General features: G+C 35.4%; 10 protein-coding genes, 1 long non-coding RNA gene and 2 pseudogenes across 15 annotated transcripts in view; 3 read left to right on the forward strand and 10 right to left on the reverse strand.

The window, feature by feature from the left end:
- The first annotated feature begins 11,675 nt into the window (after positions 1 to 11,675).
- On the forward strand, positions 11,676 to 18,515 carry LOC122279583 (oxysterol-binding protein-related protein 3A-like). Its single transcript, XM_043090287.1, has 10 exons — positions 11,676 to 12,019; positions 12,791 to 12,884; positions 13,157 to 13,273; positions 13,370 to 13,442; positions 13,536 to 13,654; positions 13,818 to 13,939; positions 14,395 to 14,571; positions 15,070 to 15,214; positions 16,856 to 17,034; positions 18,104 to 18,515. The coding sequence occupies exons 1-10, from the start codon at positions 11,922 to 11,924 to the stop codon at positions 18,351 to 18,353; spliced, it is 1,374 nt and encodes a 457-aa protein (XP_042946221.1). The 5' UTR covers positions 11,676 to 11,921; the 3' UTR covers positions 18,354 to 18,515.
- Positions 18,516 to 20,656: 2,141 nt separating this feature from the next.
- LOC122279414 (telomere repeat-binding protein 5-like) lies at positions 20,657 to 26,254 on the forward strand. 2 transcript variants are annotated; one of them, XM_043090067.1, is made up of 12 exons: positions 20,657 to 20,816; positions 21,499 to 21,595; positions 22,134 to 22,255; positions 22,356 to 23,184; positions 23,451 to 23,594; positions 23,711 to 23,770; positions 23,851 to 23,930; positions 24,495 to 24,733; positions 24,842 to 24,870; positions 24,985 to 25,153; positions 25,238 to 25,301; positions 25,731 to 26,254. In XM_043090067.1, the coding sequence occupies exons 3-12, from the start codon at positions 22,184 to 22,186 to the stop codon at positions 25,869 to 25,871; spliced, it is 1,827 nt and encodes a 608-aa protein (XP_042946001.1). In that variant the 5' UTR covers positions 20,657 to 20,816; positions 21,499 to 21,595; positions 22,134 to 22,183; the 3' UTR covers positions 25,872 to 26,254. The 2 variants fall into 2 exon arrangements, 1 of the variants encoding a protein (XP_042946001.1); XR_006229604.1 differs by lacking the exon at positions 25,731 to 26,254 and having other exon boundaries at positions 24,993 to 25,153.
- A 12,720-nt stretch (positions 26,255 to 38,974) lies between these two features.
- On the reverse strand, positions 38,975 to 42,264 carry LOC122280037 (uncharacterized protein At5g02240-like). 2 transcript variants are annotated; one of them, XM_043090990.1, is made up of 7 exons: positions 41,830 to 42,264; positions 41,459 to 41,730; positions 41,168 to 41,204; positions 40,982 to 41,079; positions 40,771 to 40,832; positions 39,428 to 39,551; positions 38,975 to 39,274 (listed from the first exon to the last, which is right to left on the reverse strand). In XM_043090990.1, the coding sequence occupies exons 1-7, from the start codon at positions 42,125 to 42,127 to the stop codon at positions 39,155 to 39,157; spliced, it is 1,011 nt and encodes a 336-aa protein (XP_042946924.1). In that variant the 5' UTR covers positions 42,128 to 42,264; the 3' UTR covers positions 38,975 to 39,154. The 2 variants fall into 2 exon arrangements, with proteins under 2 accessions (XP_042946924.1, XP_042946925.1); XM_043090991.1 differs by lacking the exons at positions 40,982 to 41,079; positions 41,168 to 41,204.
- A 20,194-nt stretch (positions 42,265 to 62,458) lies between these two features.
- Positions 62,459 to 65,364, reverse strand: LOC122278017. 2 transcript variants are annotated; one of them, XM_043088063.1, is made up of 9 exons: positions 65,208 to 65,364; positions 64,179 to 64,256; positions 64,032 to 64,097; positions 63,841 to 63,938; positions 63,718 to 63,755; positions 63,478 to 63,565; positions 63,041 to 63,382; positions 62,864 to 62,929; positions 62,459 to 62,772 (listed from the first exon to the last, which is right to left on the reverse strand). In XM_043088063.1, exons 2-9 carry the CDS (start codon positions 64,237 to 64,239, stop codon positions 62,620 to 62,622), a joined length of 912 nt encoding a protein of 303 aa, XP_042943997.1. In that variant the 5' UTR covers positions 64,240 to 64,256; positions 65,208 to 65,364; the 3' UTR covers positions 62,459 to 62,619. The 2 variants fall into 2 exon arrangements, with proteins under 2 accessions (XP_042943997.1, XP_042943998.1); XM_043088064.1 differs by lacking the exon at positions 65,208 to 65,364 and adding an exon at positions 64,703 to 65,004.
- Positions 65,365 to 72,407: 7,043 nt separating this feature from the next.
- LOC122279141 (ATP-dependent zinc metalloprotease FTSH 10, mitochondrial-like) lies at positions 72,408 to 78,728 on the reverse strand. Of its 2 annotated transcripts, none has more exons than XM_043089519.1 (8): positions 78,455 to 78,727; positions 78,112 to 78,343; positions 77,920 to 77,991; positions 77,485 to 77,618; positions 75,971 to 76,450; positions 75,086 to 75,853; positions 73,906 to 74,133; positions 72,408 to 73,117 (listed from the first exon to the last, which is right to left on the reverse strand). In XM_043089519.1, exons 1-8 carry the CDS (start codon positions 78,512 to 78,514, stop codon positions 72,629 to 72,631), a joined length of 2,463 nt encoding a protein of 820 aa, XP_042945453.1. In that variant the 5' UTR covers positions 78,515 to 78,727; the 3' UTR covers positions 72,408 to 72,628. The 2 variants fall into 2 exon arrangements, with proteins under 2 accessions (XP_042945453.1, XP_042945454.1); XM_043089520.1 differs by having other exon boundaries at positions 72,977 to 73,117; positions 73,833 to 74,133; positions 78,455 to 78,728.
- A 2,187-nt stretch (positions 78,729 to 80,915) lies between these two features.
- On the reverse strand, positions 80,916 to 83,930 carry LOC122279143 (probable WRKY transcription factor 49). Its single transcript, XM_043089521.1, has 3 exons — positions 83,537 to 83,930; positions 83,267 to 83,413; positions 80,916 to 81,552 (listed from the first exon to the last, which is right to left on the reverse strand). Exons 1-3 carry the CDS (start codon positions 83,782 to 83,784, stop codon positions 81,054 to 81,056), a joined length of 894 nt encoding a protein of 297 aa, XP_042945455.1. The 5' UTR covers positions 83,785 to 83,930; the 3' UTR covers positions 80,916 to 81,053.
- An 8,431-nt stretch (positions 83,931 to 92,361) lies between these two features.
- LOC122278337 (protein FAR-RED ELONGATED HYPOCOTYL 1-like) lies at positions 92,362 to 94,768 on the reverse strand. Its single transcript, XM_043088532.1, has 4 exons — positions 94,554 to 94,768; positions 93,220 to 93,531; positions 92,883 to 93,127; positions 92,362 to 92,788 (listed from the first exon to the last, which is right to left on the reverse strand). Exons 1-4 carry the CDS (start codon positions 94,589 to 94,591, stop codon positions 92,715 to 92,717), a joined length of 669 nt encoding a protein of 222 aa, XP_042944466.1. The 5' UTR covers positions 94,592 to 94,768; the 3' UTR covers positions 92,362 to 92,714.
- Positions 94,769 to 96,587: 1,819 nt separating this feature from the next.
- LOC122278952 (amino acid transporter AVT1D-like) lies at positions 96,588 to 102,818 on the reverse strand. Its single transcript, XM_043089177.1, has 12 exons — positions 102,666 to 102,818; positions 102,335 to 102,545; positions 101,186 to 101,478; positions 98,850 to 99,064; positions 98,648 to 98,671; positions 98,365 to 98,545; positions 98,074 to 98,290; positions 97,703 to 97,838; positions 97,457 to 97,622; positions 97,192 to 97,235; positions 97,033 to 97,095; positions 96,588 to 96,922 (listed from the first exon to the last, which is right to left on the reverse strand). Exons 1-12 carry the CDS (start codon positions 102,727 to 102,729, stop codon positions 96,833 to 96,835), a joined length of 1,704 nt encoding a protein of 567 aa, XP_042945111.1. The 5' UTR covers positions 102,730 to 102,818; the 3' UTR covers positions 96,588 to 96,832.
- A 7,861-nt stretch (positions 102,819 to 110,679) lies between these two features.
- LOC122278221 lies at positions 110,680 to 113,387 on the reverse strand. Its single transcript, XR_006229314.1, has 2 exons — positions 111,691 to 113,387; positions 110,680 to 111,437 (listed from the first exon to the last, which is right to left on the reverse strand). It is a non-coding gene; the product is annotated as an uncharacterized LOC122278221 (long non-coding RNA).
- Positions 113,388 to 114,210: 823 nt separating this feature from the next.
- Positions 114,211 to 114,969, reverse strand: LOC122278220 (light-harvesting complex-like protein OHP1, chloroplastic). Its single transcript, XM_043088363.1, has 3 exons — positions 114,744 to 114,969; positions 114,524 to 114,646; positions 114,211 to 114,408 (listed from the first exon to the last, which is right to left on the reverse strand). Exons 1-3 carry the CDS (start codon positions 114,906 to 114,908, stop codon positions 114,340 to 114,342), a joined length of 357 nt encoding a protein of 118 aa, XP_042944297.1. The 5' UTR covers positions 114,909 to 114,969; the 3' UTR covers positions 114,211 to 114,339.
- A 7,526-nt stretch (positions 114,970 to 122,495) lies between these two features.
- Positions 122,496 to 130,212, reverse strand: LOC122278154 (annotated as a pseudogene).
- Positions 130,213 to 132,683: 2,471 nt separating this feature from the next.
- LOC122278153 lies at positions 132,684 to 137,718 on the reverse strand (annotated as a pseudogene).
- Positions 137,719 to 142,298: 4,580 nt separating this feature from the next.
- The window catches only part of LOC122278682 (protein FAR1-RELATED SEQUENCE 5-like), a 1,277-nt gene continuing 416 nt past the window's right edge, over positions 142,299 to 143,159 (forward strand). The window contains exons 1-3 of the mRNA XM_043088866.1: positions 142,299 to 142,530; positions 142,602 to 142,982; positions 143,025 to 143,159. The exon at positions 143,025 to 143,159 is cut by the window's right edge and continues 416 nt beyond it. Coding sequence (XP_042944800.1) covers positions 142,299 to 142,530; positions 142,602 to 142,982; positions 143,025 to 143,159 — 748 coding nt within the window. The remainder of the gene's footprint in view (positions 142,531 to 142,601; positions 142,983 to 143,024) is intronic.

Below are 143,159 nucleotides of genomic sequence, written 5' to 3' on the forward strand. Positions count from 1 at the left end.
CTACATGCATTAATTAGAAGGTCAACAACCCCAGATAAGATCACTCAACTTTGGAACCTATATTTATCTACTTGTATTGTTATTCTTCATAGGTGTTGAAAGAATGAAAAAATGTCTTTTGAAATAGAAAAGAAATTGTCACGGGAAGGTTCAGGCGATTTTGAGTGTGCATTTTGATTCTTCCCATTGCCACAAAAACCCCTTGGGTTGTGCTAGAATTGTCATGAAAAGAAGTTCAGTTTATCTCAGTGTTTTTATTGTATGTTTCAATATCTTAAGAGCCATGTTAAACTTTTAGTTCCCATTGGTTGATCAGAAGTTACGCTGGACATATCTTGGTGCTCTCGCAAAATAGTATACCATTGGTTGAATTTACAGTCTCATTAGAAAACCCATTAATCACCAAAAGACTCACATGTTTGATAAATGCAAAACCCCTAAATGCAACCAATTGCAAGTGATCAGCTGTGCACCACTTTACTCGCATCTAGATCCTCCATCTTCTCTAGCCTAGAGCCAGCCATAAACACGCAATAGTTGCTTAATGACAGTAATTTAGCAGTTTAAATATTTGCAACTAACCCAATTAAAATAAATTCAAAGAAGGGCTTAAAAGTCATAGTCAATTTGGTTCTAGCAAATAGACAAGAAAAATTAGTAAAAGAACTTACGTAGACAAGAAGTGGGGAAATCCTTGGAGGGGAGTGGGAAAGAGAAGCGACTCAAGGGTTGAGAAAATTAGGTTCACACCAGATAAGTAACAAGCAATCGAGAAAATAAACAATCACACGACACAAAGATTTATTTGGTTTGGCAACATGATTATGTCCACAGAGTTGTGGAAGACTTTATTCAGAGAAAAATAGGAGCACTGTGGAGCAATACAATGTCTCTTTCTCACCTTTTCTCTTTCTCACACACAAGGGCTGCTTCTCTCTTTTTTCTCTGTTTTTTCCATTCAACCCACCTCAAGAAGTTAATTAAAAACAAATATAATCACACACACACACACACACACACACACACACACACACACACATTTATATATTCATGCGGAAAAAACCCTAGAAAAATAGATTTTTGGTTATTCACTTGAGTGGAGTGTCAAGCACAGCATGAGTGAACTCTCTGCCCGATGTTCGCTCTAGTGGCCTGTCTAGCGAGATCGAGCAAACTCTTTGCCTAAGTTTCACTTGAGCATCGTGTTGTGCGAGTCTTGAGCAAACTCTTTGACTAAGCTTCATTCAAGAGACTCATTGCGCAACTGTTGAACAAACTTTACATCTAGCGGTTTCTCAACTTACAAACTAAGCTTCACAAACCTAACATTCTCTCACTTGGAGATTGTTTCAACCATAATCATCAAACACTGTCTCTAGTGCACGCCTTTCACACTTTGTAGCTCACAGCTTTGATCTTCAAGCCAAAAAATCAATTGAAGTCGTGCACAACTCCAGTTCCTCACATACAGTTCCCTTAGTCAAAGCATCTGTAGGGCAACTCACAACTCCCACTACACTAAGAATACATGGTCTCGTATCAACCAAGGCATACATTAGATAACCTATAATTGAGGCCCCCTTCTCTGACTTGAGCGATTGATCCCTCCTTCTATTGCCATCATGTTCAATCTTCAGTTGACGTGCCCACCTTTGTGCAATGTCTACTTCCTCCCTGGAAGTCCAGTTAGCTTCTTTGTATCTAACTTCCACTTGCTCGATCTCCCATCTCACAAGATTTTATCGTAGTTTTGTGGTTCATCAATTAGTAGGATATAACTCAAGATAGGTGAATACCATTGCGGAGGTCTAGTAATCCTGGGAGCCCTGCGAGCAACAATTGTAGTTGTAGACGACCCTGGAAACCTAGACGCTCTATCCTCGTCTCTTACACCTTTGCTCTATATCGTGGTTTCAACAACCTTTCCCAGGCTTACATATTCATTAGGAACTGCAAAACTGACTCCATTGTGCTTCCCCATCCTCACATTCACAAGTGCCTTCCCTTTCCAATCCACATGACCAAGCCTGCTTTGCTACAATTATGTATTTTCTTGCACATCACTGGATCTTGATGTCAAATACAAAATATTTGTTCTCTCACCACAAGCCAAGACCATTGTACCTTTTACGACCTTCCACATACCTCCCGAAAGACTACCGAATGATCACCATCATCAAGTTATCCCATAGAGATTAGGTTTTTCTTCAACTTGGGAAGTTCGGAGTGTGTCTGACTTTCTGCAAAGTCCACACATTCCTATTTATGGGTATGATGCGTACATCTCTCACTCCCACTACGTCCAATACTTCTTCATCAGCCATGTGCACCTTACCAAAATACGAGCAACATAGTTCTTCACAATCTCTCGGTGTGAATTGGTATAGAATGAAGCTCCTGAATCTAATACCCAATTGTCTACTGAACTGTGTATTGCAAGAAATAGAGCATCCAGTATTTTTTCAGTTACCACGTTCACAGCGTCAATTTCAATCTCCTTTGGATTCTAGCAGTCTCGATTGATGTGGCCTTTCTTGCCACAGTTCAAGCAAGTGATTTGTTATCTAGATCTTGACTTGCTCTTGCTTTTGTTCTTGGACCCTGATCCATCATGTCCCTTGCACACGACAATTGATTTGTGATAATTATGAAATCATTCAAATTTGGGCAACCAATGTATGTACCTTCTGCCATCTTGAGGTTGAACAACTTTTTCATCAGATACACCTTATTATTTGCCAACGACTTTTCCTACATGCCCAACAAATTTGGGCAACCAACGTATGTACCTTCTGCCATCTTGAGGTTGAACAACTTTTTCATCAGATACATCTTATTATTTGCCAACGACTTTTCCTACATGCCTGACAAAGTCTCCATAAGATCCATTGTGGTCTTTTCGTTACTAACATTATGTGCAACCAATCTCGACCGGATCAATCGAATAACCCCCAAGACCTGTCGATCGAAAATGTTCCAACTAGTATCCTTTATGATGTCTGGCTTCTTTCCCAATATAGGAAGATGGAGCATCTTCTCGGTAGAGATAATTCTCGATTTGCATTCTTCAGCAACCAAAATTCATAACCGTCAAATTTCTCAATCCCAGCCTTCACTTTGTCTCCTACCATTGTTCTCCCTTGGACCCAAACCTTGGGTCTCTGATATCAATTTTTAAGAAAATAAACACTCCAAGTTCACACCAACGATGCTATAGATACGCAACATGCAATCGAGAAAATAAACAATCAAACAATCACATGACATAAAATATTACACGGTTCGACAATATGCCTATGTCCACAAAGCTGCAAAGGATTTTATTAAAAGAAAAATAAGAACACTGTGGAGTAATACAATGCCCCTCTCTCACTTTTTCTCTTTCTCACACACAATGGTTGCCTCTATATTTTCTCTTTGTTTCTGTCGTTCAACACACCTTAAGAAGTCACTTAAAAACATATATAATATCATATATATATAGTCATGCGGTGTAAGCTCTAGAAAAATAGATTTTTGGTTATTCGTTTGAGTGGAGTGCTGAGTGTACCTCAAGCAAACTCTATCTAATGCTCGTTTGAGTGTAATTCTCGATCTACATCCTCAAGTAATCAAAATCCGTGACCGTCAAACTTCTCGATCCCAGCCTTCATTTCGTCTCCTGCATTGTTCTTCCTTGGACCCCAACCTTGGGGCTCTGATATTAATTGTTGATAAAATCAACACTACATGTTCACACCAATGATGCTATAGATAAGTAACAAGTAATCAAGAAAATAAACAATCATACAATCACATGACATAAAATATTACGTGGTTCGACAACGTACCTATGCCCACAGAGTTACAAAATATTTTAGTCAGAGAAAATAAGAACACTATGAAGCAATACAATGTCTCTCTCTCTCTCTCTCTGACCTTTTCTCTATCTCACACACAATGGTTGCCTCTCTATTTTCTCTTTATTTTTGTCATCTAGCACACCTCAAGAATTCACTTAAAAATATATAATATATATAGTCGTGCGGTAGAAGTCCTAGAAAAATAGATTTTTGGTTTAATAGCTTGAGTGGAGTTCACTCTAGCGATCAATCGCAGGACTGTCAAGCCAACTTTTCTTTCTGCTGGTTTCTTAGCTCACAAACTAGGCTCCACAAGCCGAACACCTAGAAGGTAGCAATGTAAGAGACGAGTTCTTGAGGACAATTGTTGACGTAGATGATGATGACAAACACGATTGTGTTGGCGATCACAAATAGGAGTGTAAAAGAAAACTGATGAACTAGTAAATCGAACTGAATTAGACCAAACCTATTGGTTCGGTCTGCTATCGAATTTGGTTCGGTCCGGTACCCTTTTTTTTTTCTTAAAACAGGTCAAAATCAGTCTGATTCTATTTTTCTTTTTCTAAAATCGGATCGGACCAGTTTATATATATATATATATAAATTTTTTATATTGTATATAATTCTTATATATAATACATAATTATATATAAAATATTTTTGTATTATATGATAAATTACTAATTAATATAATATTAAATTTTAAAATCTTATATCACAATAGTTTAGTGTATTAATATTTATACTAATATTATATAGTTTATATTAATAGTTATACTAATATTATATCACTATATATTAAATATAATATATCACTATAGTCTATAATATAATTATAATCTATGTTATAACATACTACAATATATTATCACTATAGCATTATATACTATAATATACTATATTATATATATTAAAACTGAAAAACTGGATCGAATTGGACATGAAATCGGTAAAACCAAAATACCAGTTTAAGAGGATAACTGGTGTATAATTAGTTTTGAAAAATGTAAAACTGGTGCATACTATTTCGATCCTATATTTTGTCTAAAATCGGACCGGACTGAACCAATTTCATCCCTAATCACAAACAAAGGAATCAACTAATGAATCTATTTCATAAAAAGAAGTGTTGTGTATACAAAAAAAAATTCACAAAAGTAAACTCATAAACTAACGTAATTTCGTATGACCCGTTAGATCTATTTAATAATAAAAATAACTTTACAATCTAACGCAGCACATCAAGTCACGTAACTTTTTGAATTTACTTTTATATAATCTTTTTATAACTTGCCTCATTTTCTAGTTTAGAAGTGGGCATGCTACAGATGATGCTAGAAGTAGTTGGTGTATTACACTACTGTCTGCCTAGAGTTCTCTGAATTAAATATTAACTATCAATTAAAGGGTTGTTTGGATAATGAGATGAGATGATATAATTTTAGTTAAAAGTTGAATAAAATATTATTATTTTTAATATTATTATTATTTCAGGATTTGAAAAAGTTGAATTGAAATTTAAAAAAATTGAGTTATTTATAATATTTTGTGTGAAAATTTTAGAAAATTATAACGATAAAATAAAATGAGATACAATAAAATAATTTCTTAATCCAACCAACCCTTAAGCTGATCCAAACAACCCTTATGCTGGTTGTGACACATAAAAAATGAATGCAGAGTGGAAATACTAAAAACTTGAAAGGAAATTAAACAGGACGTTGCTACATCCACACCAAAATCTTCTACTCATCAGTTAGTTTTTTATTTTAACTTTTTCTTCACCATTTTTTAAACTATTTAGATTTTTTTTTTAAAAAAATCACATATTCATTTAAAAACAATTACTTAATTACTAAGTAAAAAAATAATTAAAAAAAATTTCGTAAACAATTTCGGCAAAAATTGTCTTGGGCACTTAGAGGAAAGTTTTGGCCGGACCAAACCCAATTCAATCTGGTCCGATCCGGTCCAATTTTAGGAGGACCAAATTCATTTGGCCCAATCCAGGTCCAGGGGTTTTTCATTTCGGACGGGACAGAATGAAAGATAATATATATATATAATTATATATATTATTTATATAAATAATTGTATAAATTAAATATATAATTTTTATATAATTATTAACTAATACTAATATTTATACTAATACTAGTTGTCTAATATGGTATTAAAAAAAATACTGATAGTCTGATATAGGCTATAGTCATACTTATACTAATATAGTTATACTAAATCACTATAAGTAATACTAATATATAGGCTTATAGCTATACTAATAGTCTACTATTAATACTATTATATAATTATACTAATCATTATAATTAATATTAATATATAGCTATACAATATACTTATATAGTTGTACCAATACTAATACAATTATATAGTTATACTAATCATAATAACTAAATCACTATAAGTCTATAATAATATATATTTAGTATCAATGTATTATAACTACATAGATTATTAGTAATAAGAGTATTACTATTATTTAATATAGTATTACCAATTTATCACTAACATATCATATTTTAGTAATACTACTAGTATATTTATTAGTTAATATAGTTATAGTATTAGTACTAGTATAATAGTGTATTATTAATTTATTAGTTATAGTAACTATTACTATATATTAATAGATTAATAGTATTATATTTATACTAATATATATATATATATATTAATATTATTTTTACGATTATTTTTATTTTTCTTTCAAGTTCTTTTTTAGTATTTTTGGCTTAAAATTAGATAAACTGTTAGCGGACTTTCACTATTGGGCCAAAAAATATGGAATATAAAAATTGGGCCATTGGCCCATTTGGAACAGGGTGGACCGAACAACCAATCTGGTCTAGGATGGAAAAATTCTGGATCAAATAGGTCCAATCTAGTCCATAAAACCTCTTGAGGTCGGACCGGACCAGACTGAACTCTCCCTAGTGGCATTTGTATTTTGCAATTAAACATAGGGTTGTTCACTGATGATTTCGGTGCCAAACCGAGACACCACCGACATCTGCCATGAGTTTATTAAATCGGCCGAAACTGAGGGTTTGGGGGGAGAAAACTGATCATATTGGTCTTGATGTGCGTCGGTGCGATCCTTGGTCTATCATTGGCATCTTCTGTGAAGGATGAGGAACTGAGGAAGAATGAAGAAGAGTCATGCCATCGTCTGCCATGGAAGAAGGAGGAGGTTGTAGAGAGGAAGAAGATGATGCGAGGAAGAAGAAGAGGGGTTGGGGGGGTTATTAACTCATTTTGAAACGGCCCCGTTTGGCTTTTTGTTGGGGATCTCGGTCAAGCCTCCAAACACTAAGGGTTTGATCCTCACCTTGTTGCTTCTCTAGTAACCGATGAGACTCATTTCCTTGGTGTAGATCACGTGTAGCCCAAAAGGGGCTTGTGTGTGATAAAGCTAGGATTCAATGGTTGGAAGTATGGATGGGGTTTGGGCTAAGTGATCACGGTTTGGGTGATGATGGTGCACGGCTAAGTAACCCTTGGTATGCTAGGCGCTACTTGTGTGCTAGGGTTGGATGATGGGCAATCTTGGCTAGGGTTTAGAAATGAGTGAGTGAGGCTAGATTTAAAGAGGGGTTCGACCAAGGCTATTGGGAGTGTATTTGGCTAAGGCAAAGGTGGCTTGTGAGATGCTAAAAGTTAGGAATTGTGAAATTTCTAAAAAGTAGGAATTGAGATCTAGAGATTTATGTGAGCTAGGGTTAGTCGAAAATGAGTGGGATGGCTATGGGTGATGTGTTTTGGTGGGAAGATTGAACTTGAGTGAGCCAATCAAGAAAATTGACCAATCAAATGATGGAGAAAAAAATGGAAGTGAGACTTTTTAGGATCTAGGGTTTCGGCCAAGCCAAGGAGGCTATGGCCGAATGCCTCAAGATTAGATCTAGGGTTTTTTTGTGGTTTTCTTGGCTAGGGTATTTGAGGATGGCGTGTAAGGCTTGATGGGAGACTAGGGTTTTGTGATTTGGGGCAATTGAAGGTGGTGGAAAAGGCAAAGGGATAGGCTGGCCAAAATTTATGTTTGGGAGATGGGATTCTTCAAGAAACTTCAGGGAAATCTTATAAATATGTAAGGAATCACATGAACACAAGAGATCTAGCAAAACACCACACAATCCAAATTCCCAATGGAGGATTCAGCCTCCACACTCCAATCAATCAACAAAAACTCTACAAAAACACAAAAAGAGAAAATGAAAATAATAAAGGAACCAAACAATCTTTGATTCACAAATTGTATAAAGAATTGAAATGAAACCTCAATATATTAAAGGATAAATTGAATCAACACCGATTCACGAAATGTAACAGTGAAGATCCTCTCTTTGGGGATTCACGAATTCCACTCCAAAAGAGCACAAGTGCATGAGCACCGAAAATGAAGAATTCCAAACCCTATGGCTGGCCACTCAATGTTCAATTTGCAAAAAGATCATAATGAAATGTCTAAAGGTCATATTTATAGAGTTTACAAAGTGAAAACTCTCAAAATGTCTCTAGGAAAATTAAAATAAAATAAATGAAATAATAATTAATTAAGTCTTTAAATAAAATAAATAAAAATAATAAAATTGATAATTTAGTCATGGTGGTCGTGACATGCATGGCCCACGATTGGCTATGGTGGTGCATGGCTCACAGTTAGGCTAGTCATGGTCTAGTCTGCAGCTCGCTGCATGGCGTAGCATGGTGCCACGCGTTGATTTGGTGGTGGGTACGACATGGCTTGCTGATGGTGGGCATAGGGTGATGCCGTGCTGCTGCTGTGGTGTCAGTCAAGTGGCTTAGGCAGTAGTTCTGCATGGCCCGAGCTGGTGGCCTGGATGATGAGTATGCATGACCCAAGCTGACAATTTGGGCTATGGGTACAGAAGGCACGAGCTAGAGTCATGCCACTAGTCTCGCCTGCAAGGCACGGGCTGGAGCTGTGCGTTGGATGGCGTATCTGTGGGGGCATGCCACTAGCGTTGCCTGCAAGGCACGTGCTGGTGCCGTGCATTGGATGGCATGCCTGACCCTCGCTAAGTGGTGCTGGGGAACGCATGTATGCGCGTAGGCGCACGCGCAAGCCTACACACATGGTTTGCGTGCGGCTAGTAGCCTTCATGATTGCCCGCTGCGTATCATGGTCTGAGCCAAGGCATGTAAGCAGGTTAGTCATGTGACTGTCCTGACCCTCCATGAGTCATGTTGAAGTATGGTCCCAAGCAAATCTCTTGAGGTTTGTGACACTTTTACAGAAGACGCCGACGTCGTTCTATTATATATATATATATTAACATTTTAGGCCCTAAACAACGCCGTTTCAATTATTTAAGTAAAACGGCGCTATTTTATATCCATATATTTTAAAAATATATAAATAGACTGGATCGGTCGGTTTAGCTATTTCCCAAGAGTTCAAACCAGCCTCGAACCTTCGATATCGGTTTTCCTTCAATTTCTCTCACCCGTCGACTGGTTCTTTATAGTTTTCAGCCGATTCCATATTCCAACGATCAATCTGATCGGTTCACAATTGATTTGGTCGGTTTCTATACACCCTTAATTAAACATCATGTGTTTAGAGTCTTTAGACCCTTGGGTCTGCCCAATTTCTATTTTGTTTTGATATTTTTGACTCGAAATGTATTCGCAAAAAATAGTGTCTCTTTACATATGACTATAAAAATATGAAAAATATAAATATATATTATTTTTTATAATACATTACACAATTATATTTTAAAATAAGAATATTTTAATAAAATTTATTTATAAAATAACATTATTTTATATAAATATTTTCATTTTATTAAATATATTATATGAATGTCATTACTCAAAAAATATTAAAGACAGGTGTGAGGATCAAGAGACTATTAAGGCATCGTCATTATGCAGGGTGTCAGAGTTTAAGTTTTTTATTTTGATACGTCACTGTTTATCAACTTTTCTGTGAGTATCTGACCACAATCCCACGTGCCACGTGGGTACCACGTTATAGCCCACGTACTCTGTCCTTTGTTTCAACGCGGCTAAGCTTAAGCTTTTTCGAGTTGTCATGTGCTCTAATCTCCATTCAACGCTGGCCGAACATTCTTTTGCCGCCCAAATAAGCAGCCACTGATCTCACGCGAATAATCATGAAATGACATTTCTAGAACTTTAATAACTAAAAGCATCGTCACCGACTATCCATATTTAAAAATTATCTCATTTTGTAATTATGAAAGGAAAGATTCAGCCATATCGAATTATTTATAATTAAAATTTTTAACTTTTACTTATAGTAAATAGAGCAAATTTGATATTTATTGTATACCAAGCAAATGTTTTTTTTTTTCTTTAACTCTCTCTCTTTTCTTTGAATATTTTTAGAATAAAACAATTGATGACAGTTTTATTTTTCTCAATTTCTTTTTCTCATTTTCACCTGTCTTCTTCATTTCGTCATTTTGCCTCCCATTTTCACTTCTCTTCTACCCAATGTCATTTTCGCTTTGTGAAAGTGGAGAAGGAGGTTGGTCTGCACCAAGGAAGCCACCACACCACTCGCGTCCCTTCATCTCCTTGTCTCTACTTCATTTCCCCATCGCCCTGATGGTTGGGGGAATGAGAATTGATGGGTACCACTCGAAACCATCTAAGACCGACTTCCCTAGCTCACAAGTACCAAAGTACACAACAGAAGATGTTGTTGAGTCGACAATAATGACAGACATGCCACTATAAAAGCTGAGGATCCCTTTAGTTTGGAAGGTCTTGACGATGGCGTCGAAGGTGTTGGCATAGATTTGGGACGCGCCTTTGGTCTGGAGCTTTGTTTTGATAGTGTCAAGTGGGTGGAGACAGACATAGGTGAAACCTCCGGCAATGCCACCACTAAAAGTGCTGATGAGGGCACGCTCAAAGACAGAGAGGCTCTTGATAAGGGTCTTTTGGAGTTTGGGCAAGATGGGTTTTAAGGAAGTGGAGGCGACAGAGAGGTAGGTAGTGGAATTGGCGTAATTGAGAGGTGATTTGGGTGGTTTTCGTTGGGAGAGGGATTTTGGTTTTGAGATGGGGTTTGCAGGGGTTGTGAGAGTGGTGGTGACGTGGGTGAAGAGGGAAGCGAAATCAAGTGGTGGGTGGGGCTTGGAGGTTTGGGAGGGAAGGCCGAGAGAGGCCGAGAGTTAGGTGTCCATGAGAGAGCCATTTGCTTTGCCCTGTGGCCCCTTGCTTTTTGCTCATGAGCTTTTTAATGTAATGAAAAATGGAGGCGGATAAATGTCGATGGACGATAAAAAACAGTACATTCTGATCTAGAAGATAAAAGGAAACGATACCATTCTCATTCATATTATTTTATTATTATATAATAAAAAAATAACTATTCTAATGTGGAGACTAGTATAAATAAAATAGTCAACATCTAAATTTATCTTATATTCATAAAAAATGTCATTTATATATGCATATTTCAATAACAATATTCTAATTCAAATGATAATTAGTAGAGTATGTTAAGTATTTATATTATATATAATATTATATAACTAATATGTTTGACAGAGGATAAAATAATTTATATTTATTAATTAATAATTAAATAAAAATTAATTCATTATGGGTAAAAATAAAATGGAGATGGTGGGTATTCAAGAAAATAATCGAAATAAATAAAGTTTAGATACGGTTGTAAATAATTAAGATAAAAAAGAAAGCAGCCAAAGATATTTGTTGTTGAGCTGTTGCCTGTGTACAGCGGAGAGCCGCCTATCTGGATGCTTATATAAAACGGTAGCAAAATATAACAATCTTTCACAAAACGCGTGGGCCTAAGATTTCATCATTCCACGCCGAGTTTGCGGAAAGTTCTTCAAATTTGACTTCAAACTTCAAACTTCAAACGAAAGTACCGCCAACGACAGTCGTTGCCGCTTCACCTCGCTGTCCCCGCCTATAAAGCAATCCCAATCCGAACGGCCGGCCTTCTCTCTGAATTGAACTCTCCGCCCCTCTCTCTCGATTTCTCTCTTATAGCATCTGTAAAGGACTTCCGCAAGGGTTTCAGACATGGCTTCTACGGATCCGAAGCAAGGCGGTGGGTTTTTCTCTTCCATCGCTACCAGTTTGACGAATTTCGGTACCGCCATGACCAAATCAGTCAACGGGTATAGCCATCGCTCTGTTTTGATCTTCCGCTATTATTTTTCTTTTCTTTTGAATTCTTTTATCCTGACCTAGGTACAGAAATCGATTTTTTTTTTCCTCTTTTCATTTCTCGGATGATTCTGGGATAAATTATTACCGTTAATTATTCATTTCCCTTTTTATTAAATTTGTACGATCCCGATATTGGATAAAGCTTAACTCCATTATATACTTATTTTCGTTGTTGATCTTAATGGTTTCCTTCAATTACTGTGCTAGTCCTTTCATATTCGTTGCCATGATGATAACTATACTGCTAGAGTTTAAGGTTAGAGCCTCCCAAAGAGGCAGTTTTCCTTACTAGTTTGAAAATCTCTTTGATCATTTGTGTTTCTGTGCCACACGTCTTCCACATCAAAACTGAAGCTGAAATGGTTGTCTTGTATAATTTCTTAGATTTATTGATGGTCTCGGTTACAGTGGTTGTGGCGTTGTTTGGGTTGTTGATTACTTGTATAATTTTATATCATATGCAGGAATGTCTGTTTGTTTTGAATCAAACACTTCGTGTAGCTTGTTTCCTGTTGTATTCTATCATGTAACGCCCAATCTTTCTCACCTGTGCATATTCTGCAATTCGAGTTTTTATTAGTTTCTGCTGATCATGGTGAAAGGATGTGTTTTATGGTTTGCCAATCTTGACTGTGCGTTCACCATGTATATTGACTGCACTGGTTCCAAGTGTTGAAGAATCCAATTGTTTGACAATCTATTGGCTTTGTGTTATACAGGATACTGGGTTATGAAGGGCTGGAAGTTGTTAATCCGGATGGAGGCACCGAAGATGCTGAAGAAGAAGCAAAAAGAGGTAGATGGAAACATGAGGTACACTACTTGCTTCATTATGTTCCTATCATATTGTATATATATTCAATAGCAAATAGAAAAGTCATTACCCACATAGATTGGTTCTTATGCATGTATCTGGGTTGCTTTCTAGAATTTGATGTCGAGTATGTGTGGCAACGCTTAACATCCAAATATTAAGTAACTACACACAAAAGTGCGGCTTCAAGATCCATTAAAATTATTTGTGTTTTTCATATTGTTTAGGTATATGTGAATACTCATTTCTAACTTCGTTCTTGTTCTTCCAGGATCGGGATGGTCACTGGAAAATGATGCAAAACTATGTAGGCTCTGATGTCACATCATTGGTGACACTTCCCGTACTTATATTTGAGCCAATGTCAATGTTGCAGAAGATGGCAGAGGTTTGTGTTGGTTGCACTTTAACTGCATTGCTGGGAAGCTCTTGCTATATTTGATGTTGCTGAGGAAACTAAAATAGTATCAAATATTTTTTACAGCTTATGGAATACTCCTATCTGCTAGATCTGGCAGATGAATGCGAGGATCCCTACATGCGATTGGTGTATGCAAGTAAGCATTCTTTTGCAGCTGTCTCCCTGCTATTGCGTGTTTGTATGTTCGTGTGTGGTGTGTGATCTGGGACTTATGATTGGCTGTTTGCAGCATCATGGTTTATATCTGTCTACTATGCACTCCAGCGAACTTGGAAGCCATTTAATCCCATCCTTGGGGAGACTTATGAAATGGTTAATCATGGTGGCATTACATTTATAGCAGAACAGGTAAGTTTTTGGATTATCTAGTCATTTCTTTTGTGATGCTGCTTTTATGGAAGTGGTAGTTTTTTTAATCTATTCTTGATGAGTGGATATTAACTGCAAGTTAGAGCCACATTTTCTACTCCACCTATTTTTAATATCCTTCTCAAATTATTTTTCCTTTCAGGTTTGTCATCACCCTCCAATGAGTGCTGGACATGCTGAGAATGAACATTTTATTTATGACATAACTTCGAAGGTGAAAACCAAATTTTTAGGGAACTCAGTCGATGTCTATCCTCTTGGAAGGTAATCATATTTTTCTTTATTTGTCTATATCTCCATGATATTTTAAAAGGTTCTAAGATCCTATGAAATTTGTTGAATTTCATTATTACAAAATGCTTGATGTTGCTCCCACATATTCGTGGTTCCTTATTTTTTTTCACTTATTATACTATTAAGAAAGCTGGTGTATAAATGACCCCTTGAGTACTTTGGGTTTGAGTAGAGTTATTGTCCTAAGTCTCATTTGGCCAGGAACTGAAAACATGTTTTATTTGACTGCCAATTGGAAATTTCTGATTATACTTTTTACAATTCGGTTGGGTGGATCTGTTCATAGAATTGGCAATGTCTGATAATACTTTTTACAATTCGGTTGGGTAAATCTGTTCATAGTGGCCACATTTTCTGTTATTCTTATTAGCAAGCTAGCATTATGTCAAGGGTTTGCTAACTTTGTAGTACATGTTTGGATGCAGGACACGAGTGACACTCAAAAGAGATGGTGTAGTTCTGGGTCTGGTGCCTCCTCCAACAAAAGTGAACAATTTAATCTTTGGCAGAACTTGGGTTGACTCACCAGGGGAGATGATCTTGACAAATTTTACCACCGGAGACAAAGTCGTGCTGTATTTTCAACCATGTGGCTGGTTTGGGTATTTCTATTTCCTTTCAAGTAGTTGTGATTTCTCTTGCTGGCATACATATAGTGCACATGTTTGTTAATTTGGATAGATACTACCATCTTATGTGGGGCATTTTTCGTACAAGAAAGGTGGCACTTATATCATGCCACCTTTATGTGGTTTTCTATGCTACATACCAGTCTGATCTCAACATTTTCCTTACTAGAGGCATGAGTTATTTCCTGCATTTGTCGCTATTGTATGCTTGTTGTCCTCATTCCATTTATCTGTCTTAAGAAATGCTATATGAATCTGCGAGCAAAATTTATATCCTGTGTATGTGCTAAGAGTCTCTCTGAAAATCATGCGTGGATATACTTAATACATACAGGATGGATTGAGCGTTATAGAAGAATGGATATATTTGTTATAAATGCTTTGATTGGGAATGCATGTGTGGTTCATCACTAAATGTAGGCTTTCCTTGCTTTTTCATTCTTAATATGACATAGGCAATTGTGCCTGCAGAGCTGGTCGCTACGAAGTGGATGGGTATGTATATAATGCTGCTGAGGAGCCGAAGATTTTGATGACTGGAAAGTGGAATGAGTCAATGAGTTATCAACCTTGTGACTTGGAAGGGGAGCCACTTCCTGGCACCGAACTGAAAGAGGTTAGCTCTTCAAATATTGTTTTCTGTTTGTACTATTTTGAACCCCTAGGGGTTGCTCAAGTGGTAAGAGCCTTGATCTTAGTGGTATGCTCCCCCAAGGTTTATGGTTTGAACCTTTTGGTGTAAACAATTTATTGGGGCCATCGGACTGGGGGAGTTTTCCCTTGAATTACCTAAGGTGCACTTGGGGGAAACTCTTTCCAAAGGGATGTGCACTATCGGGATTAGTCGGGACTTTGTTTTGAACAAGTGCCAATTAAAAAAACCTATTTTGACTGGTTTCATTGACATTTTTGTAAATAAATTTAGCAGCATGCTCCCGTTAACTTCAGCAAATTCTGTGGTTGTACACTCTTTCAGTACTACCTTGGTCATCAGGCTGGGCTGTGGCTTCAACATGTTTAGAATTGTTGGTGGCTAAGATGTTCTTGCCACGCATTTGTTGAAGTTGTATATATGCAAGTAATTTGATTTGCGTGCTGCTAAAAGTTCAATGCTTTTAGAGACTTGCTTGTTACAGACACTTACAGGAACACAGAGACAAATATAGTTTAAAATAATTTTGAAACGAAACAATAGCTTTAAATTAGAATCAGACAAGTTCTCAGTTTGTCTGACATGCGGATCTGTTCTTGTGGGTTTGAGACTCTGTCGATTGTGATACTTGTTAATTGTATTGGTGTTAGTTGGGTGATAAACTTATTAATGCAACCTCCAGTTGATGAGATTCATTTTGTTGATGCTAAAAAAAGTATAGATTACAAGGAAAAGCAAATAATGTTTTCCACAGGGAGCAGATTGCCCTGTGCTGAAATATCTTCATAGTTGAGAATCACTATATATTTGCTTCCTTGTGGAGAGGATTGTACCGTTTTCGGGCCCATTTGGATACTTAGAATATCTTAGAATATTTGTAAATAATAGTAAAATGCTTTAGGTTAAGATGATTTATTGGGTTTTGGAAAATTAGAGAGAAAAAGTTGAATAAAAATATTATAAAGTTAAAATTGTTTCAATATTATTTTTGTTTTGAAATTTGAAATTGTTTTTTGTGTTTTGTTTGGGAGTTTGGGAAAGTTCTAATAATTAGGTAATGATTAGAAGAAGAAGTAGAAGATTTGAAATTGAGAAGTATTTTATTTTTTAGTGATGTTTGATAGGGAAATATCTTAGAATGTCTGAGTATACTTGTGTTCCCAAACGCATCCTTAGAGTACATCGTGTTTAAGAATAACCCAACAAGCAATCACTATGCATATTTTTTAGATTTAAAGTCTTTTAGTGGACCTGGAAAGACTTTCTTTGCTTTCATCAGCCAGAGTCTTGGAATCAATTATTGAGTCTCATAGCGTAGAATCATCTATGAACTTAATTTTGCAGGAATTTTTTATTTTTTTGATAAGTTAATTTTCTGCAAAAATTAATCAATTATGATTATAGGTCACGAAATATTCACTCTTATGACATATATGTAATTTAAAGGACTGCCTTGGTGGTGAGGTGATGGTCTTTGCAATGCTGCTATAGACCTAAATCTTGGCAGTTGTATTTTTTAAGGGTACTTTTCAGTTCGTGGTTGAAGTAGAAGGCAAATATTGTGAATAAACCTTATTGAAGTTATTCAATTGCTCCATTGTGCAGGTATGGAGAGTTGCCAATGCTCCAGAAAAAGACAGATTCCAGTATACACATTTTGCACACAAGCTAAACAGCTTTGACACTGCTCCCAAGAAGCTATTGGCATCAGATTCTCGTCTGCGTCCTGATAGACATGCACTTGAGAAGGGAGACCTATCCCAAGCCAGTTTTGAAAAGAGCAAGTCAGACTCTCTCTCTCTCTCTCTCTCTCTCTCTCTCTCTATCTCTCTCTCCCCGTATGTGTGTTTGATGCACGCACTCACAAGCACATACACCCAAAAACTCTCATACATCAACTGAGTAATTTAGGATGAATACTAATGATAATTGTGGACTCTGTTGCCGTTCACTAATATCATGGTACCTCTGATTTAAGTTATGCACAATACATGCATGGTGTCAGGATTATCCTTACATTGGTACTCTGTGGTAAGTGATTGGCGGTCCTGCACATTGCCACAGCTACTATTACCATTAGGGACAGGATGGCAATAATTGCCATGCCAACTGCAACCATTGTAGTGTGAGAAACATGATTTTTTTTTTTTTTCCAAAAAATTTATTTTATCCAGGAAACAATGGGTCTCCAAGTAACCGGTGTTTACATTTAAAATAAGAGAATTCTCAATGCTTGGGCTGAACCTTGATTGGTGAAAGGATTGTGTATTTATTCTAGTTGAGTGGGGAAACTGGGGCTTGTTTGGACACTTGGAGTATCTCAAAATTCTGTGAATAGTAGTAAAATGGTTCGAGTTAAGATGTTTTATTGAGATTTGGGAAATGATAGAGAAAAAATTGAATAAAAATATTATAAAGTAAAAATTTGTTTAAATATAATTTAGAGAAATATTTTAACCACAAAGAAATTCTACAAATTGACATGACTTAATGTAGTATATTAGATTATAAAACTACTATTATTTTAAAGTATATTTTGTATCATATGAATCTATTTCAATTTGTGGGCTTACTTTTGTAGGATTTCTTTGTAGTTGTATAACACTTTTTTTTTTTAAAAGTTTATAAAAGTAGTATTAATTTTTATGTTTTATTTTGAAGTTTGTAAAAGTTATATTAGTTTTTGTATTTGCATAATGATTAGATGAAAAAGTTAAATATTTGAAATTGAAAGCATTTTATGTTTGTGTGATATTTGATAATGAAATTATGAGAAATTTTGAGAATTATGTCTCATCTGTGTCCAAACGTCCCACTGTTTAATTTGGTCTGGCTGTTTTTTTTTTTTGCCAGGCTGGAGGAGAGGCAGAGGAGTGAAAAGAGAAACCGAGAGGCTAATGGCCATGAGTTCACTCCAAGATGGTTTGACTTTACAAATGAAGTCACTCCTACACCATGGGGTGACTTGGAAGTGTACAGCTACAATGGCAAATACACTGAACACCGGGCTGCCGTAGATGATAGTTCAGATGGCATCCAAGAGACCAACATTACACCAGCAGAGTTTAACCCCTGGCAATACGAAAATTTCGCCTCAGAATGATTGGTGTATACATCATATGTATTCTTTTTATTTTTATTTTTATTTCCATCTTTATTTTTCTCTATGGGCTATTTGTATCATAAGTATTCTTAGGTGTGCTTAGCAACTGCTAATGTTATGTTCGTACTCCTTAAATTTGATACGCAGTTTTGTTTGTTCAAAGCATTAGATTTCCTAAATTATTCAGTGATCGCTCTGGTCTTTTGTTTGCCATATTCTGACATTATTTCCAGTATCCACGGGATTATTTGGTACGAAACGACACTTTATATGGTGGGTTACGTCTTCCTTTCACGACCAAAACAATACCGTAAATGATATTCTCGTATCTTTTAGTAGTTTTATAACATATTTTCATATACAATATCATATTGATTAATCCATATTTATAAACTCAACTAAAATTGAAATTTATTTAAAAAATAAAAAGACATTATATTACGAAAATATCAAAATATATTATGGATTTGTGTTATGTAACTTCAATAACTTTCACTAGGTTTGAGTTGGTTGGTCAATCTTATGTGTGATTTAACTTCTATATTCCATCCATTTTTATTAAGTTGCAGCCTGGAGAATTGTTAGGCCAACTCCACCAAGCTGCAGTCGGTAATCACAAAACACATGTAAACGTAACACATTAGCAAACTGGAAAGTAGAAATGAAAAAGAGAATCCATTGGAGGTGCATTTTGAACAAAATTCTTTAAATTTTACGGATAGATTTTACATAATCTATTGAAGAATGAGAAATGATATTTGCAGTCGTGGTTGTGCAAGCGGTGTGCAGTCGCTTTGAAAAAAATTAATTAATATGGGACCCACATGAAAAAAAAACTAACTTTTTAATCGTGGACTCCACTCTTTTTCAAAGCGATTGCGCGAGGTTTGCAATTCCACGACTATATGTAGTATTGCTTATTGAGAATACTCTTCGAACAGTATAGTTTAAAAATTAAGGCCTGGTTTGGATAGTGAAATTATCTCCATTCATCTCATATAATCATTACAATTTTTCTAAATTTTCAAACAAAATATAATAAATAATTCAACTTTTTCAAATCTTAAAACAAAAATAATATTCTAATAATATTTTATTTAAATTTCATCTCATCCATCTTAACTTACTATCTAAACCAGGTGATTTTTGAAAACAATTTACATTAGATCTCATCCCAATCTTATTTCTTTCCCAAACATCATTAAAACACAAATATTTTCAAACTAATTATAACAATTTTTTCAAGTTAATTATTACAACTTTTCTAAACTTAAAAAAAAAAAAACAATTTAACTTTTTTAAATTTAAAAATAAAAATAATATTAACAAATTATATTATAATAATATTTTAATTTTATATTATTTTTTATTAAACTTTTTCTCTCATTTTCTAAATTTAATAAATACTTAACTCAAACTACTTCATTACTATCCATAAATTTTTAATATCATCTCTCCAAGCATCCCCTTAATGTTGAGAGAATTTGTACAATTGCCTTCAATTTTCAAACAAATGAAAATGACTTGCAAAGGCGAGCCAATAAGGATTTGAAATTGGTCAAATTCACCAACCTAATTCAGTAATTCCCAGTGAAAAGTTGGAGGAGAATATTACATAACAGTTACCTTGAATTACCTGATGTTACTTCTCATAGATAATGTGACTAATGACTAGACATTCTGATGATGTTTGTCTCCCCGGATTCTACGCATCCTATCTTTTTATATATATATATAATTTTAATTGTACACCAGTAACTACCCCAAGATATTCAAGATCAATGCAAAATTCTTACATTTTTCTAATTAAAAAATGAAAACAATACAATAGGAACCATGTTTCTTGCTTCCTTTAAAACCTTCGAATTGGAAAATCCCAGATTCTTTTATTTTCAACGAGTCAAATTTGCAATAAAGTCTCATACTAATAATTGCTTGTCCTATTCTCATTGCCCAAAAAGTCTTCCCAATTTGAAACTCAAATTCTAATTTCTACCCAGTTTCTAGTATTTATGTTAACGAGATAAGATGGACCCACATGAGTGGAAAGACTTCCACGTGGTAGACATGGCAACAGTGGTGGATCACCCATCAGTCGGAGGAACAGGTCCTAAGTGTGGCCAGTAAACTGTACGGAAAATAATAGAATACCAATCACTTAACAATTTATTTTCAATTTTAAATTAGAGTAATATATTTTTTAAATTTTAATTTGATTTTTGTTTTGATTTGGTAGATTTAAATATTAAAAAATTATTATATTATAAAAGTGATAAATAAATTGTGAATTGGTTGCAATGGCATCATTTCTCAAAATGTACACCAATTTACCGGTTGGTACAGTTACTTGCAGTTACGAGAGTCGAAGTTTAAAAAGCGCTGGGGGGTTTAAGGCTTAAGCACAGAGGTTCGTTGGTTTTCTGGGGGGTTTTTTGGATGATCCGACAGAACCCAGTTTGATCGGTGAGAATGATAGTTTCCCCGAACTTTGTTTCAGACAGGAAAAAAATTATTGCTTTTCCTGTTGGTGGAAATGTAGTTCTGTTTTTCAGGCATAGAAGTTTCGTTCACATGGAAAACTTTTATGATCTGTCTTGAATTCCTTCATCAAGATAGGACCCGTATAGTTTTCCTGTTATTCTTACAATTTCTTCTTTAAATTCCATCAATTTCCCATTTTCTTTAGGGACTTGGTATTAGTTTTTGTTACTGTTTTGGTTTCTTCTGGTTTGTTTTCTGAAATTGTTAAAATCTTTGTATTTTTGGGCATTTTTTAATGAAAAAATCATGCTTTAAATGCTTGTCTCTCTATCCTCTCTCTCTGTTAAGTATGGAGAAGATTGTGAGATAGTTAAATATAAGGTTTAGACCTTTAAATATTTGATTCCGTTAGGAGTGGTTTGTGAGGGTTTAGGGATCCAAAAACCCATTTGGATTTAAAAAAAAAAAAAATTCATAAACTATTATTTCATTTCCGTTAGTTTTTGGTGTCATTGAAGGTTCTAAGGATTCTGTCAGGGTCCGAACTTCAAAGTTAAAGTTTTTTTTGTTTTGTTTTGCTTTTGCTTTTCTGTTTCTTCTTCTTCTACCTCTTATTCATTTTTAAGATATTTATTGTGATTTTTATTTCTATTCGGATTTACAGGGACTGAAGGGCGTATATATCTTAGGCTCAGGTGGGCGTAAATTGTCCCCAACCACGGGGTGAAAGAAATGAGGGTTACTCAAATACCCACTTAAATGTAAGTTTTTTTGTCTGCTTCAAATGGACGGTTACTCTTTTTTAGCTTAAGAGATCTTTTTTTCTTTTGTTTTTTATTCAAGTGCAATATTAAATTTTTGTTTGGTCCTATTCTATGACGCAGTGTCTCTGGCTATTTGTTTCGACCTTGCTCGGATTGTCATCCATAGACGGTGATAGTTTAGACAAATTGTAAAATCTACTACTTTTTTTTATTGCAAATGTTAATTTATTCTGGGACTTGGATGTGCGAAGTTTAAATGATTTTTTCTAATCCATTGGTGAGTGAGAATTTCAAATGAAATCTGGATGTAGAACAAATTTCACACGGGCAAGATGATTTTGAATTATGTATCGTGCCCAAGATTATGCTATTTTACTGTGATTTTTTATTTTTATTTTAAACTTTAATGGCTTGCAATGCCCTTTCTGAAGTAGTATGTTTTGAACCTCATGACGCAAGACATATTCGATATGAAAAACTTGATCATCTTTAATTTGGTAGAAGACGTCATATCATTGTTCTGATGGTTTGACAGGATCTTATTCTGGCTTTCTGCAACCTTAGAAAGCTGGCCATTTTTATTTAATGAGGAGGTTAGATTATGGTTTCACTGGCTACCAGGTTCCTGTGGTTCCTCGAGCTTCAAGATCATCTAGGGTAAACAAATGCTACCATTCCAAGGTTCCCTATTGGCCTATTTTTGTTTGGAAATTTACAGTTTCCTGATTTTATAAACCTTTTTAATTCCTGGTTTTAGGGGAGGGGACAAATCAGAAAGAAATGTGAGGATAATCAGATACGAGGATTTGGAATTTTATCTAGTGTAGCCGGCAATTTATCGCAGGGGAGTGAAAGCTTGGTCCCAACCAATGCTGCTTGTGTACAGGATTTGCATCACATTGTTTATGCTAACTCTAATAGAGAGAGAGATGAAGGTAGATCATTGAAGCAAGACTCTTGTCAGCGGGGAACTTGTGATGAGAAATTCTTTGCCTTCCTGCCTGGTTTGCAAGGACACCATAAAAGCTACAAATTGAATGAATTTTGCCATGGTCAGAACAACCTTATTCTTGAGGTTGGTTCTGCATCAGGTGCCTATGACCAATCAGAGATGATATTTTTTGCTGAGAAGCTGGCTACCGTTAACAGCAGAAATAATTGTGTATCTTCCTCAAACAGTGTAATTGGTGACTCCCCTTGTTTTGGGGAATTTTTTGAAGATAAAGTTGGAGGTGTGCTTGAAGGGAAATTAGGAGATAAATCATATACAAGTATAAGCGAAAAAGATGGAATTATTCCCATTACAGGCAGTTCAGAGGATTTGATCGAACTGGACAGGGAGCCTCATGCCCTGGTTGGTTCAGAAAGTGATGTAAAGCTGTCTTTGTTGGACTGCATAAATCATGTTCCTTGTCCTAAGCATTATGATAATGTGAAAGTAATTACTAGAGATGATGACGAAAACTCAGTTCGGTGCAGTCAACACAGCACCATATCAAAGTCCTATACGCCAACGGCAGGTATTCGAGAGAGAACTAAGAAACTATCTGCTTCTAGAAACTGGAGAGAAGCTCAAAAATTGAAGGGTAGGGAGTTATTTTAGAATTTGTTATTTGCATTATGTTTTAGCCTACTGGATTGTGCACTGTTATTATGCATATAAATTAGGTCTTTTTATACAGTTTGTCCCACATATGATACAATTAATAATAGGTTTTTTTTTTTTTTTTTCGTTGTATGTTAGGTTAAGGACGCATTCCATTTTTGTGCATGTCTTGGGTCAGTGAACTGATTTTTTTGTAGTTTCATGTCTAACTAATGGTACCTTTCACTTCCGGGTTGATTTCTTCAGGTGGGCAAATGAAGCCAATGTACTGCAATGGGACAAATCGTCATATGGATGAAAGATCACAGAATATCTATCCTTTCAAGAAGAGGAAATTCTTTTGTCAAAACCCACCATGCACTTCCGATGGAGGAGATAATCGCTCCATAGGTGAAACAATGCATGCATGCAATTTTTCCTTTTTGGTGGTTTTCTGTTTGTGTTTATGCTTTAGGCTTTTGGGATATATTCAGTTTTGGCTGAATGGTCCTAACTCTTACATGCAGCAATTGGAGCATCATCCTCAATAGCAGGTCAAGTACCTCCTGAGTCCAAGGGTTGTAATGGTAGGAAAGCCTGTCATGTAATGAACTGGAAGATCTGCTTCCACTTGAGAAGCTCTTATGCATTTATTTTTGTTATTCAGTGAAGCTTAGCATAAAATCTTTCAAGGTCCCAGAACTCTTCATAGAGATTCCTGCAACTGCAACCGTTGGTTCACTGAAGGTTTGGAATGTTGCTGATTTCTTTGTGATTACTTATATGTCTCAGTACTTCTATACTATCGTTATTATTGTTATTGTTATGATTATTATTATTATTATTATTATTATTATTATTTCAAAGATGCATGCAAACTTCAGGATATGGTCACACATCTAGTAAGTGCTTACACTTCGCTGGGTGTCAAGGTACTCATTTGGGATCTTTGGAGGATTATTACCTTGTAGTTGTGGATAGACATGTTGCCTTTTTTTTAGTGCCTGATTGTGGAAAACAAGCTGGCTGTGGATGTTTTGTTGAGCTCAGGTTGCTCGTGTATTCACAATGTTGCATACCGGGATGAAGATCAGATGATACTTGCATCATCTAAACAACAATAATAAACTTCTAATGGTTGAACAACTGGTGCATTTCTTTTACATTTTTATCATACTTTATTGCAAGTGGCATTTTGTGTAACACTTGGGAAGGAGAAAAAGTTCCAATTAAGTCTTCATCACCTATTTGATTGTCTGTGATATCTTGTATCTGTTTTTTTTTTTTTTTTTTTTCCGCGCCCCCCCTTAGAGGACAGTTATGGAGGCAGTTACTGCTATACTTGGAGATGGACTGCATGTCGGCATCCTGCTTCAGGGAAAGAAGGTCAAAGATGACAACAAAACCCTACTTCAGACTGGGATATCTCAAGATCGGAAGCGTCATAGTTTGGGTTTTATATTGGAGCCCAGACATGCACAAATCACCCCACCTGCATGCACGGAAGACCAATCTTGGCTACCTGGTTGCACACCTCAGGACTTATCCAGGTATGTACCAACTTTTAGTTTCTGTACTCTGAGCTATCTTTTATGTGTTCCAAGTTTGTGAATTAACAAATTTATCTTGCTAATTGTATTAGTATATTCTATTCTCAGGCATTCTGCACCATTGACACTACAACCTGGTATATCTTATGTCTCCCCAAATCCTCTGTTGTTGAATTTGGGTAGATGTCCTGAAAGTAATATCAGCATAGTTCCCTCTCTTGCTGATAATTCAACTGCCACTGACATGCCAGAGACCCAGGCAATGGTTGCAGTTCCATCAATCGGTATGGAGGCATTGGCTGTGGTTCCCTTTTGTAGGAAATCAAATCCTGAATTTGTACGGAGGCGAATCAGGAGACCGTTCTCTGCTTCAGAAGTAGAAGCATTGGTTCAGGCAGTTGAAAAACTTGGAACTGGAAGGTACCTTTGATGATTACCTAATTGCTTTAGTCCAGAATTTGAACTGCCTTTGTATGGAGTATAACTAGTTGACTTGGGTTGCAGGTGGCGTGATGTTAAATTGTGCGCTTTTGACAGTGAAAAGCATCGCACTTATGTTGATTTGAAGGTCAGTGATTTGAGGTTCCTAGACTTGCAGATGAGTGCCTCGATTGATCGTTGCACCACTTCTTGGTGTCTGGTATTTCCTTTTTGTAGATGTTTAAAGAGTGTGACTGTGTCTAAATATTTGATGGTGCTATCCCCAGAACTTCCCCAACCCACCCCCTGTTGCCCACCTGCTACTTCCTATTTTATTTTTGGGTTGTTTCCCACAATCTAGTTAATTCTTGTCAAATTCTCTGCTATAGTCAAGGCTTCGCTGAGTTGAGCAGTTGCTGAGCTACCTACAAGGTTTTAATTATGCCATTCTACCCTATGGATATAGTTTAGGACTGAAATGGCTTAGATTTAGGTTGGTCTAGATTGACTATATGCTTTACATTGGCGGATTTATTGTATATTGTTGTGTTTACAACATGAGGGTATAACAATGCAGGATAAATGGAAGACATTGGTGCACACAGCAAGAATCTCCCCTCAGCAGAGGAGGGGAGAACCTGTTCCGCAGGAGCTTTTAGACAGGGTCCTAGCTGCCCATGCCTACTGGTCCGCAGCATCAGACAAGGCAACAGGTTAAAACAGTTGTCTGATGACTTGCCTTCTTGGGAAACACAAGGATCAGGCAGAAAAGGGTTTGAGTTAGATCTCTGGTTATTCTTCGTTACCATGTAAATGATTCATTATGTCTTCTTGCAAAGGGATTGGTGATCTGTACATGATTTGTTAAAAAAATGGCAGCGTGCTGAAGAGAAGTCACCAAATCCACTCTCACTCTCTGGGATGTAGAAAGTTGGTGATATCTTGCTGCAATTGTGTCGTAGGCTTTTTAAGTGTTGTCATTCTCTTGTATGTAGAATTGTTGATCAGCAGGAATGGTATACCGTTTGCGTCCATGTCTATCTGAAAGGAGCTGTATTCTTACATATCAATATTTCCTGAAATCTAGCTGGTTTTGTTGCATATAGACCAGGGTTTAACCCTAAACCTGAGGGAGGACCTTTTCTTGGTGATGTGAACTCGCGAGAATGGAAATTCCTTGAACTTACAATTAATTTAAAAATTTACTCAAAAAAGTCAAACTCAAGTCAATGAATGGAGAATCTAAACCCGGTTTTGAGAACTCATTTTAAGAATCTATATTATATTAAAATCTAGACTCATTGAAAAACCTGTCTCAAGAATCCAAATTACAAAAGAGGAAGAGGAAGTAAGGAACGTCATAAAGGTTGTGATTTACTTTTGATAAGTTCAAATGTTCAATCAAGAACAAGAGGAGATAAACTCAACTCATAATGAATAAAATTCATCAATTTTCATAAGAGAATATCTTATCACTAGTCGGTTTGTTCCTTCTAAAATAACAGCCTTCCATCTAAAAACTTCCACGTAGCTCTTCCATTTCATATACGATGTACCTGTTCACACGTGAAATCCCTTCCTCGTGCAGTAGCCCACTGAAGCATCCCCTAGGTTCCTCATTCATCGACTTTCGTTCTAATTTTTTTCTAGTTGATTGACTTTTTCTTTCAATGTCTAGTGATTTTTCTTTCTGAGTTACAGATTCCCAGTCCTTTATCGGCATCAACTACGACTAAGTTGCTGGCACCTTTCACCTTCCACCTTCGATTTTTCTTCAGCCGTTCGCCATCACATAAATTGATGAACACAACACCACACTCCACACAAACTTGCAGTTTATCCAATAAAGAAAGGGATTTAATGGTGGGTTTGTTAATGGGTTTTCCTTCAGCCGTTCATCACCACATAAATCGGTTTGTTAATGAGATTTAATGGTGGGTTGTTGCGAATGTGAGATCTGGAGCATTAGGGCCTTGGAGATTTTCTTTGTTGTGATTTTTTTTTCCTATTTCATTAAGGGTTGTTGCAATTGGGTTTGGGTTTTCTTAGTGGGTTTTCTTGTTCAGATTGATGAATAACATGCGATTGGATTTGCGTTTTGCTGGTAGAATGAGATGCTATTGAAGATTCGAAGAAGTTGGAGGGAGGAGACTGTGCTCTTTTCATTCGTGGGTTTTAATCATGTGTGGGTTTATGAATTGTGTATTTTTCTAATTTTCTTACGTGTGTTTGTGTTATTGGAAGGCTGTTTTTCTCCCATTACCGGTTGGTCTGTTCCAAAGCGTTTCACTTTTCATAAACTTTCATATCTTCTTTAAAATGAGGCAACAAGATATATTTAAACTAAACCCTCACAAAACCTTAGGCTAAAATAAAACCAGCCATTTATAAAAATACCCTTGAGTGAACAGTACGGCGTTACAGTCCGTGAACAGTACCGCACTACAGTAACTCTTTGAAATCCTAGTTCAACAAAAATAATAATTTTTCCAATATTCCCTTTTAATCATTCTCATAATAATTTCAATTACTTTAAACTAATATAATGAACTCTTTTAATAAAATAAATAAGACCAAGACCTTCAATAACAATATGTCCAAATTGTGTCTTCCATAGTTCATTGTATCACATGAATGAAACTAGATTTTCTTCCTTTAAGCCCATCTTGAATGTTGGGCTCTTGCTAGACACGTTCCAAATGGATTGCACCAATCCTTACATTGCTTCATTGATCTTTTTGGCTCTTGATCTTGTAATTTATTTTTAAAACTTGGTCCGTCTTGGAGCCCATCATTCCCTCTCTTCTCAAAAGGATTCGACTTTGAATTTCCACCTAGATCAAAGAGAAAAAGATCAAAAATATTGAAAGTAGCAAAAATATGGTACTTGCTTAGAAGATCCACTTGATATAAATTATCATTAATTTTCTCAAGAATGTGAAAAAGTCTATCCAAGTCACTCCTGTCATCAACAAGCAAAAGTATCAATGCTAATGGAGTAAGTAGATTAAAACCATATACAATTTCAAGATGAGAATAAAAAATGCTAGTATGCATGGTCTTATTACATGCAAACTTTAACAAGGGCAAATGATATTCTCGCAAAAGTTCATGCAATAAGTCAATGAAAGGCAAATGATACTCCTACAAACGTTCATGCAACATATTTAAAGTATGCCTTATACCAAAATGACCACTCCAATTATATGCAAACTCAATGAATGGCAAATAATACTCCCACCAATAGTTATGCAACACGTTTAAAGTCCTCTTTACTACAAAATGACCCATCAAACCACATTCATGTCTATTACATATAAGCAACTCACGCATAAAATTAGTAGGTACACAAAATCTATTTTCTCTAAACAAGTTCCAATCTAGTTTATAGAAGTTACCAAACGATGCTTTCTCAAGTACTCCATACACACTAGCCAAGCCATCATCATTAACATACAATTTCTTATTATATTCAAATCTCAATAACTTTGTATCAAAGACATACCTTCTTGCTAAAGCATCAAACACAAAATTTTTCTTACTATGTGTGTACTGAATTACATGAGGAAAGGTTTCAATGAATTGAACCCACTTGGCATGCATTCTATTCAACTTACCTTGTCCATTCAAATATATTAAGGAATCATGTTCTTCAAAAAAAGGTTGGGTAGGAATTGTCGCACCTGTTACAAAATTAATGTAAAGTTCTATCTCTCTGATAGGTGACAATCCCCTAAAAACATCGCTAGACAACACGACCTCATATCTCTGCAACAAAGAGATAACAGCACTAGGCAAAGATTCGTTAACTTCGTTAGTATTAAAATTCACCTTAGCATTAAAACTCACTTCTCTTTATTTTTCTCTCACTTTCTTCACTCTCCTCTTTCTTTTCACTCTCTTTTTTTCTTGATGTCTCAACCTCGCCCTCGTTTCTTTCACTCTCTTTTTCGACATCTTTTTTTTTTTTTTTTTTTTTTTTTTTCAGATTTCACAATTTCTTTCCTCCTCAATCTTACTCCCACTTTTTTTATTTTTTTTTCTTTTTTTTAATCAATCTCACTTTTTACTTTCAGTTGGTCCTCATGGACCTATGTTAGAGTTAAAAGAGCAAGTTTAATTATTTTTTCATCATTTTCAAAACTATAAATGTTTTTGACCACATCATTTATTACCTTCCTATCATATTGCCACGGCCTCCCTAACAAAATATGGTCATTATGCATAGGAACTACATCACAAAGCACCTCATCCTTGTACTTCCCAATTGAAAAAGAAATTAGCACTTGTTTATTTACCATAACCTCCACACAATCATTCAACCACTGTAACTTGTATGATTTAAAGTGTTTCAAGGTAGGTAAATTTAATTTCTCAACTAAAGTAGTGCTAGCTACATTAGTACAACTTCTTCTATCAATGATCATACTACATACTTTGCTATTGATGTGGCATCTACTATGAAAAATGTTCTCTTTCTGTTGCTTTGTATCATCCATCTTACTTTGTGTATTGAGAGCATGATTGACAACAAGAGACTCACCATACTTCTCATTCTTATACTCATGTTCAATACTAGGCTCACGTCTTCTCTTATCTCTCTCATTTCGTAGATTTCTAATCAATGCACCTCGTTGATCCATCATATTCCTCACTTCCTCCAATGTCAGATTTAACCTTTTAAACTTTTGTTGCATGAACTGCAACACAAAGAATGAATTATCTGCCACCCCCTTTGGTGTTGAGTCATTATTATGAGACATCGTAATGTGCTGAACAAAAAGAATGTTAGTGATAAAAACCTCACACATTTTCTCACGTGTTTACACTCGAATAATGACATTCCACTTGTTTTTCACTCTTAATTAACCTTTTCCAGATAATGATCTCACACTTTCTTTCCTTTTACCTCAAGAGTTTTCCCACTTAAGTTCTTTAAAAACTAATTGAATTCAATCAAGACAATATGACCTTATTTTATTCTAACTAGTAATTAGGTTCAAGAAATAAGAACAAGAGACAACATGGAAGGAATAAAATAATACGAGACTCAATGAATTCATACAATGGAAAGAGTAATTACGAAACAAGATACCAACTAGAAAGATGTATTCAGCCTATTTAAAGATAAGGCCCAATCAATGCTACATCACTTAATTTCATATGATAAAATATTTCAAACAATTATACCCAAAATTATTTTCTTTCTCTTTTTTTTTTTTTGATTATTTTTTCAAAATTTTTATTTCTTTTCCTTTATTTCTTTTCTATTATTTTCCTTTCCTTTCCTTTCTTTTATTTTCTTTTTCTCTTCCTTTTTTTTTCCCACTAATTCAATCACAAAAAACTGATTCAATCGTGAAAATTAAACAAATGAATTCACACACACGAAATTGACAGGAATAAAAGAGAATCATTGAAATGGCACTCCAATCAAATGACAAACTTAGAGATGCAAGAAATCCTAGAAATTTCAAACCCTAGATGCTTAACATCCTTAAATCTTGATTAAACATAAAAGCTCCTATTGCTGAATAGTATAACATGTTCTTGTACTTAGGCATGTTGTTTAGTTTTGTTGGTTGGATTTGTTTGTTATTTTTGTAGTTATGCTGTAATTTATCCATGCTAGTTCATCCTCAAATCTTGATCATTTTTAAAAGCCCCCATCTTGAATAGGATAATCTATTCTTGTATTAATTTCATGTTGTTTTTCTTTGTTGGTTGGATTAGTTTGTTATTTTACCTGTTCTACTGTGATATATCCATGTTGTGATATTTTATCTTGCTTAACATTTTTGTTGTTTTGCAGTAATTTATGCATGCTGTTTAGTTTTGTTGGTTGTATTTGTTTGTTATTTTTATTGTTATTTTGTGATTTATCCATGTTGTATTTGTTTGTTTGTTGGATTTGTTTATTATTGTTGGTTCATTTTTCTTTTGTATCCCCTTCAGTTATGATGATAACAAAGTTGAGTTGGGACAAAAGAACATTGGCACATACTTCAGGGTAAAGTAACCTGGATGGCCAATCAATATTGGCAACCGATTGTTGTAGCCATTGAGAATGTTGCCACTTCCTATATGTTAACCATTCCTTTCTTGAGCTGGTTTACAAAATGTTGTCTCTATTTCTTTTGAGTTTTTAACATGTTTACCAATTGTTGTGTGTTTGCAATTTGTTATAGATGGACTCACAAGACCATGAAGATATTTTATTCATGAAGCTCCTCAATAAGTACCCTAACACTAACCCCACTTATTTGAGTCAAACTCAACACTCTCCAGTGATGGTAGAAGAGTCTTCACCCCCACCCTAATTAGGAATTATTTTCATAAAAAAATTAGCAAAGGGTGCAAGCTATATCCAAGAAGAAGACAAATTACTCATCTCCATATGATTGAATACTAACATAGATGTTATCAAAGGAATCGATGAAAAACATGCCCAGATTTGGGAGAAAATTAGTTAATACTTCAATTAGTATTAACAAAGTACAATAGACCAAAGCGTTGGGTCAATATATCGATGGACGACGATTTAAAAAGCAACAAATAAATATTGTGTGAATCAAAGTGGCACGACCGAACAAGACAACATATAAGCTCTAATAGTTTCAATCTCTTGTACTTACTATTTTATTTGATTTTTTGCCCAATTTTGCTAATAATGTTCTGTTTAGTTCTATTTTGCAAGTTTGACAAAGTGGAGATTATGTACCAATTACTAGAGAGAGACAGCTTTCTGTTTGAGTATTGTTGTCATCTATTGAAGTATTAACCAAAATGGATTCAACGTTGCTCAAAGGAAGGTCCAAAGTGAAAGTCGATGACTCATTTGACCTCGACTCGTATCTCTGCTAACATCTTTGTAGATTCAGTAAACGATGCCGAGATGGAGCATGTTGTTGACAATAATGTTGTTGACTTGGAAAGACCCATGGGAAGAAAAGCAGATAAAGCAAAACGAAAGGCCCTAACCATACCAGTTAAGGACATTGTCAAAATCTCCCGTATGAAGTATACTTTTCTTGAGAAGTCATGCAATCGAGAGAGAGTTTTTCCGTTTTAAGGAGGATAAGATACAATATGATTACGAGATTGAGGGGAAGAAAATATGGTAAGATGATGAGAGGCTCATGTTGGAAGTTGAGAGACTTCAATTTATTTGGTTTTAAAGTAGAGGAGAAAACGGGAATAAAGTGGTTGCAAAGAAAGGTGTGGATCATGTTAATGGATGTCATTGGATTACCTGAAATACAACGCACATATTTTGAGCAATGTTAAAGGGAAATTGTGGCGAAATGTAATGTAGAGAAGTAGTAACAATTGTTTTAAAACATTTGTTGGTTTTCCTTTTGTATATTTTTGACTATGTTTACTAATGTTAAATCATTAGTTAATTTGTAACACATTATTATTTTTATGTGTATGTGGCTTTGGAGGAAATTTGGGAATGGACATATGATAAAGTTGTGCATGGATGGAAAGTTGGTAAACAAATATTACAAACATTTCAAAAATTACAATTAACCTAAATGGTCGTATATTTTGGTCAATGTTGTTCTGCCAACATTTTTTAGGAAACGAAAATCGTACAATCAAGAATATTTAGTCATTACTGATAACATAAATTATAATGGATTGCAGCTTTTCTAATTTTGAAAATATAATTTTTGCTAATGCTTAATAATGTTTAATTGGAGTTGATGATGAGTCAAAGTATTTCTAATTTTGTGATTATGTTGAATGAATTTCATAAGTTTGGTTGTAAGATAGCACGATAGTTCAGGCAAATTCTCATCAAGTTGTTCATATTCGGACTTGAAAATCTCATTATCATCACACTCATCTTCGATGATCATGTTATGTAGAATATACATGCTTTCATTATATTTGTTAGATTACTTATATTGAACATTCGAGTAGGTCCACAAATGATTGCAAAGTGTCGTTGAGGGATCCCAAATGCACGCTCTACATCATTTTTTGCTGATTCCTGTGCTCTGCAAAATATTTTTTCTTGTTTCCTTGTGGAGATATGATCGTCTTCACAAATGTTGGCCACTTTGGATAAATACTATCAGCAAGGTAGTATCCCATAGTGTAGTCATTGCTATTAATTGAGTAATTTACTGGAGGATCACGCCCTTGGACTAGTTCAATGAAAATAAAAGATCTCTTTAGAACATTGATATCGTTATGAGAACTGGGTAATTCAAAAAAGGCGTACCATATCCAAAGATCATATAAAACAACTGCTTCTAATATAATAGTTAGTTCACAACTATGCCCGAAGTGCTTGCCTTTTTATGTAGACAAACAATTTATCAACTTCTAATGTTTGCAATCAATGCTTCTTAACATCTTTAAAAATTTACACTGTTCACTAACAACAAGCAATCAAGCAATATCATTGACATTTGGAGACCTTAAATATTCATTAGAAAAAGTATTTACGACCATAGTTACAAATTTTCTCAAGCTCTCCATTAAGGTGCTTTATCCAATCTATATGTATTCATCTATAAAATCAGTAGTTAACTCTATATGCAAGCATTCTAAGTGAGTGGTTATCTTTTGTAGGGAAGATAGATTGAGTTTTATAGCATTATGTCTTCTTTGGATTAAGTCGGGCTTGTAAACCCCTACCTTATGCTGAATATGAAGAAATAGAGAATGACCCATACAAAATCTCATTTAAAGTAGATTTAAGGGATATACTGATGCTTTTGCAAAATAGTTTCAAAATAGCCTTTAGTGCCCTACTTCCTTGTGAAGAACAAGCTTACGTATTTTGAATAAGCTCCAATTCATTCAGAACAAGTTCCAACTCATTTTTAAAGTTTATGTGAAGTAGCAATTTGTGAAAGAAAGAATGAGCCATTTAAGAAGCAAGTAGAAAACGAGGCTGGAATGTGAATTTTCTCTTAAGTTGAAATGAAACTTAGGTTGCTTTAGATGTGAATGGACTCAGAAGTGCTCTTATTTATACACAAAAATGTTACCATTTGAAAATATGTCCATTAGGAAAATGACAAAACACTTACCATTACAACTCGAAAAAGATGTGTTAGCGCAGACAAATGACAAAAAATATTACCGTTAGATAAAAGACAAAAAATATTAAAGTTAGTTAAAAAACAAAAAATGTTACCGTTAAACAAAGGATAAAAATTGTTATCATTAGACAAAGGACAAAAAATATTACTGTTAGATTTCGGACAAATCCATAATCTTGATTTTGTTTATCCGTTACAAATAAAATGCCATTGGAAAAGATGAACTGTTATAAAAATAATATATTACTTTTAAAACCATAAGAATTTCAAAACTATTAGCATACCGGCTAAAAAAAAAATCGGATTTGTGTTTAAAATATTACCTAGAATGTGATAGTTCAAAACAAAAGTAAATAGACAAAAGAGCGAGTAGTTAAGATTGTAAATAAAAGTGGGAGAAAAATAATAATCAAGAAAGAATAGAGAATGATAGGGAATGACATGTATGAGGTTTTTGAAAGATAAGTAAAATTTAGGAAAAAATTTTTGGAATGATGTTTTTTAGCCAAAATTTAAGAAAATTTATAGGGAATGGATTGTGGATGCTCTTACATGTGAGACACCAAGAATCTCATCACTAGAAGTAGAAGAGTCTCTTCAACAAAAGCAAAAATAAAACAAGACTTATGTGAAACTATCAGCAATCAAGCCCCTCAGCTCCTCGACAACATTGGTTAAACATTTTGCATTCTAAAAATACTCCATGTACTATACATTTTTGCATTTCATAGATACCCCTCATCTACCATAAGTTATGCATCTTCACATCCATGGAGGGTGATTCTCCTTGATGCCCATCCTCGGAGACCTCCCTAGCATCGCACAGCAATCGAGAGCAAAGAAAATAATCATAATTGAGTTTTATTTTTAAGATTATCAAGATCATCTTGTATGACAAGTTGACCATGAGAAACTCAAGATAATTCTTGAGTATAAAAATATTCATATTAATAGGCTATAAATATAAGAGAATAAAAAGCCACCTATAAAAAGAGGGAAGAGATAAAATGACAAAAGACCTCTCACCATACAAATGGTAGAACCCCTCTAATAGAGAAGATAAAAAATGGTGTCTCATCATGGGTAAGAAGAAGCTCCCTCTGTCTTGACCCGAAATCCCCCCTTTATCAAGTCGATTTGATCCATTTTCTTGAGACTCTGTTAGTGGTAGGTGAAGAATCTGACTTTATGTCACTTTGTCCATTGTTTTTCTCTCTTCTCGTCTGTTCTCTCTTTTTCTCTAACACCCTGCTTTTCTTCTTGTCTTTTCCCTTTCCTCAATTTCTCACTTGTCTCCTAATGATGACTCTTTGGTGGACTGTGTCTTGTATATTTGGGCCCACTACTTTTATCCCTTTCAGTATTCTCAAGATTCTTAAGGTTTATTTGTTCAAAAACAAGGTTTTCAAATCTTCAAGTCAAGTCGCAATAGATATAATCTATGAAACAATGTAGAAAAATAAATGTTGAGAACTGGTCCTTGTATATCTATTTGTCTGCGCTGAGTAGTGAAGAACTTTGAGTATGGAGCTCAACTTAAGTGGGAGATGTACTCGAATGCGCTAGGTTTCTTTGAGGGAATAAGGTGAAACGATGCTTTTGGCTTAGTTTTTTACTTACAAAGAAAGGGGAAAAATGAAGATCTTGTTGTGGAATTTTAAGGATCATAATTATTTTCTCGCCAATTCATTCTCATAGTTTCAGAAAGCAACATTAATCTCTGATACCTATGTTATGGAGCTCGACTTGGAGAGATAAGCGAGAGATGTACTCGACCGTGTTAGATGCAAGCATGAAACTTGAGTTTGAGAAATATGTGGGAGATGTACTCGACCATGTTAGATGTGAGTGCAAAGCTCAGCGTAGAGGGGTAGGCGAGAGATGTAATCGATTGCGCTAGGTGTGAGCATAGAGCTCAGCTTAGAAAGCTAGACGAAAGATGTATTTGACTGTGCTAGGTGCGATTGTAGAGCTCAACTTAGAGGGATAGATAAGAGATATACTCAACAATGCTAGGTTCGAGCATAAAGCTCAATTTAGAGAGTTAGGTGGGAGATGTACCCGACCGTGTGAGTGTGAAGCTTGGCTTAGAGAGCTAGATGAGAGATGTACTCCACGGTGCTTGGTGCTAGCGTAGAGCTTAACTTAGAGAGCTAGGCGGAAGATGTAATTAGCTGCACCAAGTGTGAACACAGAGCTTGGTTTAGAGAGTTAGGTAGGAGATATACTTGACTATGCAAGGTGTGAGCGTGGAGCTCGATAAGACTTGTGAAATTTTGTAGTAAGGGTCTTTAATGATGCAACCATTTGAATGTTTATCATTAGCAAAGAGTGCATTTTTGCAATCGTTTTGGTTTTAATGTTTAGTTTGTTTTGTAGTAACCTACACTAAGTGGTCAAGGAGCCTATCATCCCTTTAGGTCCATATCAAGCACTTGTTGAGCTTATCGACTCATTCTCGAAGAAAACCCACTCAAGGCTGTTGTGGAGCTTGGAGGGTCATTGCCAAAGCTAACTCACTAGCAGCAACTATGGCACGAGTATAAGGTGTTTGCTAGAGAAGATGCTAGGCGGGAGTTGACTCAATCGTAGAGAGATGGCAAAGAGAGATTGGACACTTAGGAGATGTGTTCCCTCTTTTGTTTGTTGGTGTAAGTGCAGAGCATCGGCCTAGATAACCAAGCAAGAGATATATTCGATCGTGTTGGGTGGTAAGGAGGGATGAGACACTTAGGAGACGTGTTCCCTCATTTGTTCACTTGGTGCAAGCTCAAAGCATCAACTTAGGCCATGCTTGAATAAAAAAATAGTTTTATCTCATCTCATTTCATTATTACAGTTTTCTTAAATTTTCAAACAAAATGTAATAAATAATTCAACTTTTTCAAATGAAAAACTATAATAATATTAAAAAATAATATTCTAATAATATTTTATTCAACTTTCAATTTTTATCTAAAATCATCTCATCTTACTAGCCAAACTATACCTTAGATAAACATATGGGAGATGTGCTTGACTGCACTGGGTTGCAAGGAAAGATGAGACACTTAGGAGAGACGTTCCCTCTATTATTCATTGAGTGTGAATGCGGAGCATTGACTTAGCTGCTTTGGCTGGAGATATGTTCAATTGCGTTGAGGCGAGGAGAGATGGGACACCTAAGAAAGATGTTCCCTCTTTTGTTCACTGGGTGCGAGTGCAAAACATCGACTTAGTTGCTTTGACAGGAGATGTGCTCGACTACATTGAGGTCATGGGAGATGTGATACTTAGGAGAGGTGTTCTCACTGCTGTTTGCCGATGCGAACACAAAGTATCGACTTAGTTGCTTTGGCGGGAGATCAGCTTATTCGTGCTACTATGGCCGAGGCAAAGCTAGACTGCACTGTTGCGACGGGAGACAGAGCTTGACCACACTAATGGCTTTTTAAAAAGGGAAATGCTCTGTGTCATGAGGATCCCTACTGACAATAGGTCTCGATACAGTTTTTTTTTTTTTTTTGTTTACTTAATGTTTAAGAAAGTGTTTTTGAATGATGTAGTAAAATTCTTTTCAACTGTTGAAGAATATAAAAAAAAAAAATGTATGGAAAAAAAGGCATTTAGCCTTTTCGGGAGAATTTGTTGTATCGTTGGGTATAGAATGACTCTTCCACAAAAAACCAAATGAGTGAGTGTACTTAATCCAAATTATAAGTTTGAGACTTTGCAAAACTGAGTCAAGTGGCATGATGTCTGGTTAGCATTCGATCCTTGTAGTGGAAGTGCATCGTCCATGTGACCTATGGATGAATTCCCATGGGTGAGGGAGCTCCCATGATGGAGGATCACTTTTTCAGTGACATAAGATGTCGGTGGATCAAGTGGAGGTTGATGGTGGTCTCGTTAGTTCATTGAAGATTCACTTGTGGCCTTCTAGGATACACGACGGCATGCATCCTCTGCATGCTCTATGTAGGGCGGTGAGACTAGGCTTGGTAGTTGGTGGTGCACGTCGATGGTCGATGGTGCAAGTTGCATGGTAGACTATAATCTTTGTGAGGTTTTGAGGGCTAGTGGGCTAGTGGAGTCAGGACTTGCTCCTCGTGAGCCTCAGGTGCAACACCCACCATGTATTGTCATGATTGAGTATGTGGGGGGGGGGGGGGGGGGTTGTCGCCTTGGTGTAGTGCAATGGATGGGACCATCGAGCAAGGATACTTCGCTTTGCCTGGCAATGAAGTCCACTAGGTGGGCAAGAAACTTGCTCTCCATGATGATGAAGTCTACTGGGTGAGCACGGAGCTTGACCACTTTGAGGTGTAGTGCACTGGGCAGGCTAGGTGATGCACTTCATGTGTGGCTGAGGAACAAACTGTGGCCGAGCTAGGTGCTGCAGGTTGCATGCCTCATGCCATGCACTTAGGGCTGAGAAACCTATGAGAGGGGCAAGGAACCTCTGTGAAGATGGGGAGAAGCTTTCTCCCTTGAGGGTGGAGAAAAGGTATGGTGCATGCGTGGTGCATGTAAGACTACACGGGATGGAGCTAGCGAGGAGAACAACGCCATTCAATGGTGAGGAATGTCGCGTGGAGGCATTGACAGAGATGCCACACAGGGGGAGGAAGGGGTTGGAGTTAGGGAGCCAGGTATACATACACTATGCGCTGTGAAGCCGGGCAACTGTGCCCAAGCGAGATTTGTTGTCCCTAACCTACCTTCCTTCTACAACTTGAACACAGACACATTTGTTTCTCATAAATCTTAGTCAAATAGCTGAAAAAGATATTACTTTCGAATTATTTTTATTTAATTGACGAACAAATGATGTGTAGTGGAAGAAAAAAGTAGCGACAAGGACGCCAACTGGGGCAATTTGAATTACATAACTATGTTTGAAATAAAACTCCGAATGTGGGAAATATTCTCATAGATCAAATACAATGGCCGTAGAAACTCAGAAACGAGTAGTGATTTGGGAAAAGAGAGCCTTAAAATCTTTGGTCGGTGTCCCAACACCCTCAGGTTTTGAGGACAAATCAAAAGCCTTAAATTTGGCTTCCTCAAACTGTAATGCCTGTGGAAAACAAAGAAACAAACACAGAAATCTACTAAATACTAAGGTAATAAAGAGTAGGAAGAATCAAATGCAGCTCTGCAGGTAACAAAGACTAGGAAGAATCAAAGAAACCACAAATTTGCAGAACACAACTCAAGTAAAACAGAATACCTGAATGCACACTTCTGCCACATCTGCCCTGGAAATGGTTCTAGTTTCTGTCTTAAGTAGCTCATCATCCTTTCCAATAAGTAATTCTCGGATGCCCCCTTCTTTATCTTGCAGGCCTCCAGCCCTAACCCAACCACATAAAGGTTGTCAATGTTAATTCGCAAGAGGCAATAGCACAGTTACATAGTGACAAATCTTTCAGAATCTCTCTTGTTTATTCAAGTAAAGTTCAAAGATCAAGTTTGAAGCTTAAGAAACTTAAATACACTAAAAAAAAAATTAATAACCAGTCCTCGGTTTTGGACCCATTTAAAAATAGACATTGGATTTTAAAAGTTTCTTTTGAGTCCTTAGGTTTCAGGTTTAAAAAAAAAAAATTGATCTCTCCATCAACTATCCCAATTCAAGTCCGAATCACTAGCTAGCAGCTCGACAAATTATCAAGACATGCTGACATGTGGATAAAAAGGTAAAAATAATTTAGTTTTAAAAAGACCAAAAATACTAGGAAGAAAAAAAAAAAAGAAAAAGAAACAAGGAAATATAGAAAAAAAGAAATCAAACAATAAAGTAAAAGAAAAATTAAAGCCAAAAGATTTACATATAAAACAAACATTGCACGGGATGGAACTATAAAAGTTGAAAAAAATTAAAAACAAGAACATAAATAAAAAATTAAAAAAAAAATGAAACTACAAAATATATATATATAAACCAGAAAATAAATAAACTAACACCATTGCATGGAATGGAGGACCCCACCACCCTTCCCTACTCTTCATGAGTTTGGATAGGAGGGGAACCGTTTCCCCACCCAAGTTTAACAGTTAAGGCAGAGCAAAATAGGTTACATGACACAATCTTAATTATCAGATATCAACAGAAGATCTTATTTGATGGTCAACAATAAGGGCTTGTTTGGAAATAGATATCATCCCAAAATTCTTATCCATCTTATCCAATCTCCTTCTCAAACATAATTCAAATACAAAATTTTCAAACTAATCATTACAACCTTTTCAAACTAATCATTACAACTTTTCCAAACTTTGAAACAAAAAATAAAAAACAATTCAACTTTTCAAATCCCCAAATAAAAGTAATATTATAAAACTATATTATAACAATATTTTAACTTTTTAATATTTTTTTATTCAACTTTTTCTTTCTCCTCTCCCAAAATCCAAAAAATACTCAACTCAAGGGTACTTTGATGTAATGAGCCCTAAGTGAAGAATGTAATGTATCAACTTTGATAGTTTGATATGTAAAGTCTAAAATGTCTGGTAGTTGAAAGGGATCAAGGGTACTTTTCTCATACATGCCATAGGACATGGTCCTACCTTATAATAGTGTATGGAATACCAGAGTCCGCCAAATACTGCTCAGCCTTCCTCTTCCATACCTGTAATATAGTAAACAACAAGAATGTATTTCCGCAGCATTGTGTGTTTATTAATTATAATATTAACCACGAAATAAACAACTATAGAAACCTGAGAGAAGCAACAGGAAAGAAGTAATCTGGCAGTAATATATAAAGGGACCACGAACCAATATATTGCCGTTACCCAAGCTGTTCAATGGATTATTTAAATCTGTTCCACCCATAGACCCAACCAACACAATTTGCTTCACTCCCGCAGCCTTAGCTGTCACATGGATCATATAACTCAAGAGAAACAAAAAGTGGAGCAAACACAATTTATCTAAGCGAAAAGGGGGAAAAGAAATGCTAACCAGCATCTATTTGATTTTTCTGCCCAATCCAATCGACCTAAGAAGCAAAATTCCAAAAACTTAAGCTTCATGTAAATGGTGAAGTTTAGTCATATAATCTACTCAGATGACTCACGTATAATTTTCAATTTTTTTTAAATAAAGGGTTAGAGAGTATGTACTGTCTGATATGGTGCAAGATTGCCACTTTTGTTTTATTTAATCAGAAAATGGATATTCTAAGCAGAAGGAAAGTTATATAAAAACATAAAGCTGTCCAAAGATCAGGAAATCAAATGCAGAAGTAATTACCTGTTCAGGATAAGCTCCATCTTCAAAATAGAATTCAGGACGTTCCCCTTTGGTTGGATCAAACCCAGGTTTCATCTTGGGCACAGCGCTTGTGAGGATTACGAGTGCATCAATACCTAGGATTGCAGCAACTATGGTGCTGCCATCCCTTATATCCCCAACAAAAACATCATCTGCTCCACCTATTTTTCCCTTGCTCTCCTCTGTTCGAACTAGACCTCTGGCAACATACTGCCCCGACCTCTCCTTCAATTTCTTATAAACTATTTGTCCTGCAAGAGCCAAATTACCAATAAAAGAAAAACCATTTCACTTCGATACTCTTCCTTCAGAAAAGCAAGCAGAAAACCATACAAAAATAGAGAAATAACCTGTTCTGCCACCAGCTCCGGTGACCAGGACCGTGCTTGGAACCGAATCCGCCATTGCTGCCGATACCACTCCAACTCCTCTAGATCCCCTTCTCTGAAGAAATGGGTAACCAGAAGCATTGAAATTAAGAGAGGAGAGCGGCCTCGAAGTTTCTGGAACCCGCAGTGATAGTGAGCCGTGTTTATTATGACATGAACTGGACCTTAACAAGAATGGCGTTGCGGTGGTTGTGGGGAAGCCCAGTGGGACCCGTGTAGCTATGGCCATTGAGCAAAGACTAGTAGGATGGACTGCCATCCATGCGGCCGACGGTGAGATAGTCGGAGGCTTTAAAGTGTACTTCCCTCACCGGATATTTGAGTGTAATCGGGGGGTTCCTTCAACTACCAACTTCCTTCTGTTCGAATCCTCTTATCCTACTACTACCTTATCTTCGTTACGTTAGTATTTACTGAGCGTGAAAAAGGTTCGTGACGTCACGCTCTGTCCCACTGAACTAAGTGTTGCTCTTCCTTATGGATGACCAACATTGAGAGTTGGCTTTGATCAGTTGGGCTTGTCTCTGGGTTTGCAAGTTGGGTAATTTGGGCAAGGATCTATTGGAAGATTGGCCACCCATGGTGGGCTGTTTGTGCTGAGTTTATCAGTGGCCCAGGAGATTGGATCCATTGGAAGATTTTGGAAGTTTTACATACAAGTCTTAATTGTGTGTCACGAGCGCAGGAAAAGCAATGTTAGATTCAGGCCAACTCTCGAGTTAGTACTTAGTTGATTGTGAGTCAAAATACGGCATTTATTTTTAATAATACAGTGCGTTTAGTGTGTTAGATGATATGCATGAAAGAATTAATAAAACGATATGTTTTGTGTAAGCATAAAATGTTGCGTTGTATGTGTTGGGATATAAAAAGGAAGGGGCAGGGGCAGTGCACTGTTTATTATCTGGGAAGTGTTTATGAATACACTAGAGGTTGGATTTGCCTCAAATCAGATCCTTGTTGCTTAGAGAACTCAATCAAGAATTGTTCTTGACTCATTCTTGTTTCTCTATCTTCTCCTTTCTAAGTACCCTCCTAACAGTTGGTATTAGAGACGATGATCCTCGTATGGCAGAAGGGACATGGAACAACTTTGAAGGCCCATTAAGAAAACAACCAATGCTAGCAAGAAGCCATCTAGAGGCAACTTGATGGGCAGCAACAAACTATCCAAATGCTTAATGACAAGTTAGATCATATGCATGACACGATTCGTACTTTAATTGAGCATCATCGAGTTCTTCTTTTTGGGGAGAGCACTTGATTGAGCTGAATTATTATATATTTTATATATATAGAACAAATATATTTAATCATTTCATGACATTATTATTGATTTTAGATAGAAAAATGATTAAGATGCAAATTCGAGTTGTGATTTAAATTAATTAATATCATCGAGTTCTTCTTTTTGGGGAGGACACTCAAGATTAGAGAGTAGTGTTTCAAGAGGAAATGCCTCTCTTGCCTAGAGGGATACATTTGGATTTTCCCCATTTTAATAGGAGTAACCCAGTAGCATGGGTTTTTAAAGCAACTTGGTATTTTGAGTTCCACCAGACTGCCCCTAATCAAAGGTTGTTAATGGCTTCGTATCATTTGGAGGATGTGGCTTTGATTTGGTATAAGGATGCAGTAGATGGGAGGCAATTTTCTGGGTGGGATTCCTTTGTCAAGGCTTTACTATTAAGATTTGGACCTACAACCTATGACAATCTCATGGAATCCTTGACAAGGCTTAAGCATACATCCTCAGTAGTTGCATCTAAGACCCAATTCGAGAGTCTTTCCAATAGATTGAAGGGATTTTTTGAGAAGCACAAGTTGAGTTGCTTCTTGAGCGACCTGAAAGGTGAGATTAGGTTGCCAATTAAGATGTTTAACCCCATTAATCTGAGTGCAGCATTTGGCTTAGCTAAGACTCAAGAAAAAAATATTTTGAGTTTAAGAAAAGCATTCATAACAGGAGCATTTGGTGGGGATGCTCAAACTTCTGGATCTGGTGATAGATTCTAAGAAAAGTGTGAGTAGAAAGATTCTTCTTCCAAGATGGATAAGAAGAATTGTTTTGTAAGGCGTGTGTGCTAAGGATACATCAGTGGAGGATGGAAGAAATTTCTTTAAGCCCTCTTCTATGGGAAAAAAAGGATGGTTGTCACAAGTTGTGCCTGAAGGAAGTGGTAAACTTGCTTGAGGAGCTTAAAGGGTTATTTGAGGAATCTAGTAGGCTGCCTCCCTCTAGAGCTTGTGGTCATCAAATTAATTTGAAATAAAGCACCCAACATTCTCAGTTAGACCATATCAGGTATTACTAGAAGACTAAGATGGAGAAGATAGTAAGAGAATTGTTGCAATTTGGTGTGATCAAGCCAAGCTAAAGTCCATTTTCATCACCTATTCTCTTAGTTAGAAAAGTTGATGAAAGTTGGAGGATGTGCATTGACGACTACAAAGCCTTGAACTGAGAGACTATCAAGGATAAATTTCTAATTCCTATGATAGATGAAATTTTAAATGACTTGTGTGGGGCCCAGATTTTCTCTAAGCTTGATCTAAGGTTTGGCTGCCATCAAATTTAAGTAAGAATATAGGAAAAATCTAAAAACAACATTTAGGACCCACGAGGGTCACTAAGAATTTTTAGCTCTTGTTACCTTTCAGGGGCTTATAAGTGAGATCTTTAAACTTATTTTGAGAAGGTTTGTATTGGTCTTCTTTGATGATATTATGGTTTACAACAGGACTTTTGATGATCACTTGAAGCATTTGAGAGCTGTTTTTGAGGATTTAAACTAGCATAGATTGTTTGCCAAGAAGTCTAAGGCCTCATTTGGATAGTCAGATCAGATGTGATGAGAAATATGTGAATAATAGTTAGATGGTTTGTAAATAGTTGTAAAATAGTTTAAGTTGAAATTTGTATTGAGTTTTAGAAAATGAGAGAGAAAATGTTAAATAAAAATATTATAAAGCTTAAACATTGTTAAAATATAATTTTTTAATATAATTTTTATTTTAATATTTGAAAAAGTTGATTTTTTGTGTGTTTATATGGAAGTTTGAAACAATTGTGGTGGTTTCAAATGTGGTGATTAGTAATAATTAGATGAACAAGTATAAAAGAAAAATTGAAAAGTGTTTGTGTTTGAGTAGTGCTTGAATATTGAGATGAGATGAGACCAACTGTGTATCCAAATAGGGCCTAAGTGCAAGTTTGGAGTTGGTAAGATTGATTACCTGGCCATTTGATATCAGGTGGATGTATGAAAGTTGACTCAACAAAGATTTGTTGGAATGGCTACTTCCAACATATTTGAAGTCATTGAGAGGATTCTTGGGATGCACTAGGTATTATAGAAAATTCATTAGAGGCTATGGTTTGATTGCAACTCCTCTAATTTCTTTGTTGAAATAGAACTCTTTTAAATGGATTGAAGCTGCTATCAATGCATTTTTGAGATTGAGAAAAGCTATGACCCAGCACCAGTATTAAGGATGCTTGACTTTAAAAGTCTTTACTATAGAATGTGATGGAAGTGGAGTATGAGTTAGGGTGGTACTAATGTAGGGAGGGCAACCAATTGCTTTTTTTTTTTTTTTAACAAGCCTATTAACAGTAAGGCATTACTCCATTATACTTATGAGAATGATTTTTTAGCCTTGGTCTCTACTGTTAAAAAATGGCACCCATACTTGCTTGGACAACCATTTAAAATTAAAATTGACTAGTAGGCATTGAAGTTCTTGTTAGAATAGAAGGTGGATTCTGAGGCCCAGGAAAAATGGATCATAAAACTCATGGGGTATACTTTTTCAATTGAGTACAAGAAGGGCAAGGAGAACAAGGTTGTTGATGCCTTGTCTAAAAAATTAGAGGAAGATGAGGTTGTCTTGGAAGTGATCTCTTTCCCTATACCACTGTGGATTGGTGAGTGTAAGTAGAGTTATTCTTAGTCTCAAAAACTTCAAAAGATCTACTCAAAATTCAAGTGGGCCAAAGAATTGTTAAGCACTATTCTTTTCAGTAGGGGTTGTTGCTCAGAAAATGGAGGATGGTAGAGGTTCTAGGTTCTGATTATCAGAACAAAATTCTACAATATATTCATCATAGCCCCAAGCTGGCCATGTGGGCTATCAAAAAACTTTGAAGAAGGTTATACGAGACTTTTATTAGGAAGGGATGATAAGTGATATTAAGAAGCTAACAAGAGATTTTTTTTTTTTTAGAAAGATGACGATACCCTAATTTTATTGATTACTTTTATTTGTAGCGGAAGAAAATTGTGGTTACAACCAAATACCTAGAGGTTACAAATGAACAAGAAATCCAAATCCAGGCATCAAAAAACTAGAAAACAAAACATCATGAAACATCCTAATACAATGCCATAGAAAGTACAAGAAATGAACCCAACACAAAAAAGAATACCTACAAGAAAAATCAAAAGCAAAAAAGAATATCAAAATTATTAACACCCAAAGAACAACTTACCTGGCATGGCCTTACGAAAGTCGCAAGTAAGGAAGACCCAACTTGTCTATATGAAGAAGACCTCTTAAATTACTAGGCAACATATGTTCTTTAGACTGCTCCAAGTTTAAGCCCTCAGCGCCCCACTTGGTGAGAAAATCAACCACAACATTACCTTCATGAAAAATATGATTCACAATATACTTCATGCAATGAAAATAATCATGTAAATCATCCCAGAAATGTTCCAAATACCAAATATTACATTCCCCCTTTATGAATCCATTAATGAGAAGTTGAGAATCAGTATCAATCTCAACTTGAAAGAAACCAAGATTATAACACCTTTGAACTCCTTCCAATAAACTCCTTATTTCAGTAAAATTGTTGGATCCCGAACCCAAGGATACAGAGTAAGCTACAAGTAACCTGCCACAATCATCACATATAACATCCCCAGTTTCAAATAGCCCAAGATTACCAAAACTACTACCATCCGTATTAAGTTTGACCCAACCGTAATGGGGCCAAATCCATCTCACCACACGAACCTTCTTAGGCTTGGGTAATAATAGCGAGATATCCAGTCTATTTAAAATAGTAACATCTTGGGTAGAAACAGTTAAAACTTTCATAATTAGATTCATAATGCGACGAAGCCATAATTTAATAGCGTGCCAAACAGACTCAATCATATTAGCCTTATCATCATACCATACTTTACAGTGCCTATCCCAAAGCTTCCAAGAAACAATTAGATGGAAGAATCTCAAAAATAATCTGCACTTGGGAAGACTTACCCGCATGACGAAACCAAAAATTTGTTTGTTCCTGCCAAGTTTGAAAAACACCCATATGAACCCCAAACTAACTTGTTGCCAAACAATAAATTTGTCTAGCAAAGTCCCCAGTACACAACACACGACTCAAATCCTCAATTTGACCCCTAGAACAACAATTATTTAGAAACCAAAGGGATCCCAACCATCTTAATCCTTTCATGAATGTTCAAACAATTCTTAACAGCCTTCCACATTATAATGGAAATTTTCTTAGAAAGGTTAGTATGCCAAATCTAGTGGGCCCAAGGTAAGGAAGGGGCACTAACTCTAATACACTCCCAGGCACTATTAATAGTAAAATTATCACCTGTATCTTTCAGCCAAATTAAAACATCCTGATCCTCTTTTCATATAGCCAAAAATTGATAAAGATCGGTAGCTTTTTGATGACTGACAACCTTTCCAGAAGAGGCATATCCCACCCATTCTCAATACGACAATCTTTAATCTTAAGAGAAGAATGTCACTCACTAGAAATTGACCACTTAGAGGACCTCCTTTTTCCCAGTTATCATACCAAAAAGAGATATTGCCCTCTCTCACAACCCATTTGGAACCATTTAACACTTTTGGAATCTACGAACAACCGATTTCCAAAAACGATTGCCATTATTAGGCATCAATAGGGATAAATGATTACTTTTAGCATACTTGCCTCTGAAAAAGTCTACCTAAAGAGACTTACCCTAAATAAGACGCCTAAGCAAGTTTCATATGTAAAGCTCTACGAACATCCTCAAAATCCCTAAGACCCAAACCTCATTCTTTGATAGGTTTACAAATATGCTTCCAAGGAAACCATTTTTTCGTACCCTTACCATCCGAGTCACCCCAAAAAAAAGAGCTCTGAACTTGTTCAAAGCCTTGAGCACCACATTAGGAACATGTAACATAGAAAGAAGATGAGTGGCCATACTAGATAAAACATGATGCAAGAGAATATTCCTACCACCAACTAAAAGCATTTTCATCTTCCATCCCGCAATTTTCTTTTTAACTTTACCAAACAACTCCCCAAAGTCACAAGCCTTAAGCCTACCAACCACAACAGGCACAACCAAATACTTAAAAGAAACAAACCTTCAGAAAAACCAATAATGCGAATGAGGGAAAGTTTTCTAGAAATAGGAATTCTTTTAAAAAAAATATAGCACTTTTATCTTTATTAAGAAGTTGACTTGACCAAGGCTTATAAATATCCAAAACTTCCATCAAGCCTCTCATAAACCTCTTACCCCCATTAACAAAAATAACAATATTGTCAACATACATAAGATGAGAAATAAGAGGGGTATCTCTAACTTGAGTGAGCTAACCAATTTTACCATTCTCAAAATAATGCTTAAGGAGACGAGAGAGCACCACTTGCATAATAATAAACAAATAAGAAGAGAGAGGATCACCTTGCCTCAAATGTTGCCACTACAAAAAAAAGCAAATTTGGCGGCGTTTATATCCGCGACATTTGTTTATGCGCCGGTAGTTATATAAATTTACCGGCGCTTAATGTTTCTGCCGGTAAATTTTTTAGATTCCCAGCGTTTAAATTATTACGTCAGTTATAATATTTAGGTTTAGCGGCATTTATAATAACGCCGCCAAAATAGCAATTATGCGCCAGGAAACCTGCCAAAATAGAAATTATGCGCCGGGAAATTAGTAGTTTCCCGGCATTTAGATCGTTACGCCGGTAGTAATATATGTTTTTGGTAGCGTTTAAACAAACGTCAATATATTATTAATTTTACGCCATTATATTAACTGTGTTTGCCGGCATTTTTAATCTACCATCGATAATAATATATAGTATCAGTGGCGTTTCACAAAACGCCAACAATTGATAGAGTTTACACAGATAAAGTACTGAGTTTTTTGGCATTTATATCGTTTGAACAAATGCCGACCATTGATTAACTTTACGTTGGTAAATAAGTAGTTTTCCGGCTTTTATATTGTTATGCAGGTAATAATTATATAGCATTGGCGGCGTTTACCAAATGCTGAAAATTGATCAATGAAACACCATTAATTGATAAATGGGCCAAAGTATTTATTCTGACGTCGGTAATAATATATAGCGTCAGTGATGAAGGATATTATAAATTTATTGATAGTAAAATAAATAATAAAAAAACGTATTTAAATGATACGAAAATACCTACAAAATCTTAGTTGAATTTATAGGATGCCTTACCTGCAAATGCCATATATTGCATTCCGATTCTGGAGGGAGGGAGGTTAAATAGAACTAAAGAAGAGAGTTTGCACATCAAGATCTTAATGTGACGGCGGTTAATTTCTTTCCTTTAATATTTAATAAGTAATGTACAATATAGTAATGTAAGTATTGTGCATTCTTTTTAAAAATTGTGCAAGTGTCGTACAATATTCCTTTTGAAAAAAAAATAGTCTATTATTAAAAATTTAATCTTTTAATATGGATCTCATATTTATTCTTTTTTAAAAAAGAATGTGGCGTTTGTGAACTTTATGACAAAATATGTTAAACATCATACTAAGATTCACAACTTCCAAAAAGAGTAGTAAAACATATGCATAATCCAGCACTTATCCTTTTATAATCCGTCCTAATTTCAACTTAGCAAAACAGAGCAAACGTCGATATATGACATAACCATAAATTTAGTCTTAATTAAGGAAAGCTGCAAATACCATTAAACAGAGCAAACGTTGATATATGACAAATACCATAAATATAGTCTCAATTATAGTCTAACTTGTAATCTTGACCCTCAATCATTATCCTCATCATTCTCTTCCTCTTCTTCATCTTCCTCTTGATCTTCCTCCTCTGCAGCATTTTCCTCTTCTTCATCTTTCTCTTCCTCTTCATTCTCATTTTGATTTTGTTCTGAAGCCTGAATATAAATTCAAATTAGGGTCCAAAAATTCCAAAATAGGGTTGACTGATATCAACTAAACATATGTGGGGTGCTCACCTGTGCATGCACGAATGTGTTTACTAAGTTCTGCAATTCAGTTAATTCATTCCGCATTTTATCAGACTCTTCCTTTGATATACCATTTTCTTGGTTTGAAGTTGGTAGTGAATGTTGACAAGTTTGCCTTGTAGGGGTTGGCCCAAACCCCAAACCGCGCACACGTTCGGGCCATTCTAGGCCCATAATTTTCGAATAAACATAATCTGATTTCCAAGTCATGGTTCCTCCAGACCCCATTTCTATAGGATTTGTGTCCTATGTTAACAGTTCCTCCATCTCAACCTGTAATAGACAATAAAAAATACACATTATTCTTCATCTTATAAATCCATTAAAATTAAAAAGTAATAAATTTGAAAATAAACATACTACTTTCTTTCTCATTTCATCATTGTAGTGTGTGTCATCCTTTTTCTTATGGGTCTTAACTGGGCTCGATTTGGAAATGCCCCAGTTGATTTTTTCTGCTTCCAATATTTTAGATTAAACACATATATCAAAAACAAAGAATTAACAAATATTCAACAATAAATAAATATTAAATAAATAAATACCACATCATGGACATATCTTGCTAAACTTTTCGATCCTCCGCTGTGAACAATCACCTGCTTCTTACGACATTCCTTGTTTTTATTACATTTTGACTCACAAAAATTATGAGAATTATGAAAATAACTAGCTAGTTGACTTTATGAATCTATAACAAAAATGTGCGCACTGTTACCATATATTCTGAATCGAACTAAAGATTGACCAACTCTGCCAGTTGCTCTAAGTCCACCATATCGGGACTTGCCCTTGCCACAACTTGTGCTGTAGAGGTGTCTTTTTCATTAAGTAACTTTTTCTTCAACTCATGCTTGTAGTCTTTCCATTTCTTCCCCAAGTCCTTTAGTATCCATTTTTTGAATACATCCAATTTGTCATCAGGAATTTTAAACTTGCCCTACAGTCAAAATAAATTTACACAAGTGTGTGAGTAGCTTTCTAAAAAAAAAATTCAAAATATACCTATTAATTATTAATAATGTTTTAATATGATTTTATAAAAAATCATACTTTTATAAGACCACATGCTTCCCCCTTCACAGTATTAGGCACCGACCTCCAATCTTTGTAAATTATTGGAACCAACTTATTACTTCTTGCTATTAGACCACCAAACCTTACCACCTTTGAGTCTTGCTTTTTTATAGATTGACCAAGAAGATTAAGCTCCATTTCAAAGCGCTCCCCTTCTGGAAGATGCTAAATGTCAGGAATCAAGTGCAATTATCTCTTTACTTGATCGCCATTACTATCTGCAAAAATGGATTTAGTTACATTGTTAATATTTTGTAAATCTTCATTCATAGTTAAATAAATAATAAGTAAGAAAAGCAGAAACATACCTACGACGACGACAAAGCGATCTCCAATGTCAGAACACGAGTCGACATTTTCTGCTTCTGAACTAGGTGCTACTGGTACAGATGTGCATGGTTAAGTCTCTCTTCTCATCTCTGTATGTGTGGATAGTTGTCCTCCCATTTGGCTAGATGGAGAAGGTTGGGTCTCTTGCTATGAAGATAATGATGGCTGTGAAGGACAATTTATAGAAGGTGATGACTCCACCATCCTATTAACGAAAAGGGGTGGCCCATCGACAGAGGGTAATGAATAGACCGCCCTATCAGATTGTGTCTCGCTATGGACAGCTTGTAGTCTTGGAGATTGTCTTCTCAAGTGTGGTATGATAGTCTTTGCCTTCTTTTTTGGACCCATTGTACCTATACAAGAAAAAAAAAATGGTTATACGCAAATCAATAGATTTTATAATATTTTGAGCATGATATGAGATAGATTTATGTGATAAGAGATATCATATTTTTTTAAAAAAAATTAAAGAGAGGGTAGTCACATGTCCATTAGTGACCCCCGCTCGAATTTATTAATAAACCCTCACTTGTGACAGAAGAATACCGTAATAACAATCAAAGTACTTGGATTTTACAAAAATATATAACAAAATTAAAAAAACCCAAGTACCAACAAAACGATATAGCAAAAACAGTACCACTAAACAGGCCTATATAAAAGAAAATTGATATAAACAAGCCTATAGAAATATAAACGAAACCTCAACACTATTAGCGAGTTTCGATTGTCATTCCATTTATGTCATTTCGCATCCACACAACATCATCAATACCAAGTTCAATAGCTTCATCGTTGGAAGTGTTAATACAATATTCATTGACTAAATATTCATCCTCATCGTCATCAGTCACTTCCTCTTCACCAGTGTCATACACGTCTCTTAGTTTTGTCTTAACGAGGATAACCCAATTTAAGCATCTTTCATCCGTCACATAAAATACTTGAGACACTTGGGAAGATAAAACAAATGGATCATCAGTTATCCAACTACCAGTGTGTACTAGATGAGAAAAATTTACAATAGTAAAGCCAAACTCGTCCTCCTTGAAACCTCTATCCCGAGCAACGTCTGCCCAATCACATTTGAATAACACATCAGGACCTATCATAATACATAACCTCAATTATGCGTGTTAATTGGCCATATCAAGCAGGGCCATCTTGATCAGTACACACACTAACACCACAATTTTGAGTTTTCTTCCCATTTTTGTGATTCCTAGTGCGATATTTTGTGCCATTGATGACAATTCGTTTAAATTTTTTGGCAACTCGCATGGATCCTTTAGAATGCATTATGACTTTATGGCCCAATTTGCTTTTTCCATTGTCATCCATTTTCATTACCTGAAAGGTTGGATTATTAGCATTGATTAAAATGACAAAAACTAGCTATAGAGGCATAATAAATTAATATTGTGATACAATTTTGAATGGGGTGTAATCCATAATAGTCTTGGAACCAATTACAAAATTGGTTTTCGTGCCTCTTCTGTAGTTCATCATTCGATAAATGATTTCCATCAACTGTATTCCTCATTATTTCCAAGTGCATCCTATTATCCTATTATATGTTCACGACATCACAAATGTCTGTTACAATTTCACAAATATAAATTAATATAATTTAATTCATAGGTATCAAGCATTGCAACTCACATGCGAAATGGAGTGAAATCGTCAGAATTGAAGAGAATATAGTGATGTGCTTGGGTCCATGACATAAAATCGAGGCAAACATCAACAAATTTCCCTTTAGAATCATCTGGGTTTCTAGATGGTCTATTGAAAACCGTTTGAGCGGATTCTAAATAACGAGAACAAAATGTTAATAATTCCTCCAGCAAATATCCTTCAGCAATGGAACCTTCTAGCGCAGCTTTGTTACACACATGAAACTTAAGTCGGTGTAGGTACCTACCATATAAATCATTAGATGAATTTTATTATATAATAGAAAATATGTTCTTACTTTAATAGAGTTATGTGTTTTTAATTCAATAACTATAGCATACCTTTCAACGGGATACATTCATCAATAATGAACGGGTCCTCCAAACTTACATTCTGCAACTAAATGTATAGTCAAGTGAACCATAACCGTGAAAAATGATGGCGGAAATATCATTTCTAATTGGCACAATATGTAAGGTATTCTAGATTCCAATTGGTCCAAATCTTCAAGTTGCAACGTTTTAGAACAAATTCCCCTGAAGAATCCAGATAGCTCGATTAATAGTTCTATTACCTTCTTAGGTAATGACCCACGTAATGCAATTGGCAGGAGCTGTTGCATCAGTATATGGCAATCATGACTCTTCATGCCCACTATGGTACATTGTTGAAGCTTGACACAATGTGAAACATTTGAAGAATAACCATCCAGTATTTTTACATTTCGTATAACCTTCAACAAGTCTTCTTTTTCTTTGTTACTCATTGTGAAAATAGCAGGAGGCAAATATGTCTTGTTTGCATCTGTTATAACCGGATGAAGTTGTGGTCTCAAACCCATCTCTTGTAAGTCAAGGCATGCCTTTATGCCATCTTTTGATTTTGTATCAATATTTAATAGTGTGCCAACAATATTATCCACCACGTTTTTTTCAATGTGCATCACATCAAGATTATGACGCAATAAATTATCCTTCTAGTAAGGTAAACTAAAGAAAATACTACATTTCTTCCATGAGTGTTCCTTAACACTAGTCAACCCCATAATATAAATATAATAAAAGAAGAGGTATAAAAGAAAGACCCTTTTTTCAAACCTTACTTAAAATTATTTATCGTCCACATTAAAGCTACGCGCATTGTAAAGATCTCTCTAGAGCAAATATCATAGGTTGGTGCTCCAACCTCCCATAATTCCTTTAATTCCATGTGTCACATTGCCTTGTTAGCAAAAAGAAATTTTATGAATAATTTTATCCTTCTAAGAAGAAAATGAGGAGGATGAAAAGTTTCCTAAAATAGCTTCTAAACGATCTACTAGGGTTTTGAAGTGTTTTCCCCTTTGTCTAGGGTTCACGTGGTTTACATGGCGACCGTTGAGCCTCCGGTAGGCAACTTCAAACTTTCGTTGATCTGGTTTCTGCTGCCACTCAACGATTGCCTAAGGCGGAGGTCGCCTTCCTTCCCCTGAAAATAATTGAAGGGGAGCTTTGCTTCACTTTTACTGTAGAGGAGATTGATCGCACTGCACTACTATTTCGTTATTCAATGGTGATCAAATTTCTCATGTAGGGGGCTTCTTTAGATGTCATAAGAGGTTTCATTCATTCTTGGTGGGGATTTTCTAGCACGCCGATTGTTTCAGCCATGCAGAGGCTGTGTAACATGTTCATCAATATGTTAAACGAAGCCGATTTCAATAAAGCTCTTTCTAGAGAATCCTGTGATACAAATGGATGCCCTTATTAATCGTTTGCTTGGACACCTGATTTTGATGAGGAATATGAGCCCTCTTGTTTCTTGATTTGAGTTTCCTTCCCTGGACTTCCGTCTAATTTTTTCCTTTCGTCAGTTCTTAAGGTTTTGTAGGCATCGATTGGCAAGTTTATTTGCCATGATAACTCGACAACATGTGCAACCCGAATGGATGGAGCATGGATATGTCTTGAAGTTGATGCTTTAAATAATCCCATCTCCTATTTTTGGATCGGTAGTCCAGGTATGCAAGGCAGTCGAAGGCAGGAGGTAGTGTTTGAAACACTGCTTGCTTATTGTTCTTCTTGCAATTGCCTAAGGCATAATGTCAAAACTTGTCGTAATAGTGGTAAGCATAAGAAGAAATTGAAGGGGAGAAAGTTTGGGTCAAGAAAAGTGTAAATGCAGGGGTTGAAGATGAAGGAACTCAGTTGCATGTTATTACATTGCATGATAATGAGGGCACCAATTCGGACACTTTAAATTCTGGGGTGAAGGACCTTATTGAGACCGAAAAAAAAATAAAGAAAATGGAGTGGGAGGGGAGTCGGTTACTCATGAGGGAACTCAGTTACCTGTTGCTGGAGATCATCATGAGTAGCTGCAAGTGGTTTTTGTGGGGCACGAGGTGTCTGGTGAAGAAGGGAGCATCTTGCCTAATGGTCTTGCTAATGTGAGTGTTGAAAATGTTTTAGATATGCATGAGAATCAACTGGGCATCTCGCATGTTGGGCCTACTATTGTGGGTGTTGAGAATGTTTTTAGGCATGATGGTTACGTCGGAGGATGAAACACAAATTGAGCAAGTGGCTCCTAATGTGCAACAATCTAACGAAAACGGGCATTTTTTTAAAGGCCATGCAATATTGGTTCTGGGCTTTTGGCTACTGGAAGAGATAGTAATGTAGATGGGCCCAAAATGCATGCCCAGGTTGGCCCGGCCTATGGTGGTTGAAGTTAAAGGGGTCATAGAAAAATCATATGTTTCTCAATCTGATCATGAAATTGACAGAGATAAATTAAAAGAAGATATGTGCAAGGATTATTCTACTGATTCAGAGGGTCCTAGCAATCAAGCTAGTAAAATTCAAAAAAGGAGCTAGACTAGGGCGGTAATTCGTCCTTCCAAACTTAATCTGTGATTAGTCCATTTATTTTTTGGAACCTTTGGGGAGTTGGTACTTCTAAGTTGAGGTTAAGAAATATTATAAAAAACTATAGGCCTAAAATTTTAGCTTTGGTTGAGCCTTTTTTGTTGAAAGATAAAATTTCTAATTATTTGGGTCAATTCAGTTGTGAGTTCTTTGTCACGAATGAGGTGCAAGGTGGAAAATTTTAGTTGTTATAGAATTTGGCTGTTTTAGCTCAATGGGCGGCAAGTTCTAACCAACACGTAATAGTGACAGTTGAAGATAATGAGCATGTTTATCTTCTTATCATTGTGTATGTAGAGTGTAATAATCTAGAGAGGAAAGATTTTTGGGCAAATTTGGGGGCTACACGTCTGGCAATCTTCCATGAGTTCTTTGCGGTGATTTCAACATTATTAAAGATGATTCAAAATGGAGAGGTGGTCACCCCATCCTTTTGCAACTATGGAAGAGTATTTTAACTTGTGCATTCAAAGCTATGGCTTGATGGACATGAGCTCCAAAGGACCGAATATGACTTGGTGCAAGGGCCAAGGTGGTTTGGCTCACTGTTGGGCAAGGTTAGATAGATGTTTTATTAATTCTAATTTTCTTAATTGTTTTTCTAATGTTTTTTACCAGGTGTTAGCTCGTACAATCTCAGACCATTCTCCTTTGGTTATTCAAATGGGTGAGGATCCTTTTAGGTATGGCCCTAGCCCTTTTCATTTTAGTTTATGTGGACTAATTATACGGATTTTTATCATCTCATGGAGGGGGTGTGGAAGCAAAAGGGGATCGGTTTTGGGCTTATTAATTTTTCGTCTAAATTGAAAAGGGTTAAGGTGGTGTTAAAAGAGTGGAATAAAAGTGTCTTTCGTAAGACGAATGTTATTATTCAAGATCTAGAGCATCATATAGAGAGTTTGGAAAATAGTCTTCAAGTCTCTTTTAATATTGAGGATGATAAGGATCTCTTGCCATCCAAGTTGGAGTTATTAACCTGGATGAGTATAGAGCCTTTCTCATATGACCAAGAAGAGCTGGCTTAAAGATGGAGATCAAAACTCTAAATTCTTTAATGCTTAACTGAATGTTAAGAATTATAAGAGAGTTACGGAAATGTGTTTGATTGTTGGTACTATTTTAAAAACTCCTTTTGACATTCACCAAGCTGCTGTTGATTATTTTCAATCATTTTTGGCTGCTAGTAGTTCTCGTGTCTTGGCAGATTTAAGTTGGTTGATCTTTCCAATTATCAATGCTAAAGAGAATCGGGCACTTAACAAGGAAGTTATGGATGCTCTTTTTAGTATTCCCATTAATAGCAGCCCTGGTTCGGATGGTTTTGGTTTTAGTTAGAGTCTGTTGGGATTTTGTTAAATATGTTATTCTTGAAGTTATTGCTGATTTCTTTCATAATCATTCGCTTCCCAGATTTTATATTGTTTCTTCTATTGTCCTTATTCCTAAGATGGAGAAGCCTTCTAGTTTTGATAAGTTCATGCCTATTAATCTTTGCTCGGTGGTTTATAAAATTTGTCCTAAGATTATAGTGGGTCGTATGATGTGCTTTCTTCCTACGATGAATTCTCAAGAACAGGGGGCGTTTATCTCGAGTCCAGTATTTTCTAGAATATTACTTTAACCCAGGAGATGGGTCATTCTATTCCTAGGAACTCTAATGGGGGCAATGTTTTGGTTAAACTTGACATTTCTAAGACATATGATAGAGTTGATTGAAATTTTTTATTGAATGTTTTGGCTAATTTTGGTTTCTCTTCTCATGTCTGTGATCTTATATTAAGTTGTGTATATCCTCGCCTTGGCACTCCATCATGATGATGGTACTTCTTTGAGGTTCTTCAAAGGTGAGCATGTGTCTTTCAATGTTGAAGAGGATAACTTCATTGTCTCAGCTTGGCTCAACATTAGCATCGATGCGATAAGGGGTACTGATCAAGAGTCCACTCAAATGCGGGAAAAAATTACAACATTTTATCATTAATATAAAAACTGAACATTGCCAACCATTCTGAGGGCTCTTTGATGAATCGGTGGTCCACGATTAAAAAATTGACAAATAAATTTTGTGCATATATACCACAAGTAGAGTTATTGCACCCGAGTGGTGCAACGGAACAAGATAATATATGTACCATAAAACCTATTTTCATTTAATTTGTAATGGACTTACAAACTAACAAATATTTCTTTCATCTTGGTAGATTGAGAAAGCAAAGGTGCTGTACAAAGAGATGTTAGGGAGTAATTTCACAATGGAGCATTGTTCGTGTCTTCTGAGACACCAACCAAAATGGCAGCAACACATCTCCACCCTTGGTAAGAAGAGAAGGTCACTTGAAAAAGTGTTCGGTGTTGTTGATGTTGACCAAGATGAGGAGGACATAGAGATTCTTACTGAGAGACTTCCAGGCAAAAAAGCTGAAAAAGAAAGGGAGAGGAAACGTAAGTCCATAAAAGGAAACGATGGTGAGATCAAGATTGCCTTAGCTAAAATGACCGACGATAGAGCGACTACCATAGAAGAGCGTAGAAATGCGACCTTGAAGGCAGACCTAGAAAGATCAGCAGTGTTTGAACTAAAAAAAGAAGAAATTCGAGGCAAAAATGATGTTGTTAGATTTAAGTGGCATGAATGCCATGCAGCAAGAATATTTTGGCTATATTCAACGAAAAAATTTTGAGGAATGGAGGAAGGATACCGGGGGTATATCTACATCTCTTTCAACACCTTATGGAGGTGTCTAACGTCTAATGTTGGTAGTGAGGATTTTTTTTTTGAATTATTATTGGCTGCCCAGCCACATGTAGGCTGGATAAACATGTGGCTGGGTAGCAACTAAATTAATCTACTGATTAATGGACTGTTTTTGGTAATTTTTAGACTTTTTTGGTAGGATTGTGGACTATTTTGGTAATTTTTAGACTGTTTTGGGGTATATTAGTGGATACATGGACTGTATTTCTAATTTGTGGACTGTTTTGGTAATAGTGGACTATTTTGGTATTTGTAGACTGTTTTGGAGTACATTAATGGACTGTATTCGTAATTTGTGGACTGTTTTGATAATTACTGAACTGTTTTGGGGTCATTCTCCAGAAGTATAAGTTTCCACAAGTGAACAATGAAATATATAAAATTTAATGTATTTTGTTTGTTTATTTCTGGATAACTTTCCATGCTATATAGCTGCTTTGGATTCAATTTGGTGGAATTCAATGTTGTGTTGTATCAGTAGCAAGCTAGAGGGTGAGGTTCCGTGAATTTCCTACAGCTTGTATGCTAGTAAATTGACCCTCCAAAAAGTTCAAAGGAAGTTTCAAATGAAAACCAACTTCCTACATGTAGGGTCTTTGTAAAATATTAAAAGAAAAAAAAACTATCAAATATTATTAAAATAAATAATATTATATTATTTTTTAGACTTTGGAATATCCAGTCTAATGTAGACTAATTTAACTAGAAGTTTATATTATGGCCAAAACACAACATTCTAACTAAATTTTAGACTAATCATTGCCAAGTGGTCTAAAACTGCGAGTCCTGAACAAGTTCTTCCAAAAAAGAGGTGAGTCTTTTTGGATATACGCTTTTTTGAAAAATCTTGTACGAGCCTTGTATGCATGTACATATAAATCATTATTGTAACACAAATAACCCAATAAGTTGATTATTGTCCAACTTCTTTCCTATGGTATTGATTCATGCATTATACGTTGATTAAAAAAAAGGACAGGTTTAAGGGCTTTTGTAAAATCTTCTGTATATATATAATTGCAACATCACATGAAGGATGGACCTTTTTCTTGCCTCAATGATGCAAACAGTAGGGACTCGACTCTAGGCCCCCTTCACCTAAAATCTTACATAATCATAATATTCGACTCTATCACATTGGTTAGTATAATATACATTTTAAAGAAACCAAATTAGGGTGGATTTTAGGCTCTTTGTGATATTATATACATAGATGATCGATTCTGTTTGGTTTAAAAGAAATCAAATTGAGCAAAATCCCAAGAAGAAAAGATATATATGGGCACTTGTACGTGAAGCACACTAGAAAACTCTTTCATGAGCACAAGTTCGCATGAGATAAGGTTCTGGTTGAAACAAACCAACAATGGGCGCCACGGCCTCCTGAATACTCATTAATGGAAATTCATTTCGATGTTAACTTCAATTCAAATTTTCCATTTTGCCACAAATGGGAACGACTGTAAAGGTGACAAGAAATTTATCTTTACAACATAATAGTGAAAACAAGTCCAATTAAGGATGAGATTTGGGCAACTATTCTGGGTTGGAATGTGAATTAGCAACTTAAAATTTCATTGAATTTCTTACTTGGTTTTCACCAAATAGGGTGCTGGTACGCTGAGGTAGGAAAGCCATCTCCGATTATCCTTTCTACCATTCTTATAAAAAGAAAAAACAAAAGCACTCACTTTCTAAGACCCTAGCTAGTCAAATCGTATTTTAAACCAATTAATTAGCAATGAGTCATTCTACACATCATTTCTATACCACATTGATTTTTTTTTAGTTTGGTTTCATTCTTGCTAAACTAAAAGAATTATTCTATTCATCATTTATACACCACACATTTAGTAAGAAAAAAAAATTATATGTGATGTGTAGTGTAGGAATGATAAGTAGAACTTTTCATTAACAATATATTTTACAATTTCTGAGGAAAATGGAAGTTTGGAGGTAATTGTGAAGGCAATATTAATGTTGGCCGATCCAAAGGAAAACGAAATAGGACACCCACCATGTTTATCAAAATAATGATCACCATTAGAACTAAGGAAAGTTAAAAAAATCTGGCTCAGAATCTGGCTCCGCTCTAGCTTCGCTTCGACTTAAACTCTGACTCTGACTTTATGCTTATAATATAAATAGACTAATGATAGCTTAATATATGTAAACATTATAGTATTACTACCTTACATAATCAAGTGTAGAAGTAAGTTAATTAGACACTAGTATTTAAATAAGTCTAGTATAATAAGTTAATAACATATATACTAATTTATTAAAGTATACTAACATGTAATTCGACACTAGAAAGTCTAATATATAATTAAGTTAGAAATAAGTTAGACATCAGTATAATAACATGTAATACTAATATATAATAAGATGCAATTAGACACTATAATATAGGTCTTATATAGAAATAAATTAGACACTAGTAGATAGATAACTAATAAGTCTAGTATAATTAGTTAATAACATATAATACCAACTTACTAAAATATAATAATACGTGATTAGAAATTAGAAATAAGTCTAGTATAATATAATAATATATAATACTCTAGTATAATAACATATAATTAAATACTAAAAATAATATGTAATCTATAGTACGATAACATGTAACTAGATACTATAGTATAAATCTAGTATAAAAATAAGTTAAATATTAGTATAGAAGTAAATTAGCAGTGAATGATTTAGTTTAATTTTTTATTTTTTTCAAAAAATTGAAAATTGAAATCCTAAATTCTTTTTTAAATGAACTAAATATGAAGTTCGGGCCCAGGTAGTACTGGGGTAGTACTGGTTAGAGGTAAGCAATTTTTTTTTCTCGATTCGATGCTTACTAAAAATTTTATGTGTAGTCACTTTTGCATAATGTACTTTACTAATTGCTTATATGTAATCTAGGTGTAAACTCATACACATGTAATATAGGTCAATAAAATGATTAAACAACTCAATTCCTCCTACTTAAAGTGCATCAAATCCGGTATAGATTTGGTTTATATTTCACCAAAACATGAGACTTGGTTCATCTCTCTCTCTCTCTCTCTCTCTCTCTCTCTCTCTCTCTCTCTCTCTCTCTCTCTCTCTCTCTCTCTCTCTCTCTCTCTCTCTCTCTCTCTCTCTCCGTGCGCACCTTTTCCACGTGAATATTAAATATAACATGCGATTAGCACGACACTCCAAACTTTCAATTTTATATTCCATGTTGATTGTGATGATGCATCAATTCTACTCTATTGTATTACGTCCAAAATATTTTTTATTCACATGCTATGATATAAGGAAATATAAATATGAGTAAACAAGTCAATACATATTCATTCCTCCTACCTACGCGGTCCGTCAAATCCGCTTCAGGTCAATAATATACCTTTTTTTTCTCACATCTTTCCCCCTTTGAGTGCACTGATATACATCGCTTTCAAATAATGATCAAAATATACCTAGTTAGTTTTACCTATATGTCAAGTATGACTCACAATTAGCATGACACTCCAATGTTTGGTTTATGGTTGCATGTTGGAGCCAAGAAAGAGAAAATGACAACTTTGTGACAATATAATTAATCAGAAAGAGACATCTACATCATCTGCACAATGAGATATTGGCATTGGGGAATTCTAAGATCCCAAATACATGATATTCTTTTTCCTTGTTTTTCTTTTTTGGATGGCATTGGTGGTAACATATAAATTTAAGCTGTCACAGAAGTCTCAACTGCAACCTTGCCGGAGTAAGCAACTTCTGATTTCATGTCATCCTCCAAGAGCTCTGGTATTGCTTCCCTGATGTTGTGGATGCTTTCTAAGGCGTAATCTGCACCTTTAACTCTCTGGGAACTGCCAACCTGCATTGCAGAATAGGCACAATAGAATATGGGGTGAGTTGTTGTAACCAATGACCCATTTTCAAGGGTACAAGATTTTCCAATGGCTTACTAAAACAGTGTGGAGACCCACACGTTTTCCAGCTTGTATGTTGCGGACACTGTCCTCAAAGAACAACTGAAAGAACAAGAACATAAAATTATAAAAGAAACGTCAAGTAAAAAAATTGACAGAAGGAAAACCAAAAGATGATAGCAAGTTCAAGTTCTAAAAAGATAATCATCTTACAGTTCTCTGAGGATTTATTTTCGCTATTTTGAGAGCCTTTTCTATGCAGTCAACTGATGGTTTGCAGACAATGGGTGACTTTGGTAATGCCAAACCAAGATGATCAGGCCGAGCGAAGTGCCCAATGATATCAAATATTTCAGTACTAGCACTTGAGTTTATGGCAGGAATATCAGGTGTATTGCATAATCCCACAAACTCAATGTCATCTTCATCATCTGAAACAGTGCTTTTGTGAGTTGGATTCAGGGTCTCAAAGCAGATAATTCCCTCGAAACAGTCTTCTATTCCAAGCCTGCTAAGTGCTTTGGCTGCATGGACCTTGTCTGCGTTTGTGAAAATCTATTTGCAAAAGCAGAAAGAAAGATCCTAAGAATACAGTCACATGATACTTATTGCCTTTACTAGGCTATCCATTTGGTAATTTAGTAACTTACAACTTTACGGTATGGCAGGCTCAGCAAACGTTTTCTCAAAACTGGGTCGGGTTTTAAGTTCTCATATGGCAATCTCCCATGAACGAAACTGTAACACAAGAAAGTGAAAGGCCAATCACTTTTAGAAGAATGCACACCAGCATAGAGAAAGATGACAATCCTTCGGGATCAATACCACAAAAGACAAACAGGGAAAATGAAGGGGGACAAGAAAAAACCCAAGGAGACTAATTTCCTTACCTGTGGTATTCATCATAGTCAAAGTCGTAGCCAATTGCCTGCACAGGAGAATCCCATAAAACGTAATTGTCAGTGTCGACATGTTATTCCAGCAATAAACAAAACAATCAATCAAAAACGTACCCTAAGACCAGCCATCGTTGTTCCGTAATTCTTGTACAGCAGGTTGCACAAGTCGGGGATTTTACTCTTATCTATGCCAAGCTTTTCGACCATATAATCTGCAACAAGGGTATCATCCATATAGATATTAGATTGCAGAATTGACCGTATAAGAGAGAAGTCTTACAAATAAACTGCCTTTTCTGACTGACCTTTTATATTCTTGAGGCATGCTGTGGCAAGACCAGAACTAAGAGGATACAGAGTATCATCCAGATCTGCAAGTTCAAACACAGTTAAAATCATTCTTGAGTGAAATTCAGATTAGCATGAAAAATGTGTCATATAAAATGGCTCACCAAACAGCAGGCATTCATATTTAGGCCTCTGAACCTGCCCGTAGCGGTCCTCGAATTCCATTTTTTTATCAGAAAGAACTGTTGATCAAAGAACGAAAACAAGTGAACACTAGGCTCTGAGATAACTTGAACCCACCAATACCAAAGTTTTATATGCAAATTCATTTCTAGTTTCAAAAGACAAACTTTCATGGCTGCCAAATAATTAAAGGCCCCTATTGACTCATATTACCACCTAAAGAAGAAAGGTCTATTTAGGATAAGGCTTTGTTAAGTTTTTGAAGGGGTAATCCACAGCCACTATCACATAATTGAATGAAGAACAGGTGGACCAGCGACTTTATGTGGTCAGAAAACCAAATAAAACATCCAAAATCTCAAAAGTTCCATTATTAAACAACTTGATGGCAAGAAATATTAAGTCCGCCAAACATAGACAGAGCCGCAAAGGCATATAAAGGGGCATCTCAAAATTCTCTAAACAAAGTTCATATGATTTAGCACCTTTCCACCGCGTGTTTTACCTTTAAGAATCAAATACAACTCACAAGACAAACTTTTCCAGCTTAAATAGAGGAGATTGTATATTAGATCAAAAAACTTCTTCACTTTTATCTACGAGACTCCAAGCGTTCATTGGCGTGAAGTCGAAGAAAAATTTTAAGGATTGAAATTAGGAAAGGACAATGAACAAAGTATCTACAAACGAATCAAAGTATCACTTTTTCAAGCCTCAAAATATTGAAAGGGTAAAAATTAGAAAAAGTTGAAAGCTTTGGAATCCCAACAGTAATACAAGAACAAGAAACTCTTAAACCAAAAGGACACAGGAAACCGGAGTCAGAAAAAGATAATATTCCCTGGACAGCCACTCGTTGCTGAAAACTTTTGAGTAAGCTTCGAAGCTTTATGAGTAGGAATTGGACCCGAATACCCACAACGAAAATGAATAAGCTTCTAAGCTTTGTGACAATGAAAACTGAAATGCAAGAAAATACAAAAAGCATGGAGCCGGAAGAAACTTCTTACCAAACTCAAAATGAGCAATAAAAGGAAAAGGAAAATCGAGAATTTGCAAAGATAGAGAGCAATGCCAAGAGAATGTGAACAAGGAAGGAGGATGTGGGAGGAGGAAGAAGAGGAAGAGAGGTGGGTTTAAATAGGCAGAGAACCGTTGCTTCTTGGCCTGAGGTCATTGGTTTTAATATTAGTAAACTTACTTATTTGCATTAAACACGTTTGACGAATCCCAAACAATAATTTATGAAAGTGACTGGGAAGGAAGGAACCAGGAAGGTCCCTAATTTTTCATGAAATTCTTCAACACTTTTTCCTGGACAATCCAGATTTCATCAGGTTAATATCTGTTATTTTATTATATTTTAAGACAATCCAGATTTCATCAGGTTAATATCTGTTATTTTATTATATTTTATGTTACTGTATTGTATTTTATTAATTTATGTTTAGGAATCCTAATTTGATTAGGCTTAATTCTTTCAGGCATCCCAGACCTGTCTTTGTTGCTAATCAAGGACAATTAATTTGACAAGGTCCAACGTCCAAGCATAATGGTTTTGCTAATCACTATTTTAATCGTTATCTGTTATCATCTTTTTGATGATGTGATATTTAATAATTCTATCAAAATAATAATAATAATACTTTATTAATTAAAAGACGATTAATTATTTAAAAAAATAAAATGGTGAATAGAACTAAACAAGCTATGTGCCCTCGGCATAATTATTAACATAAAAAAATTTTATTTACAGTCTTTAAGTGGAGATTGTATATACAAACTCTTTATTAAATGAGAAAAAATATCATTTTAAAAAAATATTTTTATAATTTTAAAAAATTTTAATGATAAAATTTCATGGCTTACATTGTAGTCCTTATTTGTCAGTAGTTTGGTTGTTAAACTCATCTCACTTCAATCATTAATAGGATTTATTATTTTTTTAAATTTTTATAAAAAAAATTAAAGTTGTCTCAAACTAGTTTATACAATCACATATCTAAGATGAGTTTAAATATTGAGAAGTGTTGAGGTATATTATGAATAGTAATAAAAAAAATAGGTAAAAATTAATAATAAAATAATAAATAGTAATAAAATATGTTAAGTATCGACTCTCAACACTTCAACGCAATTTGTAAAATATTATTATTTATAAATTAACTCCCATCATTGAAATCATTTTAACATCCAAATGTAGGCTTAGATAACACTCAACAAACAATTAGATGAGTATCGAATTGGGTTTATTTAGTAGATAATTAGAGATTAGATAAATGTTGGGAAAATAAAAATATAGCTTTTGGAGGCATTATCTTCATTTGGTGGAGAAGGTAGTTGTAGGAAGCTTAAACTCTTGGTTACATAGCCAAGCATCTGGACACTTCTGGACAGTCTGGACACAGGTGGATCTTGATAGGGATGCAGCATGATATTGTATTACTTTATTGGATAAAAATCAGAATTAATGTTCCTGAGGACAGAGGTGGCTTGGTGGATTCTGTGATTGAGGAAGACAAAAGTGAAAAGAATTTGATTAATTAGTTGAAGTTCGGTAAACATATAATGTAGAAGTGGGTACGTGTCAACATTGGATTTACTTTTACGATAGATCATGACTGATTAGTAATTGGCAGTCCATTATATTGTTAATTAATTAACAATACGATCCTAACATTCAATGCATGGATAGGATTCTCTTTTTATTATTGTTATAGTAGGAGAAATAATATTTGCGACCTTACGTTATATAAATTTTGTGTACTTTTTTTTAAAAAAAATAAAAAAATAAGATTTATATAAAAAATTATTTTTTTAATAATAGATCATAATTTTTTTTAATAGAATGCACGAGATTTGTACACACTCTAAAAATATATATAGCATTATTATTATTATTATTATTATTATTATTATTATTTGGAATAACTAGATTTTTTGATATTTGGAATAACTTGTAGAGAACAAAACACACATTAAAGATGTAATTTCAACTTAGATTACTAACACAGGCCATACCAATGGGCAACACAACAGGAGAAAAGTGCTAAAAGTTGGAAAACTTTGTGTATATCAGCACCCAAGCAACTTGCCCAATGCAATATGCATTTAATACTTAGCCATCACTTGCACCAAATAAAATATATATGTACATGCAAGACCACTCTTTTCAATGTTGTGGTTGTTGTTCCCATCAGTACTATGTGATGTGCAAGTCTCTTGTGTGAACAAACATGAAAAATGGTATATACTTTAGCGATGATGTTATTGTTTATCGTTGATCCGTTAATTTTGTCATTTTAAAAATAACATTTGTCTAATGTTTAATGGATATTGTCAAATCAGTACAGTTAGATAAAAGTAGGATGAGAGTATCGTTTACGATACAACTCAACAAACATAAATAATTGGAACCATGAGTAGTGCTGCTCCCACCATTAGGGTTGAAAATGACTAACTAACCTAAGGTGACCACAGTACAACTGGATGCTCATTATTCAATGTACTTGGAGAAAATAATTGGAGCCCTAAGATCACAGAAAAGTACATAGGAATTAGATTTCAAAGCTGGGGGTGGCAGATCAAGGAGATCTTTGTTTAAGCATTCTTTCTTGTTCACAGAAACTTGATTTATATATAGTTGGGTTAGCAGAGTTGGGACATGGGAAAGCACCATTTCTAACTCTTTCTCTCAATCATTTGAGTGGGGCGGGGGAGGTGGCTGGCCATGAATATGACCCTTAGTTTATCATTTTGCCATTGGATACAATTATTAATACAATTCCATGATTGTCGATGCGTCCCTCCTTCCCCCTTGGCTTCATGAGTGGGGGTTGGTTAACTGGGAAAGCTACAGCAACGGAGATTGTAGCATTCGGTGATCAGGCTGACAAGTCATCAGAACCTTCTATAATGTTATTTTTCAGGTATCTTTTACTTTCAGGCTGCCAGGTTGGCTTTAAAATAGTGGGGGAAATTCCTGTTTCTTATAAACTCGGTGTACTTGGTTATTAAATTGCTGGGATTTTTTGGTTTCTTCAAGGGTTTTTATTTTTTATTTTTTATTTTTTATTTTGTAGGTTGTGCAAAATTCTCTTTTTTAATTTTTTCTATGCAATCAAATATATCATTCATAATATGGAAAATGAGATACATGGATGAGGTTTCCTAACAAACATCTCATTATAACAACCACAACATTAAAGTGAAGAAAACTAAGTGGGTCTTAGGACCAAATATTTGGTCTCCACTCATATCTTACAAAGAGCGTATCGTCTTAAATGATTGTTTTTGTAATTTGTACAGCTGTGCGAATTATGGAGTCACTATTAGAGGTGGTGGAAGTTGAAGGTGCTCTGTAATTTATTGTCTTGAGATTCTTTTGAAAAAACCTATATTTCCTTTTTCAAGATTATCTGTTAGGAAAAATTAAAATATAATAAAAAGACTGGTATCGGTTTGTGCAAATAATGATATGATCTTAATGGTATAAGTAAGAGTTGCGTATACTAATTATTGATCGAAAGTAGGTTATTTTTTGAATTTTATATAAAATAATTGCTACCTATTAAAAACAGAGAGATTAACATCAAGCGTAAAAACATAGAAAAATGAGGAAACAATGACTCAACTAATTCAAAAGTTGGTCCACTGACCATGGTCAAGACTTATCATCAGTAACATTGAAAGTTGGTTTGCTCTGTAATAATTTTCAATTGAAGATGAAAAGTCTAGAGAAAAGGACATCCTCACTAATTTAATCCAGCGATCAACCAATGGTTTAGAGAAGTATCTTTAACCATTTCAACGAAGTGATGTTTTTGTCAAAAGTATTTAAAAAAAAAAAATAGTTTATATTTTACGATATTATGTATATTATAAAATAATCTTCATTATTTTAACATAATGACAATTTTGTCTATTGATATTTTTCATTATTTTTTTTATAATCTATACAATTTTGTCTATTGATATTTTTCAAAACTTTGATCGTCAATATTTTTCATTCTTCTCCTATTACTTATGCATCGTTAAAGAGATTTTTTTTTTTTCATTATAATTATTAAAAAATCTATTATTTTATTTTTGTTATTATTTTATTATAATATTTTATTTTTATCAAGTGTATGCCCTTTTATGTCATTTTCATCTCAAAAAGTGATTTTTTTTATTTTCAAACAAATTTAATATATTTGAAAGTGTTTTAGACATACGGATCTCAAACAATAAATAACTTTTTAATAGTAGAGTTTAACGTATTAAGTTATAAGCTATAAGCCTTAAATTAAAAGCAATATTTTCCACCACAACTCTAAACATGTACTTAGAGCTTATAGATTATAACTTAAATAATAAGTTCTATTATTAAAAAGTTATTTACTGTTTAGTAATTATATGTTTTAAACACTTTCAAATATGTTACATTTGTTTAGAAATAAATTAAAAAAGTACTTTCTGAGGTAGAAATTACGATTATTTAAATTTTTAAAATTTATATTCATATTTTTAAAAGTTTGAAAGTTATAATTATTTTAAAGTTGTTTAGATATTTTCGTCCATTAACAGTCTTTTTTAAATTTGAATTATGTTTTGTATTATTCGAAAAAGCACGTTATGTTTTTTCTTAAATATACTTTTTACCTTATTTGAGATTAAAAATACTTTAATATTTAACATCTAAATAACCTATTTTTTCATTAAATAACTTTTAAAACTATTTAATCAATTTTTAATACTTTTACTACAATTTTTAAAAGATATTTGATTTTTATAATATTTTAATGTGATTTTAATTATATTATTGATTAATTCTTTTATAATATAGATCATGTTACTTATATCTTCTATTAGAGCATTTATACTATACATATATATATATATATACACGCGCGCGCGCAAATGAAAACCTCATAAATGAAAACTTCAAAAATCCCACAAATGATTGTCCAGTAATTAATGGTGGCATTGGAGAGTATTGCCTTGGATTTAGGAGTGTCAAATCGTGTTAACGGGTCATATAGGTCAACCTTAAACCGACCCGTTAAGCTTATCGTATCAAAATTTCAAACCCTAATACGACCCCTTAACATAACGGGTCGTGTCATGTCAACTCGTTTTGACCCATTAATAAATATTACGAAATATGTTTTTTTTATAAGTAAATAAATAAATTAAGAAAATATTACGAAATAGGTTAATACGACACAATACAACTCATTTTAAACTATTTATATAAATGGGTTGAATAGGCCTGAAATTAACTTTTTTAATCTGATTAAATTTAGTATAATTTTATATAAATATTAAAATTACAATATCTATAAAAATTATAAAACTAATTATAAATCCAAAACTACAATGCAAATAATAAAAATATCGAAATTAAAATTCTAATAATTTTATTTTTAGATATAAGAGTATAATTGTAACTTTAACTTTCTTAATGTGTCGTAACGGATCAAAACGGATTAATCCGTTATCAACTTGTTAAGTAATTGTGTCTTAACGAGTTAATCTATTTTAATCTAAATTCATTAAAATTAAATTATAATTTATTATTATCGTATCGTATTCTTATTAAATTAACAAATTGTGTGACATGTTATCACTCTTACTTAGTCTGCTTTCCAACAAAAGGCCGATAATGGTTGGTTTTCTGAGCAAGCTTTTGCTGATCTCAAAAGCAACTCAATTTCGTCCAGAATGATTTCCAGGTAGCCCACACTGACCCCCGTTAGCTATACAACAGCCTGACAAAACGATGTCCCATCAGTCCCTCACAAATAAATATGGAGTCAGCATCCAACGAATTTTTGTGCGCTTTAAAAGATATGCACCTATGTTCCTGTGACATGTAGATAATACAACCCTATAAAGAAATATTTTTTTATTTATTTTTTTAGATTTTGTCATCCTATTGCCTTCATCGTATCAGTATATGTGGTTGAAAATTTCAAAATTGAAGATAAAAAAAATAACATCGTTATAAAATTTAAATTAAAAATCATAACCAGCATGCCAACTTGTGGATATGGACAATATGCTTTAGTCTAAACAAGGCAAAGATAAAGGGAAAAAGAGAAGCGTTCGATGGCCCAATAACATTACTAGCAATGCTTACCTCCGTGGCATATCTATCCTGAGATTTGTTTCAACTGTAAGGTGATACGAGGTGAATTGAAATGATTTATAAATTTAATAAAAATATTATAAAATTAAAATATTATTAAAATATAATTTTTTAATATAATTTTTGTTTTAAAATTTAAAAAAATTAAATTATTTTTTGTGTTTTGTTTTTAAAAATTTAGAAAAATTATAATAATTAAATAAAAATATTAAGTATTTGAAATTAAAAAATATTTATATTTATAGTATTTTAATACTAAGATAAAATGGAATAAGAGAGAAAGATCTCTTTATCCAAATCAAGGTAAAGGTTGCAAGATCCAGTCAGCCACATACAATCATCGACTTCATTTGCAGCCTATCGTGATGAGTAGGATATATTATCACATATATCATATAATTGAGTGAATAGAGGATAGGTTCAATTCTATAATTGAACGCAGCAATATTACTTATTTATTTATGAGGTTGAGAGACTTTCCAAGCAGTGTGGGTTCTGTTGGATTTCAGTGGAAGATCAAAGCTTTTAGGCCCTTGCTTTGACAAGACCCCTATGGAATCATACCGCACACCACATTATGATTATGCGCCCACACAACACAACACACGCATATATACATTTGTTTTATTTTAAGGGCGACTTGCACACCACTAGTTTGTTTCAACGTTTGAATCACATTCAGGAATGTCCAATTTAGTTTAATGACAGCAGCCACCCAGTTGTTCGTGACCTTAAAATGGCATACGATCATCAAGCAGCAACAAAAGCACATGTGGGCAGCGTTCATCTTGTATTAAAGGAGTAGAGGACAACGCAACAGAGTCAGAGTCAAATGTTCCAAAAAAATAATTCAAAGAAAAACAGAAGGCATCACCGTATCCACCAATTCCTTCACAAAAGCCGCTGAAAAATGTAGTCCACTTTGTATATTCACAAGATAAATCATTGTCCCAAACACTTTCTCAAATATGTGAATCCAACAAAATTTAAAGCTATAATTCACACTGCACATAGTCAACATTTATTAATACTGTGGGATCCACGCATTTTGTCAATCTCTCCAAATTGTGAAAACATGTTTAGGAGGTAAAATTGTAAAAATTTATCATTCAAATAATTTCAATTTGGTCTTTGCCAATTATCTTCAGAAGATTCAAAAGCAGGCCGCTTTCCTCCCTCTAATAATTTCGCACAAGATTTTTACAAGTTGGTTCCAATTCAGAAGGTGTCTAATTATCGATTTTAACTTCCAGTCAAAAAAGAAATTTATTATTTATATAACCGCAAACCTCTCCAAGGCTATGCAGGCACCACGTCTGGTTCCAAAGGTGGTGGTGATCTGCCATCGTCCACTGTCCCACCCTCTGTGGTGGGGCTCTCTTTACCCTCCTTATCTTCTTCTTGGAACCCTTGCTTAAACCTATCATAATTTGTGGGCTCGTTTGACTGGAATGGGCGCTCTCCTAATACTCGAATCAAGTCATCTTGATGAAGGACCTCCTTTTCAAGCAGAAGCTCCGCAATCTGAGCAACATGCTCCTTATGCTTCTCTATCAGCTCAACAGTGCGTTCATAGGCCTTAGCCACCCACTCTCTAACTTCACCATCTATGATTGCGCCAGTCTTGCTGCTATAGGGCTTGGTCATCTCAAATGTATCCTCCCTTTGAGGGAAAGAAAGAAGACCCACCTTGTCACTGAAACCATACACCGCAACTTGAGCGTAGGTCATCTTGGTCACTTTCTCCAAGTCATTCTGTGCTCCAGTTGAGATCTTTCCCAGCAAAACCTGATCCATGTGAAAGAAAAAAAAAAAAAAATGAGTGCCACCATTAATTGAATCAATCAGCAGTCTATTTTATGGCCAGACAGCCTAGTTTTCTAGGTTCAACAAACAGGGTGATCATCCAATAAAACCTAATAAATATCTTGTACCTTTCGTGATGAAAAAGCCCATGTATTTGGGGCAAGATTTAATGCATTTCACAATGCTCATAGGTGTTTGCAATTCGAAGGTAGAGACCATTGTCCAAAATTGCATTCCAATATTATACTTAATTAAATGTTGTGGCAATCACAATATGACTTCCCTGTTTAACTTCCATTTACAAGTAATTCACAAAATGGACACGCCATCAGTTTTAAGCTGCAAGGAAACATAAAATTCAGGAAACAGAACTTTAATCCCCTTGCCATTCTTCTGCACAACTTTCAACTCTTCACACACACACACACAGAAGCGCATGTCAAGTTCTAAGCAGTGTCTATTGCGAAGACGTCAATGGAAAAAAGAAGATTAGAATCTAGTATATTTCCAGCAATTGAAGTCCACATTACTGTGTCTTCAAAGCAATGAAAATGATCAGTATCTATTGGTAGATAAGCACCACATGTTTCTGCAGTCCATGGAAGAGTTGAAGCTAAACTAACATTTGAAAATCTCGAATAAGAGAAATTTAAAAGAAAAAACATTGAAGCAATGTCATCGATAGATCAATATTTACCATTTCTAAGCAAGTCCCTATTCACTCATCCATAACGAGGTGGAAAGTATGGAAAGGAGATCTGTAAAATCACCTGCTCAGCAGCTCGACCACCAAGGGTCATGCAAGTCACGTCAAAGAGCTGCTCTTTTGTCATCAATAGATTTTCATTGGGAACATACTGTGCAAACCCCAGGGCTGCAGTACCACGGGGAACAATGGTAACTTTAAGCAAGGGTTCTGCATGTTCCAAGAACCAACCAGCAACAGCATGACCGGACTCATGGTAGGCAACAGTACGACGTTCCAACTTGCTTATTACCTGCAGACAAATGAAGAAATGGTTCACATATCTTGATAAATGAGAATTTTGCATCAAACATCAAATTAACAAGGTCGTTTGCACACAGAATTTATATAGTCCATGCCCCCAATTTTTTTTTTTTTTTTTCTATGTAAGTCCATGCCCAAATTAATTGATGTATTTGGCAGTTAATGAATTATCCTATATTAAAATCCCTTCAGACAGCTTTAATGGCCATAAATCCCAAAAGCAAAATTCCAACACTGGCAAAGAAAAATGTAGACACCATTTACAAGAAGTAAACGCCAACCAACCAGGTTAAAATTCCTGAAGACTGCTTTAATTAAGAGAGAAAAAAATTGCTCCTATCGTTGGCATCTAATATCCAGAACTGAGAGTCCATAAACAAATTCATGAATTATAAGGTTCTTTTGGGTAACTGCCAAAATTAAGTTTGCGTTTCTAATATGTACAGGAAAGCCAGTCTTTTATGGGTAATAGTTTCGTTGCCAAAACCCATTCAATGGATCCTAACGCTTATGATTGTTGCAAAATTTTAATGAACTAAATCCAAAGAAATTAAGTGAAACAAAGAGATATGGTCTTCTTCCATTTAAATTTCATTTGCACTTTGAAATAAGTAAATAAGATTATGCAGTGACTTCAAATTCCCACAAAGGTGTCTTTTCCATTAAACTATAATTATGAGTTCTAGGTTCAAGGGCAGATTTTACCAGGTATGCTTAAAGTGACAAACTAATTGGGAAGACTCCTAACAAATAAAGTCAGGATAACATTAAAGCAATTTAAAATTTTCCTTTGGAGATTAGAGAAACATTTGCACCCAAAACCAACTGCTCTTTTTATTCAGCATACATCAATCACACCAAGTATATGGAAAAGAGAAATAGTAGTGTTCTAAATAAAAATAAAAATAAAATAAAAAGAGCACAAGTGAGATAAAGTTTACCTTGTTCTTCTTCTCCAAACCACCTATGACACGGTCTATAGCTGCCTCAAAATGCTCCATAGTGATCTCCATGCTCTCATTCCTTGCAGCAATCAAAGCAGCTTCATTGCAAACATTTGCAATGTCTGCTCCAGCAAATCCAGGAGTAAGAGCAGCAAGCCTTTGAGAGTAAAATGATGGCTCATGATCCAGTTTTAGCTTCTTCAGATAAATTTGAAAAATCTGTTGACGACCTTTAATATCAGGTTTATCAATTGTAATTTGACGATCAAACCGACCAGGCCTCAAAAGGGCTTTGTCCAAAATATCAGGCCTATTAGTGCCAGCAAGTACAACAACCCCAGAAGTTGTTCCAAAACCATCCATTTCCACAAGCAATTGATTGAGAGTACTTTCGCGCTCATCATTGCCCCCTGAGAAACCTCCACGGCCCCTAGCCCGACCAATTGCATCAATCTCATCAATAAATATTATACTTGGTGCACATTGCCTTGCCTCTTGAAATAAGCTTCTAACCCTTGATGGCCCAACACCAACAAACATCTCCATAAAATCTGACCCAGAGATGGACAGGAAAGGAACTCCAGATTCACCTGCAGTTGCCTTTGCAAGAAGTGTCTTCCCAGTGCCTGGAGGGCCCACAAGAAGTGCACCTTTTGGAATTTTCGCTCCCAACTCCTCATATTTCTTTGGATTCTTGAGAAAGTGAACAAATTCCATGATTTCCTGCTTTGCCTCATCGCATCCAGCTACATCATTGAAATACACCTGGACACCATATAGGACATCAAAGTGAGTGAATTGAATGTTGATATTACTGTGACAAAAGAAATAAGATAAAAGCAGTATGGTACCACAGATCAGAGTAATGAAACCAGGGCTAACCTTGTTTTTCGCATTCTTGTCCAGTTTTGTTATATGAGCTTTCCCTATGTTGAAAATTCCACGGCCGCCTTTTCCACCAGGACCACCACCCAGTCCACTTTGCATTCTTTTCCCCATGAACCACAGGGTTCCTAAAAGCAATAATGTTGGTGCTAACCTCAACAATTCTTGGAACCAATTCACCTGAGATACATATGTGACAGGAACATAATCATGTGGGTCCATTCCTAATGCTTCCTGCGCTTCCTCCAGCTTCTCCTCAAAAGATTCAACACTTCCAATGTTAAAGTAGTATTTAGACCGGCTTAAGTTTCCTCTAGCAGGATTACCATTAATTGGACTCTGGACGTCTTCATTGGTTAGATCTTTAGTACGTGGCGAGCTCCTCACATATACTTTAGCCACTGATTTGTTTTCAACAACAATGCGATCCACTAGACCAGGTTCAAGTAGCTTATTTTTGAACTCTTGAAAACTAATCTGAGGAAAACATCAACCAGTGAAAAAAAAAATACAAGGTATAAAATAATAAAATGTAACCAAAAGACACATCAAGAATTATTTTATTTATTTAATAAGTAAGGGAAAAACAAACAAGATTCAAGATCATAAAGTTTCTATCTTCACCCATAAAGTGTATGATCATGCCACTTACCTCTTTGCTTCGGGCAATAACAAACAAGTCAATAATCAGGTTGGGTTTTAAATCTCCTGGAATTGCAGGAACTTTCCTAGGGTTTCTTCAAAAAATCAAGCAAGGACTTCAAGAAAACAATGCTGATTGGTATTTGCAGCAGTTATCCAGCGTTAGGGATTGGTTTTCTTGAAGAACATCAAAAGGGATTGCTACCAAAAATTTCCAGACTCACAGCAGCCTCTGTTTTCTAGTTTCCAGGCCATAAAATCCTTTTAATGAGACCTGAAAATCCTAATAATAGGGCTGTACATATTTATCTCAGTTTCTTTTGAAAAGGGGTTTGAGCACTGGCATTGAATTATCCTAATGCCAGTGAAATGCAAAATTTAACTCATTTTACATAAAATTTCCTGCATTGGATTATCCAACTGCAAATTATCACGAATTTAACAGCCAAGAAACAAATGGGTTTTGGCCAGAAAATTCTTGGGCTTATCCATATATTTATGGGCTTAAGGGCCAAATCTACTCCATTTTTAATCTAGGTCCATAAATTCATCTCCAATCTGATCTCCTCAAATAACACGTACGGGCTAGGGCCCAATAAAATAATATTCCTTTCTAGCTTTAACAAAATTGGGCCCGTGGTCTGAACTTATAAATCCTATAAAATTTGGGTCTGAATGTTACATGGACGGAGGCATAGATATTCAGGGTGTTACAATAGCAAAGAAGTGTAATGTAATATGAGTCACAAATTACTGCAGCGATCAATTTCAAATAATGGTAATTAGCCAAAGGCAGCAACTTGAGATGACCTACATATCTATTAGAAACCAATAAATCAACCGCTGCAACAATACTGAAAAATTAGGACCTGCTTCTGATCATTAGGAACAGCAAAAAGTGATGAAAACATAAAGACAATGATCCCCAATGGCCCAAGTGCATTTAGGAGCATCCTCCTCAAGTTCTCCTGCGAATTGCCATGATCACCAGTATTTGAGTCCCCTGGAAAATTAAGAATTAAAAAAAAGAACATCTTCAGACTGCAATGACAATTTAGCATCAGAATTAAAATTAAAAATGTGAAAAATAAAAGAAGAGGACCAGAAGCAAATAGATAGCATCCAACGAAAAGTGAAAACACAGCTGTACTCAAGATATCACTAGTATGAGGCTGTACATTAAATTTACAGTCCAGATATCACATTTAGTTACCATCACCGTCATATATAGGATATCATACATCGCACAGCTTCCGTTTGACACATCAAATTAGCGAAAACAAGGCCAAATAATGGCAGCATACCTTTAGACTCAGATTTCTGTTCATTCGCTTTTGGAATTTCCTTCTTTTCCTTGGGATAGTAATTCTCAAACTCTAAATTAAAAAATTATGCAAAATTAAAATACGGATGTGTAATCATTCAAAAATAAAAATAATAGCGAAAATACAATAGAAAGAAAATTGAAACACTAAAAACGGACGTTATCGTCTTACTTTTCTTCTTGGGCGCGTCGCTGGAGAAAAGGCGCCGAAGCCTAGGGTTTGCGAGGACGGAATTGAAATTCGATAAGAACGAATTCGAAACGAGCTGCTTCCCAGCTCCAACGGATGTTATATAACCCCTCACAAGCCCTAAACCGCCATCGACGCGTGAAATGCAAGCATTGCCGGTCGAGGCCAAGAGCGAATCATTCGGTAACACAGTCCTCCCACTGGAAATTAAATGCTGCACATCAACAAAAAATAAATAAATAAATACACATAATTAATCATCAAAAGAGATATAAAAACAGGTCCAAATTGAAAAATAAAATAATAAAAAAATAAAGGAGGTTACTCTTTGGTATGAGGACCGAGCCGAGCGACGCAGAGAGCGTCCAATTCTTGAGAAAATCATTTTATCGAATATGGGGACATGAATTGGTTGAGGCTAGTAAAAGAGAGAGTATTGGAATCTGTTTGATTATTGAGAAAATTCTTCAGTCGCTAGGGCAACGCTACGGATATTGAAATATAAATAGAATGCATTTACCCGAAATGGATACGAGGGAGCAGAGAGGGAGGGGGGGAAAAGGAAGTGCTGTGGTAACCGGAATGGGAGACCGCCTCTGTTTGGATGTAAAATTTAAATAACGCAAATAACCTTATTATGGTAAATATATTTTGTTTTTTAGTGTGGTTATTCTGGTCATTATACCATTGATACACCGGACAGAAATTTCAAGTAAATGGGCCTGAGTAATGAAATTGTTTTGACATGATGGCTCTTAGTTTTGTAAGAACGGCCCACTCCATTCTTTGTATAATAATTTTGATTATAAATTTGGCGTTTCACATACTCATATCATTTTTATTTTATTACAATTATATGGTATTATTTATCAATTTTTAAATTTTTTTAAAATAAAAAATTATCCTAATACGCCGAAAATGTCTTATTTTACAAATAGAAATGTTAGTTTCGCATTTATCATTAATAATTTTAAATAAGTTTATGAAATTCCTGATTACTTGGATTAGGATGATTAAGAAAGACATATCATATATAGTAAAAATGTAGTTACAAGTATAATCGTGTACTAATATATTCACTAATTTATTATGATTGATCAAAAATTAAATGTTATTAAAATAATATTAATTTAAATTTTAAATATAAAAAAATTAATATTAATATGTATATTAGTGTTTAACTTTATTTAAACATAATAAAACTCTATCATAAAAGTCCGCCGATATTTAATGCAACTTGTTTGAGATTTTTGGATAATGTGAACGTTATATGCGCATTTAATTTTATATTAAATCCTTCCAAGCAAACTTCTCAATGCCAAGAGCTTATGGCATGATGGCATAAGATGTTAGTCTGTTTAATGTTTTATTTTCTCTTATTATAAATAATTTTTTTTTTATCAATTTTGTATTTTGTTGGATTGTCTCGTTAATTGTTTCCCTATACCTTTTTTTTTAATTACATTTTCTACCAACAAAATTAATAAGTATCGACTATCGATGATCGTGACACTGCCCTTTTTATCTTTATCTTGTTCTCTCTAGATTCTCCAATAAGTTAAGCTAGGCTAATGAATTATCCTTTTTTAAGGTCACTTGCAAAAGGAAATTGTAGGATATTCTCAAAATTATAAAGAGTGTTTGAGATAAAAATAAAAAATACAAATAAAATACAAATTTATAGGAAATTCCTATCACACTTGAAAGATAACAAAAGTAAATATATATTAGGAATTGTGTCCGCTCCCTATGACTGCTCAAACTTACCATTCGACATGGCATGCCACGTTGCTAGTTATTATAAAAAAATCAAAAAACAAAACACGAGCAGTCAACCACCCTCCCTTCCGTTGCCGAACACTGAAAATATGAAGAAAAATCAAAGGAACCAAACTCCAATGATTTTCTAAAACCATATGGAAAAAAAAAAAAAACTATTTTTTAAAATACACTATTTAATTGTTGGGAAGGGGGAGATTGGGAGATTGCCCCCGACAAAATACACTGGTCCAAAAATATCGTTGGAGACATGCATGATTGGTTGCTCATGATCTTTGGGGGCAATTATTCATGGCTCTTCTATTTGACCAACACCACTACCCTAGCTCGAGTACGTAACTGCACCATGTAGCGATCTAGTATCAACTCCGGCTCTGGCTTAACAATCCCATTGGCAATGATAGGTGGCAGCGACAATGAAAGAACATTCTGACTGCCCAATTTCTTCTTCAAACATCAGACATGAAAAATTGAGTGAACCCTTGCTTCAGGTGGGAGGTCCAATTGGCCACGATGCCAATTTGTTCCAATATCTTGCTTCAGGTGGGGGGCGAGAACTTTAAATTTCGATGAGTGAGAATGGTCTGCTGCCGTACTGTTAAGGTTGTAAACGCAGGTACACAAAATCCCCAATTTCTAACTCCCTCTATGTTGATCACTTCAAACTTGCAAATTTCTTCATTCTTTCCTGTGCAGATGTCAAATTTTGTTGAAATAGGTGACTAACGTCCCGTTTAATTATTGAACTGAGTTAAGATGAGTTGAGGTCTTTATGAATAATAGTAAATTAAGATAGTGAAGTGAGTTTTATAGGAAACACGTAAGATGAGTTTAAATATATTTAGATGTTAAGATGAATTTAAATATATTTATAAGAAATTGAAAAATATTGTAGGTCTCATGTGTAAAAAGGTATTGAGTTGAAAAGGATTATGGATCCTACAAGTTAAGAAGTTTTGAGTTAAAATAAATTTATTGAGTGAATTTCTATAGGAACGTCCCACTTATATCCTTAACAATAATTCTCTTTGAAAGGTACATATAAATGATCCTAAAATAATGCATTGTTCTTAGATCAAATTATTAAATCCACATTAAAAACATAACCATAAATGTTTACTGGATTTTCACCCATACAATAATATCTAATGCTCGATGCCTATATTAAAACATGTAGAAGAAAGAGCAGCACATGACCAGAACGGAGGCGGTGAAGGAGGAGGAGAAGGGTAAGACGAACAAGAAGAGTAATTTGGGGATGTATTATTGTTGAGAGGATTTGGAATCATGAATGGCATGACTACATCTTCAAGCAACCCTTGTGTGACCATTCCTTCCGGGTCCCGTTCCCGGGGACACTCCAAAGATGTTCTTAAGAATAGCTGCTGCTGCTGCAGATCAGGAGGAGTAGTAAGATCTGCTGAGCTTTCTTGGAGTTCCTGCTGTATTTGCTGGGTTTCATGTGTCTTCTTGGCCTTCTTGATGGTTGGATTAATAGGCTGGGATTCAGCAGGTATGAAGTGTGGGTAGGCAAAGTGTAAGTGGAGTCCTTCGTAGGTGACGAGGAGTGTTTGTGGGTCCTCGCTCGACCTCTCTACCTGCTTCTTTGCATTGCACCACGGGTTGGTACACCTGTAATAGCTTCTGTATACCATAAAAACTCACATATTAAGAAAAATGAGAAATAGAAAACCTGTTAAATGAGAACATTCATCGTTTATATTTGTTTCATTTAGGTTATGCTGCGTAATACAAGCTTCTACTTTGTTTCCATTCTGTCAGAAAAATGATACTAACAAATATTAAAATTAGCATACTTCTTTGACATCTTTAATTAAAGTCAAGTGAATAATGATTGTGTAATACCTTATACTTGAGTGATAGCGGTAGGCAATATATGAGATCACACGTTATTTAAAAATGAGAAGTTCTTACTTTTTATAATAAGACAAATAGAACTTAAATATATTATTGACTAGTCATTTTAAAATATTCGCTCACATGTGAGTTAGACCTATGTTACACATTAAAAAATAAATAAAAAAAAAACAAAATAATAGGTTTTGTTATATAAAATGAAACCATTTTATTTTATATAATTATTACAATTTTTTCAAATTTTTATCTATTATCTATCACAAAGTTATTCCAATTATTGTTGCAGGTACGTGCTAGCAGATAATGCAGAAGGAGACAGTAGTTTGTATCATTTGATAATGAACATGACAGAAATAATTTCCTTAATTTGTTTGTGCCAGAACCAATATAGATTAATTCAAAAAATTTTAACTGCATATATATATATCACGTGTTTGGCTTCCAACAGCAAAGACAACATCTAGCCCGTTTACCGAGGTAGATGCCGATTTATACAGTAACGTCTATTTGACCCAATGGAAAACATTTTTTTATAAAAATAAAACTATTTTAAATACAAACAGATTTATATAAAAATAATTTATATAATTAAAAAATATAATCTTATAAATTAATATAATATAATGTAATTCGTTAAATTATAAATTAAATATAATAAATTTTATTAAATTATATCAATTTATAAATTTATTTTTATATATATTTGACTTAATAATTATAAATTAAATATAATAAATTTTATTAAATTATATCAATTTATAAATTTATTTTTATATATATTTGACTTAATTACATCGTCATAATGATAACAAGATAAAAGGCAGAAAGGGTGCGGTCCCGATGGATACTCTATGGCAGTGCCTACTTTTTACAGCGCAAAAATAAAGACGACAACAACTAGAAACAGAGCTTGCTATGTATCGTACCTAGCTCTTGCTCTTTGCCTGCCCAAATTTAAAAAGATTTAAGGAAACGTTTGGTGGTTAAAGTAATCTTAATTTCTTTTAAATCAATTATTAGTAGAATGATCTATTATTTTTTTAATTTTTTATAAAAATTAAATTCTTCTTAATTTATTTCATACAATTCAAACCTATATTTCAATTTATTTATGTTTAAATATATAAATTTATAAAATATTACTATTCATAGAATATTAATATCAGGTTTAAAACCCAAAAGTCATTAAAATCACTTAATTTTAAAGGAAAAATCTAGTTACAAGTAATTCTGCATACCAATACGTATATCTATCCAATGTGATTGATCAGAACGTAAATTTTATTAAAAATAGTATCAATTTAAATTTTAAAAATAAATATATAAATATTAATACACTAAATTTTATAAATAAAAATAAAAATACTAGTACGTAAATTTGTTTATAAGTAATAAAACTTAATTTTAACACTTTTTTTTTGGTCATCCTGTAGTCAAGAAAGTGATGATAAGAGAAAATAAAGGCTGAGGAGAAAGATACCTAGGATGTGGACTATTCTTAATGGCTTTCTGACCGTACTTCCTCCATTTATATCCGTCATTAGCCATCGCATTACCGTAGCTCTCGACTTTCAGTGTGTTCTTATTCCCAACCTTGTTCAGGCCTATTTCCATTAACGCAGAAATTCTGCAACAGAAATTATGTAAACATGTCATGATCAGACGAGACTCGAATTCTACATAATCTTACGTTTTACAATTTTTTTTTATAAAGAAAATGTTTTGAAGGGATCGAGTCCAAACTTCAAACCTGGGCTGTGAAAGTTCTTGGTGTTGGTGATCCTTTGAAGTCGTCGCGGAAAATGCATCCTCAAGATCTTCAGATATTGTTGACTCCGAGTAGACAGGACTAGTGGAGATGAGTCCGTTCATAATAGCATCTTCGGCCGTTTCGGTGGTCATCTCCGGTAGCAGAAAGAAAGGAGACTGATTGTCGAGAAGCTCTCTAACGAGTTCATCTTCCAACCCATCCGGCCACGTCGCAGTTAGTTCCTCCATTGTTATCCCTATCTAGGAAAACTAATGTCCCAGCCCTGCCTTAAAAATAGGAACCAAGTTTAGTGTCACTTGAAGAAGAAGAAGAAGAAGAAGAAGAAGAAGAAGAAGAACGATAACAAAAGAATCTAAGGCAAGATCTTGAGAGAGAGAGAGGGCACTGTGCTATCCACTTGGTTGCCTGATCTTGACTTTAAAAGTAAGAGTTGATATGTTTCTGTTTTGTCTGTATTACGCGTTGACTTTGGAGTTAGTTGCGCACAAAGGTTGAGAGAGAGAGAGAGTGAGAGTGTGAGAGAGGACATTGTGCTGTACACGTGGTTGCCTGATCTTGACTTTAAAAGTAAGGCTGTAAGAGTTTATATGTTTCTGTTTTGTCTGTATTCGGCTTTGACTTTAGAGTTACTTTCACACAAAGGTAAATATTAGACTCAGATGAAATTTAGTAAGATCTTTGTCAAGTTGATGGTTCAGTATTGATTTTAATCAAAGGCTGGAGTCCATACGTTGGTGATATATATGAATGCTGAAATACCAGAGCTATAGCTGTCATCAATGTTTTGTAGTACATATCTGTGACTTTGTTGCATACTCTGTATTTTCATATGGTGTCTTTCTGTCTGTCTTCTTATTGTGTTCTGATATGGGATAGATCGATGCATTAAGATGGAGTACCACAGCCAAAGTCAGCCACTAAAGAACTAACGCTAGATTCCTTCAAATTATCTTTTGATTTTTTTTTCTTTTGTCAAGTGGTATCAGTTCTCCCTTCAGCTTGAGATTTTTTAAGATAATTCGATTAAAAAAAAAAAAACTTGGTTTTGGGAATTGAAGTTATATGGGAATTTACAATTCAATTAAGATTGATTATCACGAGTTGGGATATTAGATGAATTACTAAACCGTTGAACGTTCAATATTCAAACCAATCTTAAAAACACACTCTCTTTGGGAGAATGGTAGATATACATATGATGTCCATTTAATAATGAACTTTTTCCAATATGTTATTGTTAATGTAAGATATACATATGATGTCCATTTAATAATGAACTTTTTCCAATATGTTATTGTTAATGTAAAATGAGTGTGTTGGAATATGCATATGACAAACCTAGTTCAATTGAGTGGTAATTTCTTAGGTGATGATTGGTTGAAGAAAATTGACAAAAAGACAAAGAAGTGGCATCAGCTCAACATTCACTCATCAGTAACTTGAGTAAAGGCCATATAGAAAGTTTGCTTAGCATGTGCTTGACTATTCGCTCGAGCAAACACCAGACAAAAAGTTTGTTTGATACTCACTTGAGTGAAACTTAGGCAAAAAGTTCGCTCGACACCTACTCAACCATTCACTTGAGCTAAAGATCAGATAAAGAAATCACTCTATGTGTGCTTGAACAAGATGTTTACTCAACACTTCGTGCAACACTCACTCGAGCAAGTGTTTAGAAATTTGATTTTGACTAGATTTAAGTGACGTGTTCAAAAGTTTCTATAAGTAGATTGGCATCAATACTGATTGATTGGCATCATTTTTCAATAGTCCAGTAAAATTGAAAAACACCTATTTAACACCCCCGAATTAGGTGTTATATTAGATTAGAACCACTTATTTTTAGTTATGTTCAAATAATGAATAAAAAAAAAAAAAGAAATTGGGAACTTTTGGAGCTCTATGGCACTTGCAGACATTATTGGATTGCTATAATTCTTAAATTTATGCTTGGTTTGGTTTCATAAACTTAATTTTAGAACCATCTCATCTCATCTCATCTCATCTAATCTCAACATCTAAATATCAATCAAATATAAATATTTTTCAATTTTAAATTTTTAACTTTTTTATCTAATCATTACCTAATCATTATAATTTTTCCAAACTTTCATACAAAATACAAAAAAACAACTCAACTTTATGAAATGTCAAAATAAAAATAATATTAAAAAAATTATATTTTAATCCTATTTTAACTTTGTAATTTTTTTATTCAAAATTTTCTCTTTCATTTTCCCAAATCCCATAAAAATATTAAATAAAACCATTTCAATACTATTAACAAATTACTTTATTACTATTCACATATTTCTTATTTCATCAGTATAACCAAACGAGATCAATCTCCTTAACAATCTTATGGTAGAGTAATGCAAGTAGATCGATGCTTGACCCTATCTATTAACCAAAGGTGATCGACAAGGTATTGTTCCTGCAATCTTTTTTACTTAATTCCCATCTCTCTCTCTCTCTAACATTTGACAGCTTATTTGAAGTGAACCTTTTCATGCATGACCAACATATATAAACATGCATGGCATCTGCGGAAAACATCCATGAACAAAAACTGACTTGCATTGCAGGGAATGAAGTGGTCAAGAAAATCCATGGAATGCTGGAGTCCTCAATATAAATACATGCATCTAATTAATTTAGACAACATTAAATCAATTTTATAAGGTATCATTTGGATAGTTAACTAAGATGAAATAGGTTGAGATAAAAGATAAAAATTGAATAAAATATTATTATAATATTATTAGGGGTGTTCAACCGGGTTTTGGATCGGGTATCCGAGTATACTCGGGCTGGAATCCGGATTTAAAATCTGGACCGGGTTCCGGCCTAGTCATATCCGGGTTATGACCCGGTCTGAAACCCGGATTAATCCGAGTTTTTACAATCCGAAAATCCGGGTTCCGGATCAAAACCGGGTTTTTATCGGATCAAATCCGCCGCAATACTTCTTTCTTGGCATAAACAAGCAATACTTACTGGGAGATGCAGAGGAGGGTCTTGTAGGAGGAAGATGAGCATTTTGTTGAATATCGGATCGGATTGCTGGTAGCAGTCCGAACAGGGCTGGCATTGGAGCCAGTTGATGTCACTACCAGTGTCGAGGACCATGTAGAAGGGCTTGGGCGGGCTTCCCACACCCACGCGCGAGAAGTACTCGCCGCTACCCTGGCTCGTCCCGGACACGATCAGAGTGGACAGGTCCTCAGGGCGAAGCTCCGTCTTCATGGGTTCAAGATCCGACTCACTCATGCCGTCGAGGGATACCTGGAGCTTGGTGCTGAGCGATCTGACTCGGGCTGAGTCGCGCTCGAGTCGAGAAAAAATGAGGAATGCGTGTGTAGCCTCCTCCGTTAAGCCACGGGAGAGAGCCAAGGGAAGTAAAGAAACAACTAGGGCGACGAAAATGGCGAAGAAGCTGCAGAAAAAACTAGAAGTAGGGAGGCGAAGGAGTTCATCGTATTCGTAGAGCAGAGATCGAGAGAGAGAGGGGAAAATCAGAACGGGGCGGCGCTAGAACTAGGGTTTTTTTTTTTTTTTGGTTTATAAAACCCGGGTACCGGGTTTTAAACCTGGATCCGGATTTAAAATCCGGTACCCGTACCTGATTAATCCGGTTTTTCAAATCCGGATGCCGGTCCGGATTTGACCCGGGCCGAAAACCGGAACCAGAATCCGGGTTGGGCCGGATAAAATTCGGCCTGGATGAACAGCCCTAAATATTATCTTTTAAAATTATTATTATTTTAGAATTTAAAAATTTTGAATTATTTATTATATTTTATGTATATATTTAAAAAAATGGTAATAATAAGTAAAATAAAATATTTTCACAAAAATTACATGATCGGTGAGTATCCATCAAAATTCCTTTACACATGCTGCACTGTATGATATAGCCAAGAAAAAATCTACACAATCTCCCAACATCTCAACACCCCACCTTTTTTTTAATTTTTATTATTTTATTTTTTATCAAATATTTAATATATAAATAATGAATAAAATAATTAAATTAATTTAAAAAGAATAAATTCAAAAAAAAAAAAATTAAAAAATTAAAAAAATATAAAATATTAGGATGTTGAGAGATTGTGTAGTAAAACCTTATAGCCAATTGAGAATGCCGTCTTCAGTTTGGTTGCCTCGTAGTGCGGGGAGGAAGGGGTATCCTATTAGCAATGTTAGATTTTATGGGTTGGACAAATATCTCACACTTATTTTAAAATAAAATAGAATATGATATTAAAAAATTTAAATTTTTATGTAAATTTTATATTTATTCATATTTGAAAAATGAAATGTGTACAATCATTCTGTATCCAACGGTCGTCGTGTCTTATATATCCTATATCGGCTTTGACTTTGTGAATGCAAGATAGCCAATAGCAGGCCACTGCGACCGACCCTACTGCTTAAAAGGACAATGCAGTTGACTGTCGGATTGTATATGGCCTTAGGTTGTCTGCTGTGGCGTCGCTTAGCGACGTGGGGGCATGTTGAAAGACCAAAATCTTGACAATAATAATAATAATAATAATAATAGGGTAGAGGTAGGTTTATTATCTTATTACTATTTATTTATAATTTATGTGTATATTAAGTTTTTTTATTTTTTTAAATATTTTTTTAATATTTTTAATCATTAAAAAAAATTAAAAAAATATATAACTTTATTAATATCTACTTTCTTAATCATTAAGTAAAATAAAAACTTATACAAAAAATTAAATAAAAAAAATAATAGATAAATAGTAATACAGTAATAATGTTATCATTTTCCATAATAGTAAGAAGGGAAGGAAAAAAAAGTCAACACAGTTGCATGTGGTGGCGAGGTGAGGTCGTGTGAGGATGAGGTCCCACGTGTCGGGAATCACGTGTGTGGAGGACGGAGCGCGCGCGGTTCGAGCTGTCCATGTCCCTGATGGCTGACGCCTGCTACTGCATCAGAGAGCCCCGGCCCCATCCATGCACAGAAAGTGACGGTTTTAACTAACCCGGTCTTTAGGGGCAAAAGTGTCCGGAGGTATTTTATTCTTCAAAAATTTTACGTATAAACATTTTTATATATTTTTTTATAAATTTTATTTATATAATAAAAAATATATAAAAATGATTATATATAACAGAATTCTTAATTCTTTCCATCTTCCTCCTTTGGCATCTTCGAAAATAGACAGCAACAATTTCCTCTCTTTCCTTATAAAGAATATTGTTTTTCATGCTTATTTCATCCATTAAGTTGTTATAAATCATGTTACAATTTTCTCTTATTTTCTTTCATCAAGATCTTCTTGATTTTTTTTTTTATTCCACAAAAATAAACATATAAAATAAGTTCCGTGCACACATCTCATTTACGAGTAAAATGAACCATATCTCAAATAGCTATATGGCTGTTCACTCGGGTTTTAAACAGGATATTTGGGAATACTTGAGCCGAAACCTAAACCGGATTATGACCTAGGCCAATATTTCGATGAATCCAAAAATCTGGGTACCGAGTTGTACCCAATTTTTTTTTTTAAATTATATAAAAATCCATTTTCAGTTTAAAAACCTGATTTTTTTTTTTAATAAAAGCTTATATTATATTAAAGACTTTTCAAGAAAAATTCATATTGAAGAGCATAATTCCCTTTATGTAAAAGTCTATATTTATTAATAAAAATATTGAAAATCATAATTTTTTTATAGAAGCCTATATTTTATGGAAAATTTTTCTAAGCCATGTTAAAAACCATAATACTAACATTATTCAGAATAATAAAAATATATAAAAATGAAAAATTAAAATACATGCAATCCACTACATATTACATTATTTTGTTATTTATACATTACAATACAAAATAAAAAATTACAAGATATGAATTACAAAATCATTAGCATGGTCTTTTCCATCAATAATTAATCTCACACTGAGTAGTAATTTCAAGTGATCTAAATGAAAGAGATCCTGTAAAAAATAAAAGTTTTGAATACTTAGAAAAACTGTGTAGTCTTTAATCTCAAACCAAAATTGTAATGCAAAAATTGTTGATGAGACCAAAACTCACCTAAAATAAATTACAATTCTTCCATTTATAGAATAGTATAAATTACATTTCCAAACTATATTCCTCGCAGCTTATAACAAAAGGAATGACAAGTCAACAACAATTCCCAACACTTCATTAGAAAGACAAAAACACTAGGTAACAAAAGGAAGACACTCAAATAAAAAATCAGAGATGTCAGATCCAAAGCTTTTGGGAATAAAAATGCTACCACCAAACAATACATTTGATCACTCACAACATGCTTAAAAAGGAATCCAAGTCACTAAACTTGGACATGTTTATGCCAAGTAAACAAAGTTTCCCCTTCAAGTTCAAGGTGTTGTTGCATTCCACATCATATAAAGAAAACAATAAATAATTTCTTTCATTATTTTAGAAATTTGCTTCCAATCTGAACTAAAGCTTCCCTTGCACGTTAAACCCATGATCTTTGTGTGTTAAATAACTTGCTAGGTGCTAAAAAAAAGAAAAAAAGAAAAATAAAACTTGTGTATAATCCATGACTCTTTTAAAACTTAAGTGGAAAATAAATAAAATGTCAAAATTAACCTTTCATTTCCAAAACATGATTAAAACATTTCAAATTAATCTGCAGTTGACTCCTCTGTCTCTTTGAAGATTGCTTGGATTGAGGGCAACCCCTAATGGTTAAGCTGGCATTTGTCATAGTTTATGCAGTCCATTGCCAAATTAAATTAGGAAGAATATCGTTAGAAGAGCAAGCAAATCTAGGGTGACATTACCTTGACTCCATCACTTATTATGTAACAAAACAAAGATGTGTAATGCATAATTTTTAAGGTATTATACTATAATACACCTCCAACACTTAAGTGATTGATCCCTTATCCTCTTCAACCACTCCCCTTGTATAATTTAGATCTATGTCGCTGTCTTGATTGCTTCTAAATAAGCTATCCCAAAGTGGGCATTTAAGACTCACTGGCATCATTATCTTATTTTTTGTTTTTCTTCTGCATACAAATATCACAATCTCCACGAATCAAAAGCTATAGAACTCAAAAAGAAAAGACAACCCATATTTTAAAAAAGAATAGATCGAACAAAAGTTTTATTTTCATTTATTTCTTCATCAGATTTCAGTTTGCTGCCAAACCTTACTTGTACAAACAAAACACATTTGCAATCAAATTGCTTTTTTTCCGTAAATTGTACCATATTGAAATGGGTATAATGTACCAAACATCCAGTTAATGAATGATTTATATGCAAAAAATTTGAGAGCATTTCACCATTGGATAAAGCTTAGAAGCCTAACACCAAAAGATGCCTCAATCTCAAAATTTGTAGCATCTCCTTTCACAAACACTGCATGACTAAGAGTAGATCTAGAACAAAAAATCAAAAATAACTCAAAGTCACATTTTAGATCTAAGAGTAGTAGGCCGGTACTCATTAGAGGAAGGTTAGGGTTTCGACACTTAACAGTTCAACCCTCATCTTCCCTATCTCAAAACTTATCACAAAATTCAAAACCCATGACAGAAGCTTATCATAAAATACCAAAAACCATGTTTATAAATGCCCAGAGAGAGAGAGAGAGAGAGAGAGAGAGAGAGAGAGAGAGAGAGAGCATAGAGAAAGTGATTTTCGTTTGGGGGGTGTGACTAGGGCACTAGGAGTTTGGATATCACATTTTCTTTTTATTAAACCCGAGTACCTGGTTTTAAATTCGGTACTCGGATGTCAAAACAACATCTAGGCCAAATATGTGGTTTTTTGAATATGCGGTTTTTGGTTCGGATGCAGGGTTTTGGATTGAGCTACACTCGGGTTGAAACTCATAACTGTAATCGGGTTTTGGGCCGGGCAGGATAAAACCTGGGATGAACAATCCTACAAACAGCCTCTACCATCGCCTTCACAAATTACAATTCTTTTAGAAATCAAGATTATAATTGATTGGTCGCGCGCTTCATTCTAATAAGATGCAAATAAGAGATACATTTAAACTTAAAAAAAAAAGAGATACATTTAAATTATATTATAGTTTTAATTCTATGCTCTAATATAATGATAAATTATCACTTGTAGAGACAAACTTAATCATGTAAATTATATTTTACCATGAGAGAGAGAACAAGCAAGAAAAAAAAAAAAATCTCTCTCAATTGAAAAAGTCTATCTCTTTGGAGAACTGCGTCGGTTACATAATTAACATTTAGGATTATCAAGAAGAGTAATCTTATATACAGTTATGAAGTGGACAAGAGCCATACAGTCACTTTTAAAAAAAAAAATAAAGTCTACTATTAAAAAATTCATTTCTTTTTATGTAAATCTAGTATTTATTCATTTTTTTTAAAGTGATTGCATAACGCTTGCATACTCACGATTGTAAGTATCATTCAGAGACCAATATGGACGATAACAAATGATAGAAAAGAGAGAATTCTCCACAAGGGGTGCGGAGGAAACCACAGTACGAACAGTTTACAAAACAGCAGACAATGACTATTTTTCTATGAGCAATGCTACATACAGTCGTGAAATTATAAACGCCGCGCAATCACTTTAAAAAAGAGTAGGGTTCACGATTAAAAAGTTAGTTTTTTTTTTCATGTGAGTCCCATATTAATTCATTTTTTAAAAGTGACTGTACGTCGCTTGTACAATTACGACTGTAAATATCATTTCTCTTTTTCTAAACACGCATTACTTATAGTACAACCCCACATAACTGCCACATACAACACTACATAAATGCTATATATGCACCTATTCAGTTGCCACGTATCTACATAGTCACACATATGGTAATGGTTAACATTATAACTGCTAGTCTAAAAATAACCGCTGTACACGATCTTGGGCAGGCAAATAACTGTCCTCTATTACACAATAACTCCCATTCTCCATGTCCACACATTTCCAAAAGCTTTGGGGTCTATCAAGTTAGCCTCACATTCAGCTTCGAAGAGGATCGTACGTTGGAATGGGATGGTTACAAATAACAAGCTGTTTTACATGATTTTCATGATAACAATCATAAGACTCGAATGTATATGCAACAAAGATATTTAGAAATATACACGCTTTCAGTTAAACTATTGCTACAGCATAAGCTTGGAAAAGAACTGCTCGAATTCTTGATCGATGGTTTCTTTCCTAATGCCTGGTTGAGCATCTGCATAGTGCATACAAACGATGAAGTTATTTCTCCACCCACTCAGTTAATTATTCTCACATGTACACTTCCAATATATTAATTCCTAAATTACCTTGGCCTACAGTCCATCTTCCGGATGAAAGAACGTACATATTTGTTGGGTTAATCCGGTGGGATAAGAGTATGTCTTCAAGTTCGTTATCTGTGGGCTGTTCAATGCAGTTGTTTCCATATCCAGAGCTAGTGTAATCTACTTGATCACAGAAATCTACGAGGTGCTCCTCAAGATTCTGAAATGCTTGTAATTCATCATGATGGCTAGGATGCTCTCCACTCAGAAATGCAAGTTTGTCTTTTCTGAAACCAGAAGAGTAGTTGGCATATTTGAAACTATTGCTGTCACATTTAACAGATGAAGTTGAGGGCCTATTGAAGTTTGTTTTACATACTTTAATTGGACTTTAGCTTCACCATATGAAGACGTTGCAGAGTCGGAATCGCCACCAAAACTATTGCTGTCTTTCCCTGATTCAGGTTCTGCCCCATAATCCATGGCTGCTCCTTCTGTTTTCCCAGTTATTATGTTAGGAAATATGCTTTCTACCTCAGGATTTTTGTCAAACACAAAGACCGGTTCAGAAGCAAAGCTGCGATCCCAGCATTTATGCTTTGGTATAGGAAAATCCAATTGCCCTGCCTGTAATTTCCTTTTCTTGTTCGAGTCAACAGTGTTATTCTCGAGTCCTTTATTGTCATGGAAGCTGAAAAGTAAAATTGATATATTTAAGAGGAAATAAGAAAGGGCTGTGAGGAAGGCTAAATATTGCAACAATTTTGTCAAAACATTTTTAAGGCAATAATGCACATAACAGAACCTCCTTCCATCTTTCCTAGCTCAGCTTTTCTTAATCCTCATGTTCATCCCATACTTAGTTTGGGAACTGCACAAAAAACTAAGGCCTGAAACAATCCCTAAGGAAAAACAATGACCATGGTCTAATTAAGATAATATTTTTAGTGAAGAACCTTCAGTTACAAGCACTAATCTTTTTATCTCCTCTCAGTAATCCATTAGTCTATTAGCCCATGTCAATACTGTGACCTAAAAAGGTTCCTCCATTGACAGTTTTTAAAGAAAACGTTAAAGTCCATTAATCAACCCAGAAGCTGCTATAGATCACAAACCACCAGATGAACATATGGCAGGCATATAAGCAATCAAACTGCTCCTTCTAGCATTTACTAGTGGTCATGATTCCCAAGGCATTTGATTTTGGTTTTTCTATATTGGTCCAAACATAACATTGAATCATGGTTTCAAACAATATCAATGATTTGGCAGTTACAGTCTCACTTAATTGTGTCTAAAAATCAGGATGTTTCTAAAAAAGTCTTGCTAGTTTCCTTCAAATGTGTTATCTTGGATACAATTTTCTTCAATAATTAAAAAACAAGCAAATATCTAGCAAAACTTAAGAAGTTTCAGGAGTAATATAAAGTAGTAGATGAGATCCAATATTTTCTACACATATTTACTTCCTCAACATCCAATTGGTTACTTTCTAATTCTGCATCAGGCAAAACTAAGGAGATTATTCACTCCGAAACTAACAACTTCAAGCTGATTTTAACCAATATATATAGACATTAATATATAAAAGCTGGAGCTGGGTCCGAAAGCGAATCCACAAACTCAAGAAATTCACTAGCTCAAACAAAAAGAAGAACTTCAATGATTAAAAAAGAAAGAAAGAAAAAGAGCTAAGAAAAATCAAGAACTAGCCTGTAAATTTCAGATGGGTTCTCCTTATCTTCTCTCATCAAGACCCAGAAAAGGAGGGCGAATGATCAACGAGCTTCGGAGCTAGTCAGTGATTCACTCCAGAGTGGTTATTCCCCTCTCTCTGTCTCTCTCTCTCTCTATTCAAGATGTCCGTGAATAGTGAAGCTATATCATATCATATTATCACTAGCCACTCGCAACCCTCTAAGTCCATAGGGCGTGAGAATCACGAGCGCAGGTGGACTGAATCGTGCAATGCAGGTATCGGAATACAGCGTAAATCAGCGCTGACTCAAAATTTTCCATCCTCGTCCACGTGAAATTGCAACGAGGTTCCGCTGAGTTGGATAACCTTTAAAAAAAAAAAAAAATTATAATTGTTTATTTATTTATTTATTTATTTTTAATAATTGTTTAATTTGATTGATTGGAAAATATATGTGGTTGCAATAGTAACATTATATTGAATATATAATTTTTAAAATATAATTTTTTCCTTTTTACAGTATCTTCTTGGAGCTCCCAAGTTACATGGAACTAAAATCATTTCGCCGACACCATACATCTCCCCACACTTGGGACTTGAATATGTTATCCGGAATTCTGATTCCCCCAGTTTTATACAGACTTTTTTTTTTTTTTTAAGTAAATAAGAAATACTTGAATCATAAAAACAAAAAATAATATCATAAATTAATGATGCAATATGTTAGATTGTGAAGTAATTTTTATAAATTTATTTTTATATAATCCCTTTATATCTATAATAATTTTACGAGTAAATATACATACTTTTTTATAGGCTAAAAAAAGTTTCTTAGGTCTCGTTTGGAATTTAGATTGAACTGAGATCAACTTAGTTCAGTTTGTCTAATTTTAAACTAAATTTAACATCTAAACACCCAATTCTTAAATTACTAAATTTATCTCAACTTAAAACCTATTTACAGGTGAAACCTACAATATTTTTCAATTCAACACATATTTACATGTGGGACTTACAACATTTTTTAAATTATCATAAATACATCTAAACTCATTTTAGATAGGCCTTACAAAACTCATTTCATCATCTCTATTCATTATTATTCATAAAAAATTTAACTCAACTCAACATCCAAACAGGATCTTAAACTCTACATCTTAGGTCATTCAACAACTATAAATTACCAAAAATACCAATTTTTGATCTGCCATCCACATGTTTTTTTTTTTTTTTGCCAATTCATCAAAAGATATAAACAATTAAATTGTAATTTGTAAAATAGTTAATATCCGAACAATATTTCTTGACTTAAAGGGTTAAGATTTTATTATCCCAACGTTTTTCATCCGTTAGATTCAAAATACTGGGAAATAAAAAATTGAATTTTCTAAATATGGTAACATAAAATTTGAAAGGGTTTGAATAAAAGGGTATTAATTATTTAGCATAAGAAATATATATGGACCGTAATTAAGTAGGACACTATGTTACTTGAATGCTAATGAAGTATACATCGAGCTGCGAATTATCAACATATCACCCTACAGACTCAAAAAAGTATGATGAATCAGGTAAAAATGTAGCACTACTTAGGCCGTTTGGTTACATAGTTTAGATGAGATGAGATGAGATGTTTTAAATAATAATAAATAAAATATTATTATAATATAATTTTTTAATATTAGTTTATATTGAGATTTGAAAAAGTTAAATTGTTTATTATATTTTGTATGAAAATTTAAAAAGTTTGTAATGATTAGATGAGATTAGATGAAATTATTTGGTTTTTAGTAATCAATAGAGAAATAATAGTTGCAGTGTAAACTGAGTATATAACTTTAGCACTAAAAAAGCCACAGATTGGCCATATACCAAATAATGAATTCTATGATCATACATAAAAGAAAAAGAGAAATGATATTTGCAATCGTGAGTGTGTAAGTGTCGTGCAATCTCTTTTAAAAAAAATAAATAAATACGGGATCTACATAAAAAAAATTAATTTTTTAATAGTGAATTTCACTCTTTTACAAAATGATTATGTGGTATTTATGCACTCCACAACTGTACGTAGAATTTCTAAAAGAAAATAGAGCTATAGATGAGCCTCCTAGTCCTTTTTGTCAATGTCAGATATTTATTAGCTACTCATCAGAACCATGTCCATCTTTTTTTGTTGAATTACACTGCTATAGTTGTTTAGTATAGTTGAGAATCTCCTCGGAAAGCATGGTGGTGCATTTAGCAAAAGAAGTGTGAGCTTGAGGCTTGCTATCCATTTCCTTCAATCAGGCTATTTTTCAGATATTCTTATGACTGCTGAATATGTACCAATGCATAAACAGACCGAAGCCACACTTAAAATTATTATGGAATTTGCAAACTGAAACAGAATGTCAAGTATTGGTTTAGTATTGGATCGTTTTATAGCACATGCCTTCTGATAAAGTATATATGATGTGGAACAAGTACTTAGTGACATAGAACTCTTACCTGCAACTTCGTCAATTTACCTTTGAGTATGCGGAGATAACATGCGCATGGAAAGATAAATGTCTGTCACGAAACAATACATAGAGAATTAATTCAAACTTCCTCGTATCTCTAGCTGTGACGAACTACAATTGAGGTGTATATGAAGAGAGAACTTACAATTAACATTGTAAGTAAAGATCCCATTAACGCCATTACAGAAGCTGCGGTCCAATCGACAAAAAACAGCTTAATTAGCAGAAAGCAGTCTCCTTTGTTTTTTATCCCATTTTATATTGGCTCTTACTGTCTTGTTATTTGTTTTGCCTTTGCATGCTCAAAAAGCACATTCAGGACGTACATATCAAACAATCCTTTTTTTTTTCTTTGTGAGGAACCAAATACTTGAAAATCAATGTGCATAAGCAGTGCAGGAACTGCTCACCAAAGTATGGAACAGTCAGTGCCACCACCAAAGTCGAAAATACTAAAATTGTTCTGACGAGAAGCACTACACTAAAAGATCTAAGCTGAGCCGAGGGCAGGAGTTCCTCTAAACTCAATGAGATGGGTGTAAGTGTCAACGCATACTTTGTCAGTGGGTTCGCCACCTACGAAACCACATCAGTCACTTGATGTACTATGCAAAGCATATAAAATCGGAAAACTAAATTTAAGTTTCCTATCATACCACAGTCCAGATTGCGATATTGGAAGCAACATATTCTCTGGGCATGTTTAAAGTGAACTGAGATTTGACCGAGTCACCAAACATTAGAAAGCCGCATATTGCCACCCCAATGTACATAAAGAAACAGAAAACAAAGCTGTGGCACATGAGATATATATTAGCGAAGCTTATAATGTAAGTAGGGGAGAAAGAAAAACTCATCAAGAAAAACAGGGAAGTAATCTTGAAAATAATGTAACTTTTAACGTTAAAAAAATGTCTCTTCTCTTCATGAAGTTAAAAAAATGTCTGTTTATAAACAAGCAGAGAAAGGAAAATCAAGGCAACACAAGTGAATATTTTCAAACTAATATACTGACTAGTTTTGTCACCTGGCTATTAATACAGATCGAAAGTGTGATGATTCTTTCATTGAAGTATAGATATTTGGAAAAACTGGATGGCCCGAGAAACTGTAACTAAAGATACCAATTGAGACAGATATGTTTGCAAGGTCTAAAGCTGTTCCACATGGATGAAATCCAACTCGGTCCACCACCCCAACCCATAATAAGCAAAGTGCCACCAGAATTGATGCAACTACTCCACCTGAACACAACTTTTAAGATAAGCTGTATTTGCAACTTAAAAAATTATGAGATTTCAAGAAAAAGGATAGGAACCTGAAAGGTATGAGAGCAAACTCAGATTTCGAAGCCAAACGGTTGGAAGAACAATAAGAGTAGCTGTTATGGAGAAAACTTGACGAGAACCAAGATAAGTTCCAGCAAAACGGATTTGTGTGTCTGGGTATAATGATGCCAGGTTATCGCTCATCATAATGATGTACTCCGCGCAAGAAGCCTACAAACCAGAGCTCTTCACCTTATTAAGTATGGCACAAAGCAAGGCACCCAAAAGGTAGAGAGCTACGCATAGATATAGGAGAGATTTTTTTGCACTTACATATAGTTCTATGTACAAAACTATCTGCATTGGACCAGAACAAGTGTCAGTTTGGCTTTCAAACAGGAGGTATCAGCTTGTAGTTGCAAACTCAACAGCAGGCATGATTGTTATAGCGTATATAACTATGTTGGTTATATTCTTATCCATATAAGCATGCTTGTGAAAAAAATTGGACATTTCATATTCATATTGGACTTACAGCTATTCCAAAGCGGCCAGCTAACCCAAAAGCAGCCTCTCCAATATCTGGGTAAGTTTGGAGTTCTGGGGAGCTTTCTAAACATCGCTTCAATAAAAATGCCGTATAGCAAGAAATGACACCCATCATCACAAGTATGATGAGGCTAAACCATCCTCCTTCTTTGACTGCATACGGAGTTGTAAGGAGTCCTATGCCACACAGAACATTGATTCCTGCTTAAAAAGAAATGAGGATCTTTGTTGAGTAATTTTTGGTGTGTAAACCTGTTCACGAAGGGATGTGTAATGAACAGGTGAGTTGATGAAGTGTTTTCTGTCAGTTTGTTTGTTATTGTAGTGTAGTGCTGTTTTGGGTTTTCTCGCACGATATTGTCTCATTACAAAGAAATGTCAAAAAGGGATGTGTTATTTTAAGAGGCACCTCTTGAATGAATGGTTGTGTTAGTTCGGTGCCTATGAACATGTGGGTTGGTGTTTGATAATAATAATAATAATGCAAGAAAACAATATCTGTGATTTTGAGTTTTAATTGTGAGTAAGTCAAGATTTAGTTGTGGTCTTTATCATTTCTTTTCCAAAATAATTTGGCATCAGAACCAATTGAAACGATGTTCAACAATCTATTTCAACCACAAAATCCAAATCTTACAAATAACAATTATTACATTTGGAGCATTCAAATTAAAGGTCTATTCAGGTCACAAGAATTGTGGGGTATTATTGAAAAATGAACCCACCCTGAATAATAAAGCCAATTACAACAACAATCAGAAAAATGAACTAAAAGAAGTAAGAAAGAAAGATAAGAAATTATGGGGAGAAACTCAATGATTTTAATTAAGAAATTATGCATTCCATAAACATATTATGGTGGCCATAATAGACTTGAAAGATGTCAAGTCACTCTAAATTGACTGGTAACTTTAACTTTGTGAGAAAAGATCGCAAAAGAAGATAGAAGTTAATTTTAGTGAACCAATGTTGGAATCAAAGGCAGACTTGAAGATTCAAAATGGAAAAACCCAGAAAGTGTGATAAAAGGATTGAGGAAATACTTACAACGACCATAGGCGCAGCAATAATGAAGGCCAAAGTAGAGAACATGAAAATCTTACCGGTGATGGAAATCTTTCTGTATGTAATGAGGAAGAAACACTAGCAAACATGGAGGTTTCATATTTAGCATTCAATGTTATAATGGCCAAAAATATAGACGTTATAGTAATGAATGTTGGAATAAAAGGGTTGGAGATCGAAACAATTACACTAAGAGAACAAGTCGAGGAGAGGAGGAAACTCTACTACTTTCATGTGAAGAAGATGACAAGGACCCACAATACATATGGTTTTTATACTCTAGTTCGACAAACCACGTGGTAGAAAAGTGTTGTTTCTTGCATTGAGTAATCAAGAGCAAGGAGACACTAAATTTGGTGATTCTTAATTTGGCGATTCTTGTAAAGTTTCAGTAAAAGGAAAGGGGAAAATTATATATGGTGCAACTTAAGAATGATGAGCCCAAGCATATTTATAAGAGAAGTGCTACAGCTACAAAGAGATCTCACAAAAGTAAATTCACAAAATGATATAGCTTCATATGATATACCTTAAATCTATTTTATAATAAAAGTAGTTTTACAATCTAAAATACCACATCAAGTCACGCTAGTTTGTGAGCTTACTTTTGTAAAATTTCTTTGTGCTAAAGCATTTCTCTATTTCTATTGTGTACTGTGTGCTAGAATTAGAAAGAAACATAAGAATGGGCAATTGTTGGAGAAAGGCTAGGTCATTCTAATGGAGGATTTGATACTCACATTAAAAGATCAACATGCGAAGGTCATTACTGATGTACAAATTTCAAAGAATCGGATGTTTGCTCTGAACATAAAAGCAGTACCTGTAATGTATTTTCACGCTAAAGTGAAAGATCAGTCTTGGTTGTGGCATCTGCGATATGGACACTTGAGTTTTAATGGCTTAAAGCTTCTGTCTACCAAGGTATGGTGAAAGGATTGCCAAGTATTGACCATTTCAATGTCATATCCGAAGGATTTACCCTTGAAAGACTTTGAAAAATAGAGAGAAACAGAGAGAACACAAAAATATTGTTTGAAGAAAATTTGATGTTGTTAAGGAGCCTTGAACTAGCACCAGTGGGAGTCCATGGATTATTACTGTATCTTGATTGGAGGGAATTATAGCTCTGCATAGTTTTTGATTGAAATGCTTTGGCAATGTGGAGGTTCTAGCAGCTCAAGTATTTGATAAAAATTTTTTGGACAAAGTGATGAATAAAATAGTGAAGTAATCAGGAGAAAATCCTGTTTTTACCATCAATGACTGCTTGAGCCAATGAACACTGCTCCTGCGGTGGGGGCGATTTTCTTGTAGAAAACTTTGAGCAGGCAGATCCAGATATTTTCACAGGTAGTATGGAAGTAGGCACTTCTTCTTTGCCTATACTTGTTTCAGAAATAAGAGGCTTACTCAGCAAAGAACCATGCTCAGATGCTTCTGGGCTCTCTTGTGCAGTGGAAAAAAAGCTGCTCATTCCTGTCAGGCTAGTTTTCCTTAAAAAATTAAGGGATGGTGGGGCCACAGTTGTAAACCTGCTAATTGACTGCCTGCACGTATTCAACCAAGTGAGAAGAAAAGTTCAGAATATTATCGGTTTAATCTTTTCAATTTATTTATGTATTCATTGTTTATTTTGCTTATATTCCCCATATGATCACTTCCAAAACAAATCATTAGGCAAAACATCATTAACATTCACCTCACATATCACTATTTTTCTGCTACAGCATACTGGTTTATGCACGTAGCCAAAAAAAAAAAAAAAAGAAGACATACTGGTTTATGCCATCTAGGATTAGAAATGTATATTTCCTGATCAAATTTAACAATATCAAATAATTGGTATTTATTATATGTTCAAAGTCATGCTAATAACAAGAAGGCATGCCGATGCCAAAGATGATGGGGTCTGGCCAATTTGTCCTTTGCAACCCCTCAAAATGTAGTGTTCCAGCTGCTAGCAACCCAAAAAAAATCCCTGGTCTGTACAGGCACAAAATTTTTGGTCGAACTCATTTCTTAGTCTATTTCATATCCCTACTCCAAACTATCTTTCCAGATTCACTTAGTTTGAAATTTGCATTCAGATTATACAAAGTCCCTATTAATAACATGAGGTAATATTCTTATAGAGAAATGATAATTAGTTGCAGTCGTGAGTGGTAAGTGCTGTGTAATCATTTTAAAAAAAATAAATAAATACGGACTCATGTAAAAATAAATTAATTTTTTAACAATAAATCACATTCTTTTTTAAAGCGACTTGACGGAGTTTGCCTACTCCATGAATTAACGTAGCATTATTCATTTTTTAAGTAATGTCGACACACCTTGATGGTCTGCTAAACATATATAAACGAGGTTTTTCATTTAAAAAAAAAAAAACTGTAGATCATGGAGTACCTGTAGCTCTGAGGCCAAGTGGAATCGTTGAGGTCAATGTTGTTAACAGATGGACTTGGTGAGGAAAATGTGTCTTCAGATTCAGTATAGTCCTCGTCCCCATAAACCAATTCGGCCTCGTTTTCTTCATCATCGGTTTGGAAATCATCCCCCCGGTCCCGCCCCAAATCATCGTCCAGTTTCATTACCACTCTGCTCTTGTATTCAAATTCTGCGTACAAACATAACCTCAGAATAATTTCTACTCTTTCCAGTCGCATTAAAAATAAATAAAAACAGCAACTTTTGTTTTACATAATTAACATAAAGCAGGAAAAACAAAGAATGAAACCTGGTTTGGTCGGGTTTGGCTGAAGTAAGTGTCCAAGAAGCCGAGGTAATCGGAGATTATACATGAGGTGCGAAAAAGATGTACTTTTTTCTGAGTTGATGACCGACTATTAATACCAACCACACACACACCTGTAATATATATCAACCATGCATGCAAGGGAAATTATTTACTAGATGATCCGAAGCTGGTGCTGTTGTTTCGTTTGTTCAGCTTTTGCATTTTTTTGAGATTTAAATAGTTTAGAATTAGTGCACGTTTGGAATTGCAATGAAAAATATAACTTATAATTTTATGATTTATAATTTATAAGTTAAGTGATAAATTCTACTATTTAAAAAGTTATTTACTATTTAATAATCATATATTTAAAACACTTTTAAACATACTACGTTTGTTTGAAAATAAATTAAAAAAGTACTTACTAAGATAGAAATGACGATTATTTAAATTTTTTAAAATTATGATCATATCATTGAAAGTTTGAATTGTAATTATCTTAAAATTATATGGATATTTTTGTCCATTGACATTTTTTTTTAAAATTCGAATTACATTTTGCATTATTCAGAAAAACACATTTGAGAAAAACTCAAACGTACTTTTTAGCTTATTTAAGATTAAAAGTAGTTTAATATGTAATACTTAAACTGATGCAAACTAAGGAGCTGGACATGCTGATCATACACATGGGAATGGAGTTGATCATACACGTGGTAAAGTTAAATTTGCATAAGACCCTTTGTCACTTTCTAGTGGCTCAATTACAAGATTTAGAGCCAAACGTTTCAAGGAAGCACTAAAGGACTAATTCAAGAGAATTGGGCTGATTCTAAAAAGACCAAGATGGACTCAAATAATAATCAAGACTTAGTCCATATCATCAAAGGAATTGAAGAGGTTAATTAGCATGCAAAAATGTGACCAGCATGGTCTGACCATTAAAGAGTGTGAACTTGTGAGTTTCAAGGATATTAAATAGGGAAATTCGCTTATGACCTTAGCTGGTTATGTTAAATACATTGAGGTTAGTTATTTAGCTATTTTTGGCTATCTTTAGAAGTCCAAGAGGCCTAAAAACGTGGGGACTTGTTTATATTGATGTTAGTGTTACTTTTAAAGCTGAGTTATGACTTTTCCTATTTTTGGAAGGTTGTTCCAAGTATATAGCATGGGCTGTATGAATTTTGTAGGGAGATTTGGTTTTCAGAAAATTATTTTCATTTTGAGGTCTTGTGTTCCTCTTCGTTCTTGAAAGAACTCTTGAATTTATCAAGTTAATCTTATGGCGTTCAAACAACCAAACTTATCACCTTGATTCTTGAGAGATTCTTAGGTTTCTTGGTGTGGCGTTTTAATCCTTCGTAGTCTTGATTTTTTCATATGGTTAGGTGACGGGTCAAGGCTCAACAAATCTTGTTTACACGATTTTGGATTCCAATCTATTATTGTTATCGGGTTTCATCACAATTGTTAGTAGAGTTCATATCATTTGACATTAGAGCCTTGGTTCTAAGGCAAGTTTGACTATCTTTTATTTTCATTTGTTATATTTCTTGTTCTTTGTTGTAGTAAAAAAAAGAAAAAAAAAAGTACACGATTCCAGTAAGAAAGTTCATTCCTTTCAATCTTGTTTCTCACTTTATTCAAATTCTTGACCTTTTTGATGAGTTTTGGTTGTTTCTCATTTTTGAATTGTTACTGGATTATTTTGAATTAGTTTCTTGAAGTTTGATTAAGAACTAAAGAAGACACAAAAGAGTGGAAAAATGCAAGAGTTTGTAAGACCATAAGTGGGTAAAAGCCGTTTAGAGTGAAAACATGAGTGCAAGTGTATCAATTCTTGAGTGAAACCGTGAGGGAGTGCTTGTGAGGATTCTAACCTTGTTTTGCAGATTCTAAACAATTCCAATAATCAAGAAGAAGATACAACTGAAGAATGTCAACAACCAGTAGATCTGAACTTCCAAATGCAAGCGTTGTTAGGGGAGATGAGACATATGTTGAGGGTTGAATTAGAACCTATTCACGAGAGGTTGGATAGGGTAGAAGCGGGAACTTCTAGGGGATAGCAACAAGACATCTCTAATAGGTAGCAAGGTGGGCGTGTTCCATGGAGGAATGATGAGGAAGAGGCGGAGTCAGAGGAGTTTGATAAGCCATATTTGAACCAGGGCAAGTTTGAGCGTAGGTATGAGAATAGAGAAGCTAGGATGGGTAAGCTTAGAAGGGACAATGATTTAAGAAATATAAAAATTAAAATCCCATATTTTCAAGGTAAAAATGATCCTGAAATTTATTTGGAGTGAGAAACTAAAATGGAGATGGTGTTTGATTGTCACAACTACTCGGAGATAAAGAAGGTTAAGTTGGCTGCAATTGAATTCACCGATTATGTCATTGTTTGGTAGGATCAATTACTGATTAATAGGAGAATGAATAGGGAGTCACTCGTGGACACTTGGGAGGAGATAAAAATGCTTATGAGGAAGCGTTTTGTACCCAGCCACTATTATAGGGGATTGTATCAAAAGTTGTAGAAGTTAATTCAAGGTTCTAAGAGTGTGGATGAGTATTACAAGGAGATGAAGATAGTTATGATCTGGGCTAATGTAGAAGAGGACCAGGAAGCCAGCATGGCTAGGTTTTTCCAAGGTTTAAATCGTGAGATTGCGGATATAGTCGAGTTGCAACATTATGTTGAGTTGATGGATATGGTGTATCAAGCTATAAAGGTGGAGGAACAACTTAAACAGAATGGATTGGTTAGGAGGGGACAACCTATGGCTACCACCAACTTGTGGAAGATAGCTCCAAAAAGGGACAAGCAGCTACAAAATAAGCCAAAATTTGAACCCTCTAAGAATGCCAAACCATCGACCGCCATTACTTTAGGTAACATCGAGGCTTCTTCTTTTAAAACATGTGATATTAAGTGTTTTAAATGTCAGGGGCGGAGACATATAGCTAGCCAGTGTGTAAACAAAAGGGTGATGGCAATAAACGCCCAAGGAGAGCTTGAGTCAAAGAATGAGAAAGAAGTAGATGATGATGACATGCCACTTTTGGAGGATGCTAATGATGAGCAAAATGTGTGGTTGGAGATTTATTAGTAGCAAGGCGAGTTCTCAATGTGCAGGTTAAGAAGGAAGAAAGTAACCAAAGGTAGAACTTATTTCATACTCGGTGCTTTGTAAATAACAAAGTTTGCATTGTCATTATTGATTGAGGGAGTTGCACAAATGTAGCTAGCACTTATTTGGTGGAGAAATTGGCCTTAACTACCTTAAAACATTCTCACCCTTACCGACTTCAGTGACTGAATGAATGTGGTGAAATCAAGGTGACAAGGCAAGTGTTGGTGGCATTATCCATTTGTAAATATGAAGATGAGGTGCTTTATAATGTGATTCCAATGCATGCATGCCATTTATTGTTAGGAAGACCATGGCAGTATGATTTGAGGGTTACGCATGATGGATTCACAAATAGGTATTTTTTCACTCTTAAAATGCAACTTGTTACTCTTGTGCCATTAACTCCAAAACAGGTCATAGAGGACCAACTAAAGTTATAAAGATCAAATGAAAAAAAGAAAGAAAAAGAAAGGAAGGCCGAAATTGAGAAAAAAGAGTTTAAAAAAAAAAAGAGAGAAAAACATTGATCAGCGTGAAGAAGAAAGAGAGAGGATTTCGGCCATAATGAGAGCAAGATAGGAAAAATTCAATTACATTGCAAAAAAAAAAAAAAAAAAAAAGTAAAATCCAGAGAGTATTATTTTCACAACAGCCCTTTATTGCACTCATGTACAAAGAGTCTCTCTTATGTACTAATGATCTCGTCAGTGGTTTGTCGAGCGATATTGTTTCTCTTTTGCAAGAATTTGAAGATGTCATTCCCGAAGAGGTACCTTATGGCTTACTTCCAATCCGAGGGATTGAACATCAAATTGATTTCATACCTGGTGCATCAATTTCAAACCGACCAAATTATAGGAGCAAACCTGAGGAGACCAAAGAGTTTCAGAGGCAAGTAAGTGAATTATTGGAAAAGGGGTATGTGCGTGAAAGCATGAGTCTTTGTGCGGTTTCGGTGTTATTAGTTCCTAAGAAGGATGAAACATGGAGGGTGTGTGTTGACTACCGAGCCATCAACAACATAATGGTAAAGCATCATCATCCTATTCCTAGATTAGATGATATGCTGGATGAATTGTATGGCTCTTGTGTCTTTACAAAAATTAATCTTAAGGGTGGATATCATCGAATTAGGATGAATGAATGTGATGAATGAAAAACTGCCTTTAAGACTAAATATGTTTTGTATGAGTAGTTAGTGATGCCTTTCGGTTTAACTAATGCTCTGAGCACATTTATGCATTTGATGAACCATGTTTTGCGTGCATTTATTGGCAGATTTGTAGTTGTGTATTTCGATGATATCCTAATTTATAGCAAAAACTTGGAAGAACATATAATGCATTTGAAATTTGTTTTAAAAATTCTAAGGAAAGAGAAGTTGTTTGCTAACCTCAAGAGTGCATCTTTTGCATGGATAAACTTGTGTTTCTTGGTTTTGTTGTTAGTAAGAGAGGAATTGAGGTGGATGAGGAAAAGGTAAAGGCAATCCAAGAGTGGCCAAAGCCTACAACAATTAGTCAAGTAAGGAGTTTTCATGGCTTAGCTAGCTTCTATAGACAGTTTGTGTATGATTTTAGTAGCTTAGTCGCCCCTCTTACTGAAGTCATCAGGAAAAATGTGCCGTTTAAGTGGGGCAAAGAACAAGAAAAATCATTAAATCTGATCAAGGAAAAGTTAACTAATGCACATTTGCTTGTTTTACCTAACTTTGCTAAATTTTTTAAAATTGAATGTGATGCTTCAGGAATAGGTATTGGAGCTGTTTTGATGCAAGAATGACATCCAATTGCTTATTTCAGTGAAAAGTTGAGTGGGGCAGCCCTAAATTGCCCCACTTATGATAAGGAGATGTATGTCTTGGTAAGGGCTTTGAAAAATTGGCAGCATTATCTATGGCTAAAGGAATTCGTGATTCACACAGATCTTGAATCTTTGAAGCATTTGAAAGGACAGCAAATGTTGAACAAGGACATCCAATTGCTTATTTCAGTGAAAAGTTGAGTGGGGCAACCCTAAATTGCCCCACTTATGATAAGGAGATGTATGCCTTGGTAAGGACTTTGAAAAATTGGCAGCACTATCTATGGCTAAAGGAATTCGTGATTCACACAGATCATGAATCTTTGAAGCATTTGAAAGGACAGCAAAGGTTGAACAAACGCCATGCCAAGTGGGTGGAATTCATTGAAACATTTTCTTATGTGATCAGATACAAGCAAGGTAAGGACAATGTGGTGGCTGATGCATTGTCTCGAAGGTATGCTTTACTTTCCATTTTAGATATAAAATTGTTGGATTTGAATACACTAAGGATTTGTATGCACAAGATTCTGATTTTGGTGAAGTGTTAAACGCATGTGAAAAAGTGGCGTTTGGTAAGTTTTATAGGTATGATGGATTTTTGTTTCAGAAAAATAAACTGTGTGTGCCTGTGTGTTCCTTGCATGAATTGCTTGTGAGAGAAGCTCATGGGGGTGGGTTGATGAGTCATTTTGATATAGTTAAGATTTTAGGAATTTTGCATGATCATTTTTTTTTTGGCCTCATATGAAATGTGATGTGGAAAGAATTTGTGAGAAGTGTATCACGTGTAAACGAGCTAAGTCTAACTTGAAACCCTATAGTTTGTACACCCCTTTGCCAATACCTAGTGAGCCTTGGATTGATGTTTATATGGAATTTGTTTTAGGTTTACCTAAGACTCAGAGGGGAATAGATTCAGTTTTGTGGTTGTAGATAGATTTTCCAAAATGGCACACTTCATTGCATGTCATAAAATCGATAATGCATCACATATAGCTTATTTGTTCTTCAAAGAAATTGTTAGGTTACATGGCATGCCTAGGATCATTTTTTCTGATAGGGATGCAAAGTTTTTGAGTTATTTTTGAAAGACTTTGTGGGGAAAGTTGGGAACCAAGTTGTTGTTTTCTACAACTTGTCATCCACAAACGGATGGTCAAACTGAAGTAGTGAATAGAACTCTATCTTCTTTGTTATGCGCTATCATTAAAAAGAATTTGAAAACATGGCAAGATTGTTTGCCACATGTTGAATTTGCTTACAATAGAAGTATACATTCTGCATCTAAGTTTTCAACATTTGAAATTTTTTATGGTTTTAACCCATTGTCACCTTTGGATTTAACTTCTTTACCTTTGAGTGAACGTGTGAACTTAGATGGCAAAAATAAGGTAGAATTTGTAAAGATGATTCATGAAAAGGCATGGTTGAATATTGAAAGGAGGACTAAACAATATGTCCATCAAGCCAACAAAGGACGTAAGAAGGTAGTGTTTGAACCAGTAGATTGGGTTTGGTTGCACTTAAGGAAGGACCGTTTTCTAGAGAAACGACATTGAAAACTCCTACCTCGGGGTGACTGACCATTTCAAGTAGTAGAACGCATCAATGATAATGTTTACAAGCTTGACTTACCAGGTGAGTATGGTGTTAGTGCAAGCTTTAATGTTGCTGATTTGTTTCCTTTTGATGTAAGTGATGATTTGAGGACAAATTCTTCTCAAGAGGGGGAGAATGATACAAACCAAGGAGCTGGACATGCTGATCATACACGTGGGAATGGAGCTGATCATACATGTGGGAATGAAATTAAATTTGCACAAAACCCTTTATCACTTCCTAGTGGCTCAATTACAAGACTTAGAGCCAAACGTTTCAAAGAAGCACTAAATGGGCTAATCCAAGAGAATTAAGCTGATTCTAAAAAGACGAAGATGGGCTCAAATAATAATCAAGACTTAGTCTATGTCATCAAAGCAATTGAAGAGGTTAATTAGCATGCAAAAACGTGACCAACTTGGTCTGACCATTAAAAAGTGTGAATTTGTGAGTTTCAAGGATATTAAATAGGGAAATTCGTTGATGGCCTTGACTAGTTATGTTAAATAGATTGAATCTAATCATTTAGCTATTTTTGACTGTCTTTAGAAGTCTAAGACACCTAAAAATGTGGGGACTTGTTTATATTGATGCTAATGTTGCTTTTAAAACTGAGTTATGACTTTTCCTATTTTTGGAGGGTTGTTCCAAGTATATAGCATGGGTTGTACAAACTTTATAGGGAGATTTGGTTTTCATAAAATTATTTTCATTTTGAGGTCTTGTGTTCCTCTTCATTCTTGAAAGAACTCTTGAACTTATTAAGTTAATCTTGTGGCGTTCAAACAACTAAACTTATCACCTTGATTCTTGAGAGATTTTTAGGTTTCTTGGTGTGGCGTTTCAATCCTTCGTAGTATTGGTTTTTTCATCTGATTTGGTGACGGGTTAAGGCTCAACAAATCTTGTCTACATGATTTTGGGGTTCCAATCCATCATTGTCATCGGGTTTCATCACATTTGTTGGTGGAGTTCATATCACAAACGACCTAGTTTTTTAATTAAAGAGCTTGTAAAAATATTTAAGCACTTTTTAAAACTCCTAACGCAATCCCAAATAGGCCCTTAGTACTGCATAAATTTGCCGTTTCAAAATTTTCATTATGGTTATACTATATATAATCATTTTTATATATTTTTTTTACACATTTTACTGATGTAATTAATTAAAAAATGATGCAACTAAATATAATAGTAGAATACGTAGAAATGACTGTACATAAAATTTTCATTTCGTAAATCATAATAGGTCACGTGAGATTTATATATAATTATCATTTAAATTATTAAAATGGTTAATTGCATAATTAGTAGTTGATTTTTTTTTTTGTCTTTTGCATGCAATTCGATAACTTAGTTTTAAATTTTTGTAAAATTGATACTTAAATTTTAAGAAATTCAAAACTCAGTATCTTCATCAATTTTTTGTTAATGCAAACCTAGTGTTAGCCTTTATTGACTAATGAGAAAAGTTTCAGATTGGTCAGCTATGAAACATATTTTTATAGCAGGCCAATAATCACGTTCCATGTAAGCACTTCATAAATATCATAAATAGAACTGCATACACCCAAAAGCCGCTCTATTGACTCTGCTACACCATTTGTAGGGGTTGGAGATGACACATTCAATGTAGCTTTGGTAGCAACGGCAACGATGCTTGGCCTTAGAACCTCAACTAAAGGCCCACCCCGTGTGGGAGTAACTATCTAAGAAGTAGGGGTATACCAGCTTGAGATATCAGATTTGCTACCACTTTATTATTTCGATTCCTTCCAATCAAGCCCGATCCCATTTGGAGTTGACCCATATCTTCATCAATGGAGTTACTGCCACCCATTGATAGAGTGGGTAAAGAGGGTGAGAGCCCATTTGATGAGACAGAGCACGAGATGCTTGAGTTGGCTATGTTCTCCTCTGTTATTGCATTAGACCACGCATCAATGAAACCCCTTGTGGTTCCTGTGTTAGGTTCTTGTATAGAAATCATATACGAACTGAGGAACAAAGGACAATCTTTGCTCTGTGTATCTTCACAGCTGCTAAAATACACATACGAGTTCACATTCAAGGGCTCCTCAGGATAATTTGTTTGAAAATAGAGGCATTGGGATGACAGTAAGAGAATGTCTCAGAGGCGAATTCCATTTTATTTTGCATCAAAAGGTGCCATTGTTGGTTAGTTGTAGCCATGGGAACGGGTTCTCCTTTTACAACCCAGTCCAAGCTCCTTCAAAACGTAAACATAACCACATCAGGCACCCAAGAATACCTACTAATTTACAATAATATTTTGAATTCTCTCACTTGGCCCCCTGAGAATGCAGTAGGAAATTACAGAAAAACCCAAGACCACCCATTTGTTTAAATTTCTTGGCTCCACTAAGATCAAGCAAGCAAGCTCATTTCACAACAAATAATCACCACCGCAGTTGAAAAATGGCAGAAACTATAAGATACCGAAAGAGAAATATAATACCAACCTCGGATCCTTGTGGGAAGTAAGCGAGACCTTGTTCGGCCAGTGGAATGGGGAACTAGCAGTAGGTCCAAGAAACTGAGATGAAACACCATTGTTGTTGATTGTGGGTCTAGGAATAGGAATGTTAACAGAAGTAGAAAAAGCACTATAATCTTCACGGCGGGTCCTCTTGCTGCTGTTGATGCTGCTGTTGTTTGCTTGAATTTCCACAGGCTTTCTTGAAAGGGGACGGGGGATACATTTAGTCAATTCAGAGTCAACATAGGGGTTTGGGTGTATGTAGATTTATTTGTGATTTTCATGAAGTGTTTACGTGGCACGTAATTATTGGCTTGCTGTAAAAATGCATTTCTTAGGCGACCAGCCCAAAAATTTTCTCTTGACTAATATGTGACATTAATATCCATTTCAACCATTTAGAGATTAACATGAGGCATTACTTTTGAAATCGCAGCATATAAAGCTCTCATACATGTAAAACCTAATTTAATCTCTGAAATTTTCTTATATCCTTAGAATAATTGTTTTATAGGGAAAATTTATTTTATAACTCCTTAAAAAAATATTTAGGCCTCATTTGGATACATAGTTGGTCTTAACTTAAAATATAATAATAATTACTCCACAGCCTAAAATATTGGTATGAGAAGATATTCTAAACATAGAAATATTATTACCTAAATTACTTTACAAAGAGATCCCACAAAAATAAATCCACAAACTGACGTTATTTTATATGATATATTATATCTATTTTACAATAAAAGTAATTTTACATTTTAACGTATCACATTAAACAATGTTAGTTTGTAGGTTTATTTTTGTGTAATCTTTTTGTTGCTAAAGTACTTCTCTATTAATTATGTTAGGAGTAATAAAAATAAATAAAATAAAAAGTGGAATCAATCACACACGATATAAAATTTATGCGATTTGACATTGTGTCTAAGTCTACAAAATTGTAAAAGATTTGATTCAGATGAAAAAAAAAAAGAAGATACAATGTGGTAATATGGTGACCGTATATACTAAATAGTTTAATACAATATATAGTAAATCTTAATTAACATGTCAAGTTGGATCGGTTTAAGAGCCAAACGGGTTAAAACCACAATGAATCTGTATCAGATCGATTCATCAAATTGAGTTGTACACAAACATATAACCAGGCTCCACAAATAGGAGGGCAACAAATTAAATCAAGTGGCCTTGGGATAATGGCATGCAACACTTCCATGGAACACATGATAGGAGTTAAGATGGCCAGGATGGGGAATCAAGATCTTTTGATCAGTGCAAAACCTAGCCATACTTACACATTTGACAGAGCGACTCTTCTAATACTTTAGTGCTCGAGTGATCTTTCATCCTTTGGCACCCAAAAAAACAAAAACACCCTCTTCAAGTGGCTATTTCCAAAATAATTTTTTTGATATTCTTGAGTGTCCGAGCCAGCTTGCGCGTACTTTGACTAATCACACGGGACCCTAAAGTTAATGGCTAGGTAAACCTTTAGTGGCTCTGAGGAGACTCGAATTAGTGACTATTAGGGAGAAAAATCAAGAGTTGACCAATTGAGCTACCCCTTTAGTTATTTCCAAAATAATACAACTGCAATCTTAAAAATGTTACAATTGAAAGTTCTGTCCTAGCAAACATGAGACTGCCTTATGGCACAATAGAGATAGAAGAACACACATATAGGGGTGTAATCGGTTCGATTTGGTCTGGTTTTGGACAAAATCTAGGACTGAACCGGTAAGCATCGGTTTTGCATTTTTTAAAATTGATTACGCACCGATTTTCTTTCTAAACCGATATTCCGGTCCGATTTTAATAAAATACAAGTTTGTCATAAAAATTCTGTTTTATGAAAAATCTATTACCATTTACAAAAATCTACTTTACAAAACAAATCTACTATGTAAATAAATTATGCTTGAAAAAATCTGCATTATAAAAAAAAAATTTGCTATGTAAAAGAATTCTAATATAAAAAATCTACTTTATAAAAAAATTTTCTATATAAACAAAATTTTGCTATATAAAAAACTGCTATAAAAGAAAAACTAAAATAAGAAATCTAGTATAAAAAAAAAAATCCACTATAATCCTATATTAGAAGATTAATGTTAGTATATATATATTAGTATTAGTTATAGCTATATAATATATTAGACAATATAATAAGATTAATATTAGACTATTAGTATAGCTATATATTAGTATTAGTTTTGATGATTTAATATAATTATATTAGTATGAGTATAACTATAGGCTATATTAAAATATTAGTATTAGTATATATGTGATTAAAAATTATATATAATATAAAATATATTATATGTAATATTAATATATAAACAGAATCAGTCCGGTCCGGTCCAAAACTAATCAGAATTAAAACTAGACCGGTTTCGGTCGACTTTTCATTTATTAAAATCGGTTCTGGACTGAACCGGCCGGTCCGGACCGTTTCCAGTTTGCCCCAATTTTTTTTTCACCCGTAAGCACATCCAACTAAACGATCAAAAGCACACTCACTTTAGGTGCAACGTTTAATTACAATTATAGTTAAAAAAAGGACTGATTTTTGAAACGAATAATAGACGAAATGTTTTACATAAATGTGAATATGGCAATAAAATGGTCAAAGTGGAAGATCGAGACCTTTCCCTATTTCCACCCCTATCAGCTGTAGAATTCCCTTGTTCAAAATCTGAAAAATAACAACTCCGATATGAATTCTTGCACAAAAGGTTTTTTGGGTTACAATAAGAAGAAGAGCAGAACATTGAAATTCAGAGGGGAAAAAGAGAGGGAGCAGAACTCACCAATTCTACTACGAAAGTTCCAATGAGGCCAATCATACAAGCTCTCGAATTCCAAATTTCAGCTGTCCTTGTGAAACCAAGAAAAGGGGCGCTGAATTTCGGCTCTGTTTTTGGCACTTCCACCTGAAATTTCCCAAAGCCATTTAATTTCCATAACTAGAATTTCCTGTAAAAAAGAAGAAGATTGAAACGAAAAGCAAGCGCAGAAACAAGAACATACTCCAGCAGGAAGCTTTGCAGCATGGATCCTGAAGGATGCGTGCTTCTTAAAGGTTGCACCATTCAGCTTACGATTATTGAAAAGTGCGAGTTGCTGGTTCCGACGGTTTGTCGGAGCTGCCGACGGGAGGAGAGGGGACGGTAATATGGAAGAAGAGGTTGCCATTCTTTTGGTTCTACGACCGCAACCGTCGCGTTTTCAGCGACCTTATCTTGTGTGTACGGGTTCATAGTTTGTTGTTTTGTGGCTTTATCTCTCTCTCTTTTTTTTTTTTTTTTTTTTTCGTGGTGGGTTTTGGTACACGTTCATCTTGCACTGGACTGGGCACAGTGGGCATGGACCGTGAATGTCCTCTTGTGGACCACAGCCACAGGATGCATTGGACTCGATCATATTCGGTTGAGAGTTGAGAGTGCAGGGTGTTTTTTTAACCCACAAAGTTGTACAAATGTCCTCAAACTCAAACATGCAGTGGATTTTACTGAGTACTTTGGCTGGTTCCTTTTGGATCATGTTGGGGACTACCTTTAGTAATTTTTAGTATTTTTTTATTTTATTTTTTTATATGATTTTTTTTAACACTTTTAAACATTAAAAAAATTTATAATATTATTAAAAAATACTTTCTTAATCACGAAGGTGAAAAAAAAGAAAAAAGAAACACTAATCTAACTGTAGCTCCCTGCAGGGACCCTGCTAGTGGAACTAGTATTATCCATTCCTTTTTAGTGTCATCCGTACAGAAGGACAGACAAACAAACTGTAAGGGTAATCACCATATCAGACATCAATCAAAGCATTGTCAAAGTACTGCACGCAGCAAATTACAATGTGCTATATCTACGTCTACACGAATTAGCATCCACATCTCGAAACATTTTCCCATTGCCACTTAGTTTGATGGCAGAATCCCAACAATGTTATCATGGACACTAGCGATTTTGGTCAGATATATACCACAATTAATTAATCAGATGGATGGATGTTGGTCACAAGAATTGGATAAAAGGCTGCAGATGTTTGCATGCTATAGGTAGCTGCAAGAATCCCTTAAAATTCAAGTTGCAAGAACAACTTTGTCTTGACATGCATATTTAGCTTGAATTCACAAATAATAACATCTGTAAGAAGTATTCCATCAATATAGTTGTAATCTGAAGGGGCGCCCGTGTGGGCAGACCCCTCCTCCCCCTCTTCAGCCCGTACAACGGGATGTAACACCCCTGGAGGTACTTGTGGAACAATTGTTGAGATTGAGTTTGAGGTATATTTTCCTTCAGCTGCAGCCTGCTTACATTTTCATGGGTTCTAACAGTAGTCAAGCACCTAACACATACAATAAAGACACATCCCTTGTCAATTTTTCAATATAATTCTCGAACAGGCGTTGGAATTTCTGTGCTCTTAATTTATTATCAAGTCCTCACTTGTGGCAATTTCTGCTTGGTTAGAGAAAATACTGGACTCCATAATATGAAGAAGATGATATCAAAATGGGAGGTAATACCTGCTATTAGCATCATAATAGAAGCCGCCGATGGAGCCACCGATAAAAGACGAGTGCCAGCAAATAAAAGAAATCGGCATGTTACTCCAAATATGGTGAGTTTTTTCAACAAATGACAAAAATAATTTAGGGCAGGTTACCATTTACAGATAAAGATGGTTACTCAGGTCCAAAGATTTGTCATCATCCTCTGAAAAAACAGAACAGAGCAGTCAGTAACGACAATAAATAGTATGCCTGCCAAAGAAATTGGAATAAGGAACAAACGTTGCTTCCCATTTACGAGTGAAAAAGGGTATAATTCTTTGTATCATAAATCTCCCCTTTCCATAGGGTTATTACCGCCTGACATAATCACAAATGAAATGAAAAGTTCTCCATGAACAAACAATATAAATGCAATCTTCTAACTAGAGCAAACAATGTGGTCATGAAACTCTACATCCTTCTGAATGAAGTCCATGTTGCATATCAAGCATGCAACTGACCAAAGTTCCATTGAGGAAACATAGCAAAAAAAATTTATGGCCAAAGTAGAATTTAACATGGTTTCTATGACAGTGATAAGGATAAGACCAATTCAAATTCAAAACTTCAAATGACAGCAGCAACTTCGAGTTCAACTTCATCCCAACGTCTTCGGATACCGTCGTCCCAAGCCCAAGTTTATAGGAGATAGCGTTATCACTCTTTGAATATTTGAACTCTGTAACTAAGTGTATCTTGTAAACAATTTACTATATATATATATAACCTCTCGGCAGCCATTCAAGGCAGAGAGTACAACCCAGAAATTCATCCTCTGTTTTATGGTATCAAGAGCCAACGTGACTCACGTCAATGGCATCCTCTTCCGTTTTTTCTGTCACACCCGTTACTCCTCCTAGCATTCAAAGCTTGGTCACTATCAAGCTCAGCAGTGAAAACTACCTATTGTGGAGAGCTCAAATGACGCCATACCTTAGAGGCCAACATCTTTTTGGCTACGTCAATGGGAGTTGTCTTCAACCCTCCCAACATATCCCAAACCCAGAGGTTGATAAGTCAACTACAGCTCCTCGTCTGCTTCTAAATCCAGAATTTTCTCACTGGTTTGATCAAGACCAGATTGTCTTGAGTATTCTCATGTCATCTTTATCCGAAAGCATTCTTGCCAAAGTAATTGGAGTTACTACGTCTCGAGAGGTCTGGTCTGCACTTGAAAAAATGTATTCCTCTCACTCTCGAGCCCGCCTCTCAACAACTCGGCGTCAACTTTCTACTGTCACAAAGGGTGGCATGTCCATCTCAGATTATTTCCAGACGGTGAAGTCTCTTGCTGACACTCTTGCAGCCATCAGACATCCACTTCCTGACACAGAGATTGTCTCCTATCTGCTTGGTGGTTTAGACTCTTCCTATGATCCCATTGTTACATCCATTCAAACAAGAGAGGATCCAATGGAACTTGAAGATATATTTGGGCATCTTCTCAATTTTGAGTTGCGTTTACAACAACATACTCAAGTCGTTGAAGCTACTATCGGCTCTGCTAATGTTGCAACCCGCACTGATCACTCTCGTGGTCCTCATGGTAAGACTCAATACTCAAATCGTGCTTCATCTTACTTAGGTTCACGTGGTCGTGGTAGGGGCCGAGGCGGTCGTCATGGTTCTTCTGGTGGTAATCGTCCCATGGGCCAGATCTGCAGCAAAGCTGGCCATCTCGCCATCAAGTGTTTCCATCGCTTTGATCAAGCCTATCAAACCATGCCAAACAACATGTCTGCGTTTTTTACATCCCAACAAGCTCCAGCTGATACCAATTGGTATCCTGATACCGGTTCCACCAATCATCTTACTAATGATCTTCAGAACTTGAATCTTCATGCCGAGACTTATGCTGGTTCGGATCAAATTCAAGTGGGCGACGGGGCAGGTTTAGCTATTGCTCACATTGGTTCATCTGAAATTAAATCCTCACAATCTGCTTTTAACCTTCGCAATATTTTACATGTCCCACAAATTAAAAAGAACCTCATTTCTATTAGCCAATTTACCAAAGACAATAATGTATTTGTTGAATTTCACTCATCTCATTTTTTTGTGAAGGACGAGGTCACGAAGAAGGTTCTTCTGCAAGGCACGCCTAAAGATGGACTCTATCCATTTCCCTCCTCCATCTCGACTTCATCACCATCTCAATCTTTTTTCAGTCAGCGTGTCTCTTTGGAAGTCTGGCATCGTCATTTGGGACATCCCACCTATCAAACAGTAAAGCATCTTGTTTCTAAATTTTTGCTTCCAGTCTCTTCAAATAAAATACCAAGTGTTTGTTCAGCATGTCAACAAGGGAAAAGTCATCGTCTTCCCTTCTCAGTTTCCCAGTCTATTTCAAATTATCCCCTAGAATTAATTTTTTCTGATGTATGGGGTCCATCTCCTATTTTATCTACCAAAGGCAATAAATATTATGTTTCTTTTGTTGATCATTTCAGCAAATTTATTTGGCTCTATCCCCTTGCTAATAAATCCGACGTCTTATCTATTTTTACTCAATTTCAAAAAATGGTTGAACGTCAATTTAGTCGCCAAATAAAATGTGTCCAAACAGACTGGGGTGGTGAATTTCAAACACTTAATTGGTATTTTCGCCAAGTGGGAATCCAACATCGTGTTTCTTGTCCTCACACCTCTCAACAAAATGGCTCTGTTGAGCGAAAACATCGCCATATTGTTGAAATGGGTTTATCTTTATTATCCCAAAGTTCTACTCCTCATTGTTTTTGGGATGATGCTTTCCTTATGGCAACTTATCTCATTAATCGTCTCCCAACTGCTCCTCTCGGCATCTCCCCATTTGAAAAATTATTTAACAGAGCACCCGATTTTTCTACCATGAAGATTTTCGGCTGTGCTTGTTATCCTTACCTTCGACCCTTTAACAAACACAAGTTGGATTTTAGGTCCAAAAAATGTGTCTTCATAGGCATCAATAATCTCCACAAAGGTTACAAATGCCTTGATCCTGAGTCTGGCAGAGTGTTTGTGTCTCGACATGTCATTTTTGATGAATCGGTGTTTCCATTTTCATCACCAACGTCTTCCTCTATTCATGCCGAAACTCCTTTTATAGCGTCGTCTACACTACTGCCTTTTTTACTCCCCTCAAACGACAGTTCTACTACTGCCGTTGTCCCTCATTCATCCCCCCACGTTACGGCATCACATACGGAACCGACAACTACGTCAGCATCTTCCTTATCTTTTTCTCCTGCTGCGTCAACTACATCTTCTCCCCTGTTTTCGTCATCTCCATCACCGATAATCTCTCCAGCAGTTCTTGATCCATCCGACGCTGCCTTGCCGTCTGAACCTCTTCCATCTCGTTCTCACCCGATGACCACCCGCTCCCAGAACAATATTGTGAAGCCCAAGCAATTTTTCGATGGCACTACCCGGTATCCTCTGCCCACTGCTCTCCTTGTTATTTCCACCATTCCCACTGATCCCATGTGTTACTCTGAAGCTCAAAAATTCTCAGAATGGCGTGAGGCCATGGATGCAGAATTTTCTGCTCTCATGAAGCAAGGTACGTGGTCTTTAGTCCCTTATAAAGCTGGCATGAACCTGGTTGGCAACAAATGGGTTTACAAAACAAAACTCACCTCTGATGGTACTCCTGAACGACAGAAGGCCCGTCTAGTGGCAAAGGGCTATCATCAACAGCAAGGGTTAGACTATGATGACACTTTCAGTCCAGTCATTAAGCCTACAACCATTCGGCTTGTTCTCAGTCACGCCGTATCCAACAAATGGCCTGTTCGTCAGATTGACATCAGTAATGCTTTTCTCCATGGTTTTCTCTCTGAAGTTGTACATATGCAACAACCAGTAGGTTATGTTCATCCTCAATATCCTACTCACGTTTGTAAGCTGCACAAGGCCTTATACGGATTAAAACAGGCCCCACGGGCGTGGTTCTCACGTCTTAGTGATAAACTGGTGGATCTCGGCTTCATTAATTCTCAGTCCGATAATTCTCTATTTGTCTATGTCTCGGCCTCCCTTACAATGTATGTACTGGTGTATGTCGATGATATTTTAATCACAGGTTCAAATGAAGATGCCATCACTCATCTTCTTGTGCAACTCAATTGTGACTTTGCAGTAAAAGACTTGGGCCACTAAATTATTTTTTGGGTGTGGAGGTCATCTCTGTTTCAGGAGGCCTTTTGCTTTCTCAGAGACAATATATTCTTAATCTCTTGAAACGCACCAACATGATAGAAGCTAAGCCAGTGTCCTATCCGATGTCCTCCTCCCAGCAGTTATCACTTTTTGATGGCAACCCTTGTTCTGACGAGACCTTATTCCGTAGCGTGGTAGGAGCTCTTCAGTACCTATCTCTCACTCGCCTAGATATCTCCTTTGCAGTGACCAAAGTGTGCCAGTTCATGCACAAACCAACGGATCTCCACTGGACTGCTGTTAAACGGATACTAAGGTACCTTAAATTTTCCATTAATTTCGGTTTACTCATCAAACCGAGTCTCTCCACACAACTCTCAGTCTATTTCGATGCGGACTGGGCTGGCTCACCTGATGATCGTAAATCGACCTCTGGCTATCGCATCTACTATGGTCACAATCTCATTTCATAGAGCTCCAAAAAGCAGCCCACCGTGGCTCGATCAAGCACCGAGGCAGAATGTCGTGCTGTTGCTCACGCTACTGCCGAGACTATATGGCTATTATCCTTGCTTCGTGAACTTTAGATTTTTATTCCCTCTCGTCCGATCTTGTGGTGTGACAACATAGAAGCAACTTATTTGGCGGCTAATCCGGTATTTCATGCTCGTACAAAGCGCGTGGAAATAGATTACCATTTTGTCCGGGAAAAAGTTCACAATAAATCACTGGATGTTCGGTTCCTATCTAGTAAAGATCAAATTGCAGATGTACTCACTAAACCACTGGTTTCTATTCGTTTCTCTCATCTGCGAGACAAGCTCAACGTGAGATCTCCCCCGTTGAACTTGCAGGGGCGTGATAAGGATAAGACCAATTCAAATTCAAAACTTTAAATGACAGCAGCAGCTTCGAGTTCAACTTCATCCCAACGTCTTCGGATACCGTCGTCCCAAGCCCAAGTTTATAGGAGATAGCGTTATCACTCTTTGAATATTTGAACTTTGTAACTAAGTCTATCTTGTAAACAATTTACTATATATATATATATATAACTCTCGGCAGCCATTCAAGGCAGAGAGTACAACGCAGAAATTCATCCTCTGTTTTAGACAGAACATTCATGTCTGTATAATATCGGGAAAAAGAAGACTGCAACAAAGAGCAAATTATGAAAACTTGAAAATCAATCAGGTGAATATGGTGATGCAACAATGACTACATTATAAACGCAAGTGGAGAAAGAAACCACTTGATCGGGTGCATCTTGACAAGGTAACTAGATCTTCTTTTTTATTTTTTTAAAGAAGAGGACGATATCCTGTAAATTTTATTTATCAAGCCTCATATATATGGTGGAGGAAACCTTGGTAGCATGCCCCGTAACAAGGTAACATTTGCTTATTTGGCAGACAAGCCACTAGACAGTTGTTCTCATTTCTTAATGAACTCAGTAGCAGCTTCATTCACTTATTTGGCTTGACCTGTACAAGATAACCTACTTTCTTTAAAAGCAATGACAATCACGTATAAAGAAGAAAAAGCACATAATAAAAAGAAAAGAAAAGAAGGATTATTATTGATACCGACAGAGAGATTCCATGGTGCCACAAGGATAGCCATGTTCAAGGTGACCTTGTACATACAAAGTCTCCGAGCTTGACCTTCTTGTATTCGTATTTTAACGATTCACATGGAAGACCTTGGGTCTTCTATCAAGTATGGATTATCATGACATTCTGGAATATGTTAAGTGTTACTAAATCTTAGAAGTGGTGCCTATGTTATTATGCATTACATCGATTAGCCAACTAATCATATTCGATCATTTATGCAGCAGGGTCTCTAGTTAGAAATCAATAGTCATATTTACAGGAGGAACCCAAAAGGATATTAGAAAAACACCAAGATTATTAACCAGTCCAACTCTCAAAAGTGTGCATGCTGGAGGTGATGTCTGTCCAGAATTTGCACCTTTCACAAGCAGGCAAATACTTATGTAAAAAAAGAAAAAAGAAAATTTGCAAGCCAAATTTGCAGAGATCACAACAATGTAAGTGCATGAATGATGCTTTCCAGTACCATGAAAAGTTCCACTGTGAAAGAAATCCATACAAATTTGAATATCCTCTGAACCTAAATTTTAGTGAGGAAACAAGCTGAAAATAGAAAAAGCAAAGCCCTCTCTCTGGCTCTGAAGGTTGTTCTGATGCAACTTTGAAGGAAAACGAAATACCTACCTGAAACATGAGAAGGTGCACAGCTCTCCACCGTTCTTGCTGGAATTTTTATGATTGATGATCCTATCCCAAGTCCAAAATGAAATCTAACCAAATGTGAAGGCCGATGATGAGAGAAAGATCACAGGATAGAGCACGCATCGTGTATGCAAGTCATTTTAAGTGGTGGAAAAAAATCATGGAACATAGTGCTACTGATTTCTTCATATTGTAGAAATAACAATCAATACTTTGAATTTACATGATGAATTTTATCAACCCAATAATATACTTTAGTTGCCGACCATGAGAGAAAGCCCCAACCAGCCAAAGAGAGCCATGTCCACTAATACAAACTGATCCCTATACTGCAAAACCTCAAAAAGCAACTATATTTTAGTTCCACAATTCTATCTAAGATCTTGCACAAAAAGGCCATGATCTACGCTCTCAAACAAAAGCTTTCGGAATCAGCGACCTCTGGATAGAACAGATTCTGCAACAAAAGAGGAACGAACAGCTGCATTGTCCACAGAAGCCTGATATGCCAAGTAAAAATCATCGAAATTTTTGCAATGTGCAAATGCTAAGCTGCTGGCACAAAACTCTGGAGGAGGAGGAACATCGGCCTCCAAGTACTGCACAATTTGGCGCATGCTAGGCCTAGCTGTGGGTGTCGAATGAGAGCATAACAACCCAAGTTTCAATACCATTTCTACTTCCTCTGCCACATACTCTTCCCCCAAATTTGGATCCCTTGCCTCAAGAATATCGCCTCGTTTCCAATGAGAAAATACCCAATTAACCAAAACCACATCCTCCGTTGGCCTACGTTTATCTATTGGTCTTCTTCCACAAGCAACCTCAAGCAAAAAGGCCCCAAAAGCAAACACATCAGTGCTTGTTGTGGCCTTACCGCCTCTAAAATTTTCCGGTGCAAGATACCCCATAGTTCCTGCCAGATGGGTAGTCTGAGGATCTGTTCCATGGTCATATAATCTTGCAAGACCGAAGTCTCCTAATCTACCATTCAGCTCACCATCGAGCAAGACATTACTGGCCTTCACATCTCTGTGAACAACTATTTGCTCCCATTGTTCGTGTAGATAAAACAGCCCCGTTGCTACACCTTTTACCACTCAAAATCTCTGGCTCCAGCAAAGGGTGACTTTTGGTTGGCCAAATAGGTACTTGTCTAGGCTTCCATTGGGCATGTATTCGTACACCAAAAGCAGCTCTTCCTTGCGTCGGCAATAGCCCCATAGCGAAACTAAATTCCTGTGGCGAAGCCGACCAATGCTCACAATTTCTGCCACCAATTCTCTCATGCCCTGCCTTGATTCATGGGAAACCCTTTTCACCGCAATCTCAATTTTTGAAGTAGGTAGTACCCCTCTATATACTCTATGAAACAGAGTATTTGTAGAAGAATGAATATCGAATCAATTGAATTACTTTAAAATGTACAGAAATGAGCTATTTATACATCTGATATATTCTAACTAAATTAACTGTCATTAGCAAGCTATTTGGCTGCATGTGATTTCAATTCTAATTCCTTGATATGGTTATTTATATTCCAATACCCCCCTCAAGATGAGAATGTATATTAATCATTCCCATCTTGCGAATCAGATGATGAAAACTTAGAGAACCAAGAGGCTTGGTTAAGATGTCTGCAATCTGATATTTGGATGGAATATGGATGATATTGATGAGGCCTTCTTGCAGCTTCTCTCGAACTAGGTGGCAGTCCGATTGTATGTGCTTGGTCCTCTCATGTTGGACAGGGTTTGAGGCTATAGCAGCAGTTGGTTTGCTATCCGTGTAGAGTAATGCAGCTTCAGAATGTTGAATATTTAAATCAGCCAAAAGATAAACTAACCATTGTAGTTCACAAGTGGTAGAAGCCAATGCCCTATATTCAGATTCAGCAGAGGATCTACTGACAGTAGGTTGTTTCTTTGACTTCCAGGAAATAAGTGAGTCACCTATGAAGATTGCAAACCCAGTTATACTTCTTCTTGTATCAAGGCAACCTCCCCAGTCACTGTCCGAGTACCCTTTCAGATGTAATTGTGAATTGGCAGCAAGAAATATGCCTTGTCCAGGTGTGGCTTTGATGTATCTGAGAATTCTATGAGCTGTTTGAAGATGACAAGTAGTTGGACTAGCCATGAATTGACTTAAGGCTTGAACTGAATAAGCCAAATCTGGTCTGGTAATTGTGAGATATAGCAGACGACCTACAAGTCTTCTATATGCAGCAGGGTCTGTTAGTAATGGAGAGGAATCATGAGCTGACAGTTTAAGGTTTGACTCCATGGGGAATGCAACTGGTTTAGAGGCAGATAAACCACTGTCCTGTAATATGTCAAGAGCATATTTTCTTTGACATAAACTAATGCCCTTTTTGGATCTAGCAACTTCAATGCCCAAAAAATACTTCAGTTCACCCAAGTCCTTTATTGTGAATGAATCATGTAGGTACTTTTTGACAATAGCAATCTGTTCAAGACTATCTGAGGCCAAAATCACATCATCAACATATATAAGAAGTACCATGAAGCTGTTGGCAGTCTGTTTAATGAATAAAGATGAATCTGATTTTCCTTGGCTAAATCCAAACTGAATCAAAGAAGTTGACAGCTTTGAGAACCATTGTCTCGAAGCCTGTTTTAATCCATATAAACTCTTTTTGAGTTTGCATACTCTAGGATCATTAGGAGAAGCAAATCCGGGTGGTAGCTGCATATAAACTTCTTCATTCAAATCTCCATGCAAGAAAGCATTGTTTACATCAAGTTGATGTAAATGCCAATGCTTAATTGCTGCTACAGCCAATAAAATTCTCACTGTTGTCATCTTTGCTACAGGAGAGTATGTGTCAAAAAAATCAAGTCCTTCTTGTTGGGTGTAACCCTTTGCCACTAGTCTAGCTTTGTATCTCTCAACACTACCATCAGCCTTAAGTTTAATTCGGTAAACCCACTTACAACCTATTGCAATTTTGTTTGGAGGTAGGATAGCAAGTTCCCAAGTTTTGTTGGTTTCAAGAGCTTTTATTTCTTGTGCCATAGCATGTTGCCACTCGATTGAGAATTGGCTTGTTTGAATGTTTTAGGTTTAGAAATGGAAGTAATAGCAGTAGTGAAAGCTTGATGTTTAGGTGACAGTTTTGATTTGGAAAGAAAGGAAAAAATGGAATAAGGCTTACCAGAGCAGTAGCAGGAAGATGATTGAGATTCTGCATTTGTCTTGGTCAGATTACCACAATAATATTCCTGCAATTATGTAGGTAGATGTCTAATCCTTTCAGACCTTTTGAGAACAGGTAAATTTTCTGAGGAAGGATTGTGATCAGTATTCGAAATAGGTAAATTTTCTGAGGAAGGATTTTGATCAGTATTTGAAATAGGTAAAACTGCATCTGAGGAAGGATTGTGATCAGTATCTGAATAAGGATTTTGATCAAAAACTGCATTTATAGGTGCTGGTATAGAAGAATTTGTACTGATATGGTTCTTTGTGTAACAAAAAATGTTAGGAGCATTAGGAAGTATGTAGGATGTATGCTTAGGAGAAGGGACAGATGGAAAAATTGATTCATGAAAAACAATATTTCTAGAGATAAAGGTTTTGAGAGTTGTTAAGTCTAAAACTTTATATCCTTTAATGTTGGGGGGATAGCCTAGGAAGATGCATTTTGTTGCTCTAGGCTGAAATTTCCCTCGATTAGCTCTAAGAGTACTTGCAAAACAAAGACAACCAAATACTTTGAAGTAGTTATAATTTGGTTGGGTTTTATGCAAGAGAAAATATGGTGTCTGGTTGTTGAGAATCTTTGAAGGGGTACGATTGATAATATGTGTAGCAGTGAGGACAGAATCAGACCAGTATGTAATGGGCAGTTTTGACTGAAAGAGAAGAGCTCTAGCAACAGCTAATAGGTGTTGATATTTTCTTTCAACCCTACCATTTTGTTGGGGAGTTTCTACACATGACAAATGATGAAGTATGCCATGCTTTTGATAGAATTCAGGCATGTTAAATTCTTGTCCATTGTCTGTCTGAATGACTTGAACATTTGTGTTGAATTGTGTTTGAACATAAGCGATGAAATTGGCAAGTAATACTCGAGTATCAGATTTAGCTTTCATTAAGTAAAGCCAAGTGAATCTTGAACAATCATCTACAATTGTAAGAAAATATGTGTAACCAGAATGGGAAACTGTAGAGAAAGGATCCCAAATATCATAATGCAAAAGCTGAAAAGTTTTATTTGAATGAGTGTTGGATACAGGGAAAGGGAGTTTCTTCTGTTTGGCTAGTGGACAGATTTCACATACATGATTTTTGGAAGGTGTTACAGAAGAATCAATGGAAGTAATGACTTGTAATCTTGTAAAAGGAATATGTCCTAACCTAAGATGCCATATATCAGAATTGACATTACAAGTATTGGCTGAAATAGAAAAAGATTCATTGAATGAATTTGACATCTTAGTATTTATTGCAGCAGAACATTGTAATTGGTAGAGGCCTGACTTGACTTCAGTAAGCCCAATCATCTTCCATTTGTTGAGGTCCTGCAAAATACATTTAGATTGAAAGAAAAACAAGCCAATTGAATTATCTTTTGCCAATCTAGAGACAGAAATTAGATTGACATTGAATGCAGGAACATATAGTGCATCATGGAGAGTAATATCAGATGAAAGAGTAACCTGACCAGTGAATATTATGGGAACAGTTTGGCCATTTGGAAGATGAACCTTAGAGTGTTCAGTTGGCATTTTTATCGATGTAAAGAAAGTAGGACAACAGATCATATGATCTGTTGCTCCTGTATCTAGAATCCACGTAGATGAGTTCTTTGATGTTGAAACTATGTTACAGATAGAAAATATACCTGAGGTTGAAGCAGCATTAGCTATTGGAGTGAGGTTTGAGCTAGACAAGCTATTTGCAAGAGTGATCAAATTTTGGATTTGCTCTTGAGAAAAAAATGTATGGGGATTACTTGCATCCTGCTCCAAAGTAGAAACATTGTTTGCAGTGGGCAACCTTTGAGTATAATTTCCAGGCTGTGCAGTGGAAGTGAATCTTTTGCCTCGAGGACCCTTCCATCCAGGTGGATATCCAATAAGTTGGAAACATTTGCCTGCAAGATGACCGGAGTATCCACAGTGTGAACATACAACATCTGTCTTAGTTCTTGGCTTTTGAGTCTTGAAATTATTATTCAAGTATTGCTTCTGAGGTTGAGAAGCAAGCATTGCATGTGACTCAAGTGATACACCAACAGAGTTAGACAAAGTTCTTTGGCTTTCTTCTTGCACCAATATAGAGAAGACCTTGCTCATTGAAGGTAATGGAGATTGCAATAGTAATTAACTACGTAGAGCTGCAAAAGGATCATGTAATCATACCAGAAACTTCATTACATAATCGGATTGCTGACGATCAGTGAGATTCTTCAAGATTTGACAAGAACATTTATCAAGATTACCACAACGATAAACTGGAATTGGCCTGTAACTGATATATTCATCCCACAAAGCTTTAAATTCACTGAAATATTCAGTGACCGATTTTGATTCTTGAGATATAGAACTGAGTGATTTTTCCAGGGAAAATACCCTTGGACCATCACTACGAAGATAGCGGGTTTTAAGTTCTTCCCAAATTTCAAAAGCAGAGGTGAAATAAAGCAAACTACCACGAATTTCTTTTGCTATTGAATTTATCAACCAAGATAGAACTAGGTTATTTGCTCTTAGCCAAGCAATTTGAATCATGTGATTACCAGAAGTTGGATGAGGCAGACTACCATCAATGAATGCTATTTTGTTCTTCACAGTTAGGGCGATGGAAATTGATCTACTCCATGCAACGTAATTTTCTCCAGTGAAAATTTTCGAGACTAACAGTGCTCCAGGATTGTCAGAAGGATGAAGATAGTAAGGACTTGATGAATCATCAGATGGATTTGTCGGTGTCCAAGGAGAATCTGCCATAGAAGCAGCAGGATCTTCAGAAGTTGCCATAGAAGCAAATCAAGAAATGTGAGGTTTGCAGCGGAAGATGCTATATGGACGATGATACCATGTAAATTTTCTATGAACTTGGAAACAGAGTATTTGTAGAAGAATGAATATCAAATCAATTGAATTACTTTAAAATGTACATAAATGAGCTATTTATACATCTGATATATTCTAACTAAATTAACTGTCATTAGCAAGCTGTTTGGCTGCATGTGATTTCAATTCTAATTCCTTGATATGGTTATTTATATTCCAACATACTCTACCAAATCCACCACTTCCCAATAGCTCTTTTTCCCTAAATCCACCTGTGGCGATATAAAGATCTTTGTATGTGAATCTGTGAGCCCCATAGTCAAGCTCCCAATCTTCTTGCAATTCTGCAAACTGCCTCTTCCTTCGTACGACAGAAATTAAAATTATAATTGCTCCCACGGCTAAACTAACTATAATCACGGGCAACCCAATTGTAAAAAACTTTGATCTCTTTTTACCTCCTGACTGAGGAACACCGAGAAGTGGGGAGACGGGAAGCCGAGAGCGATCAAGTTTTGGAGCCTGGCCATTGATTCTAAAGCTCCATCCCACAATATAATGTTTTGCAACCAATTGTCCATTTGCGGAGGAGAAGCCAATATACATGTTCTTGTAAATTATTGGTGAAAGATCACAGTTTAAAGACAACAGCGGATTTTCGGGTTTTGTGGCATTAATTGGAGCTAAAGTAACAATGATTCGCTTCTCGATACCATCATATTCCACCCAAACTTGCATTTGGTGGCCACCGACAAGGTCTAAAGAACTCGCCACTCGGCTATTGTCGTCAACGTAATACTCTACTGGAGCAGATATATTGGATGTCAACCCATTTATATCAATCCCAACATGGTTATTATTGATGTCTTCAAACTCCTGGTTCTTGAATGTATCAAGCTCTATGGCAACCACATGATTACTGGGATTACCATTATTGGTATAATTAAAAAGGCCAAGGTGCTGGGAAGAAGATCCTCCTGGTAGCCCTCTTGTTGGAGCAATCACTAAAGCAACCCCATGACCGCCTCGAATTGAATGGTCAGGATTAGGAATGATGGCAAAGACAAAAGTGGAGGAGAAGGAGAAAGCATTGCCATTTGAAGAGTTCTTGAAGCTTATTGGACTGGGATAGAATGCATGACCAGTTTGGAACGTGGTCGTATTGGTGAGCTCCAAAAGACCATCAGAAGTTATATTGGCCATGCCGTATAGGCTTAGATTCGCCGATCTAAACCCATGGTAGCTGAAGCTGGTATCTTGAGAGGCTACTAAACTAAGTATCAGTATAAGAGGCATCGCTATTATTAGGTTGGGAGACATGGCCATATTTTGGATGCACCTCTCTCCTGATCTCACTCTGATTTCCCGATTCCATTTTCGCAAGCTTGACACAGAAACATATTGATGCTAGCCGCCATTGGAGACCAACAATGGGCAAGATCACTCGAAAGCTAAATCGGTCAACTTTTGCAACTTGTCTTAGTTTCTCAGTTCCATTTTCCCAAGCCTGAGTGGGCTCTTGACGGAGAAACATATTGATGATAGCCACCACTGGAGACCAACAATGGGAAAGATCACTCGAAAGCTAAATCAGTCAACTTTTACAACTTGACCGACGGGGAGGTTGCCGAATGGCATCCAATCACTCGACATTTCCATGCTCTTCTTGAAAAAATATACCAGTATTAAATTATTCAGAGTAGGCCTGTGCAAATTTCCGAGATTTTCGACTCCGCTCCGAATTCGACTCCGACAGAGTCGGAGTTCTCAGAATTCGGAGTCGGAGTCGGAGTTACTCCGACTCTCATAGTCAGAGTCGGAGTCGGAGTTCGGAGGCCTTGTTGACTCCGGATTCCGACTCCGAACTCCGACTATTTATACCTTATATATTATATATTGTATTATCAATATTACGTAGTCAAGTAGCTCAATGGTTGAGGCTCGGTTTTGTTTCTCCGGATCCTGTGTTCGAATCCCCTCATGCACCATTACACATTTTGCAACTTGTTTTTTAGGAAAACCTTAAACGACGCCGTTTTTAATAGGATATAAGTTCATCTCTAACCGGCTAACCCTACACAGTTCTGCTCCTCTCTTCCCAGTTCCCCCTCTAGCGCCTCCCCATCCAGCTCCTCGACCCATTTCCGAACAGGTGGAAGTAACAAGGGCTCGCTATTGCTCGCCAAGATGATCCCCAAGACAACGGGAACGAGGGCGAGGTAGACCTCGCCGGACTCCTTCTTGCACGTGATGAGAAAGGCGAATATGACTGTGAAGGGAGGTGTTGCCGCAGACAAATATGCCGATCGCCTGGTTAAACGACACGGGGAGGTAGCGGAGGGAGGTGCTGGAGTGGATGTGCTGGAGCGGGACTAGCTCGAGGACCAGTGATATTCTCTTTTACTTGCTTTTCGATTTGTACGCTTTTTGGCTTCTGAAGGAAGGGATTGGGAACGCGTTTCTTTGGTATTGGACCCAGCTCGTGATCGTGAAACCCACCGGTTAAATGACTCGAGATCCACGGCCACCGGCGAACCGTGAAATCGGATGTGGGCATTCCGACTCTGTCGAACTCCGACATCTCAACTCCGATTCCGAGAACTCCGATCGGAGTCGAACTCCGATTCCAATCGGAGTCGGAATCGGAGGTGGTTTTGACATCCGACTCCGTCGGAGTCGGAGCCCACCCCTAATTCAGAGTCACCTAATCAAAGTTGGATTAAAATATAATTAAGAAATTTATTCTTATAAATTTAACTAACTACTTTTTAACAATATCAAATAAAATACTCATCAAATCTATTACTATTATATTAAAATATTTATTTTAACATTTTTATTTATTTTAATTTTAATTGTAATTTGAATAAAAAGGATTTATTATTAGAAAATAACTTATTTTTTAATAAAGAATAAATATTTTAATTACTATTAAAATTAAAATAAATAAAAAAATCAAAATAGATATTTTAGCTCAATAATCATCTCTTTTGTTTTCATGGCTTGCTTTGTTGAGTAAATCAATTTGATGCCTTCGTCTTCTGCAGTTGACATACTTCACAGAGAGGGGAACAATATTTCTGTATGCGCGTGGAGGAGACTAAACTTTTAAGTATTCTCAATAATTTGAATTTTTTTTAAAAACTTGTGAATATTAATTTCTTAACATGATGGGCGTTAAAAGACATGTCAAAGTTACACGTGTTAGGACACCAATAAGTCTTGTAAAGCTTATTTACTTCTCTTTAAAATTTATTTTGATTTTGATGAAGTGACATCACTAAAATCTCAATTTTAAAACTTAATGTAATATATTTACAATTTGTATTGCATTAGCCGTCGGTCCAACATAACCAGGATTTTGGCAATCATTGTTGGATGTTGACATTTTCGATTGGATCAAACCCAGGATTTGGACTAAAACGGGAGGACTGGATGTTAAATCATGGCGCAGGTAAGAAATTTAACAAAGGAAAATCCTTTATCTATAAAAAAACAATTACACAAAAATAAAATCATAAATTGACGGATTTGATATAGTACATATTCTATAAGGTTACATCACTTTGTAGGTTTATTATGTATAATCTTTTTATGTCTCTAACACTACTCTTTAACAAAACAAGCGGAAAAAAAAATGAAAAAAAAAAAAATCCCCATTCCACATATAGGCCACCAAATAATCAAAACAGGACTGTTATAGTCAACAGATTTGGCCTTCAAATCACTTTGTAACCCAAAGCATTTCTCTGCCAATAAACATATACCTTAACTAGGAATGTTTTAATGGAGATGTTAAGGATGACATCTCCATGTGGGAAGACAAGGGAATGAGGTAGCACACCTCCTAGCTCAACATGCGAAATGGATAGAGGATACAAGTCAATGATGGCATTTTTATCCTGACCTTGTTCCTAACAGGGTGCTTATAGATTCTGAGATGTTGTAATTAGTAGGATCTGTTTGAAATTTTTCTGGAGCAGACTTTGTATTTTCCATACTTTTTCATCTATGAATGAATTCAGTCTATCAAAAACAAAAAAAAAAATATTGATAAATAATGCCAGTTATAGCTCAGGGGAAGAGAATGAAGAAAAAGTTGCACTCAATACAAAATGTCCATAACAAAAGAATAACTGTGTATATGATCTGGAGAACTGAACCCTTTGCATATGAATTCTATATATATATATATTGTTTATCTGCAACATATTTCTTTCGAAAATTTGCCACTAAACCATACAGAAACCTCACAAGAAACAAAAAAAGGGGAATTCACTACCTAGTTTCCCTTCTGCCATTGAGAAGGGAGAGAGGAGAACTTGAAAGTGAAGCAAAACTAGCATGCACATCTCTGGTCCTATTGAAAGAATAGGAGCTCATCCTGTCATAGGAAGAAGCTGCAAAGGAGTGTAGAAACTCCTCGAATCCTCCACATGACCCTTCCCTCCATTGTAATCCACCTGGCGTCCTCTAGTCCTCCGACATCTCAGCCACTGATGGAGCCACCAATTAAAGACAAGTGCTAGCAAATAAAAGAAATCGGCATGTTACTCCTTCAAATATGGTGAGTTTTTTTTACCAATGACAAAAATAATTTAGGGCAGGTTACCATTTACATATAAAGATAGTTACTCAGGTCCAAAGATTTGTCATCATCCTCTGAAAGAACAGAACAGAACAGTCAGTTACGACAGCAAATATATGTCGGTCAAAGAAAATGGAATAAGGAACAAATGTTGCTTCCCATTTACGGGTGAAAAAAAGTATAATTCTTTGTATCATAAATCTCCCCTTTCCATAGGGTTATTACCGCCTGACATAATCACAAATGAAATGTCAAGTTCTCCATGAACAAACGATGTAACTGCAATCTTCTAACTAGAGCAAACAATGTGTTCATGAAACTCTACTTCCTTCCGAACGAAGTCCATGTTGAATATCAATCATGCAACTGACCATAGTTCCATTGATGAAACATGGCAAAAAAAAAATTATGGCCAAAGTAGAATTGAACATGTTTTCTGTGACAAAACATTCATGTCTGTATAATACCAGGAAAAAGAAGACTGCAACAACGAGCAAATTATGAAAACTTGGGAATCAATCAGGTGAATATGGTGATGCAACAATGACAACATTATAAAGGCAAGTGGAGAAAGAAACCACTTGATCGGGTGCATCTTAAGAAGGTAACTATATCTTCTTTTTTATTTTTTAGAAAAGAGGTCAATATCCTTTAAATTTTATTAGGTTCGGTTCGGTTATACAAAATTCTCATTTAAACTCAAAATTCTCATATCATCATTACAACTTTTCTAAATTTCCATACAAAAGATAATAAATGATTCATTTTTTTCTTAACTTTTTCAAATCCCAAAACAACAATAATCATCTTAAAACTCAAAATTTTCATCTCAAAATTCTCAAGTGGTCAAACCGAACCATAATCAAGCCTCACATATATGGTAGAACCGTGGAGGAAACCTTAGTAGCATGCCCCGTAACAAGGTAACATTAGCTTATTTGGCGGACAAGCCACTTGACAGTTGTTCTCATTTCTCAAAGAACTCAGTAGCAGCTTCATTCATTTATTTAGCTTGACATGTACAAGGTACCCTATTTTCTTTAGAAAGAAATGACCATCAAGTATAAAGAAGAAAAAACACATAAAAAATGGAAAAGAAAGGTTATTACTGATCCTGATAGAGATATTCCATAGTGCCACAGGATACCCATGTTCAAGGTGACGTTGTACATACTAACTCACCGAGCTTGACCTTCTTGTATTCGTATCTTAACGATTCACATGGAAGACCTCAAGTCTTCTATCAAGTATGGATTATCATGACATTCCGAATATGTTAAAGTGTTACCATATCTTAGAAGTGGTGCCTATGTTATTATGCGTTACATCGATTAGCCAACTAATCATATTCGACCATTTATGCAGCAGGGTCTCTAGTTAGAAATCAGTAGTCATATTTACAGGAGGAATCCAAAAGGATATTAGAAAAACACCAAGATTATTAACCTGTCCAACTCTCCAAAGTGTGCATGCTGGAGCCTGGAGGTGATGTCTGTCCAGAATTTGCACCTTTCACAAGCAGCAAATACCTATGTACCAAAAGAAAAGGGAAAATTTGCAAGCCGAATTTGCAGAGATCACATCAATGGAAGTGCATGAATGACGCTCTCCAGTACCATGAATAGTTCCACTGTGAAAGAAATCCATACAAGTTTGAATATCCTCTGAACCTAAATTTTAGTGAGGAAACAAGCTGAAAATAGAAAAAGAAAAAGCAAAGCCCTATCGCTGGCTCTGAAGGTTGTTCTGATGCAACTTTGAAGGAAAACGAAATACCTACCTGAAACATGAGAAGGTGCACAGCTCTCCACCGTTCTTGCCGGAATTTTTATGATTGATGATCCTATCCCAAGTCCAAAATGAAATCTAACAAAATGTGAAGGCCGGTGATGAGAGAAAGATCACAGGATAGAGCACGCATAGCGTATGCAAGTCGTTTTAAGTTGTGGAAAAAAATCATGGAACATAGTGCTACTGATTCTTCATATGGTAGAAATAAAAATCAATACTTTGAACTTACATGACGAATTTTATCAACCCAATAATATACTTTAGTTGCCGACCATGAGAGAAAGCCCCAACCAGCCAAAGAGAGCCATGTCCACTAATACAAATTGATCCCCATATTGCAAAACCTCAAAAAAAGCCACTATATTTTAGTTCCACAATTCTATCTAAGATCTTGCACAAAAGGGCATGATCTACGTTCTCAAACAAAAGCTTTCGGAATCAGCGACCTCCGGATAGAACTGATTCTGCAACAAAAGAGGAACGAACAGCTGCATTGTCCAGAGAAGCCTGATATGCCAAGTAAAAATCATCGAGAGTTTCTCAATGTGCAAAAGCTAAGCTGCTGGCACAAAACTCTGGAGGAGTAACATCGCCCTCCAAGTACTGCACAATTTGGCGCATGCTAGGCCTAGCCACGGGTGCCCAATGAGAGCATAACAGCCCAAGTTTCAATACCAGCTCTACTTCCTCTGCCACATACTCTTCCCCCAAATTTGGATCCCTTGCCTCAAGAATATCGCCTCGTTTCCAATGAAAAAATACCCAATTAACTGAAAGCACATCCTCCGTTGGCCTACTTTGATCTATTGGTCTTCTTCCACAAGCAACCTCAAGCAAAAAGGCCCCAAAAGCAACACATCAGTGCTTGTTGTGGCCTTGCCGCCTCTAAAATTTTCCGGTGCAAGATACCCCTGCCAGATGGGTAGTCTGAGGATCTGTTCCATGGTCATATAATCTTGCAAGACCGAAGTCTCCTAATCTACCATTCAGCTCACCATCGAGCAAGACATTACTGGCCTTCACATCTCTGTGAACAACTACTTGCTCCCATTGTTCGTGTAGATAAAACAGCCCCGTTGCAACACCTTTTACCACTCGAAATCTCTGGCTCCAGCAAAGGGTGACTTTTGGTTGGCCAAATAGTTACTTGTCCAGGCTTCCATTGGGCATGTATTAGTACACCAAAAACAGCTCTTCCTTGCGCCGGCAATAGCCCAATAGCGGAACTAAATTCCTGTGGCGAAGCCGACCAAGGCTCACAATTTCTGCTACAAATTCTCTCATGCCCTGCCTTGATTCATGGGAAACCCTTTTCACTGCAATCTGAATTTTTGAAGTAGGTAGTACCCCTCTATATACTCTACCAAATCCACCACTTCCCAATAGCTCTTTTTCCCTAAATCCACCTGTGGCGATATAAAGATCTTTGTATGTGAATCTGTGAGCACCATAGTCAAGCTCCCAATCTTCTCGCAATTCTGCAAACTGCCTCTTCCTTCGTACGACAGAAAATAAACTTGAAATTGCTCCCACGGCTAAACTAACTATAATCACGGGCAACCCAATTGTAAAAAACTTTGATCTCTTTTTATCTCCTGACTGAGGAACAGTGAGAAGTGTGGAGACGGGAAGCCGAGAGCGATCAAGTTTTGGAGCCTGGCCATTGATTCTAAAGCTCCATCCCACAATATATTGCTTTGCAACCAGTACTCCATTTGACGCGGAGAAGCCAATATACATGTTCTTGTAAAATTTTGGTGAAAGATCAGTGTCTAAAGACAACAGCGGCTTTTTGGGTTTTGTGGCATTAATTGGAGCTAAAGTAACAGTCATTTGCTTCTCGACACCATCATATTCCATCCAAATTTGCATTTGGTGGCCACCCACAAGTTCTAAAGAACTCCCCACTCCACTATTGTCGTCAATGTAATACTCTACTGGAGCAGATATATTGGATGTCAACCCATTTATATCAATCCCAACATGGTTATTATTGATGTCTTCAAACTCCGGGTTCTTGAATGTATCGAGCTCTATGGCAACCACATGATTACTGGGATTACCATTATTGGTATAATTGAAAAGGCCAAGGTTGTGGCCAAAAGATCCTCCTGGTAGACCACTTGTTGGAGCAATCACTAAAGCAATCCCATCACCGCCTCGAATGGGAGAGTCAGGATTAGGAATGATGGCAAAGACAAAAGTGGAGGAGAAGGATAAAGCATTTCCATTTGAAGAGTTCTTGAGGATGATTGGACTTGGATAGAAAGCATGACCAGTTTGGAACATGGTCGTATTGGTGAGCTCCAAAAGACCATCAGAAGTTATTTTGGCCATGCCATCTAGGCTTAGATTCGCCGATCTAAACCCATGGTAGCTGAAGCTGGTATCTTGAGAGGCTGCTAAACTAAGTATCAGTATAAGCGGCAGCGCTATTATTCGGTTGGGAGACATGGCCATATTTTGGATGCACCTCTCTCCTGATCTCACTCTAATTTCTCAGTCCCATTTTCACAAGCTTGACAGAGGAACATATTGATGCAAGCCGCTATTGGAGACCAACAATGGGCTAGATCACTCGAAAGTCTGCAACTTTTGCAAAAGTTGGTCACACAGTTTTGCAACTTGGAGTCGGCTATTTGATTGTACAGTTGAGAAGAGAGAGAATAAAATGTTTTGTAAAAAGTTAAATAAAATATTATTATAATATTATTTTTTAATATTAATTTTATTTTTAAATTTAAAAAAATTGAATTATTTATTATATTTTATATAAAAATTTAAAAAAAATTATAATGATGAGATGAGATAGTTTATATTTAAATAAAAATATACTTAATTTCTCGATTCTATTTTCTCAAGATTGAGTGGCCGACAAAGAAATATATTGATGATAGCCGTCATTAGAGACTAATAATGGGAAAGATCACTCGAAAGTGGCCCGCTTGATTAATCAAAACTAAAAATTTCATCTTTTTTTATCTCAACTTATCATTATAACTTTTTTAAATCTCAGTATAAAATATAAGAAACAATCTAAGTTTTTTAAATTCTAATACAAAATTAATATTAAAAAATTATATTATAATAATATTTTATTCATTAGTATAAATTTCATCTCATCCCATCCCATTTTATTTTATCTGTATAACCAAACAGGATAAATTATTAACTTTTGCAACTTGACCAACGGGAAGGTTGCCACTCCACATTTCTATACTCTTCTTAAAAAAATAGAAAAATATAGTTACAAGCACAATTGTGTATTAATTTATGCACCAATATAATGTGATTGGTTAAAAATTAGATTTAATTAAAAACGGTGTTAATTTAAATTTTAAGTATGAATGAATTAATATTGATACACAGATTAGTATGCGAATGTGCTTGTATATAACAAAACTCTAAAAAATATTCCACCATTAAATTACAGTTCTTCTAACTACAAGTTGCGTACCGATTGTGAACCGAAAGTGACATAGCAGGGCATTTGTGTAGTTAGCCAGAAGAAGAAGAAGAAGAAGAAGAAGGAGAAGAAGAAACAAAATATGAAGAAATAACTCAGCTGCCTTCCCTCCGTCTCCCTCCCCCAAATCCCAGCCTATTTTCGCTATTTTAATCTACGCTGCCGATTGGCCGATCTCCTCGGCGACCCACTCCTAAGCAAGCCTCTTATCTATTCCATTTGGAGCGGCGGCCACAAGGATAGGGCAGTGTACCCAACATGCAAGCGGATTTACAGAAAGATGCTTTATTTCTGTAACAATCTACAGCACATTACTTTTTCTATTAATTTCGCTTTATTTATCTTTAATATAATTTTTTAAAAATATTTAATTTAATTTAAATTATGAATTTTCAGTAATAATAAAAAATAACTTCAAATTAAACGTGGTGTAAAAATATAAATATACATTTATAATATAGATATGAAGTCAGTAAAGCTGAGGCTTAGACTTATGGACAGAAAATATCATAAAAAAATAAAAACAATTATCATTATTTTTTTAAAAGTAATGGGAGTTGAAGGAATGGCAGAGAGTAGAAATATAAAAAGAAATTGGACTCCGATCGAGTAGGGTGGAATTAATAGACTACAAGCAAGGTTGTTTAGTTGACCAAACTTCTCCATTTTTCCAGAAATTCCAGCCGACTTGAGAATGTTACAAATCTTTTTGAAAAAGTGGTCACATTCTTGTTTCAATTTCACTGAGCAAATTGTTTAGATCATGTCATTTCCCATCGTTTGACTATTTCAACATTAGGACGGGAGAAAGCTGATACCTTTAATAATTTGGTAAGGTAAACATGGCACTCAATGAAATGATATTTATATTTATATTTATAAATTACATAAGTTCCGTGCAATAACTATAATATAGATAAAAAAAAATAATATATTTTGAGAATATAATATAAATAATTTACTTTAATTTTTTTATTAATTTAAATGTTTGAATTTATATTATATCAATACTAAAATGGACGGTGCTTCTATATCCGAAAGGAGTGACTGATAATACGTTTGTCTGATTATTTGAATTTTCATGTTTTTTTTTTATTAATATTAAAAAATATAACACATAAATACACTATCGGCCGTCAATGTCTCGGAGTCTCGAACACTCCATTAGCATATTTCTATTGAAAATGATATTAGGGTAGACATTGGAAATCGAAGACATGAAATTCTCTTATATTGCTTGTCATCTAGCAGACGTGACAGACGAAGCCAATCCATTTATTTTTTATTCCATTTAGTGCGTTAGTCTTCAGCGTATATATATACTTCAGTTCCTTGTTGGAACATGACATGAAGGGTAGCATTGAAAACAGTAGAAATAATCAGAACATCTCTAAGCATATCTTAAGACTTCGCCTCTAAATATGATTGCAGTTGAATCACAAATTATGCATTAAAAATAAATTAGAGATACAAGAGGAGGAGTGAGGTGCCCTTGTATTAAAAAATCTCATTACAGGTATAAGGGTGGGTGCTCACGAAGAAGATGAGAAAAAAATAATTAAAATATAAGTGCAATAAATCATAAGTTTGGGATCATGTTACCCGGTTTAGTCGGTGGACCATCCGAATGGCTATGTTTAGTTATTAAAGTGATTGCAGCCTATCTCAAATCAATTATCGATAGAATTTAATACACTTTAACTTTTTCTAAATCATATCAATTTATTTTGTACAGTCAAACACATATATCATATTTATTTACATTTAAATATATCTTAATGGAACCTATAAAATACTATTATTTAGATATTAACTTAGATCATCTGAGCTCATTTCAGCATCCAAATATAGCCCCAATTGCTGTGATTGTCTATTTTGGCACATTTTATTGAAGATCTCTACCTCTACTACCACAAGATTCTCATTTAGTGGGAGTATGAAAGCAGCAGGACAACTAAAGACATAACAACCTGGCAGCACCCAAGGAACACCAGTAGTTATACCGACGTGTGTAGCTTACCTGCTAGTAGAATTTGGATGGACTTGGGCATATCTTGAAGCTCTGAGAGCGAAGCATTCAACAACATCGCACATGTAGTCATTGGAATCGTGCATTCGTGGCGGCGCAGAGGACTTATAATGACTCTAATTCTTGGTTCATATTATAGATTAGCGTTTGGGGGAGTGTTGTAGTGTGTTAGGCATGTAATACTACTAGGGACAACCGTTCCGTATCCTCGGTGTAGCCTCGCAGCTAACGATATTATATTTTTTTTAAAAAAAAGAAGCAAAACAAAACAAAACGCAGGGGAAGAAAATTCATTTTGAAGAAAGATTTCATCTGGGAAGCTCAAAACGCCGGGAGGAGGAAAACCGCGGCAGGGTAGAGAGGTGGGTCTTCCTCCATCTGCTGGAGATCTTCTAGGCCTTCATCCATCGTTGGGTCTTCATCTGCATTTTTCTGAGTCTTCATCTGGGTCTTCATCGACTAAACTTCTGGGTCTTCATCGGCTAGACTTCTGGGTCTTCATCCATCGATAGGTCCACATCTCCATCGGCTGAACTTTTGGGTAAGACAAGATTTTCTTTTGAGAATATAATATCTGCATTTGAAATGGGTTTTTTCCTCATAATCTGACTGACTTAATTAGCAGAAATTGCTTGCACGTTATCTCTTCCCTTGAGTGAAGTACTACTACCTTGGATGTCAAAATATGCCCCCAAACACATCATATAAATATCACAAGGAAACTGCTCCTGTCGGTGTCCACTTTGACCTATCATGACCTCTGGGACCACTTGATTGTATTGATCTACTATGTTTACTACCTTTCAATATATATATATATATCATAAGGAAACCTGTCGGTTTCCACTTTGGCCTATCATGACCTTTGGGACTACCTAATTGTATTGATCTACTATGTTCACTACCTTAAACAATATATATATATATATATCACAAGGAAACCTGTCGGTTTCCACTTTGGCCTATCTGCTATGTTTACTTATGTCTTATGTTTACTAACTTTCAAAAAAGAGGAAAAAAAAAAAAACAATATTTAGTTGGATATGCTAGGAGATATGGATTATTTATATATATAGTAGTAGTAATAATAATAATATAGGCAGTTTTAAGAGTTTCACTTACACAATCTCATATTAGTAAAAGTTTATGATCATATAAATTTGTGCCAAAACAAATTTGGTAGATATATGTGGAAGATAATACTGGCAACAGTGTTTTTAAAACATTTTGCAAAAAGTTAAAAATTTTTATAAGATTGTGGAACAGAAGACCAAATTTGGTAGATATAGAGATTCCCAATTTTTATGGCTTCACCTTGCTTAGTCTTATAGAGTTTAGAAACTCTTATTTTGCCACCAATTATTCTATCTTTAATGGAGATATTTAAAAAATATATTGACAATGCATTTGTCTCCTTCTCAACATGGGCAATGAGAAAGAACAGCCAACTAGTCCAAACATTCCAAATTACATGCCTGGTTATTGTGGACCAGTGCCTATGTGGTCACCGGCTTTTCTTCCATATCTAATTGGCAACTAATATCTAATCAACATACAGGTGTTGATAACATGTTATAATTTATTTTAATAAGTTGGCTGCTTTGCACCTATAAAAAAAAGAACATTACGTTTTTGAAAGAGTTTAATTGCAGACTTTTTGTGTTTTTTATAAAATGCTGATTACCCATTTCAACATGGCATGAAACCTCCAACTCCTATCAACAATTCAAGCTCCACTACATGCAGAGTAGTTGGTTCAGAGGATAATAGACTTGATGGTGGGGAAACTGAAGTGCCATGTGGATCTCCTAGAGTTGAAGCAAACACTTTTGAGCTTAGACCAAATCCTACGGAAACTGATGATGGCAGTGTCGGGACATCTTTGAATGTCCAAGTGGATGATGATGATACGACTGAGGAGCCAAAATTGGGTATGGAGTTTAATTCCATTGAATATTTAATGAGTTATTATAAATAATATTGTAAGAAATGCATATTTGAGGTGATGACAAATGGGTTGAGAGAGGAGAAGATGAGTCTGCTAGATATGTCACCCTTGCTTGTGCCCGAGGTGGGAAGGCCTGGAATAGGACATTAAATGTTGCCAACCCATGCCCGATAGGAAAGACAGAATGTAAGGCAAAGATTAATGCCTTAAGGCAAGATGGAGTGTTTCGGCTGACGACAACACATAATATCCATAACCACGGTCTTGATCCAAAGAAATCTCACTTCTTCCGATTTAATAGAGAAATTAGTGATGCCGTAAAAAGGGTCCTAGATACAAATGATTTGACTGGGATCCGAACAAATAAGAGTTACGGATCTCTTGTTGTTGGCGCTAGTGGAAACAAGAACCTCCCATTTTTGGATAAGGATTGTCGTAATTATATTGACAAGGCAAGACATCTATGACTTGGTGTAGGTGGTGCTGGAGCGCTTCGAGAATACTTTTTACAGATGCAATACAAAAATCTTGGGTTGTTTTATATGATGGATATAGATGATGAAGGGATGTTAAATAATGTCTTCTGGGTAGACCCCCATAGTAGAGCAGCTT

This window comes from Carya illinoinensis, chromosome 10, assembly GCF_018687715.1.
Source record: "Carya illinoinensis cultivar Pawnee chromosome 10, C.illinoinensisPawnee_v1, whole genome shotgun sequence".
Lineage (NCBI taxonomy): Eukaryota > Viridiplantae > Streptophyta > Magnoliopsida > Fagales > Juglandaceae > Carya > Carya illinoinensis.

What these genes read in the sequence shown, in the direction of transcription:
- LOC122279583 (XM_043090287.1), top strand. Translation starts at nt 11,922, where the DNA reads ATGGCTTCTACGGATCCGAAGCAAGGCGGTGGGTTTTTCTCTTCCATC. An exon ending in GAGGTAGATGGAAACATGAG is followed by an intron (nt 12,885 to 13,156) that starts GTACACTACTTG and finishes TTGTTCTTCCAG; the next exon opens with GATCGGGATGGTCACTGGAA. An exon ending in GATGTCTATCCTCTTGGAAG is followed by an intron (nt 13,940 to 14,394) that starts GTAATCATATTT and finishes GTTTGGATGCAG; the next exon opens with GACACGAGTGACACTCAAAA.
- LOC122279414 (XM_043090067.1), top strand. Translation starts at nt 22,184, where the DNA reads ATGAGGAGGTTAGATTATGGTTTCACTGGCTACCAGGTTCCTGTGGTT. An exon ending in GAGCTTCAAGATCATCTAGG is followed by an intron (nt 22,256 to 22,355) that starts GTAAACAAATGC and finishes TCCTGGTTTTAG; the next exon opens with GGGAGGGGACAAATCAGAAA. An exon ending in GAAAAACTTGGAACTGGAAG is followed by an intron (nt 25,154 to 25,237) that starts GTACCTTTGATG and finishes CTTGGGTTGCAG; the next exon opens with GTGGCGTGATGTTAAATTGT.
- LOC122280037 (XM_043090990.1), bottom strand. Translation starts at nt 42,127, where the DNA reads ATGGCAGTCCATCCTACTAGTCTTTGCTCAATGGCCATAGCTACACGG. An exon ending in CGGAGCTGGTGGCAGAACAG is followed by an intron (nt 41,731 to 41,829) that starts GTTATTTCTCTA and finishes TGGCTCTTGCAG; the next exon opens with GACAAATAGTTTATAAGAAA. An exon ending in TGGCAGAAGTGTGCATTCAG is followed by an intron (nt 39,275 to 39,427) that starts GTATTCTGTTTT and finishes TGTTTTCCACAG; the next exon opens with GCATTACAGTTTGAGGAAGC.
- LOC122278017 (XM_043088063.1), bottom strand. Translation starts at nt 64,239, where the DNA reads ATGGAATTCGAGGACCGCTACGGGCAGGTTCAGAGGCCTAAATATGAA. An exon ending in ATGCCTCAAGAATATAAAAG is followed by an intron (nt 63,939 to 64,031) that starts GTCAGTCAGAAA and finishes CCCTTGTTGCAG; the next exon opens with ATTATATGGTCGAAAAGCTT. An exon ending in TGGGTCTCCACACTGTTTTA is followed by an intron (nt 62,773 to 62,863) that starts GTAAGCCATTGG and finishes TCTGCAATGCAG; the next exon opens with GTTGGCAGTTCCCAGAGAGT.
- LOC122279141 (XM_043089519.1), bottom strand. Translation starts at nt 78,514, where the DNA reads ATGATTTTCTCAAGAATTGGACGCTCTCTGCGTCGCTCGGCTCGGTCC. An exon ending in CGACGCGCCCAAGAAGAAAA is followed by an intron (nt 77,992 to 78,111) that starts GTAAGACGATAA and finishes TTTTTAATTTAG; the next exon opens with AGTTTGAGAATTACTATCCC. An exon ending in ACAGAAATCTGAGTCTAAAG is followed by an intron (nt 77,619 to 77,919) that starts GTATGCTGCCAT and finishes TTAATTTTCCAG; the next exon opens with GGGACTCAAATACTGGTGAT.
- LOC122279143 (XM_043089521.1), bottom strand. Translation starts at nt 83,784, where the DNA reads ATGGAGGAACTAACTGCGACGTGGCCGGATGGGTTGGAAGATGAACTC. An exon ending in CAAGAACTTTCACAGCCCAG is followed by an intron (nt 83,414 to 83,536) that starts GTTTGAAGTTTG and finishes TTTCTGTTGCAG; the next exon opens with AATTTCTGCGTTAATGGAAA. An exon ending in AAGAATAGTCCACATCCTAG is followed by an intron (nt 81,553 to 83,266) that starts GTATCTTTCTCC and finishes TATGGTATACAG; the next exon opens with AAGCTATTACAGGTGTACCA.
- LOC122278337 (XM_043088532.1), bottom strand. Translation starts at nt 94,591, where the DNA reads ATGAGAGAAGATAAGGAGAACCCATCTGAAATTTACAG. An exon ending in AACCCATCTGAAATTTACAG is followed by an intron (nt 93,532 to 94,553) that starts GCTAGTTCTTGA and finishes TTTACTTTTCAG; the next exon opens with CTTCCATGACAATAAAGGAC. An exon ending in GAAGCTAAAGTCCAATTAAA is followed by an intron (nt 93,128 to 93,219) that starts GTATGTAAAACA and finishes TTCTGGTTTCAG; the next exon opens with AAAAGACAAACTTGCATTTC.
- LOC122278952 (XM_043089177.1), bottom strand. Translation starts at nt 102,729, where the DNA reads ATGTATAATCTCCGATTACCTCGGCTTCTTGGACACTTACTTCAGCCA. An exon ending in TTTGCTCTCATACCTTTCAG is followed by an intron (nt 98,291 to 98,364) that starts GTTCCTATCCTT and finishes AGTTGTGTTCAG; the next exon opens with GTGGAGTAGTTGCATCAATT. An exon ending in GTAAATTGACGAAGTTGCAG is followed by an intron (nt 96,923 to 97,032) that starts GTAAGAGTTCTA and finishes ATTCTGTTTCAG; the next exon opens with TTTGCAAATTCCATAATAAT.
- LOC122278220 (XM_043088363.1), bottom strand. Translation starts at nt 114,908, where the DNA reads ATGGCAACCTCTTCTTCCATATTACCGTCCCCTCTCCTCCCGTCGGCA. An exon ending in CTGCAAAGCTTCCTGCTGGA is followed by an intron (nt 114,647 to 114,743) that starts GTATGTTCTTGT and finishes GGGAAATTTCAG; the next exon opens with GTGGAAGTGCCAAAAACAGA. An exon ending in GAACTTTCGTAGTAGAATTG is followed by an intron (nt 114,409 to 114,523) that starts GTGAGTTCTGCT and finishes GTTATTTTTCAG; the next exon opens with ATTTTGAACAAGGGAATTCT.